The 144,179-nt window shown below is 42.9% G+C and overlaps 1 long non-coding RNA gene across 2 annotated transcripts; it reads right to left on the bottom strand.

Annotated features, from left to right (window-relative positions):
* Window positions 1-43,683: 43,683 nt before the first annotated feature.
* Window positions 43,684-129,726, bottom strand: LOC116738032. 2 transcript variants are annotated; one of them, XR_004343560.1, is made up of 4 exons: window positions 129,629-129,726; window positions 116,077-116,245; window positions 59,568-59,652; window positions 43,684-44,464 (listed from the first exon to the last, which is right to left on the bottom strand). It is a non-coding gene; the product is annotated as an uncharacterized LOC116738032 (long non-coding RNA). The 2 variants fall into 2 exon arrangements; XR_004343561.1 differs by lacking the exon at window positions 43,684-44,464 and adding an exon at window positions 58,290-58,712.
* Between the last annotated feature and the right edge of the window lie 14,453 nt (window positions 129,727-144,179).

The following is a 144,179-nucleotide window of genomic DNA, read 5'->3' as shown; positions in this document are numbered from 1 at the left end:
GCCCTGGCAACAGTAACACGTGACAGTGGAAGATTACAAGCATTCCTCACTGATGGGAATAAAACTCCAGATCCCCAAATGCCATCCATTCCAATGGGCTAGGACAGGCTTTGTTCGTTCATCGGTTTGTTTCTTTGGGGCAGAAAGTTTTTTTTAATTATAGGTGAACCACCTTTCCTGGATTTACAATAGAAATTAATGACTCTCCCACCTACGTGTCTTTGGAACTAGCTCATCGTACCAGTTTCCTAGGGCTGCCATAGCAAAGTGCCACGAGGTGGGTGGCTCGGACAACAGTCTGTTCCATGCCTTTCTTGTGTAATGACAGGCAGACCTTATAGGCAAAGCACTTCAATTTCTGCCTCTGCTCTCACATGGCCATCTTCTCCCTGTTCGTCTACCCCCTCTTCTAGTAAGGACGCCACCCTACTCTGGGATGATCTCCTCTTGACTTATCTCTGCGACAACCTCGTTTCCAAATAAGGTTACATTCTGTGGCACTATGGGTTAAATAAATAAATGAACTTCAGCATATAATTGAGGGGAAGCAGTTCAGCTCCTAACACCGATCTATCCATATATCATGCTTCTTCAAGGCTATAAAAGTATTTCAGCCTTAAATGCTCGTACCTAGCAGTTCTCAAAGGGTGGTCCTACAGCCTGCAGGACCTTCGCAAGGAATCTGTAAGGTAAAAACTATTTTCCTCAGATGTTCAGAATTATTTGACTTTTTCACTCTTATTTTTTTTTTCACGAGTCCACGATGGACTTTTCGAGATTCTTTATAATATGTGATGACACCATCCCTCTGATGACTAACAGCATCGGTGTGCATTATCGTGATTTCTAGAATTTTCTAATGTTGTAGTTTTAGAAAATAAATGTGTACATTTTCTGAGATTAACTCAGGCTTATTCTTTAGTACTTCTGCTGTGGTTTTAGCTTTACTTTGGAAATATCTGCTTTAACCTCTGTAACCTATTTTTGTCCAAAAATCATTTGTTTGAAATTCCAAAATTACCTTGTGCCAACATGAAAACAACAGGCAATAAGTACACTTTGCTGTATTTATTTTTACACTTGTATTTTAGCATAGATCATTGGCTTAAAAAGGGAGATTGGAAGATTTGTTCTTACGTTCCAGCTGCACCATTTACCTCTAAATATATGAACAGTATGCTGAAAAAGATATACTGAAAACTGTAATATGAGGAAAGTATATAGAGAACTGTAAGTAAAAATGTGACTGTGGAAAAAAACATTTTAGTTGATTACATATCACGCAATACAACATTTTCTTTAATGTTTTTATTTTTATTGAGACAGAGAGAGACAGAGCATGAGCAGGGGAGGAGCAGAGAGAGAGGGAGACACAGAATCCGAAGCAGGCTCCAGGCTCCGAGCTGTCAGCACAGAGTCCGATGCGGGGCTCAAACCCAAAACTGGGTGATTATGACCTGGGCCAAAGTCAGACGCTCAACCGACTGAGCCACCCAGGCACCCCAGCAAGGCAGCATTTTTTAATAGTATTAAGGTGCCGGTTAAATTGAGATGTTATTCTAAAATCAAGCGTTCAGAGTTGGGGAAACAGAAATGGAATATTTTAAATCAAGGTGCAATAAGCCCTTTAAGCCAACTGTTTGTTGCAACTTTTCAAACTAAAGTGGAAAATCCACGGACGCATCTTCCAGGGCTCATTATGGTGCATTGGCTGAAGATGGACAGTCAGTAGCTAAGAGCTGAAGAAAACCTGTTGCCGAATGTCTGCTGAAGGAAGTCAGCAGAAATCACAGCACTGCCACTTTCCCGTGACACAGTAACTTGGCAAATGAAAGATGTGGCTGCAAATATGAAGACTGAGTTAATATCTCTACTGCAGAATTAAGCTATTTTTCACCATTATAGACTCGCAGGGAATTTTTTTAAGTGGACGAGAAAAGCCAGTATTACTTAAGAACGTCTTTAATAAAACACTAAAAGTTATTAATGTTATGACATCGCAGCTCTTGATTACAAGCCACGTTTTAATATTTCGTGGGGCGAAATGGGACGTGTCCATACCGCACCCCTGCTTCAGAGCTCCGTCTTTTGGTCACCTCCGGGACAAACACTGATGCAATTGATTGACTTCCAAGTTGAACTATTATTTGGCGTTTTCTTGTTTTTATTTTTGCTTTTGCTTTTTCATGAGATACCATTTTCATGGGAAAGAATGGCTGGCAAACTATGTTTATTCAAACTTGATTATTAGACAAACATTTCCTGGAACATTAATGAAGTGAGGCTGTGTAGTCAAGAAAAACAACAGAGTGCCGCTTGTGATGCCAATGACAAAATTCAGGCTTAAAAGTGAAAATTAGAACTTTGGAAATCTTGTATCCCCCACCATGAGATAGACAGCTTCCCAATCCTTAGACTTTTCTGATAAGATCGGTGGTGATATTAACAAATGGAAATCTTAGTATTACTTTAGATCTGGATAATTTAATGACCTAATGTTTGTCTGCTTTTTCAAATGACCGTTATACAATGTTACATAATAGGTCAAGATGGACCAACAGATTTTAGTGTAATAGAAAACCAAAAAGTTTATCAATACGGTTCCAGATTATACATTGCAACTGACCTGTTAGAAACTACGACTGGCAATTTTATTGCAGTATCCAAGAAGAATATCCACAATTATTTGTAAACTTAATTACAGTGCTCTTTCCTTGTTTAATTATACACCTGGGGGAGGCTGGATTACCTACATATAATTCAACCAAAACAACGTATCACAAGGACCCAATGCGGAAGCAGGTAGGAGAGGAGTTCTCCTCAATTAAACCAAACGCTGAAAAGGTGTACAAAAAAGTAACACAATGACATTCTTCTCACCCAAATACAGTGATTTTTCACCCAAGTATGTATGTTAGCATTTCGTAATTTATTATTACTTTTAAACGGATTAATAAATATTTTAATTTTTCAATTTAGATACATAGAGTAAATAAATATACATACATAACTAACATCCCTTGGGGGTTCCCAATATTGTCAATAGTAAAAGCAATCCTGAGATCGTAAAGTCTGAGAACTGCTGATGTAAACAATCACTGACAATCTTTCTTTACCCGTCCCCTTGCTCTTTGAATCCAACTTGCTTGAATTCAGTTTCATGTTCTTTATTTCAAAATCATAACTCTAACCCCTGCTAGTATAGCCCTGTGAGAGAGAATCACTCTCTGACTCTCCAGGATGCTAGATTAGAAGGAAAAGGGAGATGAAGACAGGAAAAAGAAGAGTGGAAGGGAGGGGAGGGGAGGGGTGAGGAATGGTAGGAGAGGTAAACACTCTAACCCTCCCCCTGTAACAATCCAGAAACTAAAGTGTCAATACCCGGGGCAGCAAGGAACTTCCAGGACCCAGACCCAGCACTAAAGCAACATCTGTTCTCACCTACGGATGCTATTATCATTCTGACCCAGTTGTTAGGGTGCTTAAGTAATACAACATATGTAAGGGGCTAGCACCGTGCCTGGGGCATAAACAAGCAGGGTGACTGTTACATTTTGTTATAATTACAATTTCCTCACCCTGCTCCTAACACTGCCTAGCCCTTGACTTGCAGCCCTTGACTCTTGAGCGATGACTATATGTTGCCTTATCTTTTCACAATAGGACATCATCAGTCTTGAGTTATGCAATAAGGGCTGAAAACATCCCCAGAATATTCCAAAACAATATTTGCTTTGGGATGCAACCCAACACCTTTCAGAGGAGCCTGAACAAAGTGTTCGAAGCATATGCATACCTTCTAAGCATTGGCTTTCGCTGCCGTTTGACAGTTGCTAAAGGAAAAAGAGCGAACTTGCAAAAATACCCCTGAGACACTTCTTGGTATTTGAGTCTGGCTCAAGGCAGAAAATATGAAAAGCCCTGTGTGAAACCTGTCTCTGGTTAGAGACCTCTGGCCAGCAAAGACTGACCCCAATACTCTTCATAAAGCAAACAAGCCTCTGAAAACCTGGCCACTCACTCCCGAAGCAACTCAGATTCCAACACTGGGAATCGGACTTATTACTAATACAATTTCCTTCATGAGGAGATGTTGGACACAGAGAATATCCCAACTAGGGCAATCCCGATCCCCAATCCTTCCTATTTTACTTAGGCTGTAGGTGTATTTACACAAAAGTTTGGGCAGCTTTAAACCACAGCTAGTCAGAAAGCTCCTGGACGCTCGGACTAACTCATCCTTCCCCACTTGAAAGGCATCTTTTGGCCCTAGAATTAGCCAAAGGAGTTTCCGGTTCACTTGGAATCCAGGACTCTAGCACAACATGGCTTTTTGCTTTTTCTTTTTTTCCTTCTTCCCCTACCTGCTCAACCAACAAGCAAGCTAAGACATTAAGTACTTTTCCACGGCTCTCCACAAATACAAAATTCTGCTTTTGCTCACATGTAAATAAGGCCTCAGAGTTTACAAAGTGCTCTCTTACCCGTTTCCTCATTTCATCCTCACAGAAGCCCTGAAAGCGAGGTCGTTGGAGGCCCCCAGTTGTTGTGGGGTAAAATAAAAACAACAGCCTTTGGAGTCAAGGCAACTGAGCTCAAAGTTCAGAAGTGCTGGGAACTAGCCTTGTGACCGCATATCGGTTAAGGATTAGGTAAAACACGAGAGATTAAAACAAAAAACTAACATAATAGCAGCTCAGGTCTACTTAGCTGTCATATCACAGAATCCAGAAGTTTACAATCTCCTAGGGTGAAGTCTAATATTTTGTTGTCCCACCGTCTTTCACACGCGGCTTCCACATCATACCTTAAGACAACTTCTTGGGCTTCGTCCATCCAGTTCACGTTGCAGCCATCGCAAAGGAAGAGACGTTGAAGAAGAAAGGGAGCAGAAGGTACTTAACAGATGTCCTCCAGGCCGCCGTATCTGCCTTCTGCTTACATCCCAGTAGTTAGAACTTGGTCAGGTGACTATAAGAACTGTAGTCTTATTTTAGACCATGTGGCCAGCTAAAAATCTCAAGTCATATTGGCAAAAATTAATGAGATGAGTTTTGAGGAACAACCAGTAGGCTCTGCTCTACTCTTAAGCAAGTTACATGGACTGTGTGAGCCTATTTCCTCATTTGAGAAACACAGAAACCCTTATTCACAAGCTGGTCCTTAAGCACAGACCTGACGCATCGAGGCAGATGCTACCCGAATCCGGGACCTTATTCTTGTGATAGGTGAGCTTCCAAGACCCTAGCGTGGATTAAATAAGAACCCAGCAGGAGAGTAGAGGTTTACGTGCCAAGCACAAAGAGGCATTTTTGGGTGAGATAGAGAAGGAAACCAAAGTCAGCGCTAAGGAGGTAAAATCAAACCAAAGATAATGTGATAGAGTGGGAAGGGGAAAGACCTGTGAGATTACTTGATCGATAGCTATTTAGTAGCATTGGATTTCCTTTTATATTAGATGTTGATAAGGGTGAGGTTCTAGAAGAATCAACCCAATTTTGAAGTCTCGTGTCAAAAATAAATAAATAAATGAATAAAATTTAAAGATAAATAAAATCTTAAAAAAAAAAAAAGCTAAAGTCTAGTGTCAGTACAGGAAATGGTAAGGACTACATGAGAATATTTGTACACCAATTTTGTGAACTATGTGGTGCCACTCAAATGTCAGAAATGCTGGTAGTGTTACAAATCAAAAACACTATCTTACCACATTTTTGTGATCTTAAGTGGAGACAGCACCTTAAATCTCAAGTGTCCAAAGTGTGTGTTGCTGAAAATGGGATTTAGAGCCAGTACAGGCCAGGGACCAAAGAAGCTTCCACCTCGACTGAGAATACAGTTGTCAGCTGCCCTCCAGTCCTAAGCAAAAGGGGCAGCTCTGGATTGAAGTTGAGGAGACCCGGTCTCCTGACCTCATTCCATTCTTCACTAGCTTCGTGGCCTTTGGAAGTCACTTGGCCACACTGACCCTCAGCATACCCAACCATAAAATGAAGCGTTGTGTATCTATCAGAGAGATCCTGGGTCCACGTATTAAAGAAGTATTAACAGAATAATTTCTCTGCGTCACAAGCTTTGCTGGAAGCTGATCAGCTATCATGCGCTACGCAGTGTAAAAGCCTCGTTAGGCTGTGATGAGGAGTGTAAGTTTGGAGGCAGACCCACCTAGAACCCTGGCTCTGCTTCTCGCTGGGTGCACTGATTCTGGCCAAGGCACTTACCCCCTCTGTGCTGAACTCTTCCCGTCTGCAAAAGGAGGACGATAGCAATGTGTGCTCCGTAGGACTGCAGATGCATGTAAAGTGCTTCTAGAATAGTTTCTGTTCAATGGATAGACCATACATATAATGTATATTCAAGGTATAGTGCTTCTAGAATAGTGTTCGATGTATACTAGCTAGCAGTATCATTGATGTTGGTGGTGGTGTTCCAGCAAAAGCAACTGCTTTGTCCACTTCCATGTACTTCTTATACTTGGCTTCGCTATCCAGATGCTCCCACGGATGCCATTTGGGGCGACTACTACATGACAAGCGATTGACAAAGACACGGAGTTCCACTGTCTGTTTCTTAAAGCAACGCTGGAATTGTTCCTGTTGCTGTAATCAGAAGAAACTCAGGCTTTGTCTAAGTTCACATTGTTGACAAGCAGTAGCCCTGAGGTCTGAATGAAGTCTCTCTGGCTCCAACAACTGGGGTTTTTCAGCCTCAACCGATTTGATTTTTATATCGCTACCTAACATGTTCCAATTATTTGTTTCTCCCACCTCTCTGCATAGAAGGAAGAGGAATTTTGCTTAATTCACCCCTAGATGTTACTTATAGCATAAGCCCACAATCTTCACTCAAGGCCTCCATGGGTCTCATTCTCTGCGCTGCTCTGTCATTGACATACTTCCTTCCTCTTAGTGAATTCTGAGCTGCTCTTCAGAGGAGACCTCCCTCCCAATAACCACACGTCTCCAATCTTGCTACATATTCCGCTTTCCATGATTCTCTTTCCTCTGCTCATGCTATGTGACAACTCGGGCTTCTTCTTTAATATTCAGCTCAGAAAGGGCCCATCATAAGTTACGGAGGGAAGGTACAGTGAGTGAAGGCTTCACTGAAATCCACTGCAACTGGATCTTTATTTATAGCATCTTTCTACTTCTATAGAATGAGGATGGGACATGCAGTTCCTTCACTTTCTGCAAGAGGCAAGCTTCCCCCAGGTTTCCAACTGAAGTCTCATCCGTCAGACATTTAGTGACCTCACACCCTGACAAACGGACTTAGAGAGAGCGGCCCCTCTGAAGGTGCAGTGTATGCTGGCCGCATCCCCAAATATGTGCAATTATTCCTGCTTCCCCAGTGTAGCCAGGTATTTATTGAGATAATTTGCAATTTGAATCAGAGCCATAGATGTGACTGAATAGAGCAGTTTGAGGCATACTACATAAATGCAGTCAAAGACCTTCTGTGCATCTTAATTCCTAGTTTGAGCTCACTTTGCTCCAACTGCTCTTGAAAGCGTAAGTTCAGCTGCATCGCATCTCTTGGGGCTGAACTGTATACATGTGCACATAATTACTATGTTCTAGTTTATGACACATTTACTCCAAAGAATCACACATACCTGACCTCAAGCCCGCTCTGGGAAAATGGGACAATGGCAGTCCGTGTATTTGCAGTACACGTCCTGGAAGTGAAATAGACAAGGGCAGGCAATTTTGTTAGTCCTTCGACAAAGGGTGACTCTTCAAACTCCTGAACAACGGTGATTTTAAAGATCCCACACTCAAGCAATACCTTATCAGAGCTGTGCAAAGAATTTTGTGAAAAAGGGTTTGTATTTTAGTTGAAAGAAATCTTACCAGTTAGACATATAAACAGGCTCTACGGAAAAATATAAGCTTTGCTGGTATCGCAGAAAGAACAAAGGGATGGAGTTGGAAATCAAGATAAATTCCAGCTCAGCTACATGCTGGGTAACTTTGAGCAATAACCTTAAACTCCACTAAACCTCAGTTATCTCAGCTGTAAAAATTAGAATAGTAATAATTTGGGGGAGCTTGGGTGGCTCAGTCGGCTAGGCTTCTGACTCTTGATTTCAGCTCAGGTCACGATCTCATGGTTCGTGGGTTCAAGCCCCGCATTGGGCACTGCTGGGAGTGCAGAGGCTGCTTAGGATTCTCTCTCTTCCTCTCTCTCTGTTCCTCCCCCACTTGTGCTCTCTCTCTCTCTCTCAAAGTAAATAAACTTACATTTTTTTTAAAAAAAAGAATGGAAATAATTTGTAGTGCCTGGAGGATCCAGAGTCATTAAAGGATGTTTTCTATGTTACGACTTTCCTAGGAAAATAGAGTCTTAGAGATGGCTGCAGGTATAAATATGAGGACAAAGAGAAGAAGGCCTGTGCTGTGATTGACAGTCTGGCTAAAGCTGAGTAACCTCAAGTCCTGGATCTAAGTTCCTGCTCCGAAAGCCCAGCCACCTAGTCACGGCAGCCTCAGAGGTGAACGGCTTCAGTGAAACCAACCAAAATGCACAGCAGATGGAGGTAACTCACAGAATGTTACTGTAACTGGATCTGAACTTGAACCCTGTCATAAAACTGCATTGGGAAATTGCATAGCTATTTATTCGAAAATAGAAGTAGGTCCATGTCAGTCGTTATTTCAGAACTTAAACTGAATTGTGGCCAGGCACTGGGGAAAGTTGAGATCTCATCAAAATAAAATGGAAAGGGGTGTGTGTGTGTGTGTGTGTGCACGTGTGTGTGTATCCAGGTAGGTTGGTGGATACTTCTCAGAAGAAAGAGTAGAGAATGAGGGAAAAGGATGGCAAAGAGACAAATGACCAGGATGCTAGAAGAAAACAAGGATGTCTAAGGTTTACCTTAAAGTTATTTGCACTGATCTAAAGTGCCATTATCTCAAAAGTACAGGGAATGTTTCCATGCCTACTCTGGCCCTGTGTATATTGTACAATTTTTTTTTGTCATTACAAAGGAAAGGTTGAATTTCCTGGATCAATGGATAAAAGAACAGCCACAAACCCAAAATGAGCAAAGATAGCAAATTAGAGGGCCACCTGGGTGGCTCAGTCAGTTGAGCGTCCAACTTCAGCTCAGGTCATGCTCTCCGGTGAGTTCAAGCCCTTTGTCGGGCTCTGTGCTGACAGCCTGTTTCGAATTCTGTGTCTCCCTCTCTCTCTGACCCCCCCCCCCCGCTCTGTCTCTCTCTCAAAAATAAATAAACATTTTTTTTAAAAGATAGCAAATTAGAGCCAAAAGTGACCCCAAGAATATGAACATGCCCCCTTTATGCCCCCATGGAAAACTCTCAGAAATATTAGGAAGAATATTGAACTTTTCTATAAAGACATTGTGGGGATTGAGATGATCTTATCTAGAACTTAAGGGGTAGAAATAGACGCAATGTTTTCAAAGAGGAAAAAGACTGTATCCCAAGAATGGGATTATTTTGAAATCTTTTTGAGTGTAGGCTCTCTCTGCCATTAAGTAATCTGTCTTGATCAGAAGGGTTTTTTTAGATGAGTGTCAAACTATAAGAATGGAATGATCTTGAGGAACATTCTTTTTTAAGATAGTTTCTGGATTTTTAGAAAATAAGGTGATCGTGGCAAATTAAGAATGTTAATTCTTACCCAAGTTTTATTGACCAAGAAGCCCTCTCCCCTGGGGAGGAGTGGAACCAATTGACCACATCTTTATCTGCTTCCTTCTCTCGGACGTACTGTTCTGATTACCTTCAGTTGGCACTGTTTCTCTCTCATCATTTTATTAATACCATTTTCTATGACTCAACCTTATCATGCTCCTGTAGCCCAAACTTTGCTAGCTACCTCCAGATTAGAATAACCTCTTGAGTCCGTCCCCACTGTTATTTTAGGCTGCTTCTTTTAGGCTGCTTCCCCCACCATGTGCCGACCTTGAAGTTTAGCTTTTGGAATGTAATCTTTTTTTTTTTTTTTTTTTTTTTTTTTTTGTTCCTAAGTCCTTAGAAGACAGGGAACTGTAGCTCTGAGTATAGAAAACTAGTGTCATGAACTTGGCACCCCATCGATGTCCAATACATATTAATCTCCTTTTTTTTTCCTGTGGGAGACACAAGACCATCAGAATCTATTAATGAACAAGCACTTCGTAAGAGCTGGAAGTGAGTAGTGAGCTAATAACAGAGGCTGCTATATAAAATATATTGGCAAAGTCAGTTAAGAAGTGCTGTGTCTTTCACATAGAAGATTAGTAATGTGGATTGTAACTTGAATGCACAACCCATCTTTCCAGTTAAGAAATTACCCTGTCCAGGGGCGCCTGGGTGGCTCAGTCGGGTGAGCGTCCCACTTCGGCTCAGGTCATGATCTGGCGGTTCGTGAGTTGGAGCCCCGCGTCGAGCTCTGTGCTGACAGCTCAGAGCCTGGAGCCTGCTTCCGATTCTGTGTCTCCCTCTCTCTCTGCCCCTCCCCTGCTCATGCTCTGTCTCAAAAATAAAGAAACGCTAAAAAAACTTTTTTTAAAGAAATTACCATGTCCATGGAATAACCATATCCACTTTATTGTAATACTGTGTAAACATTCGGCCCCCTTGCTGCCTTTCTTTCCAGGGGCTGATATTTCTCCTCTTTCAGTTTTGCAAAAGAATGAGGAAATAAGAATTGGAGGTTAGGGGCTTGGGGTTTTGTAGTTCGTTTCATTTTGGGAAGGCTACTCAAGATTTGAATCCTGAAATATTTGCTGCTTATCAAAACAATCCCTCCAAAGATGGGATGGAAAGAACAAAATAAGCGAAGATGTTTGGCTGCGGTGAGATTCCAGCAGGCTCAGAGAATCTTCACTTGTCCCATTGGGTGTGCCGATGCTGCCTACACATCCGTGTCCACTGAAGGAAAAGAGCATGGCTTCCCATGAGTTATGGAGTAGCTCTAGGCAGCTAGCCAATGAAGAAAAATAGAAAGCAAATATGAGTTCCTGGATGGGGATGAGTGGGAGGAAAATGAACGGAACACGTATTGTGTCTCTACTTTGTGCCGGGTGTTATGGCTAGGATGGTTTTCTACGGTTTGGGTACAATCCAGTAAGAAAGATATCAATATGGTTGCCATTCTAAACGTATGGAACCTGATGTGCTTACAGTACACAGTTAGTAAGTGTCTGGGATACTTAAGGAGGTCTTTGGGGCTCAAAAATTCTATCTATATCTACTATGCCAGTGTTTCCTGTGTATGTCTGAGTAAGAGAATCAACTGGAGCACTTGATAAGATATATTTATGGGCTTCCATCTGGAAATCTTGCATCAGTAAGCCTGAGATGGGGGTAAGCATGTGAAATTTATCAATTGTATCAAGGGGTCTATATGACCTAGCAAGGCTTGAGTCCCCTGCTGCACCACAATACCCTCCCAGAGATACCCAAAGTATCAAAATATCCCAGGGTATCAGAATAGCCCAAGACAGATAAGGAGTTAAAGGCTTTAAGTATCTCTATTATCTCCCTTCCCTTCCAGCCTTTGTCTATCCATTTCATTATAACATATATATATATAAATTCATGTCATGTCAACTCAGCTTAAATCACCTCTTTCCACAAACTGACCTGCCAAGACCCCTATACAAATTTTCTGAAATCCGCTCTGGAGACCACTTAGTTTGGACATCATCACTCTGGAAAGCCTAGGCAAAAAAGGGGAAGTCAAATGATTGTCCACATGAATGTGGTTTATGGGACCTGAAAGTTCTCTTTCTTAACTCTCATTCCTGTCTCTGCTCTTCTGTCTCTGCATGTTTCTGCACCTCTGTGTCTCTGAAACTTGTATGGATTAATCTGCGAATGCCTGCCCCTTGCCACTGAGCTCTGATATGCTTATGAGTTCTCATTTATTAAGGCAGGGTTTCTAGAACCTTCTCTACAACAAGCTTATTTCGTAGGAATCAACACTTAAGCTGTTGTGACATATTTCCCTTGAAGTGCCCCAAATGACAGAGGAAAGTTACCTGGGCCCCTGGGACATGTGCAAAGGAAACCACAGCATCCTACAAAAAACATGAGACTCATTTGAAGTTTCTATTTCTCTTAAAACTTCATACGGCCTGGGCTTTCCAATATTGAAAATAATTTAATATTAAACCCATTAATTAAAAATTTAATATATGTCATAAAATCGTAATTTGTGTAAAAAATAAAATTATTTAATAAAAATTAAATTAGCAAAATAAAACCTAAATGTTTAGACTTAAACATGGGCTTTCCATGTTTAAGATATATTGCCATTTGCTCTCATTAACAAGCATATTTTCTTAACATGGATAAAATGGAATCTCCATGTAAATATATGTAGATATTTTTATACTTGTCTCACCTAAAGGCTTTGCCATCCTTGTGCACAGCTGAAGACTCATGGTATTCATCCACCAGCATGCTTTAACACCTCGGCTTAAATAAGTTTACTAGATCAGCTAATTTTCCCAAGACACAATGTGACCCAAGACGGTAGTACCCTTAACAGCAGGTGGGAAAGACAAGCCATTAGCAATGGTATGAGTTTACACATACCCTGATGCTGAGTGTTAAGTAAAAGGCACTCCATCCGTTGACCGGTCAGTCGAGTAGAGGTATCCCTTGGGGTCAGACCGGCTTCCCAAGTCCTCTCTCCCTCGACTCCAGACTGGGTAGTTGTGCCTAAATTGTCTTCCAGATTACATATTGCTTCCCCATGCACCATCATATTTGATCTTCCTGTTAATTACCTTTATAGAATTCACAGAGCAGGAGCTGCAATGAGAGGCGGCAAGATGGCAAGACTCGCCCAGAATTACATAGATAGTCCAGTCTCTCTTCAGGCTCCCATATTTCTCCCATTCCCAGCAATATCTTAGACATTTTCATAAGCATGAGGCGCATTTGGCCAATCATGGCTGAGCTGAATTTATTATTCCTATTTAAGGAGATCGCGAGTGCCAAGCTTAGAATCGCAGCTCAGTCCTTCCACCCTTCTGCATCTGGGATCATTTAAACACCTCACCCTGCTTGCAAAAATCCTAATGATGAGTTGACTAGCATTTGCACACCTCCCCACAAACCAGCTTTTAGATTCCAAATACGGAACTGTGCACTGCCCGACTGAAACATCTCTTTCTGTGTTATTGCTGTAAAATCAAGAGACTATATTTTCAAGTTCCAAAGGGCTAGACTGAAGTCAATATTTGTAAATATTAACTACCACATTTTTTCTTCCAGTCTGATAGCAAGCAATCCAAATTGGATTGGGGTCTGCACTAAAAAAAAAAAAAAAAAACCTCTCCATTTATATGAACTGTGCTCTTTAGCAGAATGGTGGTGGTATAAAAAAGGGCCCAATTCAGCTCAGAAACCTAGACTCTTTATCGCCCATCAGTCAAGGTGAAAAGCTCTCTGAAACTCCAGTGAGATTAGATTTAACATAAACTTCCTGAGCTGAATTCCATTATTGCTAAAATAACTAGAAGGAAATCATTTAAATATTTTCCAGAATGCCAATATTGGAGATTTCTTGGCTTTTGGCTAATAGAATTTTGAGAAGAGTTCATCCTCCCTCAAAGTGTCAAGAATTACTTAAGTTTTAGATCTAAAAAGGACATTACAGGAGTGTTAGTTCAACCTTCCTGCTAATGAAAGATATCCTGACAGAACTGAACCAAATTTTACTCCAGATGTCCAGTAATGGGTTCCATTACTTCCCAAGAGGTGTCCTTCCCGTGTTGAACACCAAATTATGTTGGTAGATATAACCAAAGTGACAGGAAGTGACTATGAGGCCCTACTGCTTCCCCTAGACAGAGAAAAGAAATAGGTGATAAGCTTCTTGTCTTCTTATAGCCAGGTTTGATATGGCCATGATGAAAACAGTTAATAGTTCAAACATCTGCTAGAGATCTCATTCAGTTAAAAGAAAAGCGTGCAATAACTTCTTAACTCCCCCAGTGATTATTTCCATTTTCGGGATATGGAGAAAAAGAAATACTGTGTGGACAGTATTCGTAAGAAGTAATTACTAGTTATATGGAAATGATTTCAACTTGAAAAAAGGGATTAGTACATTATATTAAATTTCATATAATTGAGAAAATCAACTTGGTACAAAATCGGACCTGAAGCGACTTTCGAAGAGCCAAAAATAAAAGTCCGTGTAATCTCGTGATATTCCAATTCACTTACCCTATTACCTTTCCACCAGTTGGTATTCACTGACCGTCTACGTGTGCCATGCTCTGGGAGGTATAAAGGGAGTAAAGATGAATATCTGACTGGAGGAGTTGGCAATCTAGCAGACAAAACAAATAAATCCAGGATTCAGGCCTGTGATCCTAACTGTAAGACAAAACGTTGTGTTCTCTTGACTTTACTCTTCTCCTGTAGGCGTAACAGGATTTGGACAAGGAGTTCTTTGAGTGTCCTTGCAGCTGTGAGTGGCAAGATCACTGGTGGGAGGGCTCATTCCAACATTCAACTCAAGTCAGCACAAATGGCTTTAAAGTATTTTTTATTTACTGATTTATTTTGAGAGAGAGAGAGAGCAAGAGCTCACGAGTGAGGAAGTGGCAGAGAGAGACAGAGGGAGAGAATGCAAAGCAAGCTCTGCACAGTCAGCACAGAGCCTTCACAGGGCTCCATCTCACGGCCCTGGGATCATGACACGAGCCGAAATCAAGAGTTGGATGCTCAATCAACCTAAGTCACCCAGGCACCCCAACACAAATGGCTTTAAAACACCTCTAATGAGCATTCTAGGAACATGGGAGGGTGAGAAGAAGAAAGCTAAGGAAGGTAACACTTTTAAGTGCCTAATATTATTAGTTGTCATTACGCTGGGTGTTTTACATTCAATATCTAATTTCACCAAAGGAAAAATTACATGGAACTAAGTGTTATTATATCAACTTTATGGCAGAGGAAACTCAGGCTGAGTGGATTCTACCACGTGCCTGAAATCACATACCGGTAAGTACCTGAGTAAGGATTAGACCCTTCTAAGTTCCCAACAAAACTTCACATCGTAAGGCTAAGGCCAGTCTGTTTTCCAAGGTTTTGAAAGTGTATTCCAAGTTCTGTTTTTTCTGCATCCCTTATGTGATATCGTCGACAAGACTGGTTGATTGAATTTAATTCAATGCCGCCTTCAACTCACATTCCAAAAAATGTATCTGCCAAATTTTGGAGACACAAAGATGAATGAGACATGGTTTCTTTCTTCAAAGAATTTAAGTCCAGCAAAGGAGACAAAATGCTAACACAGAAAGAGAGCGGTGCAGGATGTGTTTGTAGACATTAACCCAGGTGGTGTTGTTCACTGAGTCACAACTAACTCCCTCCGTGATGGGATTCCACTCGGCTCTCTATCCTCTGCCCTCCTCCCTCTTCCACAGGCTCCACTGACATTTTCTCAGCTCCTGGACCTCTCGTGCAGCCTTTCTCCCACTCTGCTTGGGTGAGCTATGGTGAGGTCAGCTGTAGATGAAGGGAGGGATACTGGAGAAGGTTTTGCATGTTTGATGCCCATGGTTCTCTGGAAAGAGCACAGCCTGCGATGTAGGGCCACATGGGGAAGCACCGGGGTCACTCATGAAGAAAGGGGAACTGTGGATGGCACCTTTATGTGATTTCCGGGAGAAAGACTGGGCAAGGCAGGGTGAACAAACCGATTGGATTCTTTGAACAGCTGGAGCAGCACCTGGGTCAGGGGTTGGCCCTGGTTGTCTGGCCCATGACTCTGGGGATTTTAGGGTAGGCAGACTAATTAGTGGTCTGGAGTATGAGATCCCAGCAATGGAGGCAGTGGCAGACTGGACTTCATCAGTTGTTCCAGAAGGGGAACTAACTGGTAGGTAGCCAGGGTCCTCCAACTGGGTCAAAACAGAATTTTTAAAAACTATATTCACTGTATGTCATCTCAGACACCCTGGAAAACTCCTATCATTAAGTGCATGTTGTGTTGTAATTGCTTATTGAGTTTGCCTTTCCCTCTTGATTAATCTGGCTCCGTGAGGACAAGAACAACCCTAGCGTCTAAGATATAGAAGACGGTCTGATAAATGGTTTGGGTAAAAAATAATGGCATTTAGGTTGCGTTTTGAAGGATGAATAGGAGATCTCTAGGAGCACGTGTGTTGGGTATAAAACATAGACAAAGGGAGAGTAGACCAAAGGCTTCAAGATATTCCAGAAAGTGTTATTTGAGAATGACAAATGTTGTTAGGTTTTTTAGGTTAGCGTTCGGGGAGAAATATCAAGGTGTAATGAGGTTAGAAAAGATAACTTGAAGTCTGATTAAGAAAAGCTTTAAATGTTAGGCTAAGGGATTTTGATGCTATGCAATGGAGTGTCATCAACTCTCAGCACTAGAAGATGGCTGGATCAACAAGTACCATGGGTGGCTTCTCAGCATGAAAGAGAAATAGGAAAGATCAAATGTGTCCTACCATGACCGATGTCCAGTGTTTAACCAGCACGGTTTAAGTAGAAATGCTTTTGCCCCCACAGCCAGCCTCCACATTCAGTTCCCTGCAGGGTCCATGATCAGATACAGTGTCATGTGTTGATGAACTCCAAAAGGAGCTATGAAGAAATCCCTCAGCTCTTATTACCAATAGATTATATCTTGTGTTTCACCTCTTTTCTGAGTGTAGAACGAGTAGATGAAAAAGAAGCCTCCAGAAGTATAGTTAGTGCATATTTCCAAGTAATATGTAATGCATAATATATAATTGCTAAAGTCATAAAATATCTGGTCTCTAAGCAAGTTATATTTATCTAATGACTGTCCAAAGATCTTTAAATTACTGTTTAATAACTATCCTGCTCTCTTATTAAGGAAAAACCATACATGGTGTGATATGGTACTATCGTTTATTATTTTTCTTCAGACACAGACATGACACCATAACATTAAGAAGTCATGTCTTTGGCCATATTCAAATAAATAAAATACACTAAAAGCCGCAATCTGTGAAAGATCGCAGGGTTTCCACAAGAAAATGAAAATGTAGATGCAGACCTCTGATTTGCTCAGTCCCGTCATGAACCCTTTGCAGTCTGCTCCACATGAGACACAAAGGGCTTTTGTGACGCATATGCTGTGCATCACAAATGGAGAGCCCCAGCCAAAGAAAATATACAGTTACCAGAAGAATAAACCCAGGATGAAAAGCACAGAGGTAGCATCAATAGACGTCTAATGTGCCATTGGCCCCATCTGGTTAGAATCACATCATCAAAATTAGAACTGGAGTAGACCTTCCAGGTCATCCCTGGAACACCTTGCCAACACAACAATCATCTTTTTGAGGACCAGGTCCGGTTCAATATCATGTGTCTCAAGAGACAAGAATTCCACGGATTCTGTGGGCGAGATATTTACCATATTTAAAGAGACAACTGTAGTCATAGTAGAGATTTCAGTCAGTAAAATAATTGCATTCAGCCTTTGAAATATAAGGCATTGGCTTTTTTTTTTTTTTAAGTAGGTATTTTCTCCATAGAAAACAAAGAGCTTGGTGCCTGAAGAATCACAAATGGAATAGACACAAGAATTGCTACAAGCGGCACACAGATCTAAGAGAACCTCAGAACCATGTCAAAGGACCTCACAGAATCAGTCCGAAGAAAGTCTATGTCAGTGTGCAGTCTTCTTCTATGATAAGGAAGGGGCTGATGCAGGAGCTTGCTCAGGGGCTGGAAAAAGACATAACCAGAGGTACAGGCTCTCACTCTAGATAAGAGAGTACCCTCAGTCATCTTTTGGAGCTAGTGGGAGAAAAGAGGACAATTGCATATTAAGAGACATCCTGTGTGGAAAGCCAAGAGGTAGAATCAGAACACGTGTCCAATTTTCAAAGATAGAGCCTGTGGAGTCAGGAGTTTGGAAGGAGGAAGATAAGATCGAGTACAATTTGGGTTCAAAAGGAATGAGGGGGATCTTCTAAGTGATTCTGTTTGAGTCATTTTAGGGGCGCCTGGGTGGCTCAGTCGGTTAAGCGGCCGACTTCGGCTCAGGTCATGATCTCTCAGCCCCTGAGTTCGAGCCCCGCGTCAGGCTCTGTGCTGACAGCTCAGAGCCTGTAGCCTGTTTCAGATTCTGTGTCTCCCTCTCTCTGACCCTCCCCTGTTCATGCTCTGTCTCTCCCTGTCTCAAAAATAAATAAAACGTTAAAAAAATTTTTTTTCATTGTTTTTTAGTGAAAGCTTTGGTTCAAATGAGGCCTTACGTGGTGGCTCGGTATATGTGAGACATATACAACATAGAAACAGCAGCCTTCCTGAGGGAGACGTGACGTGGGATCAAATCAGTAATACGGAAGCTCTCATGCCCAAACCTACCTATTTCAATGGAGGACCTTGCTATACTTCTGTCGAACCCCCAGAGTTGATTTAAAACACGAATTTGCAACAGTAGAGTTACTAATCAATTATGTTGAGTATTCTGTGGTGGGACACATCAAAAGGGAGGAGGTATCGTCCTTTAATAAAGAATTCTACCCATGGAACTCAGAGATTGTTTTATTTAGGGCAGTATCCTATTACCTCGCACGTCCATGTGACTGAGTTGTCCTCACAAACACCACAATCATATTTGTTTCCGCAGACCGTGTGATGAGCTGCCTGTGAACACTGTGGCTTGATTTATGTATGCATCAGCAAAGCAGGCCAGCACAGCTTAAAGGGTTCAAGATGGGGAGTGTAGCTAAGAGACAGAATGGCATGCAGAGTTGAAAAGAGAGAAGAGAGAATAGCCAAACTAGAAAACAGGAGAGGAGTTAGAAAAATAAACCCAGGGTCAGTAACAACCACCAAGGATGAAAGTGGGTGCTGTGGTTTATGGCTATGCCATGAGTATTACAACATGGATGTTTTCCTGAATCGAATGCATAGACCATCCTTCTTTCTTGCTAACAGAAATATGCCTTTGTTTGGATAATATACTCTCCTCCATCCAACCAAGTTTAACTAGATCAGTCATAGTAATTCCTTTCACTTTGCCAATAATTGACTTAGGAAAAGGCATATGATGCCATTGTGAGCAAAGGGGAGCTCTAATACACAACTTGTGTGAAGAATTCCCTGCTCTATGATGGTTTAACTGGAGTAAGATGGTCCCTCTTCTTTCCCAGATGGTAAGTCTGAATAACTGAAACTATAGCAGTCATCCTGTGGCTCTGAGATAACTTCCCGAGTGATAATGTTGACACAGCTCAAATCATCTAGGGGTGCCTGGGTGGCTCAGTCGGTTGAGCGTTCGACTTCAACTCAGGTCACGATCTTGCAGTTCGTGAGTTCGAGCCCCGCGTCGGGCTCTGTGCTGACAGCTCAGAGCCTGGAGCCTGCTTCAGATTCTGTGTCTCCCTCTCTCTCTGCCTCTTCCCGCTCATGCTCTGTCTCTCAAAACTGAATAAACGTTAAATTAAAAAAAGACAGCTCGAATCATCCATATTCCACTTCCATTCTACTGAATGACCCAACCTTGAACTTCCCTACCCTGTGGCTTCTCTTTATAGGAAATATTACCTTTTTTTTTTTTCATTGCTTAGGTTAGTTGAGGCAGGGGCTTCTGTTAGTTGCAAGCTAAGCATCCTGACTGATACCAGAATATAGAAAGCAGCTTTATAACCCAACCACAGTTGGAATCCCCTTAGTCATTTCTTATACACATTGTTTGATATCTGTCACTGAACTGAATCTTGAAGCAGCAGATATTCACTTAGTAGAGAAGGCCCAAGAAATATGATTGCAGAGGGCTGATTTTGTAAGGTGAAGCTACACTTTTATCACAGAGTCCAAATGAACAGTTTAAATGTTTATGCCTACTGGACTGACATAGAACACATGGAAGAAAGAAAAATCTTTGGGAAAAAAGCAAGGAAAATCAATCAACAATGTGTGTACTCTCCCTGAGTGTAGGCACCATGTTTTCTGTATTCTGGGTATCCAATACTCAGCAACATGCCTGGCATATGGTAGGTTATTTACAAGTGCTGAATTAAGCAATTGGAAGAGACTAGGGATCTAGTAATTAACATTATTCTTTGTCTAATCTCAGCCTTTCCAGTCACTTATGGCATATTTCAGTAGATAAGGCTGGGCTGGCACCAGGAACTAAACGCAAACACTAGAGCTAGTGAAGCATGAGTTGCAAACGTGGCACAATCATGGGAATCTGAGACAGAGACTGTTGATTATTCATTAAAGTTAAAATACATGTTCATCTTCCCAGGATGGCAGTAAGAGTCACAATGCATGAATCTAAAATCTACGTGCGTGAACATCACAGCTCACAATAATCTGACACGTCCTACCTTCTGTGACCTTTCCAACAATGCTGGGCTCACCCTAGACTACAGTTTCCAGACTCCCTTGCACGGTTTTTCCATGTGAAAATTTCCACATGGAAATTTGGAAAGCTAACAGAATGTAAGTGAACTTGATGGATACCATTTCTGAGCATAACTTTTAAGAATCAAGTGTGCTATCTTCATGTTCTCCCTTCACTATCCTGCCAGCTGGACGAAGACAACAATGAAGCCCGGAGAGAGCACCAGAGTCACAAGCTGGAAGGCACCTGGGTCTGTGAATTACCGTGACAAACAGTCAACACCAGCCAGTAATAATATGCAATTGAGATCGTTCTGTTACATATTATGCCGTCTTTTTTGGCCTACTTTAAATAATCAACCTGTCCACACCAGTTTGGCTTATAAGCAGAATTCCAGCCTTATCGACATCTCCAGATGATAGAGATAACTGTTTTAATTTTTTTTTTTTTTTTTTTTTGGTGAAAATGGATGTGTTATATAGTTCACGATGCTCTGATATACACTAGTTGGTACTAGCCTCCCAACAATCCCATGAAATAGACAGAGTAGATATTGTTACCCTCATCTGAGACATGAGAAAAATTGATGGTCAGATACTGGACAAATTATCTAAATCTACTGAGTGCTAGATTTAGAACTCAAGAATAAATCCTTTTACTTCAAAGTCTTTGCTTTTTGTATTCGAAATATGCTGAATGCCTGCCTCCATACAAAATATCTTCTTGATGGTAACTTGACTGCAGAAATACTCCCAGGGCATTAGAGATTATTTTCAGAGCTTCAACTCACTTGAATTCTAAATACGAATTTAAATATGGAAAGATTTATAATTCCAGAGGATTTAGCAATGAGGTCGGCTCTACTACAGACTATTTTTTTTTTTTAGATTCTCTCAGTGCCTCAGACTTGGATGGTTCCCACTGAGGTTGTTGACTCATTCTCCTCCCCAAAAAGAAAAGCTTCTTTGATGCATCACTAAGAACAAGTCAGCCCCTTTACTTGATCACCTCTCATGATGGAGCACACACTACCTCAAAAACTTTCTCAACCTCTTGTTAGGGTGACCAGCTCATCCCGGTTTCCAAGAACTTTCATGATTTTATAACTGAAAGTCCCATGTCCTGGGAACCCCTCAGTTTTTACCAATCTGGAAAGGCTGGTCACCCTATTACTGCTGAACAGTGGAAACTGTTAATTTCCAATTTTAATTGAAATGATATCTGCCTTGCTATAACTTCTGACTAGTTTCTATTATGCAACCAAAATTTGTTTCCTGGTTATATCTGGATTGTCCCTGGTTTTCTATAGCTACCAAAGTCTACAGTAAGACTGCACTATCATAAACTGCAAGACCAGTAGATCAGGGGCACCTGGGTAGCCCAGTCAGTTGAGCGACCAAGTCTTGATTTCAGCCTACATTATGATCCCAGGTTTGTGGGATTGGGATTGAGCCCCACATCAGACTCCACACTGAGTTTGAAGCCTCCTTAAGATTCTCTCTCTTTCTCCCTCTGTACGTTTCCCCTACTTGGGTACTCTCTTTCTTAAAAAAAAAAAAATCAATCGATCATAGATCTAAGCTTTTAATCTTTGGACTAGATAGGGCCTGATGTCACACTATCAATAATCCCTGTCCCCTAAATACATTATTCCCTCTATAAGCCTATAGTGTTACCCTTTTGAAATTGTTTTCCTTGTTCTCCAAGTAGAGTTTTATGATAGAATTAATGACAATGAAAATAAAAATACACCTACTGTAAACTTTTATGGATAAAGATAATTTATTAATTAATAATTGAATCTTAAAAAGAAATTAGTTATTTTCCCACTTCATGTTCTTGAGGGAAAAAATAATAATTGTCTTCTAAGATTTCACCATTGAGCTTACTGTCTGTGAGAATTGAACTTCTTTCTTTCTTTCTTTCTTTCTTTCTTTCTTTCTTTCTTTTTTCTTTCTTTCTTTCTTTCTTTCTTTCTTTCTTTCTTTCTAAATATAAGCGCACCACTTACTCTTTGGGGAAAGGAACAGTCTCTGTTATTGGGTACTGAGGGACCACCAAAACCAGGAAATTCATGTTTTATGAGTTTTCCCCAAATCAAAGCAACAGGGTTATGGTCAACATCACCCTTTCATTCCCACTGGGTACTTCCAGAGAGGTGCCTTTGGGGGCAAAGGAAACTTTTTGCAGTGTAAAGCACATGCACTTCATTGCTTTCTTTCCTGCTGAAAATCAAGACTGGGATCCTAAGAGCCCATAAGGTTCTACACCAAGCCAGACGGGTCTCTTTATGCTGTCTTGACTTTCTTGCTACTTATGATATCTGCCACCTGATAAAACACTTCATAAACCCAGTTCTTGAATGTATAGTCTCTGTACGTAGCAAAATAAAAACTAAAATGATGAGTATTATCACAACTACCAAGATGAATCTGAGAATTTTGAGAAGCAAATGTTTTTAGCGAAGATTTAGATTGACAGTACTTTGCGAAGGTTATAAGGTTAAAACAATGTAGTCTTGTAAATGGTGTAGGATTTTTGAAGGCTAAATTTTCAAATGGTAGGATGTTAGAATGAAATGGGACTTCAGAGATCATTTAGTTAAACCATCCCTATTCTGCCAACGGGAAAACTGAAGTCCAGAGAGCACAGATCATCACACTGATGGTCCATGGAAGATTCTGCAGACAACCAGACTGATCTCTCATTCAAATTCAACAAGTCAAAGAGTGATTCTCTACCGTTGGGGAGTGAGGCAGCCCTTTGAGAATTGGATTCATGTCATGGAACCTGCCAAAATGCACATACACTCAAAATTTCTCATGTAATTTCAGATTTATATACCTTGGGAAGTTTGTCTTGGGATCCCCTTGGACTATGCTCTTAGGCCATGCTTGATTTTCCAAGGGAAAAAATCAGGGAATTCCTGAATGAGCTCTATATTAAACGGATACTTAAAATTAAGAATTCAATTGTTTGAAATTCAATACTTTTTAAGAGAAATCAATTTTGGGCTGTTGTTTTACATTCAAATTAAGGCTCTATGCAAGTTTTATGTTAATAGATTGGACATTAGAATTAAAATCAGAAATTCACTCAAGGACTAGTAGGGTAGGACCTCGGTAATGTCACTCAAATTAACACCTTAAAATGTCTAGATCTATTTTTTCTAAATCTAACTGTGATTCAAAATTTTTATAAAAAGTTATGGAAAACAACTTAAACTTTTTTGCCCCAATTTTAGAATAACTTCTACAGTCCAACTATACTGCAAGTCTTTGATAAACAGTGATAAATAATTGATACTAGTAACTAATATTTGTTGTTCCCTTACATGACACCAAGTGAGTTTATGGGTTTTATCTTTTCATAACAGTATAAGTTGGGTATTTATACACCTTTTTAACAGTTAAGAAGAATCAAATCTCACAGAGGTTCAAATATCCCCTAAGGTCATCAGCTAGTGCAGTCATCCGCTATTCTGTCCCCACTCCACTCTCAAACCAAGAGACATTTGGTGATTTCTGGGAGCATTGTTAGTCATCATATCTAGGAAAGTGATATTCAACCCTTATCTCAGGCCAGGAATGCCACTAAACATCCTACAATGTATAGAATAGACCTCCCTCACACAACAAAAAATTATTTGGCCCCAAATGTCAATGCAGCTGAGGTTAGAAAACCCTAAATGATTAAGTGTCAGATAGAGAATTTATACCTAAAGAATATTAGCCAAGAATGCACACTCAATATTTGCTCTCAAAATACATGTTCAACATTACTGTTTTTTCAAAATAATAATAGTCTTTCATTTTGAAGACTTTGGTTGTGCTCACTTGACAGTTTTTAAGTCACAGTTTGTAGACTTTAAGCTACAGGACTGGGTTAATCTGGGTAGATTATGACAACAGTATTTGCATATGTGTGCCACAGGAGCTTGTGAGAAGAATGGAACCTGCCTAAGACAATCTCAGGGACAGGTCCACCCCAATAGGGCATCAATACTTAAATAAGTATCTTGAAGATCACATTTGGGTCACATTTTATTGGGGGGGGTGCTTTGTAGAGATTGGTAAAATTGAGGAAGCCTGTATGTTTAATATTGAATTATTTTTCCCAAGCATCTTTTATACAATGAGCTGGGATTGATACAATTCTTAAAGTTGTAACTCAAGGTCTGCACTCAGGGAGATGTCATCCAGGCTGGCATGGGTTTTAGCTAAGTACAGGTCATCAGTTCCACGCTGTGCTCTGGGCAGACAGCAAGCTGCTACCTCCTGTCCTCATCCACCATTCCACTGGGAGGTAGGGGCCATGGAAGCCCTCAGAGGTCAGTGGAGAAAGCATGATTTTGTGAATCCAAAGCAGACTGAACAGAGCACTCTTTTATCTTGGTGCAAAGATTCAGCCTTTGTTCCAGGACTGATTTCTTTAAGTGCAATCATTGACAGCCTTTAATCAGAAAAAGAAATCCTGAGGGTTCTGGCAATTGCCCCACACAGTAAGTCATGGATCTCAGACCCCACTTATTTGCATTAATCCAGTAGAGCATTAGATATGGCTCTAATGGGGCATAGAAACAACTCCTTTGTGCCAGATAGTCTATATTCATTTCGCAAGTATTTTGCGAGCATTTGATGTTAATTGCACAATTTTTTCATAGTACATACACTGGTGAAAACAAAAAGGATAGAAGAATATTATTATGCTCTTAGGACTTTTACTCTAATTAGAAAAATTAGACTATTAAAATAATAAATTTGCCATTCATTTTATTTTCCAGACATTAAAAAAGCATCTATCATGTATGAAGTACTATGGTAGGTATAAAAAGAAGGCATAACTGAATACATGAGCCCTCTCCTCAAAAAGCTTATAATGTAGTGCAAGAGGCAGATAGATGTATAGTGAGAAGAGAAAAGAAAGGAAAGGAATGGAAAAGGAAACGAATTAAGACATAAATAAGGACTCTAACTTTTCCTTTTTGAATCACCTTAGGAAACATTAAATGTTCTGAGACTTAGTTCTCCCATCTGTGAAATAGGCACAATTATACCTATTTTGTGGGAAAAAGGAATTTTTTAAAAGTGCTATAATAAAAGAAAGACTATGGGCATTCGCTTGTTCTCAAGTCCAGAGATTCCACAAAAGACACCCTTGACTTCTATAGCAGCCCTAGAGAAGCCAATGCTGGACAAGCTCCTCCCATTCTCCCCATCAAGGATGCTCCAACCCAGAAGAACCAAGGGGATCCAGACCCTGAGACCACGAGGCTAGAAGAAAATGGAAAAGTGATTTGACCCAGCCACCAGGTAAGCGAAAGACACACAAGGACAGGGGCAAAATAGGTGGAATTCGCTCTCTCAGAGTTTCCCAGTGTGTTCCTTAGATGACAGGCTTTGACAACATGGGTTGCTAGAACATTGGCAGGGAACACTATCTTCCTGACTTTTAATCTTCAGTCCTGGCTGTGTGTCATTACCATCTCCTAGAGTTCGTCTACAAGTATAGATGCTAAGACCCCACCCCAAACCAGTGAATCAGAATTTCTAGAGGTAAAGCCCAAGAAGCTGTATATTGAAGAAGCACTTTAGGCGATTACGAAGCAAAGTCCAGTGTGGAAATCATGGTACGAGAGCCTTATGGGATGAGGAGGGGAGTGTTGTGGAAAATAAAACCTTTTCACTTCTGATTAAGGTTTGTCAGTATGCGGGAGTGACTCTCAAGATGAATTGGGCTCATACATGAGAAGACGCATTCTTTCTTTGATTATATGATTATTAGCATGTCTATCTGCCTGGATATTGTAACACGCCGCCCTTCCCTCCATTGTCCCATCTCTGGGAATCCTAGCTCTTCTTTCTTAACTTCCACATGCATTCACACACCAAATCCTGTTCATCCAACTTTTTCTTTATATTTCTCAATCCTTCTCATTTTCCTCTCTCCATTTATACCACCTTAGTTCGAGCCTTCATCATCTCTTATGTTCTCATTTTGGAAGCCTATTTTATTTATGTGAATAAGAAGACAAAATTAAACATTAAGGTGGAAAAAGAAAAGTGAAAGGTGGGGGCTAGCACGTAAAGCAACTACTACGTGTAAACCTTCTGCTGGGGTCTCCATACGTTACCTATTTTTATCCTGCCAACAATCTCATGAGTTCAACGGACACCCCAGACTACTCTATAGAGGAGAAGCTAAGATGATTAATGATTATTTCCAATGTTGCACAGCTAATAAATGACTAAGAAGATTCTTGAATCCAGTATCCTTCCTACAACCAAAGATTTTAAGAATTTTTACAATAATTGCCAGGTCATCCTTCCCAATGGCTAATCCACATTCCAACAGTTTTACATAAATATCTTTTCATTGTTTTCTTTGCCTAATGGACACAGGGACCAATGTTCCCTGTCACTCATCTATTTGAGTGACCTCTTCTGATTTTTAAGTTAATCAATCAGTCTTTCATACACTGCATTCAGTTTCCATTGGATTGGCACTTGGGGCTAGAGATCAGAAGGGAGGGAGATTACAAGTTCACTGCCTTTGGAGTACTTAAGTCCAATAGAAGTTTGACAGATGACAACCAGGCAAACCAGTTAAGTGCATTCTCTGAAGTCAAGTCCTGAAATAAATAGGAAGGCTGTGTGTGAAATGAGGCAATAGTCCAACAGCCCTCTTACCCAGCTGAGCGACCTCTTAGAGAAATAAACAGCATCCTTTTAACCATCCAGACAGGCTCAGGGTTGAGCCCATTTATCTGTACCATCTACAAACAATATTTAACTTAATCTAAGGCAAAACAGGAGCACAAACATTGAGGTCTGGGTCTGTAACCATTCCTCTAGCACCGCAATGTTTATGGGAACATTCAAGGCCAAGAAAGAATATGTGGGTTCTCAGTAGACCTGGCCCTCCTTGCTGGATGCCAGGTTCTTACTTAGTCCTATAGCATGTGCTTCAGAAGACCTACATTATCTAGTGGTCCTTTGGAAAGGGGCTGGGGGTATATGAAGTCAAGAGTTTGTGGTTCTGGGCTGAGCTGTGCTTCTCACTAGTTGTGTGATGTTTAGGAGTGTCGCTTAGTTCACTCAGTCTCTGGTCAAAAGTCCAAAAAGGGGGTTGGGCTAGATTCCTCTAAAAAAGCTCTTCCAGCTTCGCAACTCAAGAGTTTCATATGAATGAGGAATTTTAAGAGAGAAAGTAGGATCAATGCTTCTTACCTGGGGAGATACAGAAGTAGGCTAAGTAGAAAGAAGATCTTGGGGCATCTGGGTGGTCCAGTCGGTTAAGCGGCCAACTTCAGCTCAGGTCATGATCTCATGGTTGTGGGTTCGAGTCTCTCATCAGGCTCTGTGCTGACAGCTCAGAGCCTGGAGTTTGCTTCACATTCTGTGTCCCCCTCTCTCGCTGTCCCTTCCCTGCTCACGCTCTGTCTCTCTCTGTCTCTCAAAAATAAGTAAACATTAAGAAAAGAAACGAAAAAGAGAAACAGAAAGAGGGTCTTCCAGCTCCCTCTATCTCTAAGTCACCTGTGTGTGTGATTGCCATTGTCTACCAGTGCTGGCTAGGAGTGGACTGGTGCTTTCTCCTAATCCTACATGTCTGTCCTGTGCACCTTCCCAATGACATACCTGCTAGGGCTGTCTCTTAGGCTCGGCACACCATCATTCGCAGGTATCACACAGTGTGTCAGAGAGGGGGTATCAGGTAGCACTATGCCAAAGTACAATCCATGGAGTCTAAGGTGGCATCCTCGGAGATCCAAGGGGAAATTTGGATAGAGGCCAAACAGAGAAGCAACTTAAATGACTTCTCCAAATAGATTTGGGTCTTCAAAGGCCTGGGCGATATCTATTGTTTTTGCCTGCCCACCATTCATACCTCTCCCTCCAGTAAACGCAGCCCAGTTTCTCCCCTATACTCAGTACATACAGTTTTGGTGTGGACCTGGGAGCCAGGCCTGAACCAACCACATGGTCTATACCCTGAATACAGTAACTGGCTCAACGATGGGTACATAACCTATCTGGGGCTAGTAAGAATCTTACGAAGGTTGAAGAGAGAATTCTCCTAAGACTACCCGCAGTAAGGATGATGTAGCCCCGGAGCTGCCATGAGTTATCTCATGGAATATTAAAAAAAAAAGCCAAAAAAAAGAAAAAAAAGGAAAGCAGAACTCAGAGAGGAAGAAAACGGGTCATGATGATACTGACTAAATCCTTTGATTCAGCCATGCCTGAAACTACTTTTTCATTTATGCAAGCCAATGGAGTCCCTTTTCTGCTGAAGCCAGCTGGTTTTTTCCCACTTGAACAGAAGATCCATGACTTAAATTTGAATGCAAACATTGGACCTCATATTTGCTTGCTAAAAAAATTTCAATAAATGGTTTGACAGATTCGATGATCTCTAAGACATTTCCAGCTCTATTATTTGGTGGTAATTTTTTTTTTTTGTATATATAACTAATCTGTCTGAGAAAAGCAAGATAGTAGAAAGGACAGCAACTGTGAAATCAGGCTGACCTGAGTTTGAGTGCCAACTTATCCACTGTCTCATTCCAAAAACCTAATCACTTAGCCTCTATATGCTTGTAAGTTTCTATAAAACAGGAAGTAATTGTATGTGGAATTGAAGAATTTCTTTCCAGGATTAAAATTAAAACACTGAGCACTGAATACATTGCCTACCACAAATATGCAGGCAATGGATGACAGCTGTCATGACTTTATTAGTTCATGGAACCAGAAGCCTCATCTAGTAGTGTCTACTATGAATGTAATAATTACAATTACAATGGTAATAATTATAATTTGAGGCTCGATATAGTTTACAAAATATCTTCTTACCCACCGGCTTATTCCTCCCACTCTCTCATGCTCAGAAGGAGTGACACTGGGTTTGATAACCCCCACTTTAAAGAAGAAACCAAGGTCTTGGAGCCAGTAACAAGCAGAGTCAGGACCGAAGTACCAGTATTTTGACCCCAAACTCAGAGTCCTAACTTCTCCACTGTGCAGTCCAGCAGGCCTATGCCCATAACGCACATTCTCTTTCATAGTCTCCACTGATACCCCCTAAATTGCGTATATAACAGATTCATAGAGTAATGGAGCTAGAAAAATCATTGGAAATTCCAACCCCCACCCCTGAAGACTTCCACCAATATCATAGTTAAAAGTGTAGGGTGGAAAGTAAGAAAGACCAGGGTTAGAATGCACCAATTTGGGGCTTTGTGACCACAAGCATGTAGAAAAGTCCTGCTGACTTGTGGTTTTCTTACTGTATTGTAGGGGTCCTCCAATTGTTTGCCTCTTCTGCTTATAAAAAGAATTAAATGGGCATATATTGTAATCAGCATAATGCCTCTCACATGGAAACTATGAATGGCATAAATTATCAAGTTACTTATTTTTGTGATTATTAGTCTTACTATAAACCCACGATTCTGCACTACCTATGCTTTTTCCACTCCCTATTTCTCTATACTATAAACTTTAAGAAATATATATTGCACTGAGGTGAGAGACTGTGTCTCCATTGCCTTTGTATCCCCAAATCAATTCCTATTTCCCAAATGTCACCTTTAGTGAATGATTACCATGTTAAGGCATTTATTTAAGGTATTGTCTTAAGGGAATCATTACCTTTGAATTCTTACGAGGGCTCCTTTCCCCTCACCAGGGAGAAGACCACAGAAGTTAGTGATGGTGAGGGAGTTTGAATCATACATTTTTGTTCTTTCAAGGGTTTTGTGTGTGTGTGTGTGTGTGTGTGTGTGTGTGTGTTTTCATCTGTGTTTACCCCTTGCTTCTTTACACACCTGCTTCTGACCCAGTGAGGGATAGAGGGGCTGGGTGTGAACCCCATTAGGGAAGATTTGGACTTTATCCTTTGCTTGTGTTCTCCACTTGTGATGTGTATTAAATTCTCTTTGGGACACACGCTATAAAGTACAAGAGGCCTTTTTGATTGAACAGTGAAAGGAGCCTATTAGAAATGTGAAATCATAATTTCTGGAGGTTTGGGGACTTAAAAAAATGTGGACAGCTGTTGGCTGAAGAACTGAGAAATGTTTAAGTCAGGAAAATATCCTAGGTAATGGAGCCAGAGAGCCTAAATCGGTGGTAAATACTGCTAAGCCATCATTACACACTAAATAGTTATTAGTCATCTCTCTGTTTTTAACGGAAAGCTTAAGGGTCTGAAGTCCCAAGCTTAGACTCCATTCTTTCTAACAAATCAAAAATCTCATCCCCTCCAATAACAGAAATCTGCCAAGAGAACATTAAAGGTCAAGCTAAACCCACAAAAGCAAAGCAATGCCGATTTCAAAGACCCTGAATGGAAAAATACAATTAAAAGTCACTAATTCATTCTGAGCAGGAGAAACGATTGAGAGCTTGATTTAAGGTCAGGAGCCCAAGGGGCAATGGTGAAGGGAAGCAGGAACCCCAAGCCAAACCATAAGCAAAGTGGCCTGGAATCTCTCAAACTTGGCGGGAGCCTTTCCCTTTCCAGCCCCCTCTTGGGTGAGTGGGTCACAGTGTGGTTGGAACGTTGAGTTGCCCCCGTGGGACCAATATCGGGAACTGAATGTGAAGACCTGGCCTCCAGTGGGTAAGCCTGTGCTGTGGACCTGGCTCTGTCCCAACTCCACAGTGATTTTCCTGCATTACCCTATACAAATCATTCACCCTGCCCTGCCCTACTTTTACCTAATTACAAAATAATTTCTTCTAATGAGGCTCGGCTTACCAGTAAGCCTGCATTTTGTGGTTTGATGGATGCCAAGAAGACACCGCTGGGACTTGAGGCCCAGCTCCATAGTGTTCACATCCCCCCAATATACTTCTTCTCCCATGTCTGAAATACCACCATTTATAAATATATTTAATCTAAAAAACATCTTTTGAGTGCCTAGACATTTTTTTTTCATGCCAGGCATCGTACTAGGCACTAAATATACAAGAGTGAATGAAACAAACATGGATCTCATACATGGGCTGGTTGGAAGAAAGAGACTGAATTAAACAGGTAAATGCACATACACATATGTGAAAATTGGGAGTACCCTATAAAGTTACTGAACAAGTTACTCCGGGAAATATTGGAAGTCTGAGTCTTAGTTAAGGCCACTGAGAAGGTGATTTATGGCTTGAACAGCAAGTGGCAAAGGCATTGTCTGGAATCTCTGGAATACAGGTAGATTAGATTATTGGCCTGTAGCCTGAATAAGAACCACTCCAGCCACCCCAGACCTATGTCCCTCATATACCATAATAAATGTGGATGGCTACTAAGTTTTGGGGTAATTTATTATGTAGCATTACTGTGGCTGTAGCTGAGTGCCATGAAATTCCAGAGAAAATTATGAACTTTGAAATGCCAAACTTGAGAGGGATGTGGTATTCCCAAATGGGGATGATATCAGTTCAGCAAGTGAATGCACAATTTTGTAAATATACAATGAGTTCTCAGCTCAGGATAAACCTTTTGGAGTCTCCAGCATAAAGATTATATTTAAAATCTTTGGTATGAATGACACCGTCCAGGGGAAGTGTATAGAAAGAAAGGTCAAGGAGTCCTTCAATATAAAGATGTCATGAGAAGGATACTTCAAAAAAGACTAAGAAATAAGAACCAGAGAGGCAAAAGGAAAACAGGAGAGCATGGGAACCCAGCATCCAAGGGAGAAGATGTTTTCAGAAGTAGAGAACAGTCGCCTATGTCAAAATTTAATATGAAACTATCAGTTTTCTACTGCTGCTATAACAAATAACCACAACCTGGTGCCTTCAAGCAACACAAATTTATTATCATACAGTTTTGGAGATCAAAAATCCAAAATGGCTCTACACTGGAGTGTCAACAACAATGCATTCCTTCTGGAGGCTGCAGGGGAGAATCAATTTCCTAGCCTTTCCCAGCTTCCAGGTGCCGCCCACATTCCCTGTTTCCCTCTCGTACTTAGAAAAATCCTTGTGATTACATTGGGCCCACCTGGATACACTAGGAGAATTTCTCCATCTCAAACTTAGCAGATTAGCAACCTCTGTTCCATCTGCTACCTTAATGTCCCCGTGCCCCATATAACCTAATATACTCACAAGGACCAGGGATTAGTAAACACACAGCTCTGGAGGACCATTATTTTGCAAACCGAACACACTAAATAGGATGAGCTTTGCTTTTTGGGAAAATGGACAGACATTTCTAGAAAAGTTTAGGGCTTCTAGTATGTTAGTAGTTTTCCAGAATATTAAAATAATATCTCTCTTATACACAGAATTATCAGAAAGACACTTGAGAAATCAGAGAAACAGATCTAACCATAAAGAAAACCCCCTTCCGCTACTTTTTTTAAACAACCAAAGATTTCCAACCATGTGGTGGGGGGGAGGGGGAGGGGGGGAAGAGCACAGAATAGAAAAATCAAGGAACAAACCAAAAAATTCTAGAATAAACAGACATAATCCGCATAATATGAGAACATTTAAAATTATTCTCATGAGGACTCCCAGAGATAGTTGAGAAAAGATCATGTAAATAAGATAAGCACAATGTGACATGAAAGAATTGATTAAGGGACAAGAAGGTATTCGTGGACATTGAAAACATGGTGGCTGAATTTTGTTTTTTAAATTTAATAAAATGGTCTAGGAAAATACCCCAGAACACAAAATAGAAACAAAGAAAAGAAGAGTAAGATAAAAGTAAAACCTTAAAGGATCAACACAGAAAGGTCATCCTTCACCCAAAATAGTTCTAGAAAAAGAGAAGAGAGAATATGAAGACTTAAAAAAAATCCTGCAAGATAGCAGAGAAATGGGATATATTACTTTGAACTCAGAATTCCACACCTAGTCATAATACTAAGCATGAGAGTAAAATAAAGAAATTTCTAGACATGGAAGGAATTTGCACATTTGTCTTCAGGTTTCTGGGGTTAAAAACAAACAAACAAACTTAATCATGTATTCCACCAAACCAGAAAAGATACAAGAAAGAGGAACTTGTGAAATTAACTCATAGTGTTGATAGAGGCTGGGTTCTTGACGTCTCCCTAGGCAAACAGTGGATCCATTTCCCGGCACGCCCCCCCATCCACATAGGCCATCTTTCTGCTCTTTGTCAGTGGAATATGACTAGAAGTCACATGTGCCACTTCTAGCCCAAAGAGATTAGAAGCACACATGCCTTCCCCATCTCCAACCTGCCTGACCACTCACTGCCTGACTGCAGAGGCGATGGAGACCTATAAGATCATGAGGCACCGGAGGGCAATGTCCATTTCCAGAAAGTCTGCCTGACACAGAGCTGTCTTCTCGTCCTATTTGGACTGGGATGTGAGTGAGGAATAGACTTTTAGAAAATAAACTTCTGAAATTTGGAGATATTATAGCCTTAAAGCTAGCCTGACTAATATAAGAATATAATGGAGGGGGGAGAAATTCTGGAAAAATGGCCCTGCAGCAGGCTTGTAAAGCACTAAGTCCAAATCTAAGCAGAATTCAGAGGACTTCAATAGTTTTATGTATAAGAAAAAGTAAACTTTATTAAAGGATATGATTAAAAAGCCAAGAAATTCTGTGCACATGGTAAAGAGAGTACACCAAGAAAAAATAAAGGGTTTATAATATTTATGGTTTAAGTATAAAGTGAACTAAGATGTAGCATGATATTGAGCAATTAGAATAGGGGGAAGAAAAGGCCTATTTGAGCTTAACTTTGGAAGCATTTTCTGTCAGTCATAAATGACGTAGAATTACATTTCCTTCACTCTGAGTTCAATCCCACCACTTGGTTCTATGACGCAGTTGCTGTTATGACATTGACATTGTCATCATACTGTGAAGACTAATTGCTTGCTTTCCAATTTTTAGAACCAATTTTAGAGAAAAAAACAAATATAGTCATAAAAGAGAATGTACATATTAAAACTCTGACATTGCATAAGTAATCGTACAACTGACATCACTTGGGAGATTCAAGGAGGCAGGAAGGTCAAGGGTGTGCCGAGGCTCTAATTTTCTCACTGTAAGCGGTGGGGCATCAGAAAACCCTCTCTAGATTTGATGGAGCACGACACACAGTTTTAAATACGGCCTTGACCCAAACTGGGGAGTAGTGTATGTGACCCAGTGGACTAATTCTCATCACAAAGGGTCAACAGAAATATATGTCATAGCAAAATGGCTAACATTACTTTGGTAACAATTAGAAGAAATAAAACCATAAATAATCCTACTAACGAGCTAGACTCTGGAAGGAGGGTCGGAATGGGGAATGAGATTAATTTCTCACTTACTACTGGCATTCGACCTTTCAAAGAATGTACCTATATTACTTTTATGGCGCCATCAACCAAGCCTGGGAAAAGGAGACAGAACAGGTGTGCATGAGGATGATAGGAGGAGGAGTGGATGAGGGTTTCAGTTCAAACTTGTTGAGTTACTGATTTTCACATCTTTAGATCAAACGCAAGCATTTACGCTAAACTCTCTGAGAGTGGGATTACAGAAATACACCGATACACAATGGAGGGCTTTGGTGTACTCACTTTGAAATCCACATTTTTTATTTGGGGAGGAATTTTGTGTTCAAGGTTTCTGTTTGTTCTCAAATGCATCTACTTCTTTGACTTAGAAGAATTTCACATTTAATCACGTTGAATAAAACCAAAACACCAGCAATGGCTCATTCGCTCATTGTAAAAATCTCATTTTATTTTATTTATTTATTTATTTATTTATTTATTTTTAATTTATTTTTATTTTTTTAATATGAAATTTATTGTCAAATTGGTTTCCATACGACACCCAGGGCTCATCCCAGCAGGTGCCCTCCTCAATGCCCATCACCCACCCTTCCCTCCCTCCCACTCCCCATCAACCCTCAGTTTATTCTCAGTTTTTAAGAGTCTCTTATGGTTTGGCTCCCTCCCTCTCTTTTTTTTTCCTTCCCCTCCCCCATGGTCTTCTGTTAAGCTTCTCAGGATCCACATAAGAGTGAAAACATATGGCATCTGTCTTTCTCTGTAGGACATATTTCACTTAGCATCACACTCTCCAGTTCCATCCACGTTGCTACAAATGGCCAGATTTCATTCTTTCTCATTGCCAAGTAGTATTCCATTGTGTATATAGACCACATTTTAATTCATGCTTTCCAATGTCTTCTCGAGTGCTTACATTACTAAAATATTTTATGAAAACACCAGTTTTTTGAGTTTGTAGGTTTCCTACCGTACCTTAAAGTCATGTCTCAGGAACTTGGTTTGTCATTCAGTTAACAGGCTCCTTTCTAAGCCCCTTCCTCATGGGCAGCATGTGGTCATTTGTTGGTCTTACCCAAGGAGAAATGCACAACAGAGAGGTGTACATACGTGCCCGGACTTTGGCAGAGACAGAGGTCAGGATGCAAGGGGTGTAGCTGGTGGTGATTAAAGTGCTGAGAATACCAGCCATGGATGTGAGATGAATGTGCTTGGGCAGAGAGTAGAGGGAAATGAGATGAGAAATAATGGCCAAAGTCAGGCAGTCCTTACACACCAAGATGCCGACTTAAGCATAAAGCACAGAGACGAACGTGTAGGTGGAGGGAATGGATGCGAACTCACTAGACTATGAGTCACTTTAGGGCAAAAATTGTCATCGCTGACCTTTCATTCTCGAATCTTCCTCTCCCTGATTCCATTATAGACACATCTCAAATAGTTATTCAGTGAGATGGCAGAGGAAGAACTCAGAATGCGCGAAGACGAAGAGAAAACTTCTAGCAGACCCAAGAGAAATTACGTTTGCTGAACACGATTGTCGCCATAAGGTAGGACTTTGTCCCCTGAGCACGAGCGATGCAGAGCACCTTTTATGTAGGAAATGCTCAGTGGAGGCGGAGGCCTCAAACAGTGCAAAGGGGGACAGAGGATCCCAAGTGGGCTTTGTGCTGACAGTGGAATAAATGAAGTGCAGGGATGCCTGGGTGCCTGAGTTAAGTATCCAACTTCAGCTCAGATCATGATCTTGCTGTTCCCGGGTTCGAACCCCGCATCGGACTCTCTGCTGTCAGCATGGAGCCCACTTTGGATCCCCTGTCGCTCTTTCTCTCTGCCCCTTCCCCATTCATTTTCTCTCTCTCTCTCTCTCTCTCTCTCTCTCTCTCTCTCAGTATGGGCTAAGATAGGCACAAAGGGGAAGAAGAACAAGTAGGTCTGTTCTCTCTAAGTGAAGGAACTTAGCAGAAACATAAAGTCAGTGTTTTCCTGAGGCCATCCAATTGGAAGCAATGAATTACTGGCATGAATACATGTACTTCACCTCTTAGGTGCTAAAGCCAGTTTAAGAGTACACAGGTGAAACCTGCTTTCCTCTATTTCTGTATCCCAACCTATGAGTGTGGAGCAAACTACATTGATATCAGAAAAGCAGCAGGATATTAGTACTGTATTAATCACAAAACTACTTGGTGCATTTTCTTTCCAGGAGTAGTCGTGTGATTTCTACACCACAGGTGGAGCTTGGGAGGAACCACTGCTGGTCAGAATTCAGCAGGCTCTGTGTCACCAAGGTAAAGATACTTTCCTTGGAGGCTGGGCCATTCCCAGCCAGTGAGAATTTTCACAGTCTACGTTTCTCTATGGGCTCTCGTCAGTTCTTGGGATACGTACATATATACATATTGAGAGACAGACAGAGAGAGCGATCGGTCTTAAATACTCCTGGTTCTTCCAAATCCCAACCATTCAATCCTTTTCTTGGGAGGATGCATGGCAAAGTGCAGTCAATTCTCATTATCTGCAGTAGCTATGCTCTATACAGTCACCACAAAGACTGAGTTAGTGCATACAGAGCCATTGCTCCTAGGGGAAATGGAGGGTTGGGTTTTTACAAACCTCTGGCCACAAAATTTTTAGCAACCAATCAGTATGTAACCTTGTTTTATATGTGTCTGTGTTTAAAGACGTCTCACTTGATATATATTGTTCACTCATGAACATTGAATTCGTAGCCAACGGCACCGTTGCTCATGCCGGGACAGAGCTAATCTGGCACATTCTCTGTAAGGCGCATCACAGTCGCCTTGCGCTTGGGGGCACTAGACAGCACTTCAGCGCTAGGCTTGGGAGCCATTGAAACATCTAAAACAGCACCAAGAAAAAGTGCCAGAATTCAGAACACATTGCACTAAGTGGGTACTGAAGAAGATGCTTGTTTGCCGTAAAAGGTGCAATAAGAAGGCAGAGCGCGTCACCTCGTTTCATCTCGGAGCAAAATGTGTGCGGCAGGTGACTGCATATGTTCACGAATGACCACGAAAGCACCACGAGAGTGGATTTGGATGTTACGATACGTTTGAGCAATAGGTCAATTCGCAAATACGGGATCCATGAATAATGAAGACCAATCGTATTTTTTTTAAAGCTGCTCTCTGTTATTCAGTCCCTGTTCTATGCTCTAGGTTTTTACCCCAGGCAGTGCTCACAAGAACTCACTGAGGTAGGTACAATTCTCAGCCCCAAGTCAGAGATAAGGAGACTCTAGACTGAGGGGCTCAGGGCTGGGGCCAGCATTCGGTCCGCAGCCACACGACCCAACACCTGTGCTCCCAGCCACATTCCCGGATGCAGGGCACAGTGCACGGGTCTCTTTCTCAGCCTGGCCCACCCGTCAGCATGCTTTCCTAAGTCAAACAACCATATCCCCCAACTTGAATTAATGTGAACTCTCCCTGAGGGGACAGAATGAGGCTAGGATCGGTTTTTGTTTTAAATGGCACTTGTTTCTTCCTTCTTGCCAAATACAGACAGCAGTTCCTATGCTGCAAGGCGCTGGCACCCCGGGGGGGAGGCGGTGGTTACCAGGGATGTGAGTAACCGGCAGCTGCAAAAGTGATGAAAGCTGCTGAGGCTGAGACCCCCCAGCCCCCGTACGCCCCACTGAAGGGATTCCATTCAAGTTTAATTTGGTGCATCTACTCATCCCACGGCCCTGGACGCACGGGGGTCTCCACACCGCAGTGGCCGTGTCAGTCCAGTGAGGGCAGTCCCCCTGCCGAGCTCTTCCCCACCATGATGGGAGGGGTGGCAAAGAGCCATGTGGGAAGGGTGCGGCTCCCCCTGCCTATGCTGCCCACGCCCTCACCACCACGTTCCACCTGCCCCATTTCGCTCCCCACACCCGCCCCACCGTGGCTCTGCACGTGGAAGACATATGATTACCCTATATCCCCAGGAGCAGAACCGAACGTTCAGGGCAATCATGAAACGAAGGTAAGGAACAAACGTCCCACTAAAGACGCCGCTGACCTTGAGTCTGCGGGCGTGCAATGGCTACGAAGGGACTTCGCATTTACTCCTCAGCACAGCCCCGCGGAAAAGGCATTACCCTCTCTGTTTTACAAACTAAGTAAGATGCCAAGTCTTAGAGAGGGTCGGTGATCTGCCTCCCATCATCGGGCTGAGAAGCAGGAGAGGAAGAAGTGCCTCCCGGCCCAGGGCTTTCTCGATGCATCTGGCCAGGGCAAGAAGAAAGGCAGAGCCTTGGAGCAGGTGGCACAGCACAAACAAAGGCTCACACACCTGATGCACTGCCTCCTCACACAACTGCTGCGGTCTCTCCGTTCTTGCCCTCGGCGGACACTCATGACCCCCGCAACAAGCCAGGGACAAAATAGACACAGCTTCTGGAGCCACACGAAGACGCGCTGGGAAAGCCAGGCAAAGCGAAGCACGGCAGGTGTTAGGAGAGCAGGTACCGGAAGGTCCCAAAATGCCAGGGAGTCCAGGGAATGCTCACGGAACAATGACATCGTGGACGGTACTCTAAACACGGTGGCAGGAAGCAGCTGCAAGGCAGAAGGAGGTCCAGGTACCAGAGGCCAAAGGTAGGAAAGACTTTGGAAAATCTGAGAAGCTAAGAGTCCAGAGAAGAAAGAGGAGGGGGCGGAGGACGAGCAATGGGGCTGGGACAACAGAGCCGGGTGTCGTAAGACCCCCTATTTCAAGGACCCAAAGAGCTCAGTACTGTGGGCCTGCCCCTGGGCCTCTCAGCTGTCCAGGGTTCCTGCCTGGGGGAGGAAGTCAAGCCCATTAAGCTCTCTAATCTCTCCCCCCTAGGTCATTTCCTCCAGCTACGAATGAATCATACGGTTCCCTCCTCCCCATCCACATGGCCTGGGTACCACACCTTGGAACAGGGGCCTGTTTTCCAGGTGCGGTCTCACCAGTGCCATATAAAGGGGGATTATTCCCCTTCCTGCAGCTTGACTCCTCACACAGGCCGGCCCCCGGCAGGGCTGGCTTTCCTTGCGGCCAGATCACATTACGAGTGAATATCTAATTTGCAAGTTCTATGTCATACCTCAGTCTCACAGCCCTGCGGCTTCCAAGCGAACATTCACTTCTTCCTCCTTCAAAATTAGCTGAGTGCCCAACAACGGGAGGAGGAGAATGGAATGTACAAATGGTCGAATAAAACGGGAAGGCCCGGAGTTGCTATCTGACCACGAGGACGTAACTTCGTCCCTTAGTTAACAATCTGTATAACGGGGTCCTAATTCTTGCTGCTATTACAGAGCCCAAAATAAAGTGGAACATTTAATGGACTGGAATTCATGTCCTAATACCAGCTTTCCCACCGACCATCCCTCTTGTCTTCAGTCTCCCCATCTGTAACATAAGCAAATGGAAATAAATAGACTCTAAGGTCCCCTTTAAAAACAAGGGGGTTTCTATGCTGGGCTGTGTGACTAGTGGCTGAAAGATTGTTCCAAGAGTTTTGAAATCCTAAGAATTAATATCATTGGTTACCTTGTTATATTTTTTAAGCGCCAGATCACTAGGATGTTTTGGAGACGACGGCAGAGGGTAGGTAAGGGTAAACGATCTTGTGGTAGAGTAGTATCATGATCCCAGTTCTCCCCACTCCCAGATCTGTACTATGTAACTTCATAGAACATCTCACCATAGTTTTGTTTTGGCCTTTTTTTGGAACAGTCTGATATGGGTGCATATGATACCAGAAGGCTCAACAACTTTATGCATATTGGGGTTGCTTCTCTTGCCTTCCTCCATAGCCATGCAGAAGACATGCCCAGGAACCCACCGGCCCCAGAAAGAGGAGGAGATGATGTAGAGAAGAGTTAACGTACAGCCACGCAAGCAAGCCCAACCAAATTGTAGCCTCATGAACAATCCCAGCCAAATCCTACCAAGCCCTTCCTGAAAGATCTGATCCCTGCTGATAAGCTAGAAATAAATATTTGTTGTCGTATACCACTGAGTTTGGGGGAAATTTGTTACACGGCGTTATTTTAGCAGATGACACAACTCTGAACCTAAGTGCTTCATAATTTCTTTAATCTACAGGAAAAAACCCATCATCTCTAACTCACCTCTCCATCTCAATTTCTCCATTTTCATCTATCTTCTCTCTTTCCTCCCATCTCTCTTCATGGTGTGTCCAACACTGAGCCAACACTAACCCTACTGTCTCTGGCCCAGTCCCCTCCCTGACACTGCTTTATCCATCACCTCATCTGTCAAAATAGTTCATGCATCTTGACGTCTCTAAGCATGACTTTTCTCAGGAGGTGAATTTAAGAAGAAAACATTATTTGGACGAAATAGGTTGTCACAACCCATTTTGTTTGGGGGATTTAAAAGAAAAGTGTCCAGGGCGCTTGGGGGGCTCAGTGATTTAAGTGTCTGACCCTTGATTTCAGCTGAGGTCATGGTCTCACAGTTCATGAGTTGGAGCCCTCCATTGGGGTCTGTGCTGACAGTGCAGAGCCTGCTTGGGATTCTCTCTCCCTCTCTCTCTTGCTCTCTCTCTGTTCCTCTCCTGCCTGTGCTCTCTCTCTCTCAAAATAAATAAACTTTAAATAAATAAATGAGTAAATAAATAAGAAAATGAAAATAAAAATAAAAATAAAAGAGTCCATCCCCTGGTAATTCCCAGAGGGACAAAAAGATAAGCATCCTAGAAATAATCTCGACCAGCTCTGTTTGTCTAAGGCTTATACCCTGGGAATGGCTCAGTAGGACGACTTTGACTATAAAGCAGTATCTAGGGCTGGGCTGGTGGAGGGGGCGGGGCGGTAACAAGTGTGGAAGCTCCTTAGTGAGGCTTAGTATGGAGGGAGGATCATAGAAATCATCATAGCCCGTGCAGGAATATGTCCTCACACATCAGCCTAGGCTGTTACAGAAGGCAAAAGCCTCACGTACGGCGGCGAAGTGTCCAGGGATGTGAATCTCCTGCACCGACAATTACCATCCAGAGATTCAACTCTGGATGAATTGAATCCTGATGAGCAGAAGGGAGTCGGCTTTTTTATGATGATCACTATTGGCTCTTACTCTGAAACAATATAAACAATAAAATAAAGTGTATTTACTTATATTTATGCTATTGCGATTTACTTTTTAGAAATGTTAAATATGCTTCCAGAAACTTCTTCAAATAAATTTTAACTTAGGGTTCCCTTGGTTAGGGCCCAGGACTAGAAACTAAAACATTCAGTTCACTGCTTTTATTCTTCCCCTTGCATAGGAAACCCTATGTCAGAGAAATTTGAAATAAAAATAAGGGCTCTTAAGGGGGGGATGTAAATATCTTATGGGAGGTGGACATTCAGTGGGTATACTGCATATGATTTATAACAGCAAGCATTCAGCAGATGTGCATTAAAATGTGCATGCATTTCATAAAATTGTTTCTAGAATTCTAGCATTGATAGAATTTAAATTCCATCAGACAAGACACTCTGTTACTTATTTGTAGCTATATACTTAGTGCTTCTCAAGGTAAGCTCAGATATTTGTGGAATAGATGGATGGATGGAAGACGAACAGATGAAACATTAAATATATATTAAAAATATATAATATTACATTGATATTATATATATTGAATACCCACCATATGCCAGATATACCTTTAAGCTGAGGGGATACAAAAAAATAGGGGTGCCTGTGTGGCTCTGTCAGTTGAGCATCCGACTCTTAATTTCAGAGTTATTATATTGAGCCCCACGTTGGGCTCTGAGCTGACAGCACAAAGCCTGTTTTGGATTCTCTCTCTCTCCCTCTCTCTATGACCCTCCCCCCTTCTCTCTCTATCTCTGTCTGTGTCTTTGTCTCTCTCTCTCTCAAAATAAATAAATAAGCTTCAAAAAAAACCAGTAAGACAAAATATTTACCTTGAAGAAACTTCAGCCATCCAGTTCTGATAATATTTGACAATCCAACAATTAGGCTGCTCTGATTTATGGTGGAATATAACATATATCTTTAGACAAATATGGTTTCACTTGGAACAAGAGCACTTCATTGTGTCATCTCGACCAAGCCATTTTTGATAGAATGTTTTTCAATGAGCTTACAATCTCTGTCTTTGGGTGACTGTTGCCCCCATCGAATAACAGGTCTTTGAGGACCAGAACAACATTCCATTCTCAATTTGTGACAGTTGCAGGTACGTAAGAAATATCCATGTTCATAGAATCTCCAACCAAATTAATGAACGCATCTCCCAAGTTTAAATATTTATAAGAACAAGTCTTCCCATTAAGTCTTCATTTTTAAAATACATAAATGAATGAAAATGAACAAAAGTTTCATGATCGCAGGCCGATTGGATGATTCTTTCAAGAGCATGCACATCATCCTATTTTGCAGAGCTGTGTGCGGACAAAGGACGCTATGAGGTATGAATATGCTGAGACCAGAATAGGTCAAAGACAAGAGGGGAGTGGGGACGATGTCCTCTAGCTCTTCCCTCCAGGAAATATGTCTCTTCCCTACTCTAGTTCTGAAGCAATTGTACATAAAATAGAGATGTTAGAAAGTGGGAAATAAAATATTAACTTTATACTGGTAAAGACTAAGTCCACGAGATATTGGAGTTCCTCACAATAAACCCCAGAATTACACAGCCATCTGCAGGCCACCACAAGCTGTGCTGGGTCACCACAAAGGAGGCAAATCTCTACAAAAACTGTCCTGCTTGTAGCAGAAAGAACGAGGTCTCTCTGTGGGAATCTGGTTTCCAAGAGAGAGAGGGGAGACAATGGAACAGGGTTATGAGTGTCCAGTTTCTCCTTCGTAATTCAGTCATCAGAAGAGCCCTCAGGAACCACCGAGTGAGGCAACATGAGAGGCCAGAAGTGTTACTCTCATGGGTGCTCCCCACATGGAAGGATACATACGGAGTGGAGAAGCATTCCTGCTAATCGAATCTTAGTCCCAGAGACTTGGGGATGGGCAGAGCTCTGGATCAAGTTCACTTCTGAGAAAGGGTGAACTTGAGAAGTAGGGTCTAGGGGGTGATCTAAGATCAAAACCATCAATGACTTGGTTGACAAGAAGCCTCGAAACAAGCCTGGAACTCCAAGGTCTCCCAGATAAGTTCTGTTGTTGCAGGTGCCCTCCATACCCCCTCCCTTTCCACTGAACCCTGGCAGCCATATATTTCCTCTGTTCTTCTGTCACAGCACTCTGAACTATATCATTCTCCCCGTTCTTTTCATAGTCAATTTCATATCCCTGCATGGTGCCTTTTTGTTTTAAGTGTCAGAATTTCCTTCCTTGTTTCTTGGGACGGGCAGGCATGAAGTGCAGGTCTCGATCTTCAAGAGACTCTTTAATTAATGCTTAATTTAATGTGTGGCATACAGTGAAGAAAGGGGCATATAGCTTTGTGTAGAGTCAAATGATGCCAAGGGAAAAGGAACGAAAAAAAAAAAAAAGACATCGGGCATTTCCAAAGCCTCGACTCTGAAAGTTGCAGGTTGACATTGATTAAAATACCACACATTGTAAAACGTGTGAAAGAAAGTGAACTGGGGCCAGCAAAAATAGTCTGTTCCCTCAGGTGAGTAAAATCTTGGATTACATGAATTGCATGGATGCTAGACCTAGCTGGAGGTTATCCTAATTTGAACAAGGCATCATCTTTCCACACCGCAACTGGCACTTCATCGTACGACTGACGTCAGAACGACCAGGAATGGTGTTTCTGTAACATGGATGGTCGTTTCTTAACTACAGCACTGGGCTCTCCGAGGTCACGTGTTTCAGGAAATCACTTGCTTCAATCGCTTTTCTCTGTGCAAGGGGAAGGAATAAACATTCGTTAAGTATTTAGGAGACGCGTATATCCTGCGGGTTCTATTTATCTTGAAGAACCCTCAGTAATACAACAATCCAACGAGCGTCTGCTGTTTACGGTGTGGGTACCTGCCTTCTCTATCTTTCTTCTTCACATCTTCATTGAGATGGTATTCACTGCTAGAAAACATTCACCCTTTTGAAGCGTGCACACGGATGACTTTTAGTATATGCAGTCCATGACCGGAGTCTAAGTTTGGGACACCTTTATCACCCCACGAAGAAGCTCCATACTCCTTAGCGGTCACTTGCCACCTCTCACCCCATACTGCTAGCCCCTGGAAGCCACTAGAATGCTTTTTTGCCTCCGCAGATTTATTTGCCTCTTCTGAACATTTCATATAAATAGAAGCATGTGACTGTGGGCTCTTGGGGCTGGTTTCTTTCACTTAGTGCCATGTTTTCAAGATTCATCCGTGTTTTAGCCTTTTATCAGTACTTTGTTCCCTTTTATTGCCGAATAATGTTTCATTATACATAGATAACATATTTTGTTCATTCTTTCATCGACTGATGTACGTTTAGGTTGTTTCCACAATTTGGTTATTATGAATAATGCTGTTATAGGTATTTGTGTACAAGTTTTGGGGCGGACATATGTTTTCATTTCTTTTCCCCTTAGGCCTACGAGTGGGACTGCTGTGAGAATGTTCCTTGATTTCTGAGCAAGGGGAAGAATCCTTGGGCGGGGGGGGGGGGGGTGGTGGGGGGGGTGGTGGGGGGGTGGTGGTGTTAGGAGACTCTGTACAAGTAGAACCAAAACCACTGATGCTACCATATCAGAGTATACCAGCTTCCTCTTGCTGCTATAACAAATTACCACAAATTTAGGAGCTTAAAACAACACCATTTTATTTTTTTTTATTTATTTATTTTATTTATTTTTTCAACGTTTATTTATTTTTTTTGGGACAGAGAGAGACAGAGCACGAACGGGGGAGGGGCAGAGAGAGAGGAGACACAGAACCGGAAACAGGCTCCAGGCTCCAAGCCATCAGCCCAGAGCCCGACACGGGGCTCAAACTCACGGACCGCGAGATCGTGACCTGGCTGAAGTCGGACGCTTAACCGACTGCGCCACCCAGGCGCCCCAAAACAACACCATTTTAAAAAATTTTACTGAAATCCAAAATGGGTCAACAGGACTGCACACCTTCTGGAGGCTCCACAAAATAATCTATTTCTTTGCCTTGTCCAACTTCCTGAGGCAACTAGCTTTCTTTGGCTATGGCCCCATCCTAAATGTTAAAAGCTAGCAGCCTAGTATCTTCAAACTCGGTCTCATGCTCACTCTCATTCTCTGCTTCTCTGTCATTCTCCTCCCTCTCTCTCTCTATCCCTCTCTCTCTCTCCCTCCCCAATAAGACTCTCATAAATTGTGGGGTCTTTTAATATCAGGAGCTTTGAGGGTATCATGTCCAGTCCATTGATATTATAAACTTGAATTACCCAAGCATAGAAACTTGAATTAATTTGGGTTTTATTAAACGAGAGAAATACATTTGCTATTCTCATTTGGACAGTTAAGAATATTAGTACCACAGAAGCACTTGATTACAGTGGTTCTATTAGTGGATCCTTGGGTTAGACCTCTAAGGATCAAACCTGAGCTCTATCATTTACCAGCAAAGTGGCTTTGGCAAGTTATTTAACCCTTCTGTGCCTTAGTTTCTTTATCCATTCAATGGAGAATATAAGAATATTATTTCACAGACTTGTTTTAAGAATTAAATAAAATTAAAAAAAAAGAATTATGTAAGATAATGATACACGCAAAGTGCTTAGGACAGTGCCTGGAATGCAGTAAATGTTAATATATGCTTACGATTATAAAACCAGTTAAAACTTGTTTAAAAGAGAATGAGTCAGGTGAAACTATATGAAGCCATGAAAATGTGTTTCTATGAGAGAGATAAGTGATTTACAGGAAAGTCTCCAGCTTTGTGTCTTTATAAAAAACTGTTTTTCAGGCTACCAGTGTCTAAGACTGAGTCAAGCTGGCGGTCCCAGTGCTGAAATATTTATATTATTAGAGATCCTAAGCCTCATAACAGAAAATGAGGCTAGGGGTCTTTAGTGTCCCAATGTAGCTTTAATTTCCCCCTGCAGAACAACATTCATAATTACCATATGGTGGGTAACATCTCTGGAGAACCTACCGTGTGCCAGGAACTGTTCTGAGCACTTAATAGAAATTAACTCATTTAATCCTCACTCCAGCCTGTAAGGTAGATCATAATCTCCATTTTATAGAAACAGAAGCTGAGGTCCAGGGAGTCTAAACATCTTGTTCAATGGTACACAACCTGGTAAGAAGCAAACCCAACAGGGTAAGTTTGATCTCTTGTTCTTAGGGGTGTGGATCTTTCACAAGGGAGACGGTGAACATGGTGAGTGTGGGAGCCGTCTCTGGAGCGATTTTGTTAAAGAGCATCAGTTGGGTAAAGTTATATGAAGCCATGAAAATATGTTTCTATGAGAGAGAAGTGATTTACGGGAAAATCTCCAGCGTCGTGGAGATTTTGAAGTCTGAGTTTGAAGTCTGGCTTTGTGAGGTACACAAAGCGTGGGCAACCTCAGGCAAATTGCTTAACCTCTCTGTGCCTCACCTGTACATGGTGGTGGACATGACCTCTACTTCATGGCGTCACTGTGAGGAGTAAATAACATTTACAACATTGCCTCACCCACAGCGAATGCTCAATAAGTGCCTCCAAATCAGAATAGGGTTTTGTGTGTGTGTGTGTGTGTGTGTGTAATAGGTTCTGCCTTTTAAATATCTTCAAATATAAGGGCACCTGGGTGGCTCAGTCGGTTAAGCGTCCAACTTCGGCTCAGGTCATGATCTCGCGGTTTGTGGGTTCAAGCCCCGTGTCGGGCTCCTTCGAATTCTGTGTCTCCTCCTTTCTCTACCCCTCCCCTGCTCATGCTCTGTCTCTGTCGCTCAACAATAAATAAACATTAAAATAATTGTTTTAAATATCTTCAAATATTAAAGAAAATTAATTCTAGCATGTATGTTCCATCACACTCCTTGATACTTGCTTTTAAGCTCATCAGCCTTCCTGTGAATTTTCTTATTCATTTGTTCATTGTCTTATTTCTTCAGCAAAATGTTTTGAGCTTCATGCATGAGCTAAATCCTGTATCAGAGATTCTCACATCGAATCCTTATAAACCACCTGTGCATACGATATTTTTGTCTCCATTTTCTTTTTTCAGTGAGAACATAGAGACTCAGCAATGCTCTGCTGGGTCGTGGAATGAACACACTGAGCAGCCACAAAAGACCGTGAGGTTGGCTTCGGTTAGTTGCCAGCTCTTGACCTTTAAAGGTGTATTAAATCTGAGCTTCAGTTTCCTCATCTACAAAACAGAAATGATAATTATCTACTTTCCAGCGTTCTGGTGCAAGTAGCTCAATATATTGGTATGCCTACATGAAATTAAGGTTCTCATAAATGGTTACTTCTGTTATATCTATTCATAAATTTCTTTGTAAAATTTAGTCTGCTCTTTCTAATGAGACACTAGTGGGCTCTTTGCATAGAATGCATTAGGGCAAACTTTCATCTAAGTTTTTTTTTTTAAATGTTAATATAAATGATGAAAAGGTAGCCTGGAACATTTTACACATCTGTTACAAAACTCCTGGGAGTTGACTTGAATCCAAAGCAGGTGGCTGGGCAGGACATACTGGTCTGTATGCAGAGCTGGACTTCCCTCAAAAGCCCACAAACCAAGGAAAAAGTCCAAGAGAACTGTGAGAAAACAGTAATTAATAACTACAAACACAGCTTCTCGTCCTTGTGATAAAGTTCCTGTGCAGAGCCATAGAGAGATCAATTCCATATTTTGAATTCTCGCCCCTAACTCCAAAGCATAACCAACAGGAGTGAAGCTCTATTAACACAGAGTACCAATCATGAGTCAAATGTACTAGGTATTTTATGTGAATTATCTCTTTTTATTATCCACAAAACAACGGTTATGGGTTGAATTATCCACCACCCCCCAGATTCATATGTTGAAGCCCTAACCCTCAGCTCCTCTGAATGTGATTTCATTGGGGTATAAGGCCCTTGCAGATATAATTAGTTAAGATGAGGTCATTAAGGTGGGCCCTAATCCAATATGACTTATGTCCTTTTAAAAAGAGGAAATTTGGACAGAGACATACACACACACACAGAACATCATGTGAACATGAAGGCAGAGATTAGACTGATGCTTCTATAAGCCAAGGAATACCAAGGATTGCCAGCAAACCCCCAGAAGCTAGAAGAGAGGCATGGAACAGATTTTTCCTTAAAGCTGTCAGAAGGAAGCAACCCAGCCAATACCTTGATCTTAGACTTGAAGCTTCCAGAACCCTGAGACAATAAATTTCTGTTGTCTAACCCAACCAGCTTGCGGTACTTTATTATGGCCGCCCTAGGAAACTAACACAGCAACCCACAAAGAGAGGCATTGTTGGTTTTTCGGAAACTTACACTTAGAAAATTTGATTGTCTTGCCCAAGGCATCACAGCTGGTGATTGGTAAAGTTGGTGGGACAGGCTGCTAGGCTATGTGAGTTCCATTATCCACTTTCTTGCTAATCTTTATGTAACAACAAGATGTCCCTTGTTGTATTTGCACTGGACAGCTAAACCTTCTCAGAAATCGAGTACGTTTTACATAATAACTCACATCCAGAAAGACTGCTGACTTACCCCCTCGAGAAACATCACAACCTTAAAAAATAATAGCAAACATTTAAATAGTACATTTTGCACTTACTGGTATTGGCTTAGGTTTTCACAGAAACCCCTATGAGCGAATCTTGCCATCCCCAAGGGAGAACATACACAAAGAGGCTGTGAGATTTGCTAAAGTGAGGCAAATGAGCATATGCCCAGGCCAGCCCTGGAGCCATAGGTACCTAGTCCGCCATGTTGTCTTCCTACCATGAACACAAGCTTAACCTGCTTCTTCCACATCTGATGTATCTGCTTCTTACCTGAACCAGGCAAAGTACTAGGTGGTCAGAGTATGTATCAGAAAAAGCATGGCCTTTGGAATAGGACACATGTGAGTTTAATTGTCAGTTACCTCGAGCAAGACCCTCAGTCTCTTTAACTAGAAAGTGGACTATAGTGAAGATTAAGATAAACTATAAAAAGTATCCCACAGAGAATTCTACTATATAAGTTGTATTACACTATTCCAAATAGCACTTGGCTTAACCCCAGCTTCCTTATTTATTCAGGGCACTGTCTTGAGTTTATGTCCTTCACTTAGCTGTTGACTCATATACATACAGACTGTTGCGTTACGTGGCTGAAATAACACTTTCTAGATTTTTATTTCTATGCAAATGCAAGGAATTAATTGTAAGGAATCTACAGAGATACAAAAAAAAAAAAAATGCCCAGAACATAGAAGGTATTAAATACATTTTGCTTGGAGTGCCTGGGTGGCCCAGTTATTTGAACATCCAAGTGCTGATTGCAGCTCAGGTCATGATCTCAGGGTCTGTGGGAGCAAGCCTCGTGTCAGGCTCTGTACCGACAGCATGGAGCCTGCTTGTGATTCTCTGTCTCTCTGCCCCCCCCCCCTCTCTCAAAATAAATAAATAAAGTAAAAAAAACGTATTTGCTTATGAATAAAAGCTATTACACCCACCTAACCCCCAAGATTCAGAAGAACTTGTTGCAATGGACATAAACAGGATCAGTTTCACCCAGACAGTATTTGCACAAGTGAGAAAAGGAAGAGAGCTCCTTTATTCTGGAAAGTTAGAAACCATAATCACTAGTCTCATTAGTAAGAACATCTCATGTCTTGGGTTTAATTCTAACTAAAATGCAAAGTTTCATTAAAAAAAAAAAAAGAACTCTGTGCAATTTCTTCTAAGTTAACTGTGAATTTCATTTTAAATCCACTCATCCCCTAATTCAATATTATTACACATAAAACATATTTTAAAGCATGTCCCTATGCAAATATTTCTTAGAAATACATATATGGATTTGTCTTGGAGGAATTCTGATAAATGTGTTGAGATCCTTGTCTAAACTGGGTTTGCTATTTGATAACTGGAGATGTTAGGAAAACCTATCTCATACTTTTCCTTTGGACACCAACCCCAAGTGATCACCGAGCGTTCAAAGTCAATACCTATTAATGCTTGTACATATGGTATTAATTCCACATTAATTCTGTCAAAAGTGATATCATAGTTAGAAGTTCCAAATGATGACATCACTAAAACAACTTGGTTTTCATGAGCGTGGGACCAGTCAGTGCCAAAATCCAGTTCAATGTATTCATCCGTCTATTCTGACAAGTTCAGTTTAATTAGTTCATGGCCTCATAACGAACAAGAGACTGGCTTTCTGTCCGATTGCCAGAGCCATTTCTATTCTCTTCAACTTAAGTGCCAAATGCTTACACTGCTTTGCCCAATTTATACCTTTGCCTATAATTACTGGTCCCCAAGGTGTGATTGTCCTTTTTCATAAGAGTTTGTGCAGCTGCCAACATGAAGTTGTAAATAAATTGTAATACCGTTGCTATGAGGTGTAAAAATCCCACAGCTCATATCCAGAGCCTTGTATAATAAACTCGAGTAAACATTCCATTTCCTGCAAATGATTGTGGTCTGTGACTAGATTTAGAAAACAGGGCAGTAAGTCAGCTTTCTTTAATGAGTCGTTGAAAACAAAGTCGTATCCCATGAAACCAAAACCTGTCTTTGACAAAAACAAATAGCTTATTTGTAAAAGACCCTCCAAAGGGGGATAGATTTTTCTGAAGCTCATGATCTGAGTTCCATTTCTGCAGTTGGAAGAGCTTGAACAATAGCAACCCTGCTCTCTCAACAGCACCCACTGCCAGTGAAGCCCAAGGCATTGGTTTTCTAACAAGGGAGATAATGTGCTATGGGAGGAAAGAAGGAGAGAATCAGACGGAGAGAGACCCAGTTTGATGGCTCACTCTTCTACTTGCTAGCTGTGCGACATTGGTCATTTAAAACCTCTGTGCCTCAGTTTCTTCAGCTGTAACTAGAGAGAATGACCCCCACTCAGAGGGTTTGGTTTGATCACACAATGAGATAATTAAAAGCAGAACACATGTCTCTAGCAATAGTCCTGTCTGACAACAGGTGACACAGGATTGGCAATTTCTTCCTCCTTTTTCTTTATAATAGACACAAAACCTACATTTCTCGATTTCCACAGAACCAACCCTTAGGCTTTGTGTGGAATGGGCTGCAATTAAGGAACAAGCCATATATATATATTTTTTTCTAGCACTGCTGTTCTTAAAAGCCTCGATAATGCTTTCTTTTAAAATTGCCTCATCTGTGAAACATGGTCAAGACTGCCAAAGGGATACCCTAACTACAAACTCTATAATGTCTAAAAATTTATTGAGACTCTTGGAATTGTTCTCATTTTTTGAATCAGAAGTTTCCCTGATTATCTTTCCTGCTTAATTACAATAGAATTTAAGAAACATAGATGCTTTATATCAGAATTTTATCTTACGAAACACAGAGAAACCATGGCTTCCACTTTACTATGAGGTAAAGTCTGTAATTGAATCAGTTAGGTCAAGAAGCAATCATTGATTAAGGTCATTGTGTGCCCAAGAGCCCAGATCTTTTAGTGGGAAATTAAATTAATCAAGGCTAACAATTCATTCTTGTACATCGCAAAGACCATTAACGCTACCGAATTTTTTTCACATGGTTTCTCCAACCGTGTATATTTCTCAACTTCCTTTGTAGTTAGTTTGGGCCCACTGGACTGGTTCTGGCCAATAGACCAGAATCGAAAGCGATGTGTATTATTTTCAGTTAAAGGAAGTTGAGAGTCAGTGTATCTCCTCCACATCTCTTCCCAGCTTCAGAGACCCTGGAAAACACGTACCAGGCGTCATAGTAGAAGATGAAGTAGATAGAACCCGATCATAGAATTTTGTGCCAGTAAGCGATCAGATATCATATTAAGTATGTGGTGGTCATTCGCTGCAATCGTTTGTATGATCCCGTGCCCTTCTATTAGATCTCAGTCCAGAGTTTGCCTTGCTTTGTGTTCTAGAAAAATCATCCATTTGTTTCTCAGCTTTTACCAGATGCTGTGTGTAATTAGGGTCACGTGGCTAGTCCTCCTTTAAAAAAATAAAAATAAAAACAAAATTAAGTTCTGTCATTCAGTCATGCTTGGGCTTCCAAGGAATGTTTCCTATTTTCAGTTACCATGGGAAATCCACCATCATTTTGGTGTCCATAGCATCCTTCAATGGGGGTCACTTCTCCTGGGTCCTACCACGTCTGCTGGGCACCCCATTTTCCCAAGGCTTCAGTGTCTAAATTGGCTTCCTGTAGTTGCCATGAAGAACTACTATGGAGCGGGTGGCTTAACAGGACAGGAATTTATTATCTTACAGCTGTCAAAGGTAAGTTCAAAGTCAAGGTGTTGGCAGGCTGCACTTCCTTCCCTGCCTCTTCCAGCTTCTGGTGGCTGCTGGTATTCCTTGGCTTCCTTGCGTTATATCTCTGTTTCATCCCCACATCACCTTCTCCTCAGTGTGTGACTTCTCTTCTTTTTTTTTTTTTTTATATTGTTTTTTTCAACGTTTATTTATTTTTGGGACAGAGAGAGACAGAGCATGAACGGGGGAGGGGCAGAGAGAGAGGGAGACACAGAATCGGAAACAGGCTCCAGGCTCTGAGCCATCAGCCCAGAGCCTGACGCGGGGCTCGAACTCACGGATCGCGAGATCGTGACCTGGCTGAAGTCGGACGCTTAACCGACTGCGCCACCCAGGCGCCCCTGACTTCTCTTCTTATAAGGATACTTTCCATTGGATTTAGGGCTCATCTAGATAAGCCAGGAGGATGTCTTCATCTCAAGATCCTTAACGTAGTTACATCTGCAAAAATCTTTTTTTTTTTTTTCCAAATAAGGTAATATTTACAGATTCCAGGCACTGGGACTTAGACATATCTCTTTGGATGCCATTCTTAGGCCTACTAAAATACCTCCTATGCTGATGTGAACAACACAGAACACTCCCCCCATTTATGTTGCCTTCTGACCGCCGCTTCTAAAGCAGAGTTGCTTTGCTTCTCAATGTCAGTTCTCTTTGCAGAAGGATAAAAAGGATGTTCCTTTAGTTTCTTCCTCGCAGCTCCCACCTCCCTAGGACTCAGACACAGGCTAGGGGAAAACAGATAAGCAGGACTTCATTAGACACTAATTGTCAAGGCCAGGCCCTCAAGCCAAAATTTTCCTTGGGAAGAATATTTCTTCCGCTAAAAGACATGAGGGTCCCTCCTCCTGGCTAACCTACCTAGCAGTTCACTCGCTCTTTGCTAGGATTTTGGTTTCTAGGGATACTCAAAATAGAGCCTCAAACCTGCACCCCAAGTATGGTTAGTTTGCGTTTCCTAGTTCCGTGAGACTTGTAACCCCTAATCCCCGTAACCAGACTTACTCATTTCTCTCTTCTTGTCTCTCACTGTAGATACGCCTATTGATTTTCACTAAGGGCACCGAATGGATCAACTAATGTCACATTTCAAAATTAAATTGTCAGTATTCCTATTTAAATAATTAATTGTTCTGTGACCGTACTCATAACATATCAGAACAGAATCGGACCTTAAATCATGTTTTTACGCCTCTCATTTCATAGATGGGAACACAGATCCCAAAAGGGCAAGTGACTTACTCAGGATCACCTGACGATTCACACCAAGTACAATTATTTGTTGGAGTTACCCAAGAACATTGGTTTCCGGTTAGAAAACCAGGGTTTGGACCAAACCCTGGCACTTACTACCTGCTCGAGACTGTTCCAAGGAAGCCACAGGGCCTTTCTCCTCTTTAGCTTTTTCTTGCTCTGCCAAGTGGAAATAGATACCACCCTTCTGACCATCTGTGCAGCTCAAGTAACCTCACACAGGTAAAAACTGTCTTGTGAACACTCCTCGACCAGAACGAGCTTCCTGAGAGCAGAGAGCATATGTCATCCTTGATTGCCACTCCCGCATATAGCTCAGGGACCGACCCAGGAGCAGTGTTCAGGGAAAGTGGAGACAATGACCAGGTGAATCAATTAGTTAATAAAAACTCATGCTGTGAGAGAGGAAATTAGTATTACCCTCAAATAAAAGGAGACTGTACAGAAATAGGGATTAAGAGCATTGGCTCTGGAGCCTGGCTGCCTGGGTTCAAATCCATCACTTACTAGCTGTGCTACCTAGGGTAAATCACTTAACCTCTCTGCTTCGACTTCTCATCTGTAAAAGGAACAGAGTACTGGTACTCACCAATGGAGTTACGGTGAGACACACCAATGATACAAGGCCTGACAGAGTGACTATCAATGAATATTTTCATTGTAAGTGTCATGTTTATACCCTTTCCTGGAATGCCTTCTAATCTAGCTCCCCTTTTGTGTTTTGCATCCCATTTCGGCACTCTGCCTTTACGATGGGTTTCCACATGTTTTATCTTCTTTTGAATTATTAAAAGAAAGCGGTGATCACAGACGTCTTGGTATTAACTTATGCGTGCTCACCATAACAAAAAAAGGCACACAGACTGACAAGGATAATACAACAAGATGACATCTGGAAGCCCTCTGATACTGTGAAAAAAATGCCACTTTGAAAGAGGATGCCAGAGTATTTGACACTTCACAAATGAGATTCTTGGAAACTCAGCCAGGAATGCTACGATTAACCTGCGCTTCTCTCTTGGTCGCTCTCCTAGGGCTCCTTTAAATGCCTTTGTCTATTTCATCTGTCCTGAAGTCTGGTAATACCATGCTTTTATTGTCAACAAACTGCTACATGTTTACAACCAAAACTACCACAGTTACTCCAGAGAATCGTCCCCCTCCCCCTCACCTGCTCTCTGTGGCACTCCTGGAACCCACCTCTTCCTCCAACAAACTTACATTTCACATTTCAAACTCAACACAAGTGTCCCTGTCACTTCAAAAAATTCTCTACCCACTCCTCCTCCACACACTTAACTGTCAAATCCAGAAGGAAAGGACCCAACTCTGATGTAAATTTCCATCTACAGTAACATAAGACAGTGCTTCTTATGTTGTACGTACCCAGAAATGTCTTTTTGAATGAATCATAAATTCATGAAAAAAGGATTTTGGGTTAACTTTGATAGGTTGTTTTAACAAGCAGAAGGCCAAAAAAAAAAAATTAAGAAAAATGTAAAATATATACTTGGAATAAAAAAAAATACATCTTGATTCTTTTCCTGATAATTGGGGAAGACCAGTAAAACTTGGCATTATTAATCTAGCTTGTGGAATACTGATGTTCTGTAGAAATTTTAAGACCAATTGAATTAAACTATCCCAAACCACATAAAGCAGATAAGAGGGTAAAATGTGGTCAGCTAAAAAAAAGTGACAAATGTTTTATTACCGCAGCTCAAACTCAATCAATGCCTATCCACACTAAGCCACAAAGATGAGAAAAATAATAACTATCCTGTCCTGGGACCTCCTATGCTTTAATGTTTACAAGTCCATTCTTTTTTTATAAATTTTTTAAGGTTTATTTATTTTTGAGAGAGACAGAGACAGAATGCGAGTGGGATAGGGGCAGAGAGAGAGGGAGACACAGAAGCAGAAGCAGGCTCCAGGCTCTGAGCTGTCAGTACAGAGCCTGATGCGGGGCTCGAACTCACGAGCTGTGAGATCATGACCTGAGCTGAAGTCGGACGCTCAACTGACTGAGCCACCCAAGTGCCCCGATAAGTCCATTCTTTTTACCTTGCAACTCAGATATTATCATTATTATTTTAGAAATTAAAAAAAAAAAACCTAAATGAATGTTAAATGAACTACCCAGAGGGAAAAAGGCAGTGACTGGAGAAGCTAGAATTTGAATTCATATGCATTTGATACAAAGCTCATGTGCTTTTTTCCTCCACCAGGTTTCAATAGGTTGGAGAGTAGAAAACAACCCAGAATTTGAAAATAATCAGCTACTTGCACAACCCCTGTACAGATCATCAGAAGTTTGAAAATCCAGGAAAAAAAATGTTTTAATATAATGGAATTGTAAAACTATGACATGCAGAGCAGAATAAGAAGTGCTTTATCCAGATGCGAAACTAAAGTCTAGGAAGGTTAAGGAGCTAGTTCAAAGTCATATTACCCTCAACTGTTTATATGTGCTTTTATTAAGCTGTTCATTCAATAACTAACTCATCAAAAATGTTTGAACAGGTATTTTTCTAGTCACCGGAAACACAGGGATAAACAAGAAATGATCCCAAGCTTCAGGAATTTTGTAATCTGTTAAAGGAGACAGGCACACAAATATATCATGATAACACAGTGCAATCTAATACTCCTAACACAGCCTTCCTTTGTGTATCTTCCTAGCCTGACTTCAGTGTTTTTGAGCCCTCCATGGTCCCACATCCAAGAGCTCCAGAGAAAACACAAAATACTGGAAATATAGATCTACCACAAAGTTAGTTTTATGCATCTAATGACCCTGGCACAATTAGAGAAGAGCTGTAAGTTATGATCTGTCATCTTCCTCTCTCTCCTCTTGGTAACTACTCCTTCCAAAAGCCTATCACTCTCATAGAAGCTACCAGATAGTCCATGACCTTCTCTACACCTACTTTCTGCTACAACTATTTTGCCTAAGTTGGCTACCTGTGAGAAAACTTCCCTGGGACTTTGGGTCTTGGTACCAGGACCAGCAAGATTAGCCTCCCTAGGGCAAGTTATTTGCCCTCTCAGGGCAAATGACGGAAGACATAAATATCAGGGGCCATCAGTATCATGTGATGGAACTATCACTTTTGGAAGAGAGCCGATCTATATCTGGAACCCCTAATATCTGACTACCTAATTGCCACCACTTCTTAGATATCGCAAAGCTACTGCAACTCAGTATGTCCAAAGCAAACTTAGACTCTTTGCCCTAAACCCGGGCATTTGCCAATATTCACTGCTGCAATGAGCAATGCCCGAACCCGCTTAGTCATGCAAGCCAGAAAGTTAGCATCTACCTTAGGCCTTTCCTTCTCCAACACCCTTCATAGCCCACCATTTCTTGCCCTTATCATAATCACTCCTAAATAGTTCTGTTTTTTACCCACATGTCTCCATATGTATCAACCATAAGCCCAAGCTACAAAAAGGTTGTAACTGATCTATCACCATCCACTGCTGAACCCACAGTCCATTCTTCAGGAAGTGTTCAACTTCAAATATTCCAATCTCGGCTAAAACCCTGCAACGTTTTGCATGTACTTCTTCAAATAGAACGAAAGTCCTATAATACTCTGGCCTTTGTCTCCCGTCACCCTCTCCTCCATGCTCAAGAGGACCTACTCAGTCACGAGATGTTTGCAAACAATCTTAACTCCTACTTCTCCACTCAGGAATCTCGCCCTCAGGGGAAACACCTGTCACCCCCATGACCAAGCCAAACCCCTCATCATCCGTCTACAGCATCTTGTATCTTTCAGAAAACCAAAGTGACCCGAGCTCAGCTGATGGAACGCAACACAGCTATGGTACTCCACCGTGTGATTCTCTGAATAAGATGAATTTCTTCCACCAAACTCCATGAGGTAAGAACTGAGTAGGTAGAGACCAGGTTTGCTTTCTCTCTCCATTATGTCCCTAGACTCTATCACAGTACCCATGCAATGAAGCCGAAATATTACACGGTGACCCTTAATTTGTTCTCATGCTTTGCTCTGGCGACAGTAGAAAATGACAAGCAATTTTAAAGGTGGAAAACGGAAGCGAAATCTCTTCAAACAATTACAATTTACAACTCCGTAGAGAGAAATCTCTGCTACGCTTTGAGAAATCTATGCAAGTTCTCTTTCCCCCAGACGGTTGACTCCATGCCAATCCCTGCCTTGCTCAGTCCCAGGTAATTCTACTGAGCACCAACATCCAGGAATTCTTGCAGAAACCATCTTCGCTTCCCTAAATTCTGCTCAATGCCACGACCACTTGGGGAGTGCCTAGCACTCTAGGTGAGGAGGACTCGGGATGGAAGCCTTGGCCTCAGTCATCAATATGCTCCCAGTCAGTAGTGCTCCGGAAGACCACTCCCTCCAGGCCCCTCTCTCAGATACCTGCTCCCATTTCCGCTCTGTTGCTCAGTCAGTAAAACCTGCAATAAAAAATACTGTTGACACAGACGCTTCGGTGGGAACTTAGCCAGCACTGGGAGCTTTTGTAAAGCAAAAACAAAAACAAGCATCATTTGGGCAATTTCTCTAAGTTTTCCTTTAAAAGCATTAGCATTCTTTTTTTTCATTTTTTTTAACGTTTTATTTATTTTTGAGAGAGACGGAGACAGAGTACGAGTGGGGCAGGGGCAGAGAGAGAGGGAGTCACAGAATCTGAAGCAGGCTCCAGGCTCCCAGGGTGTCAGCACAGAGCCCGATGCGGGGCTCAAACTCATGAACCTCGAGATCATGACCTGAGCCGAAGTCAGACGCTTAACCGACGGAGCCACACAGGCGCCCCCATTAAGCATTCTTTATTCATGGATGAGCTACATGCTGCCTCCAAAGAACCATCACTGAGATTTGTAGAGACAATAAATAGTCCCCATGACTCCTTACAACAACCTGGTTTGGCAAGGGACAAAATGGTTACCTTTATGATCAGTTTTAAGTGTTTCTGACTCAACCCTAACACTATATCTGACTGATAGCCATCATTAAGTACATCTTCACTGAATAAATAGAAGAGTGAGTGAATGGGTGACTGCTTTGTCCTGCTCTCATGAGGTGTATGTGCCACTGTAGGACTACCTCCCGATTCCCAAAATCTCTCCGTGAACCCTATGTTGATATTGAGTAAACATACCTGGAAAGAAGCAATTTAGGGTGGTTTTAAGAGCAAAGATCCTGTTCCCAAACTCGTGGCTAATTTTATGGCTGAGAAGTTTTCATGGGATCCATTAATAACCTATGTTTTACCTTTTGAAAAAAGAAACGAAGGGTTTGACCTGACTCACCTTGGAGAGAACATCCATACCACCCTGACATTTTGAGACCATGCAAATGCCTTCATCTGCCGCAGCCTTCTGGCTCCTCCACCATCTGGAACGACAGCCAAATAAAAACATTAATTCTGTTCTTCAGAGATGCTACCAATAAATTACACGTGAGAGCATTCCAGAAAGGACAAAAGAGCATATAGATTTTATTAGCAGGCAGTGTCCCATCTCCTGGAGGAAATGTACTAGGAAGAGCGGGGTAGAGTTGGCCTGCAGGGTGCTTGCTGTAGTGGGAAAAGCAGTGGACGGAAAGTCCAGACGATGTCAATTTAGTCCTGGCTTTGCTGCTAAGGAAAGCAATCAACGTCCCCATGCCTCAAATTCCTCTTCTCAGAATGAAGGAGTTCGATCTCTAAAACCCTTACAGGTCCCACCCTCCACGACTTTCAAACCTCTTTGATATTGGCTGCGTTCTAGCTATTTCGTAATTAATATGTCACATGTCCCAACCCAGTCACCAGGTAGAAATAGACATGTAACTTGTAAATTTCTGATTGCCCAAAAGATTGTTCTAAATGAAATTTGACGTAGTTGATCTTAAGATATCACAAGACATTTTTGCAGGGGAAAAAAAAAAGGCCGAAATCCTGTCTTGGCCAGAAAATATTCATAACTAACAGACTTTCACCCAATATTGAAAATGAAAGTGGCTGGGGCAAAGTGTGCCAGAGACTTGGGCACTCCCCCAGAGCTTCCCTTCATGTCATAGAAAAGTCGGCTGGTAAAACATGGCAAAGATCCCCGCTGATAGTCCCAAGAATAATAAGTGTTTCTACCTGATAGTAGTGAATAGCGTCTTCCAGTTGGCGGCAAGCATTTCCTTTCTAAATAGCTCAAAACCTAACGTGATACAGTTTGTAGATTTTGGGGGCAATTCTTGGAGTCTAATAGAACGTTGCCTTGGATGGTTGAAATACACTACAGTAAAAGGATCCAGGCTCCTTTCCGCTAGGAAAGGGCACACCTAATGCTATTTTAAATGGCCTTGTTTTTTAGGAAATGGTCCTGTCATTCAGGTTGAAGGATTCAATTGCGTGACTAATTATGTTTTCCTTTGCAAACTAGTTCACCATCCATTATGCAAAAGACTTAATGAGCTATTTCTAGAGAGGGCAGGCTGCATTCAGTCTTCTCTATGAAAACATTCGCAGAATAAATTTAGAGCAAAAATGCCAGCTCCAATACCATCTTCTCCAGCGGCCCTTCTCATTGGTAGAATTAATCTCTCTTGTGTAACGTGCTATTGGAACTCGTTGATTGTTCTTCTACTCGTACATTTGGGTAAAAACGAATACATTTAAAACACAATAGAGGGGAGACCGCAACTCACTTGGACATGCATGGCATGGCATCTCTATCTTTTATATTAAAAAAATATGAATTTTATCCCACCACAGAAAAAAATGCAACAGGACTATTGATTCACAACTGATCAACCTGATTTCAGGTACTGCTGATGGTTATAGGAATCGGCAGACTGTTCCGTAACTTTTTTTTTTAACTCTAGAAGGCAGAATGCTATATTGGCATCTTTATATGATGTGAGCATGTGGTAAAGGGGCAGAGTGGTGCTCTCCTCTGCCTTCCTCTGTACCCCATGCTCTAGTAATCTTGGATCATATTTTAGTTATTTTTAACAGCTTTATTAAGGCATATTTTCATATTTCATGCCCAGTCATGGTAACCCTCATCCCTACCCCTCGCCTCAGGCAACCCTTAATCTACTTTATGTCTCTATAAATTTCCCTTTCTAGACACTTCATATCGATGGAATTCTATAGCATGTGGTCTCTTGTGTCTGGCTTCCTCCACTTAGCATCATGGTTTTGAAGTTCATCTACAATGTAGCATCAGTAGTTATTCCTTCTTATTCCATTGCACAGATACGCCACATTTTGTCTATCCATTCCCCAGTTGATGGGCATTAAGCTACTTCTACTCTGGGGCTATTATAAATAAAGTTCCTGTGAACATTGACTGGTGCACACATCAGTGTGTGGATATTTCTTTCGGGTAGATATCTACAAGTGACCTTTTTACTGTTTTTATTCAATTCTTGCACTCGCATTAACTCATTGGCCATGGGTCTATATAAGTAAACCCTCCCCTGTGGAAGCACATTAAATGAGTGAAGTTTATTCCCTTGCAGGGAAAATAAGACATGCACAAGGAGAATATAAAGCGATGTCCTAGAGAGGTAGATTTTGAAGGAGGGAGATAGTGGGTTTGGTAGAAAAACAGAAAGACTTGCTGCATGAAAATCACACTTGTGCAGAGAATAAATGAGGTTTCAAGAGCTGGACTTTCTCCATGCAGACCACTTTATTTATTTTTTAACTTGTTTTATTATTTTTTTAATATACATCCACATTAGTTAGCATCTAGTGGAACAATGATTTCAGGAGTAGATTCCTTGGTGCCCCTGACCCATTTAGCCCATCCCCCCTCCCGCAACCCCTCCCATAACCCTCAGTTTGTTCTCCATATTTATGAGTCTCTTCTGTTTTGTCCCCCTCCCTGGTTTTATTTTATTTTTGCTTCCTTTCCCTTATGTTCATCTGTTTTGTCTCTTAAAGTCCTCATATGAGTGAAGTCCTATGATTTTTGTATTTCTCTAATTTCACTTAGCATAATACCCTCCACGTAGTTGCAAATGGCAAGATTCCATTCTTTTTGATTGCCGAGTAATACTCCGTTGTATATATATTCCACATTTTCTTTATCCATTCATCCATCGATGGACATCTGGGCTCTTTCCAGACTTTGGCTATTGTTGATAGTGCTGCTATAAACATGGGGCTGCATGTGTCCCTTCGAAACAGCACACCTGTATCCCTTGGATAAATGCCTAGTACCACTTTCTTTTAAATGCCCCATATTGCACTTACTTACATCAAGTGTGAGGAACAACAGTCATACTGATTTCAGGGTCAGGATGTATGGCCTCTGGGCTTGACTCAGTCTCTCTCTAAGTGTGCGTCTAGATTCTATAGGTTTTGTGGTTTTCTCACCATTCTCTTTTTTTTTAAATTTTTTTTAACGTTGATTTATTTTTGAGACAGAGAGAAACAGAGCATGAACGGGGAGGGTCAGAGAGAGAGGGAGACACAGAATCTGAAACAGGCTCCAGGCTCTGAGCGGTCAGCACAGAGCCCGACGCGGGGCTCGAACTCACGGACTGCGAGATCATGACCTGAGCCGAAGTCGGCCGCTTAACCAACTGAGCCACCCAGGCGCCCCTCACCATTCTCTTTAAGAATCATCCCTTTCCTCTTGAACCATTGCTCCATTTTACCTCTGACCTGCACAGGGTTGGAGGAAGACGTCCTTGAGATATTGGATAGAAGTTGCTTCTTCAAAAAAGTATAAGTTTTCCTCCAAATCTATGCACAATCTCTTATAGAAATGGACTGACATGAGAAATAGCTCACAAGAAGAGGTCCCCTGTATACAAGCTGACAACAGGGAGCTCAGCTGTATTGTAGAACAGCTGAGCGGGCCCTACCTGACTACCAACAGGCGTATCTCCCTGATCTAGCGGGTACCAGTCTGCTCTCTAGACATGTGAACCTAGTTGTTCTACCCTTTCTGCTTCTTTAATATGTCCAGTTACATATCCTGTTAAAGCCTTTGAATTTACTATTTCCCCCTGCTCAGAACGTTCTCCTTCCTATAATCCAAAGAGTTGGCTCCTTATTATTTTTCATTATCTGCTTGTAAAGCCGTCCTCTGATGGAGACCTTCACTGACGACTCCAGGCAAGAGTGACATCAATGTATGTGGTGGACCCAAAATGTAGTAGGCGCTCAACACATCAAAGCTAGAATTAACCATTGCTATTAACACCAGTAGTTTGCTAGGACTGCAGTGACAAAGCACCACAAGTGATGGCTTATACCACAGAAATTTAGCTCACGGTTCTGGAGCCTAGAAGTCCAAAATCAAGGTGTCAGCAGGCTCGTTCCTTCTGAGGGTTGGTTGGCAAGGACCTGCTACAGGTCTCTATCCTTTGCAGACACCCACCTTTCCCTATGTCTCTTTATTTCTTTTTTAATGTTTATTTATTTATTTTGAGAGAGTGTGTGTGAGCAGAGGAGGGGCAGGGAGAGAGGGAGAGAGAGAATCCTAAGCAGGCTCTGTGCTGTCAGCACAAAGCCCAACATGGGAGTCAATCTCATGAACCGTGAGATCAGGACCTGAGCCAAAATCAAGAGTTGGACGCTTAACTGACTGAGCCACCCAGGTGTAAGATCATGATCTGAGCCAAAATTAGGAGTCAGATGTTTAACCTACTGAACCACCCAGGTGCCCGTCTCCTATGTCTGTTTAAATCATCTTCCCAGGGCGCCTGGGTGGCTCAGTCGGTTGAGTGTTCGACTTCAGCTCAGGTCATGATCTCACAGTCTATGAGTTCGAGCCCCACGTCAGGCTCTGTGCTGACAGCTCAGAGCCTGGAGCCTGCTTCAGATTCTATGTCCCCCGCCTCTCTGTTCCTCCCTGGCTTGTGCTCTCTCTCTGTCTCAAAAATAAATAAAAACATTTTTAAAAATAGTAAATCATCTTCCCTATATGTGTATCTCTGTGTCTAAACTGCCCCTTGCTATAAGGACACCAGACATATTAGATTATGGCCCTCTACCCTGATGACCTCATTTTAACCGATTACCTGTAGAATGACCCTATTTCTAAGTAAGTGCAGACTCTGAGGTCCTAGGGACTACACTTTCCCAAATAAATTTTAGGGAGACATAGTCCAGCTCATAACACACACTATTAGTCAAAATCCTATCAAAACGACATTGTTCCAGAAGGAAATTACTGTTGGAGGAGCCCCAATGGAGATGAAAGCTGGACAACTCTAAGCAAAAAGCAGACGAGTGCATGGGAGGTCTTGCCCATTGGATGACACGTGCACTCAAATGCATTTGACTGACCTAGACTGCTCTTCAGTGAGGCATGTCGCTGTCTCAATAAAGCAGACATTCTCCCGGTCAGGAAGACTGGCCAAACCAGACCGGGTTTTCAGTAAGGAGCTCTAACCCACCCGGACCACTCTCTCATGCACCATGTAAAGTCAAGAACACATTTAAGCCTGTGAACACTGGCTATTCAAACACTAAACTAATCAAGAGTATGGAGACAAAGACAACAGAGTTAGCTAAAAGAAAAGTCAAACCTAAAATGTTTCTCTGTGTTATAATTCACTCATCCTGCCCTGGCTTATCTACTTTTTCCTAATTGAAGGTCATTGTCCATTCACCAACAGCTTAGGTCTGCTACACAACCTAATTTTTTTTTTTTTTTTTTTTTTCTGACCAGTGGAGAGGATGCGATTAAAAGAAGGAAATGAGAATTTCAATTTTGGATAAACAACAAAGCCTCTGACGTGCAAACGATTACTTGCTCCTAGTGAGGTAAAGTAAGTGTGAATGTGTAATATTTGACATATCCCAAAAGAATTTGCATTTTAATGCTACATCTTATGAAACAGGTTGAACAAGAGCTATCTTAAAGTCAAAGGAACTAATACGGAGATCAAGAGACTTGGCCAAGGCCCAAAGAGCACTTGGGGCAGCAATGTGTGGGCTGACGTGGGGGCTCCAATCCTGACTTCCAGTCCAGCACCCTTCCCAGATTTTGTGGCTTGAGGAAAGCTACAAGAGAAATGTGGAGGAAGGGGCAGGTGTACTTTGTTCCAACATCAGTCTTGGCCACCCCCAAAATTTATGGGTAAAGTTGTCTCAGGTCACCCAGTGGGTGGCATGGATAAACATCATTTCATGCTCAAGAACCCAATATGACTACTCAAGGACTTGGACATTAAATTTGATGCCCCTTGAAATATTCTAGGTTCACTACGTTTTTAAGGGGGTGTGTGTGTGTGTGTGTGTGCGTGTGTGTGTGTGTGTGTGTGCCTGCGTTTATGCTTTAAATATCAATCAACTACCAGAAAAATGATCACGGGTAAAACAGGTCAGGGAGAAGCCAAGGACAAGGAGAACATAATGAACCCCATGAGGATGCAGTTACCAACCTCTTAGGTAACTGCTGCTCTAGGTTTTACACTTGGGTCTCTTTGGCCCACGAAGATATGGAACATGTGAAAAAAATCCATATGGAAAAATGTAAAGACATTTTGCAGAAAATTAGAATCTGGGCTTAAGAGAGATGAAAATTTCTTCAGAGGCTCTTGCCAACGCACCTCATAGAGGACACATGGAAACAGACCAAAGCAGCCTGTCAGGCGGCCTCGGCCAGGGAACATATTTTTTAAAAAAATATGTTTGTCATTTATCTTGGTAATTACAATCCAAAGCTGTAGTGCATTATGAAGGTTAGAAACTTGAAACATGGTGGAGGAATAGAGAATATGTTTCCTTTTTTTAAGTTTATAACTCAGGAGTTGAGCATCTTGATGTCCAACTTGCTATGACATCAAAGGAGTTCAGCATGGGAAATGGAGAATCCATTCCCCACCCAGCCCAGCTGCTCCAGTGTGCCTTCAGCTGCTTATTCTTTCCTGCTTCCACTAGAATTTTCTAGAATATGTGTCAGTTAAGAGCTGCATAGCATCCATATTTGTAGCAGGAAAGAGAACCTATCGCAAATCATCGTATTTCAACTTTTTTTTTTTTTTTTTCAAATTTTTTTTTTCAATGTTTATTTATTTTTGGGACAGAGAGAGACAGAGCATGAACGGGGGAGGGGCAGAGAGAGGGAGACACAGAATCGGAAACAGGCTCCAGGCTCCGAGCCATCAGCCCAGAGCCTGACGCGGGGCTCGAACCCACGGACCGCGAGATCGTGACCTGGCTGAAGTCGGACGCTTAACCGACTGCGCCACCCAGGCCGTATTTCAACTTTTGATCAAGGAAGTCAGTTAGGTTTTCTGAACCTCAAGGTCCCTGATTAAGCAGTCTAGTGAAAAGCCACCAACTCCAGAGGACAGGTCCTTAGATACAATGGAGGTGAGATACTTCAGGTGGTAACCTCAAATGGAAGGAGATACCACCATCTATGGTGCTGAGCATTAACACTGGAACCCAAAACCTCACAACTGACAGAGGTTATGCCAAGTCTGTCCCAACCTCAGGAATGACTTTGTATGACAGTCACCTAGGCCTTTGTGCCACCACACCTCAAGAATGTCCTTTCCCCTCTGCTTTGGAAACCAGGCCCTATGGTCTCTTAATGCGAAGCTCATTTAGACTTCTGTATCTCAGCTCAGACGCACTCAACAATTATGTATAGAGTCTCCGTGTGTGCCTGAAATTTAGCTAAATGTTGGTCAAAGTCAAGTCTTAAAATACGGAGATACAGGAGGTAGGGCATGGAGGGCCATGCTCTGACTGTGGTCAGATCAATTTTTCCAAGGCGGACAGTAATGAAACCAGTCATCATGAAAGCCTGACAGGTGCCCGGTGGTGCTCTCTGTGCTGTGCATAAGCAAAGCGGGGGGGGGGGGGGGGGGGGGGGCTTTGAAGAACCATCCCTGTGATCTATTTAGACCACACACATTCTGCTAAAAGGAGACAAATACTCAAAATCATGGGGTAAAAGCCACAGGAAAGGTGGGTGTGAGGTGTTAAGAAAAAAAAATACTTAGCTCTGTCTGGGACCTCAGGGTGTGGGGTCAGGTACAAATTTCTCTCTGCATCCACTCCCATATGAGTAAGGATTAAATTTAAAACACACATAAAGGTCCTCCATGAGTGTAAGCCCTTGTACATGTCCTAGGACTATGACATTATCACTCCCAGAGACAATAGCTCCTATCCACCCCTCAGGAATCAGCTCAGGCCAGAGTGAGTGGGTGACTCAGTCAGTAAAGCGTCTAATTTCAATTCAGGTCATGATCTCACGGTGCGGGAGTTTGAGCCCCACACCAGGCTCTGTGCTGACGGTGTGGAGACTGCCTGGGAGTCTCTCTCTCTCCCTCTCTCTGTTCCTCCCCTACTCATGCTGTCTCTCTCTCTCTCTCAAAATAAATAAATAAGCATTTAAAACATTTTAGTAAAAAAAAAATAAAAGACCCAGCTCAGATGTAATGACATCCACTATGCCCTCCCCTAACCACCCCTACCTAGGTACATCATGCCTCCTTTTGCACTCTCATAATACATCGCGTCTGCTATATCCCAGCACCTGCCCTACTTCGTTGAAATCACCACTGTTGCCCTGGGCTCACCCTCTGTGCGCGCCCCTAGGGAGCGGAGACTACATTTTATTTTTCCTTACATCCCAAACTCAGGTGCAGGGCCCGCTACAAAGTAGCGGTATCGTTATTGAGTAAAGTGCCCCTCCATAAATATTTGTTGAAAAAAATAATTATTTACATAAAATGGTAATGAATCAAATTGGATTCCTTACTGAGAAATCTGGGGTGATCTCAGAACCACTGGGACTCTGCACCTTGGTTCCAGAAGACCCCAGAATGCCACGCCTATGGCTGTGTGTTCTCCACAGACACATTCACCCCACTGCTTCCCCGCAGGCCTATCCCAAAAAACAGTATTCATGATAGGGGGTGGTTTATTTGTTCCAATTAATTGAGAAAATACTACGTTTAAACGTTTTGTTTTGATTTGATTTGTCTCTACCAGGATATTTCTCAGCCCAAAGGCCTGCGGAGTACGGGAATTCCCAGTCATTTAGTCCAGATGCCATTTTGTTGGGGAGCTAGTCCTTAAGGACAGGTGCTTTCCTGCAGGGCCCCACACCTGGGCAGATGGGCAAGACAGCAAAGCAAATGCTGTGTACAGACGTCCCACCCTCAAGAAAGAAGGTCCAAGAAGGAGCCAGGGCCACGAACTAGTGCCCCTCAAGGTGTAATGAGTCAAAAGTCATTAATAATGATACAAGCAACACCATCTGGGGGGAGGAAAGCTTGATCATTCATGTGGGGGAACCACAAAGAGATTTTGTTACAAGAAAGAAAAACGTGAAGGAGCTAATAGTTAGTGGCAGTTGTCTGATGGTAAGCAACAGAAATCAATTATTTATAGCCTAAGAAAAAAGTTACTAGAAATCCAGGGGATGGAAGAACTCTAGAAGAACTGGGTTTCACAAAGACCCAGGACCAGGATGGTTTCTGGAGATCCAGGTAGGGAGTCCTGATGGCTTAAAGCCACCATTGTCAATAAGAAGAGTGGCAAGTGACTCTCAACAGTAGCCAAATTATGGAAAGAGCCTAAATATCCATCAACTGATGAATGGATAAAGAAATTGTGGTCTATATACACAATGGAGTACTACGTGGCAATAAGAAAGAATGAACTATGGCCTTTTGTAGCAACGTGGATGGAACTGGAGAGTGTGATGCTAAGTGAAATAAGTCATACAGAGAAAGACAGATACCATATGGGTTTACTCTTATGTGGATCCTGAGAAACTTAACAGAAACCCATGGGGGAGGGGAAGGAAAAAAAAAAAAAAGAGGTTAGAGTGGGAGAGAGCCAAAGCATAAGAGACTCTTAAAAACTGAGAACAAACTGAGGGTTGATGGGGGGTGGGAGGGAGGGGAGGGTGGGTGATGGGTATTGAAGAGGGCACCTTTTGGGATGAGCACTGGGTGTTGTATGGAAACCAATTTGACAATAAACTTCATATATGGAAAAAAGAAAAAAGAAAAAAAAAAAGAAGTGTGCCAAGTGTTTCTGTCTTGGGGGTCCCTCCCCTCAAGACTCAGATCTCAGGGAGAGAATCTCTGATTGGTCTCACTTTGGTCACATGACCACCTATTGGCCAGGAGAAGCAGGTCACCTTGACTGACTGTCTCTTCACGGAGATGTCCAAAGTACAATTGCAGTGCGACTCCCAGAAGGGGGATGGGTTTTAGGCGGCAGTGACAATAGCCGATTGTTACATTCCTTCTCCTCTCAGCCACCGTATGAAATACTATGGCTCCCATTTGATCGAAGGAAAGAGTGAGGCTCAGAAATTTAAGAAACCAGCCCAAGGAATATGAATAGAGAACTTGCCTGAGTTTAGAGTCCAAGGGCATCACTATTACAATACCCCCCCCCCCCCCACACACACACACCGGCAGCAAACTCTAAGGTCTTTGCACTGCAAGCAAATCCAGCTGGGCCTCGAAAGGTGCACCGAATTCCAAGTGGCAGAGACATGAAGGAAAGCGGGACACGACCGCACCATGTGCTATGGCATGCATTTGATATTTGCAACATTCCCTTCCGCGAGAGAAGCCAGCATCCTTCGTAAATGCTATGGTGAGAAAAAAGCATGCTCCGAGTTTCCTCGGAGACTCACAAACATTCTACTAAAGGGAAAGCGATCCAAGGCAACATTTGTTTAAATTAAAAATAACAATAAAAAGAAAAACTTGACATCTATTCCTGGCCAAAAGGTTGAGCATTAAATAACATTTAAATTTGGCTTTGATAAAAAAAAATGTATGTTGTTTTGGATAGCTATATTTAAGCAATTTTTGCAAGCCTCAGAGGGAACTAAAAATGCCTTAATTGCTTCCTCATTTTTACATGTTCCATTATATGGAAAGTCAGCAGCATCTGTCACCAAATTACCAGTATTACAAAAACATTGTATATTTTATACATGGAAGAACCCCAAATACCTGAAAATACCTCCAAGTGTTTGAGGAGTCAGTTGAGTATTTTTAAAAATGTATTTAATTTCTAGTTATGCCTGGGTGCCTGGGACACACCCGAAAGCCTTTGTTTTGTTGTTGTTTTTGGTTTTTTTTCATTCACAATAAGGAATTTTCCACTGAAATTCTCCTTAGTAGACTTGCTTATGAGGAGAGTAGCTGTGCATCTCTAAAAAGCAAAACATAATTTACTTGATGCTTTAAAATATGAAACCTTACGTTAGTAATTAAAAAGACAAAGTGTGTGGTGAATGGAAATTAATGTTTCAGGAACACCTGCCATGGGTGGGCAAGTCTTAGGCCTTTTCTCTTCCAAAATATCAGTGATCCAAACACCAGCACGTGCCGATAATGTCCATCTCATCCAGGAATATTGCCCTTTAGAGGTGAGGGGACTAGAGCCGAGAAGTAATTTGCTCCAAGCCACATCATAATTTAGTGATGGGATGGGGTTTTAACCTCAACAACGTATGAAACTAATGTTCTTGTCTTTTTTCTTTTTTTTTTTTTTTTTTTGGCAGAAAGAGAGAGAGAGAGAGAGCAAGCGGGGGAGAGGGGAAGAAGGAGAGAGAGAGAGAGAGGGAGAGAATCTCAAGCAGGCTCTACACTCAGTGAGGAGCCCAACATGGGTTTTGATCCCACGGGGATCATGACCTGAGCCAAAATAAAGAGTCGGTCACTCAACCAATTGGGCCACCCAGGCATCCCAAGCTCTTGTCTTTTTAAAACAGAAGGTGCATTTTTATAAGAGCCAAAGGCCTTGGGCTTCTATCCCTTCCCCATTTTAAATCATCAGGATGAAAACAAAAACAATAAGTATTTGATGCTTTGACTCTTCGTTTGACTCCCAGCTTTGCCTCAGAGGCCCAGTGATCACCATCATCTCTCAGTGCCATGGCATATTTGTCACTAACCCACATCGGTCACAGGATTGCCGCCATGGCACTATCTCCCTGGAGCGCAGCAGCTCTGGAACTGTGAGACGTTGTCCCTAATTCTTCCCTCCCCGGTAACCCCCAACTCATCACTCAGATGAGTGCAATTCCATCTGCATACCTCTCCAACTGGCCTGCTGGGGCAGGGGCCAACTCTTATTCATCTCTGCGCCCCACCCCTAGCACAGAGCTCAGTAAATATTGGCTAAGTAAAAGAATAAATAAAAGGAACGAACACATCACATACGATAACGTGTAAACCCTCCAAAAGTAATAACAGAGCAACAAACACAATCTAGCGTTATTGACTCCTTCTAAAGTCCTTTTTACTCATATGCCTTTTCTGTTTCTGGCTGTTCCCTTTGCTCCAATCAGACACATTCGTTTCCCTTGAGTTCACCTTTCGCTGCTTCCCTGATAACTTGGCTCTCTTGTTATACCTAGAGTACATCCAAACTCTAATTAGACATGTATCACATGCATGGGCCCTCACAGCCTGGCCCGAGCTTTCCTATATAAACAACTCTACCCAATGAACTCTAAAAGCAAGACAAAAATAGTCACTATTAGATTCTCTTGGAACGCCCTTTCTTTTTCTTGGTGTGGTCACTGCCTTTTGGATTCTCAAGGACTCGTTGATAGACACCTCCACTATGAAGACTTTTCTGACCCGCACCCCCATCACTGGTTTCTTCCATTAAGACACTTACTTAAGGGGTGCCTGGGTGGCTCAGTCAGTTGAGCATCCGACTCTTGATTTTGGTTCAGGTCGTGATCGCGTGGTTCGTGGGATCGAGTCCCACATCAGGCTCTGTGCTGATGATGCAGAGCCAGCGTGGGATTCTCTCTCTGCCTCTCTCTCTCTCCCTCCCCTGATGTCCCTCTTGGTGTCTGCAACACTAAGTATGTCTTCACGTGGATCTTTGGGAATCAATTAGAGGAAGAAGAAGGAGGAGGAGGAGGAGGAGAAGGAGAAGAAGGAGAAGAAGGAGAAGAAGGAGAAGGAGAAGAAGAAGAAGAAGAAGAAGAAGAAGAAGAAGAAGAAGAAGAAGAAGAAGAAGAAGGACAAGGAGGAGGAGGAAGAGGAAGAGGAAGAGGGGGAGGGGGAAGAGTGTGGTTATGAATGAATAAGTGTGGTAATATTTTCAGATAACACAAAGAATCTTCCAGTCCGTAGGTGGATGTGCAATCTGCTGCCACTTGAAAGCCTTAGAACTTCACCGCTGGCTTACGAACTGTTTTTTCTGCCCTCCTGCTCACACATTACTGTTCTAAATCCCTCTTACCTTTTTTTACTATTCCTTCCAGACAAACAAAACTGCCATTGCATTGATTTCAAACGCTTTATATATTTTTTTGTTTGATTGCTGGGTATTCATTTTAATTACTTTGTATTACTTTGTTACTTATGTAACGGAAATCCTGAGTAAAGCAGCTCAAACCACTAAGGGGATCTCATGGAAGGATGTCTGGAACCTGATGGGATCCTGGAGCTGGGTTATTGCAATGGGAGATAAGCAGTGCTGGGGCTGGCGCTGTGCAGAGGGCTCCAGAGTGTCCCCCCCTCCCACCACTGCCCTGACCTTCTTGTGCATCTGCACTCCCGGCCAGTGGGATGCCCATGAAGTTGCTTCCTTCCCTGCTCTCATGTCCAGGCAGCTGGAGAGATACTCATCTGTTTTGATTTCTAAATTCCTGAAGAAGCCCCCCGAGTGGCTCAGAGTGAGCCTAAGTCAGGGACTCCACAGCAATATATATTCTGGGCACAAGTAGTCTCAAAAGATGGAAGGAAAGGGGGCTGCAGGCTGCAGGCTTTTAGAGGGCTAAGGTGTACATTAGCATATTAAAGGCTCTGAGAAGTCCTGCAGATTAACCCAGCATATGCCAACTCTATGTGAGCACAGGTTACCTTCTCAAAGCATTAATTAATGTCTCCCCCAAATACTTGAGACTCACTGTGTTAAACCGGTCGGCCTTAATAGCGGGTGCTTCCAGCTCCCAGCCCAGGGACCAATTTCCTCACTCAGGCTCCGTGAAACAAGCAAGGACAATCTTAGGGTCTCCTCCCTGCCTTCGAGGTTTCTATGTGTTGTTTTTTTTTAATTTTTTCTAATGTTTATTCATTTTTGAGACAGAGCGAGACAGAGCACGAGTGGGGGAGGGGCAGACAGAGAGGGAGACACAGAATCTGAAACAGGATCCAGGCTTTGAGCTGTCAGCACGGAGCCTGACGCGGAGCTCGAACCCACGAACTGTGAGATCATGACCTGAGCCGAAGTCGGACGCTTAACCGACTGAGCCACCCAGGCGCCCCATCTATGTGTTTTTAAATAATTTATGTCCTGTCTATGTAGTCAAGACATTGACTTGCAATTGGGTCTAAACCCAACGGCAGTGTGGACCTGACCCATCCACCTGCCCTCTCAACATGGTCACTCACACATTCTGAGCCAATTTCATTCACTTCTAGGAGGAGATCATAACACTTAAATCGGAAAATAGACACTCTGTAAGGTCGTAGGTGCAAAACATCTAGGAGAGTCCTTGGCCAGCAAGGAGCCTTCAAGAGATGGGAGTTGCTTCTCTCTCTCTCTCTCCCTGTCTCCCCCTGTCTCCCTCCCTCTCTCTCTTTCCTTCCCTCTCCCTGAATATAAAATATGGATACACCATTTGGAACTTCATTTCACTGAATTCAAAATTACCATCCTTTCCTCTCCTCTTCCTCTTTCTTTCTCTCTCTCGGTGGCCTCTCTCCCTCGCACCCCTTCTCCTACTTTATTCTTTCCCTCTCGCTGGCTTTCTTCTTCCGCGTCACTAGAAACCTGCCAAGTATCTGCAGCCTGAGGAAGAATGTCAGTTCATAGGGGGTTGGTCTTCAAAGGATTGGGGTGGGGAATTCAGTGGATGGAACCCGGGACCCAGAGCAAACAGGATGTCTTGTGTATTCCCGAGACTTCTGAGTGTCAGAGGACATAGCATTGCTCAGATGTTCAGGACATGCTTGATATCTACCACCCATCTCAAGGATCGATCGCGACTCAATTTTCAGACTCTCTCCTGGCAATATTGTCCTTTTCTTCCTCCTCCTTCGCCTCAACCTGCTTCCTCTTCTTTTTTCATTTTTTAAAGAGAAACTAGCCACAGGAATGCTAGCTCATCGGGTCTTAGCTCCTCCCGCCAGGAAGTGACTCAGAAGGTACCACTCAGCTCCATCAAAGTCCCTGCTTCTCTCCTTTTCCCTGCTTTGATCATATGCAAATTAGCTTTAAAAATCTATGAACTGTACTAGGTACGGGTCAGCAGGATTAGTGCTTTGGGGTGATTTTTCTCTGGGCACTTCGGGGTATTTATATACTAATGTAATACCGGAGAAATAGATGTGAACAACATTTCTGCGTCTGTAGAGTTTGTGTCTCTAGTAAAAGAGGCATTACGAGAAGACCCTCACAGAGGAAACCGTTTCTTCCTACAGAGAATGAAAAACCATGGGTCTTGGTTTCTTTTTCTTTCTTTCTTTTTTTTTTTTTAATATAACTTATTGTCACGTTGGCTAATATACAGTGTATACAATGTGCTCCTGGTTTGGGGAAGTAGAGTCCCATGATTCATCACTTACATACAACGCCCAGTGCTCATCCCAACAAGTGCCCCCCTCAATGCCCATCACCTATTTTCCCCTCTCCCCCACCCCCCATCCACCCTCAGTTTGTTCGCTGTATTTAAGAGTCTCTTACCGTTTGCCTCCCTCCCTCTCTGTTTGTAACTATTTTTCCCCTTCCCCTCCCCCATGGTCTTCTGTTAAGGTTCTCAAGTTCCACACATGGGTGAAAACACAGGATATCTGTCTTTCTCTGGCTGACTTATTTCCCTTAGCATAATACCCTAAAATCACCTGGAAACATTGTTTCTATTTCCTAATTTTCAGCCATTTCAGAATCACAAACATTTTAGCCATTTCAGAATCACACGCGTTTAGGAGAAGCCCACATTGTACTGGAGACCATGCTTGTTTCTTAAGAAACAGACTGAGTAGGGGCACCTGGATGGCTCAGTTGGTTAAGCATCCTCCTTCGACCCAGGTCATGATCTCACGGTTCATGAGTTCGAGCCCCATGTCCAGCTCTGTGCTGTCAGTGTGGAGTCTGCTTGGGATTCTCTCTCTTTTTCTGCCCCTCCCCCACTTGCATGGGTGCTCACTCTTTCTCTCTCTCTCTCTGTCTCAAAAATAAATAAACTTAGAAAAAGAAAGAGAAAAAAAGAAACAAAATGAATGTGATACTTTTCCCAAGAGGGCTGGACCTGAGCTCTCGAAGACCGAGAGACGAATCCCGCCTCCTTTAGATGTCCATATTTGTCTCTCGGGAGTGTTTCCAGGAGGGCACCGTGCGGTAAAGGGGCTGAAGCTATTCAGGGCGGGAAAACACAGGAAGGGTCAAGTGGTTACCTCACCCCGGCCCACAGACACTCAGTGACCTCGGTGGAGTCTACTGTCCTTCTCCGGGTTCTGGTGGGCGCATGGCCCACATCTCCACCCCAGGGGATGCTGGGCTTGGCTGGGACACAGGCCCACTCGATGTGTGCTTTGGTTATGCAAAAACTATTTCAAATCCATCGCCGCTTTTTTGCAGGCTCTAGTCTGCTCATCTCTCTCTGCCATGAAAACAGCAGGTCCCCAGCAAAAGCTGCTCCTTTACCCTGGTTCCTGGACAGCAGCCTACCTGAAGCCACCGACATGTGAGAAAGAAATGTGTGCCGTTACGGCCTTTGAGATTTAGGGGGAGGGGGCTGTTAATGCGGCAAAAAAAAAAAAAAAAAAAAAACAACGAATACTACCAATCTTCCTTCCTTTCTTCTATCTCGTAGAAAAGCATTCTGTAGTTGTGAAACTTCTTTACAGTATTCTGCATTAGCCTGATAGTAACAGCTATCACTTCTACAATTAATATGGGTTTTTTTTTAATTTATTTAAGGTTGAGTCAATGCCTCTGTACCAGCGGATTTGTGTTTTCCGGTTTCTATAAGAAGAGAAGTGGCCCAACAATTTTCCCTGAAAGAGGCCAGCTCCTTCTCTCATCCATTCTGTGACAGTTACGTACTTTTTATAAGTGTGGGTTGCACCACTGAAGACTAGTAAGTACAGGCAGCAGAATTTGAGGGACACACTCTGGGGAAGACCTGAGTTCTGGGTGGAGTCAGTACAAATACATTCAAAAAGTGAGACACATTTTTGCTCCGGTCGACGTCTCCTTGTCAGACAGCAAAGAGGCTATCCTTTCCTTTAATGACATTCTATGTGTGAAATTATTTCAGTTCACCTAAACATGTAAAAACAGAGCGGACCCTAAGATCCAGAAGACCCTTTTGTGTCTGGTTCATCCCAGGTCTCCAGTGTCTATGTGAAACCAGGCCTAGAATAGTTCTTGCTGAATGAATGAATGAATGAATGAATGGGTGGGGTGCCTGCCTGAAACGTATATGGAACATTATTCCGTGCGTGCACGGTGCTAGCCCCTCAGATCACCAAGATGGGAACGATACAGTCTCAAGCGTGAGGAAAGCACAGATACACTGAGAGCCGTCCTCAGCAAAACACAACGAACAGTGCTCGGCACGAAGTGACACAAAAGCCGACGGAAGAGCCATCAAACTCAGCCTAGTGTCAGAAAAGGCTTTTCACTTCTCCAAAAGGTTTGCCCTCTGTTGGGAGTAGTTTCAGAGGCCCATTTGAGAAGTAGCAATTTAGAGATTACAAAATATCAGTCAGGTGAGATGTGTCCCCTGAAGCACCATATAAAAATGGTTCAAGAAACTTAAGAGAGGCAGGAGGATCATAAAACCCACACTTCCAGAAATTGGAAATAATGAAGAAAACAGAACTCTTCGAACAACTGCTCTGGAGACATCTTAAGAGATAGGAATTTAAGACAAGAAAAGGTTTTGTTTTGTTTTGTTTACCTGTGGGTGTGAGGTTTGATCACCATGTACGAAATAAGAAGTCAGTAATACCATATTTATAAACTGTGCATGCAGCTCTTTTCGGGAGGGCTGGGGTAGGGCCACATTCCAGTTAAGAAATGCAGACTAAGGGACACCCGGGTGGCTCAGTCAGTTAAGCTCCAACTCTTGGTTTCAGCTCCAGGTCATGATCTCACAGTTCGTGGGTTCGAGCCCCACGTCAGGTTCTGTGCTGACAGTGAAGAACTTGCTTGGGATTCTCCCCCATCTCTCTCTCTCTCTGCTCCTCCCTAGCTCATGCTGTCTCTGTCTCTCTCAAAATAGACTTAAATCTAAAAAAAAAAAAAAAAAGAAAAGAAAGAAAGAAGAAAGAAAGAAAGAAAGAAAGAAAGAAAGAAAGAAAGAAAGAAATGCAGAATAAGACATGAACTCCTGTTAGCCAGTGGTTTCAAGTGCCATTATTTGACCATTTCTGTATTTAGAACTCATTCAAACTTATATAGCATATTACATTTAATTAATTGAGTGTTTATGCGTTAAAGAGTTACTTGCTTGGGACTATAGTGAAATTCTCAGGATTTATGACGGGAACATTTCAGAAGAGCAGCGTGTGTTTCCCCCCAATTTGTATAGCTTCATTCATTATAATTTTTCCTGATGTTTTGCCTACCATATTATTAAGTTCCCCAAAGCAATGAAATACCAGCTTGTCTTCATACGGCAGAGAAATGAGACGAATAATTATGAACGTGGAAATCCCAGTGAAAACATGCTTCTATTGAAAGAGGCTAGCGGTCCAAGAAGGAGCTCCCTGGATTTATGGAGACCATTAAAAAAAAAAAAAAAAAAAAGCAAACACACAGGAAAACAGATACATTTTGTCATCTAGCATCTTGGACACCCCATATTCAGGGAAAAGAAATCTTTTATATGTATTTTTTATTTATATTTATATGTATGTATGTGTGTGTGTGTATATATATATATATATATATATATATATATATATATATATATATATATATTATACTGGACCAGAATTTACATTTTACTATAAGTTATAAAGTCTGAATATATCATCAAGGTTTCAAATGCGTGCCATGCATAAATATTTAATCGCTGCAAAGTGTTCTTTTCCAAATATAAGAGTTTGTAAGCACAGTGTTTGATGTGTAACTGACTCCAGGGGTGGCACCGAGATGCAATGCTCACAACCCACAGCTACTTAAGGTCTTACACTGATGGGGTTGGGGGGGCACAGGGAGACAGGGGAAGGCCCACCTGTGTGCCTGTCAGGGCAGAGATGCGGGGTAGTCTGGGAAATCCATTCTGGCCAGGGCTCTGGGTCAGTGGTTATTTTACAAAGAGCAGGGCTGACAGGACCACCGCAGTCATTCGTGTTTATTGTTCAACCAGGTGCTGGGGGGCCATCCAGACCCCACCAGGATCATGTGAAGAAGGCAACGGAGGAGGGGTGTGGGGAGAGAGGGAGAGGACACTGAGGACCCAGGACAGGGGGAGAGCAGGACAGGCTGGGAGGCAGCCTTCCCTCCTATTCGGGATGCTGTTTGTGTTATGACATCCTGCTGCCTCCATTGTTATCTCTCACAACATCATGGCCCCACCATCCCGGTGGCCTCTCATAAAAGGTCAAAAAAAGAAACCCTTGATTTACATTCTCTCTGCCTTTCTACTTGCCTGTTGCCCTGTTTTCCTGATATTTCACTTTGGTTTCCATGACCCTTCAGCTGGACGGTGGTGGCAAAGGTGTATTCACTAAGGGGAAGTTTCGGTTGGAACACAATTCCCAATCTCGATTCTCCCTTCCAAAACCTGTGCCTCAAAGCTGCTCCACAATTTGAAGTTATTTCTATCTGTGTAAATGTGGGAAAAAGAAGGAAATCTCCAAAGTGAAGGGAACTGGCCCAGGGTAGGTCGCTTCGGTGATGAGGTTGGGATAAATGCATTTTATTTAACAGCTTTATTGAGAATGTAGCATTACCAACCTTTGTAAAACTCAAAGCAAGATTTGGGGGGTTCAAGAGTCCCTGATTTTCAGTGGTTTATCTTTCAACCCCCACCTTAAACAATCATTTTCATGACTGATTGACCCAAATTCACCATTTTACAACCACCTAATAAGTGGGGCCAAAGCCAATTCTGATGTTAACACCCATACCAAGTTCACTATCGAAACGAACAATCCAGAGGAGGCAGAGAGCAGAGCAGTAGCTGACCTCATTAAAACACTGGTGCAGGAGATCCCAAGGAAGAAAGGCAATATTCACTACAAAATAAAGAATCCACTTTTATTTTGAACTTAATCATTCTCTGATTTTTGCGAAGCCACACGCACTGCAGAATTTCCCAGAAGAACATACGAGTTTGTAAATTTTATGTCGAGTGACCGACTTTGCGTACTTAAATGCAAAAAGCATAACTGTGTGATAGACATTATATTTTCAAGAGGGAAATACCCTTTCTGCAATCAAGTCTTATTATATTATAAGGTTAAGAGTTTGAATAGTGATCACTTGTCTGGCAACTTTGGTGCCAGAGTCACATATCACGGTGCTATGTTGGAGATCACTTGACTTCATGTCCCCATTTCTCAGAAAGCAAGGATCTAGTGAATGCCCTAATGTTCAGAATATAAACAAAATATCATTGTGTAAGCACCTGCGAGATGGTCCCCAGGGATGTCTCCTCCTACCATTCAAGCTCTTGGGTTATCCTGTGTGTATCCATTACAACCAGTGACTTGCCTGCTTGTATCTCACACTGTGGGGCAAAAAATGTTATGTTCCAGATTAAAACATAAAAAATCTGTAACGTCCACCCTCCTCCCCTTTCTTATGACTTTCATTCCCTATCTCTCTCTCTCTCTTTCTCTCTCTCACCATCCCTCCCTCTCTCCTCCCCTTTCTTTCTCTGCCCTAGAGCCCTTACTCTGGGAGAATATAAACCGCCACCCTACGGATGAGCCATGCGATGTCTGTGGCCCACAGCCACAGAGACCTACAAACAGGCACGCAAGTGAGCTTGGGAAGCCGGTCCTCTGCTACCCTACCAGTCAATCCTAGAGGTGACAGCAGCCCCAGCCAATATCTTGCCTGCTGCCTGTGAGAAACACCAAGCCAGAGAATCCAGCCAAGCCTCACCCAGATTCACTCACCCGCAAAAACCATGAGGTAATAAAAGTCCGTTTAAACTACAGAATTTTGGAATGATTTGTTATGCAATAGCACATAAGTAACATAATGACTCTCTTCCCAACTTTAAGATGGTTCCCCGTAAGTCACTGATGATGTACACCCTAAACGCTAGCCGCTAAAACAAGGTCATCGATAAAGAAAAATTGCCAAGCCCAAACCACAAACCACCTTACCAGAATTCACTGGCACAATCTTCTCCAAAGTTCTACGAAACCACTAAACCTCCATGTTCTTCATGCATCTCTTATCCTCTAGCACACTGTGTATAAAACTAACATATTTATTGTAGTTATTCTTTATTTTCTTTCTGTCCTATTTAGAATATAAACCGTCATTTTTTCCCATACGTACATCCCAAGGACTAAAGCCAGCACTAGGCCCATAGGAATTGCCCCCAAAATGTCTCATGAATGAATGAATTTGACATGGTTCAACGTCAAACTCACAGTCTCCAGCCACAAGCCACGAACCATGCTGTTCCCCGGTCACACCTCCCACTTTCCTAAACTCGCTGCCTTCCCCAAACCGTTCGTTCCACCCAGAATGCCCTGTGTCTTGGGTTGCGTGTCCCAGAAACACATTGCGAGACAAGAATTTGTGTGCAAGCAATTTATTAAGGAAGTGCGCCCAAGAGAAACCAGGAAGAGTGGGGGAAGCATGACGGTGAGGGAGAAGCCAGAAGAGGGTGTGATTTCAGGCAGAGTCCCAGAGAGGGTAACTTTCTCGTAATCCCACTGGGGAGCTCTCAAGTGTAAATTACGCCTCCAAGTTGTCCAGGCAAGAGAGTTGAGCTTGCAGACTCCCATGCTAATTAGTCATCAACGAAGGGCTGCCCCAGGGATGTAAACTCCCAGGTACTTCTAGCTGTCTGCAAGTGTGGGGAGAGCCAAGGGCAGCCCGCCAAAGAAGAGACACAGGTGCAGGCTTTGGAGGCGAACAAGCACGGAAGCTGAGAGAGAGGAGCAAAGAGCCAGGAAGGGAATCCAAGAAGATCTAGGCGGAGCCCCAGCAGCGCCTGCTACCCCACGTTTCCTAGTTTATTTTCTTGAAATCCTACCCATCCTTCAAATAATTCTCTAGTACTTTAGCACTACTCTAGAACCACACCCACTGCCTCATTTTTTTTTTCTCCCCCATTAACTTTCCCTCCTCTTCCCTAGATCCTAAAACCCATCAAAACAGAGATCGTATGGTATATGGGTGTGTGCCTCCCACGCTGTGTCCTAAAGAGTTGCAAAGCCACTGAGGATAGACACTAGACTCCATGGCAGTGTGGATCAGGGTTTTCTATCACCGTGTATCCAGCAACTCTCGCCAGATACAGGCACTGAGATAGCATTTGTAGAACAAATGTTAAGACGTGTACAGGCTACAGAGTGCTTCCCTGTACGCAGGGGTACACAAAACCGCTACGATTACCTCATTTTCCAGAAAGAAACTCTTAGCGATACAGATTCCCCAATGCCTCGCTGACTATATAGGCACTGAGTAATGCTTCAGAACGAAATCCAATTTCAAGTTCTATTTGCTTTCCCCGATACTGATTGATTGATTGACTGCATGAGCAAGTGGGGAAGTAATCGAAAAATGTTCAACCTCATTTCATCAAATCCCATAAAATAAAATGGAACGCAAATGTTTAGCTCGAATTAAAATAGACTGAGACCATTTAAAGGACAGTGCATCTTAGGGTGTCTTTTACTCCTTGATCCATTCCCTATATTTTGGCTAAAATTGAGGGTGTAAGCAGAAGAAGGGAGGAAAGTTGCGGGCAGGCTTGGTGACCGTAAATTTCTGGCTGTAATTCATTAAGAGGAGTCAAGTAACCTGTAAACAGGTCAGACCTCCAGAACTCCGCATTTGAAACTTGTCTGAAGCCACGTGAGCTTCCTATTTCTTGGGCAGTGTTCTGTTTGCCCAAACGCGTCACCTCAACTCCATCCCAGCAAATGGACTGCTCTCCTCCATGTTCCGTCCTTAGATGTCATGGATTAGACTCACACAGTCTAGTCCACACTAAGCTGGGAGGGACTGATGGACAGCAACTCTGACACACGGGTGCTACCTGTGCCTCACCCAACACCCCTACCCAGGACGTGCCCAACAGGGACCCACTGCAAACACTGCTGACTTTCTGTCCAAGTGACTGGCCCAAGCAAGACCGGAAGAGAAAGAGTCCATGGCCCCAGGGAGCAGCTGTCAATCATGACACCTGGAAGTGAGTGACAACCTCCCCAACTTTATTGTCATTCTAATGGGTCAGCTCGGACATGTATTGGCCACTTCCTTCCCGAATTCCCCGGGAGGCCTTGAGCCTCAGCTGCCTGTAGCCGTTGCCTTTTCAACAGCTTACCCTCTCCGGGTTTTCTCATCTTCCCCTGTTTTCTTCGCACTCCCACACCAGTGCTTCCCAGAATCACCTCCAAAACAAACTGCTTGCACTCAAATCCTTTTCTCGGAGACTGCTTCTAGGAGAATGCAAGCCTGTGCCGTGCTGCTCCATTCAGGGGTGTCCCTACTTTTAAGGCGGATAGCGGGACTCACAGCCCAAAGGGTTGACCCGCTAATGAGGGAGTTTTCATAAATAGGACAGTCACGTGGGGGGAATAAATCTTAACAAAGAGCCTTCCCAGCAGCACCTCTGGGGTGGCCGCCTTGTCCATCTACACAACGGGCCGGCCGGCCGGTGAAAAAAGCAGCGAATGTGGATTCTAATGTCGTCACTGACACTGGCTCACTCCTCATCATTGTCATTCTCTCTGATGTTCAGGGTTTCTCTTCTGGAAATTCACGGGATCGGGCTGTTTGATCCGAGGGCCCCTCGGGGCTCCCGATCCCCATGAATCCGTGGAAGAAGACGAAGTACATGGCCCGTCTTTAAAGGTATGTTCCACCAGTAATTAACAAACAAGCAAACTTTCCACACGGTACCGGCTGTACGAGGGACTGTTTAATTAGGCACACGAGACGTTCCAATCCGTCTAGACAGGCTTCTCTTTTTCCCCAGGACGCCTTCAGCCATGCTTGCTCTGACACTGTGTCAAGGTGTCCTTTGGCTACAGACGGCGATTTTGTGAGGTGATAATTCTAATGCCATAGAGTCAGCTGGGGAACTTTCTTTAGTTCTCAATGCTGTTTGTCTTTCCAGGTGGAACTGACTGAGGAGATTTACCCAAGAAATAGCCGGGAGAGGCAGTTTCTGCAACAGGCGTCACCAAAGAGTAGTTTCTGGTGTAGCCCCCGTGCCCATCTGTCCATCATCGTTAGTGGGCTTTTTAGTTATCGCCCTGCTCTGAATCCCTGCCCGTGGGGAATGAAGTGTCCAGACGTCAAAAGGGAATTTCCAAGTCATTCAGTGGACAATCCCCCCCCCACCCCAACCTCGCCCAAATCTCTGGCAAAGCCTTAGAACAGAAAAAGAGATTCCTTGACCCCCAGATTCCTTAACGCTATGACATGAGTCTCGTGACAACTCCGGCCAGCAGACTGTCAAACCCTCGCTCTTCCAAGTGCTGAGACCTTAAGATCCACGCGGATAATATTGACAGAGCTCATCTGGTCCGAGGACTGGAGAAGAAATACACGAAATCCCTGTCAGTAGCTAAAGAAAATTTTCCAGAGGGCGGTCAGCCGACTAGACAGATGCAACTCGCCAGACGTCATCAAAAACACGGAGTCCTGGTCCCTTAGGGTCTTTTTCGAACGTATTCGGAGGCAGAAAATGAAAAAGTGTCAGGAGCCCTACGTTTTCATTTAATTCCCATAGTTCTACGACCAGATCACGTCACAAAACGCAATGTCAGTTCAGTTACTGGAAGGGTCTGCCCAAGGTACTGGTCACGTTGCAATCTTCCTTCAAGGCTAGACTCCTCCTATCCCGCCCTCACCTAACGCCGGGTGGATGGCTGTCCTTAGAGGAGGCTACGTTTGACTTCGGCACTCTTTCTCCTCCATTTCCTCCCCCGCTCAGTGGCTGCTACTCCACACCTCATAAAAGGCAGAGAGGGTGGGTTGCCAAGGAGAAGAGGGGGAGGAAAGGCAGTTTGGGCTGGCGTGAGTGGCGTCCTGCTCTCCGGCCCTGGCAAATGACAGCAGTAGCTCTTTCCTCGTAGATGCTTTGGAAATTGTTCAGAAGAGGCCCCTCCGACTCCAGCTCCTCGGATGTGGACGGTGTGTCGCCTTTACCTGGCTGCTTCCCCCACCCCAGATCCTCAAAGATGAGGTCCACATCCATCGTGCCATGGGAGTCCAAAGGCCCACTCCCGGGCGGTCCGCTCGGGCAGGACTTGACATGGCTCCAGGCTGCCTCTGTCACCATCTGGTCCGTGAAACACGCTCTTGTACATCTCCCTCCTCTGGTTACTTGCCAGCCACCGCGGTCTGCTCTCTCTGGCCTGTCACGGGTTGCTATAGTTTTTCTTTCTTTTTTTTTTTTTTAATTTTTTTTTTTTAACGTTTATTTATTATCGAGAGGCAGAGAGAGACAGAGTGTGAGCAGGGGAGGGGCAGAGAGAGAGAGAGGGAGACACAGAATCCGAAGCAGGCTCCAGGCTCCGAGCTGTCGGCACAGAGCCCGACGCGGGGCTCGAACCCACGAACCGCGAGATCGTGACCGGAGCCGAAGTCGGACGCCTAACCGACTGAGCCACCCAGGCGCCCCTCGTTTTTCTGAGGGGACAGTATGTCTAGGTCCTTAGTGTCCACCAACCGCAGGGAACGTAACTAAAGCTTTGTGAGTTCTCCAAGCACGAAACAAGCTCTCCAAGCATGAGAAGGACGTGGCACCCTTACCCCTTCACTCATGATCAGGAGAGGATTGGAATGGACACGTAAGAGAAACTCTCCACAAAGGAAAACCCCCACAATTCTTTCTCTCCATTTCCTTAAACATTTTACATTCTCAAGCAGATGACAGACCACAAGAATCATGGCATCAGATCTTGACCATTTCCCTAGAAAGATTCTCCCAAGACAGTCTGTCTGCTCATGTTATCTGAAATCTACCCTAGTTATTACATGTGTGTGCCTCAATCAGAATTCGGGTCTTAAAACTCTATTTCTAAATAATATCAGTGACAGATTATTTTCACTAACTGCTTTAAACAGTAGCTAAGATCTTGGGGCACCTGGGTGGCTCAGTCGGTTAAGATTCCGACTTCGGCTCAGGTCATGATCTCACAGTCCGTGGGTTCGAGCCCTGAGTCGGGCTCTGTCCTGACAGCTCCGAGCCTGGAGCCTGCTCCGAGTTCTGGCTCCCTTTCTCTCTGCCCCTGCCCCGCTCACACACTGTCTCTGTCTCTCTCAAAAATAAATAAACATTAAAAAAGAGTAGGTAAGATTTTTAGAACTGCGCCTACAACGTAGAAGGCATTTAATAAATATCTATGAAAGGAATTTACTAATAAGGTATTTTTGCATTATTGGATTTGTTTAAGAAACACCTTGGGCTCTCTTGTTTGCAGCTGCTTTCCAAATTCTTGGAACAGAGTTTATCACATAGTAGGTACAAAGTAAATATTTCTTAAACGAATAAATTAATGAAGCATTTTGAAAATCCTGCAGAATATTTATGTGAACGTATGCGTGTTTCCTGTGTCGTACAGTATTGAAAGAGGGAAGAGGGGAACATGAGTTATCATTTCTCATATAGTTATCCATAGAAAGGGTTAGTCTGGCATAGAAAAAAAATCATACTAGATAAACATGACAGGTTATTGTTACAGGACTACCCTCCCATCCTAAACTTTGAAATCAGCAGGAAACACATGAAATAACTCAGACGTTGGGCAAGAGGCAATGGAGGACCGCGCTGCCTAAGGTGGACGAGGGGTGTGTGAGGAATGGCCCACGTTTGCACGGCTTCCTTAATGGAAGAATGTTCTGGCCTGCAATGCAAGGAGATGAAACCCAAGCAGCGCATGATCTCGCTGAGCTGAGGAGGAAGAGATGGAAAGAACAAATGACCCTGTGCCTGGAGGGAGGTCCAGAAATATTCTGAGCAGTCTCCTTGAGTCCTCGGCGATGAGCGAACTGCGTAAATTCTAGAGGGCAACTTTGCGAGGTTTGGTATATTCGTTTCCTAGGGCTGCTGTCGCAAACTACCACAGACTACGTGGCTTAAATAACAGAAATTTGTCTCACAGTTCAGGAGGCTACGAGTACAAACAGGATCAAGGTGTGGGAAGGTTTGGCTCCCTCGAGGGCTGTAAAAGGAACGGATCTCTCTATTTTTTTTTTTCTGCTTTTTTTTAAATGTTTAGTTTTTTGAAAGAGAGAGAGAAAGAGGGCGCAGGAGGGGCAGAGAGAGAGAGACACAGAATCTGAAGCAGGTTCCTGGCTCCAAGCTGACAGCGCAGAGCCCGACGTGAGGCTTGAACTCACAAACCTTGAGATCATGACTTGCGATCGAGCTGGACACTTAACCGACTGAGCCACCCAGGTGCCCCAGAAACGATCTGCTCCGCGCCTGTCCACTGGCTTCTGATGGTTGCTGGCCATCTTTGGCCTTCCTTGGCTTGTAAACACATCATCCCAATTTCTGCCATGGTCGCCTGCCGTTCTCCCTGTGCTCATGTCCGTGTTCAAATTTCCCCTTTTTACAAGGACTCTGGTCACGCTGGGTGGGGTTCCTACCTTACTCCCGGATGACCTCATCTTAATTTAACTAATTAGATCTGCAATGATCCGGCTTCCAAATAAAGTCACATTATGTAGTAGGTTAGGAGTGCAACATAAGAATGGGAGGCCTGGGGGACGGTGAATGACACATCTCAACCTATAACACCTGGCAAAAAATATGACCAGGGATTTATGGGCAGAACAGATTTCAGGGAGAGATTTTACAGCTCCAGCCAGACTGAGTGCAGAGAACTTGCTAAACCAGCCAGGCCTTCAGCTGAGACATTAGAAACATCATGTGTGAGGAGGGGTGCCTCCGCTAACACTAAAGTAAAGGAGTCCCCTTACTCTAACAAATCTTTAAAAAGTCCTCGAAGTCCAGACATGTCCACAAGTACGTTAACTGGCTACCAGATCACAACTCAACAATGCTAAAGGGACACAAAATCCAGGCATTCAACTGTGAAGAATTCACCATCTCCAGAATAAAGTACAACGTTACTGGAAATGCGGAAAAGCAGGTAAAAGTCAAGTCAGTAGAAGCCAGTGTGTCTATTTCTATTTAGCAGGATCGGATTTAACAGATGGGGACACTAAAATAATGATCATAAAATGTGTTCAAAATATTTAAGGAAAACATGACACAATAAAAACAGAAAACAGAATATAAGATAAATGGAAGCTGTAAAAAAAATTTAAAAAAAACTAAATAAAATCTCTAAAACCAAAAATAAAATTATAATATCTGAAGTAAAGAATTCAATAGAGTGGTTTAGTGACAAATTGAGTGCTTCTGGAGAAAGAATAGTGTCTTGGAGATAGGGCAACAGAAACAATTCAAACAGAAGCAAAGCACAGGAGAAAGAAAGGCCTGGAAAAACGAGCAGAGCCTTGGCCGAACAAGCACAGGTAACCTAAGAGGGGTGTGATTGGGTTCCCTAAGAAAGGAGGTCAGAGAAATCTGGACAAAAAAATTGACCAAAAGAACACAATGAAAATATTTGGTCACCTATTTTCCACATTTGATGAAAAAATATAAACCAATAATATTATCAGACCCAAAGAAGGAGATAATACATCTAGGCATCTCCTAATAAGATTGCTAAAAAACAAAAAACAAAAGGTGAAAGGAACAGCATAAAAGCAGCTGTAGAAAGAAATGCATTACCTGTAAGGCAACAGATGTGACTGCTGGACTCTCGTCAGAGACAGTGTTATCCAGAAGACAATAAAACATGTTTGAATTGCTTATTTTTTCAAAAAAACTAGAGTTCTATATCCAACAGAAATACGCTTCAAAATAAAGGGGATGTAAAGATATGCCTCATAAAACAGAGAAACCATCAGCAGAAGACCTAAACTCAAAAACAGTAAAGGAAGTTCTTCAGGCTAAAGGGAAATTATACCAGATGAGTACTCAGAGGTACTCACACACACAAGTACCAGAAATGGTAACTATATGGATAAACATAAAATAATTTTGATTTTGGTGCTTAATTTACTTAAAAAAATAATTGACTCAAAGCAAAAATAACACGTAAATTTAAAATATATAGAAAAATAGCACAGGGGCACCTGGTGGCTTAGCCGGTTAAGCATCTGACTCTTGATTTTGGCTCAGATCATGATATCACAGGGTCGTGAGCTCGAGGCCTACATCAGGTTCTGTGCTGACAGTGTGGAACCACCTTGGGATTCTCTCTCTCTCTCTCTCTCTCTCTCTCTCTTTGCTCCTTCCTGCTCATTCTTCCTTTATCTCAAATAAATAAATAAACTCAAAAAAGAAAAGAGAAAAGAAAAAATAGCACAAAGGACAGGAAGAACAAAGAAAAATAAACGTTTGTAAGGACTCTTATGTGAAAGACATGGCCTTAATTAATTCATAGTAGGTAAAAAAATCAAAATCATAGATTAAATTTTAAAATATCTTGGGGCACCTGGGTGGCTCAGTTGGTTAAGCGACCGACTTCAGCTCAGGTCATGATCTCACGGTTGCTGAGTTCGAGCCCCGTGTCGGGCTCTGTGCTGACAGCTCGGAGCCTGGAGCCTGCTTCGGATTCTGTGTCTCCCCCTCTCTCTGCCCCTCCCCTGCTCACACTCTGTGTCTCTCTGTCTCTCAATAATAAATAAAAACGTTAAAAAATAAATAAATAAAAAATAAAATAAATAAAATGTCAATAATCATGTAAATAGACTAAGAACACAAATCAATGGTAGAAATTCTCAGATTGAATTAAAAACAGAAAACGATGCAATCATATGCTATATATTTTTGATACACTTTATATTGAAAGACAGGATATATTAAAGATAAATAATGGAAAAACAAATATCATACCAACACTAATTATAAGAAATTTGAATGTCTATATCAGTAACAGAAAAAATACACTTTAGACAAGGAATACGAGAGATAAAAGGAGACATTTTTAAATGATAGCATAGTCAATTCATGAAGAAGAAATAGAAATACTAAATATATACTTACCAAATGAAAACACCTTACAATACATGAAGCAAAAACTAAATAACTAAAGGGACAAATAGATAAACATAAAATAACAGTGGGAAAGCTCAATACTACTGTCTCAGTATTTCATACCACAAACAAAAATTTAAGAATTATCTAGAATATAGGAACAGCCCTATCAACTAAATTGTCCTTGTTGGTTATTTACAGAACACGACAACCATCAGCTCCAAAATTATACATTTTTTTCACTTCTCAATGGAATACTTACCAAGATAGATTTGGAAGGAATGAAATTGTACACAGTATGTTTTCTAAATACAACAGAATTACAATAGAAATTAATGCCAAAACAAGTGTCATGTGGAAAATCTCCAAATACTTGCAAACTAAGCAACACAAACACTGCAAATCAACTGAGGTCAAGGAAGAATTAGCAAGCTAAATTAGAAAATATTGTCAGGGTACCTGGCTGGCTCAGTTGGTTAAGCATCCAACTTCAGCTCAGGTCACGATCTCAGGGTTCTGAGCTTGAGCCCGCATTGGGCTCTCTGTTGTCAGCACGGAGCCCGCTTCAGATCCTCTGCCCCCCTCCCCCCCACTACTCACATTTTCTCTCTCTCTCAAAAATAATATTTTTTAAAAAAAGAACATTTTTTCAATGGAATGATAATTAAGACATATCTAAACATGCGTTGGGAGGTAACTAAAGGGAAATTTTTATAGCTCTAGATGCTTAGCAAAGGATTAGCAGAGAATAAAGGTTTAAAGTCAAGGATCTAAGCTTCCATCACAGAAGCCAGAAAAAGGAGAGGAAATTAAGTCTAAAGTCAATAGAAGGAAGAAATAAAGTACAATAATACACACTAATAAAATAGAAAATAGTAAGTAGAGAGAAAATCAGTAAAACTAAATGTTAGTTCTTTGAAAAGTTCAATAATATTGATAAATCTCTGCCTAGGTGAAATGATTAGTATCAGGAATGAAAGAGGGAATATTACCATAGATTTAAAAAAATATATTTATTTATTTTGGGGAGAGTGCAATTGGGGGAGGGGCAGAGAGAGGGAGACAGAGGATCCGAAGCAGGTTCCTTGCTGACAGACTGATGGCACAGAACCCGATGTGGGGCTCTAGCCCAAGAACAGTGAGATCATGACCTGAGCTAAAGTCAGATGCTCAACTGGCTCAGCCACCCAGGTGCCCCTACTGTAGATTTTACAGACCCTAGAAGAAATAGAAAATCTGAGTAGCCTTATATTTATTAATAAAATCAAATTAGTATTTTAAAATTATACCATGAAGAAATCTCAGAGCCAAATGGTGACACTGGTGAATTCTATTAAATGAGTAAAAAATTACAATCTTGCACACTTATTTTTTGAGCACAGTATAACCACAATCACAAAATCATTCAAAAACACTCAAAGAGAACTAATGGCCAACATTACACATGAATATAACAGAGAAAAACTATTTTTTAATATTAGCCATTCAAATCCTGCAATATATTAAAAAGGCAATGCATTATGAATCAGAGGGGTTCATCTGAGAAATGAAAAGTAGGCTTAACATTCACAAATCAATCAGTGTAAAAGTTTTCCCCTGAGGATGGGAACAAGCAAGTTGCACACTCCTACTTACATAGTCGGTTAAGTTTTGATAAAATACACAAAGCAATTCAACGTAAGAACGTTTTTCTATCAGTTCTGCTAAAATAACCAGAGACGTGGGGGGAAAGAAGGTGTAAGCTCTCCCCTCACACCACACATAAAAAAATAACTCAAAAAAGATTATAGACCCACAGGTAAAAGGCAAACTGTGAAATGCTGAAGATCACCGCCCTTGGTGTAGGTAAAGATTTTCAGAACCGTGAAAGTACTAAAATTAAAAAAAAAACAAAACTCATAAAATGGATTTTATCAAAATGGGACTTCGATTCATCAAAAGACTCCCTTAAGAAAATGACTGGACAGGCCAAACAATGGGAGACAATATCTACAGTATAAGTCAGACAAGGGATTGTATCCATAATCTATACGTACTTACAACTCAAAAATTAAATATCAAGAAATCTATATAGACACGGTAGGGGTGGGTGGAAAGCAAAATACTTGAACAGACATCTCACAAGAAAAGATAGATGAAGAGCCACAAAGTACAGGACAAAGTGCACAACATCTTTAGTCGTCAGGAAAATGCAAGTTAAAACCACATGGAGATATCACTGCTCACCCACTAAAATGACTATAATTCAAGATTGAAAATACCAAGAGGAGGTGGGGATAAGGAGCATCTGGAACTCTCTTACACGGCTGGTGGGAGTATAAAATGGTACAATCGTTCTGGAAAGTTAAACATACTTCTACTCTCTGATCTATGAATTACACTTCTCTGGATTTATCTGAGAAAAATGAAAACTTATGTTCTAGGTCCTCAAAATTAGCGGTCCAAGGATGTTCAGAGCACTTTATTCACGAAAGGCAAAATCTGAAGAGAGAAACACAAGCGTCCGATCAGAAAAATAAATGAACAAAATTTCGGGCTATCCAACGATGAAACAAATTTCAATATATTTACCTCATGGAATATGACTGGTAAAAGGATAAGATGCGTGCAACAATATGGAATGAATCTCAAAACACTGTGCTAATAAGTACATAAAAACAAGCATGAAAAGGCACACACTGTATGATTTCATTTATATGACATTCTAGGCAAAGTTAAACCGACGGTTAAAGAAATGAGAACAGGGGCGCCTGGGTGGCGCAGTCGGTTAAGCGTCCGACTTCAGCCAGGTCACGATCTCGCGGTCGGGGAGTTCGAGCCCCGCGTCGGGCTCTGGGCTGATGGCTCAGAGCCTGGAGCCTGTTTCTGATTCTGTGTCTCCCTCTCTCTCTGCCCCTCCCCCGTTCATGCTCTGTCTCTCTCTGTCCCAAAAATAAATAAACGTTGAAAAAAAAATTAAAAAAAAAAAAAAGAAATGAGAACAGTGGCTGGTTTGGAGGAGAAGAATGCGCAGGAATTGGCTAGAAGGGGGCATGAGGGCATTTCCCGGACAATAGAAATGTTCTACAGCTGAGAGAGGTGTGGGTTAGACAGCCTGGATGCATTTGTCAAAACTAATTAAACTCTATACTTAAGATCTTTCTATTTCTTTGAATGTAAGCTATTATCTCAATAAAATGTGACATCTTACTGATAAAAAAAAATGTTCCAGGGTGAATATAAGTGGTTATAATAGCAATGAGTGACAGGAACCACGGTGGCACCAAAAATGGAAGTGGTCAGACTTGGCTGGGTGAGGTGGGGGGTCTGAAGAGAAGAACGAGATCTGGGACTGGATATGACACAGAGGACAGAACCCAAGTGGAGGATGGTATTTGGGCCCAGGAATGTCCTGGAATGACTCAAGCTAGTAATTCAGGAGAGACAATACAGCTAGTAGTGAAGAGCTTGCTATCTGAAGCTAATCTGCCTAGGTTTATATTTAGTTCCACCACTTACTAGCTGTGAGAACTTGGACAAGTTCCCTAACATCTCTGTGCCTTGTGTTTCTTACTTGTAAAGTGGGAAAAACATTACTTAACCCAAATTGTTATTTGATAATATGACACATTTGATACTATGTTTTTTTTTCATTGATTGTCCTTATACATTTATTCACTCCCCTATTCATTCACTCATGTGTGAAAACAAATGCATAGAGGGAACTCACAGTTGTTTTGATGCCATGAATGAAATGGAAATGGTAGCCATTCACACTCTAGTAGGAAAGTTAAGAACTGCATGGATGACTCACAGGCTCTTAAAACTACAAATCCATGATGTTAAAGATGTAATTTATAATCAGTAAATTGGGGGAAAAGTCCTAATTGCATCACATTTAGTTTGGCATAATTCCTTCTAGTTATTTTACATATACATGCATGATTTTATTTTATTTATTTTTTCATATGAAATGTATTGTCAAATTGGTTTCCATACAACACCCAGTGCTCATCCCAACAGGTGCCCTCCTCAATGCCCATCACCCACTTCCCCCCCTCTGCCACCCGTCATCAACCCTCAGTTTATTCTCAGTTTTTAAGAGTCATGGTTTGCCTCCTTCCCTCTCTGTAAGTTTTATTTTCCCCTTCCTCTCCCTCATGGTCTTCTGTTAAGTTTCTCAGGATACTTAGAAAAAAATCTGGTGCACACTTAGTGCTCACTAAACACTAATGGTCATCATTATTATGTTTTCCTGAAGACAAAGAATTTTGACAATGAGTCCTGGGGAGAGGGGAGTGGTAGGAGTTGAGAAGAATGGAGAAGATAGGAGGTTGTTGAAATATTGTGATTTATAAAAATATGTATATGTATTTGAGATGCCTGTGTGGCTCAGTCAGTTGAATGTCTGACTCTTGATTTCAATTCAGGTCATGATCTCAGAGTCATGGGATTGAGCCCTGGATTGAGCCCTGCAGCAGGCTCCGCGCTTGGGTTGGGATTCTCTCCCTCTCTCTCTTACTCTCTCTCTCTCACTCTCTTTCTCTCTGCCCCTCTCCCCTGCTTGCACACTCTCTTTTTAAAAAAAATAAAGTAAATCTTTAACAAATATATATATATATGTGTGTGTGTGTGTGTATGAACATTCAGATGATCAGATACATATTTCATATATTCTCATATATTCCTCATATATATCTGGTCTTCATCCACATTTCCTGGCTCACCAGGTCCCCAAAACCCTAGGAGTTTCCTAAACGATGAGAGCAATAAAGGGGCCTTTTGTTATGTTAAGGAGGTGACTTTTGGACCCTACCTAATCAGGAGGACTGGTCACCAGGAGAAACAACCTGGGGATTAGGAGGTTGGAATTTTCAATCAGGGGACCTCCTCAGAGGGGGCAGGGGCTGGAGGTTGGATCAATCTCCAATGGCCAATAATTTAATCAGTCATGTCTATGTAGTAAAGCATCCATAAATACCCAAAAGTCCATGCTTCAGAGAGCATCCAGGTGGATAAATATGTGGAGATTTGGGGAGAGCAGCACGTTTCGATTGGGCACAGGAGCCCCATGCCCTTTCCCCATCTTGCCCTATGCATCTCCTCCATTTGGCTGTTCCTGAATTACATCCTTTATAAGAAACAATCAAGTAAATAAAATGTTTCCTGAATTCTGTGACCTGCTCTAGCAAATTAATTGAACCTAAGGGAGGAGGGGGTCATGGGATCCTCTGATTTGTAGACAGTTGGTTAGAAGCCCAGATGGCAACCTGGACTGGGGACCAGCATCAGAAGTGGAGGTGGGAGGGGTACTCTTGAAGGACTGAGCCCTCAACCTGTGGAATCTGATGCTGTCTCTGGATCGGCTTAGAGTCAGAATCAAGTTGGATTGTAGGACATACAGATGGCATCCCAAGGATTGCTTGGTGGTGTGGGGAGAATCCCATCCCCCTCCACACATTGACATGGGGTGCTCAGAACACAAAGGGATTGCCTATTCCCCGATCAACCCAGTGAGCTGAATCATAACACCTATGAAAAAGGCAGTAGAAGTCAGAAAGATAAGATGCTGTGTAGGACGACTTTATGAGATTTCAAGGTATTGTTCCAGTGCCAGTGATGAGGTAGGACCCGCGGCTGGAGAGGAGTCATTCTCACCTCACAGAGTTGCCACCAACAGAGTTCTATGCAGTGGGACTAACTAGGTCACCTGGAAAAGCTGTAACTAATGAAAGTGACAATGATCACCATGGATGGGGAGGTAGGGGATCAATTCAATCAGTCCATTTGGACACGATTTTTCATACTTTGACAACCATTCTGAAACATTTTCAGAGAAGCACAATGAAGCAGAAAGAGCATGGGCATCAGGGTCAGACAGTACCTCATTCTGTGTGACATTTATTATCTATGGCACTATCAGCAAATTACCCAACTTCTCTGAGCTTTGATGTTGCTGTTGTTGTTAATTTGTGAAAATAATAATATCACGCATGTATACTGTTTGCTAAGTGCAGTTTAATATAGAAACTGTGTTCTGTCTTGCATGTTCAAATTAACTAGCACCCATGACACCCCGTAAGGTAGGTCCTGCCATGACCTCCACTTTGCATTTTAAGAAACTCACGCACAGGACTGCATCATTTGCCTACAGTCCCAAAGCTAGCAAATGGTGGAGCTCAGATAGAAACCAGGTCATCAAAATACATATTTGAACCTTAGCACACATTGGGTTGCGGTGAGGGCCACATCAGATCATGTAAGCAACAGGTGGGACACATGGTGGGTGTCCAGGGCTCAGATGGGATAGGGAGAGGATGTTGTTTGCCATTCCTGATCTTTCCTTCCACATAAAAGGAGACCTATCAATGGAGTGTTCTCAGCCCCACCGCCCCTCACTCACTACACCCTAGTGGAAGAAGAAAGACATAGCCAATGGGTGACTTTTAAAGAAAATTTTAAAAGGCATGCCTGATCCTTCTCTCCATCCTCTTGGGGACATATCCATCACAGGGTACATTTGTCCTCTGGTGTCCGATACCCCAAGTCTCAGGATCTTGCCTCACCTATGACTTTGGTCGTCTGTTTGGCTGCCTCACCAGATATGTGGTCTAATCTTGCCACTGTCACTCAAAGGTGGCATTTTGAACTTATCTGCCCACTCTTTTATCCTATTTCTCACTGCAGATAGTGATGCCAGGGCAGGGGTCGAGGGGAGGTAGTATTTATTGTTCCTCCGCATCTCTTGAAGCCCCGTTGGCCCTCTCGTCTTCTATTTATCTGTAATGGTCTATGAGATTTCTCCTGAACTGTACATCTCAGTCCAAACTTTCATTTTTTAGATATCTAGGAACCAAAATAAGGCTCCTACGTAAATGAGGGTGACTTTATTTGAAGGTAACTTGTTTGAAAGGCGACATCTTGCTGCCTTTCTGAGTGACTTCTTTCAAACTTTCTTACCCAGTGAGCTGCAACATTCCTCCATGAATCAGCTAATCCAGGATGGCCCTTGCCTAGCCTTCCCCGGCCAACAAACACACTCCATTCCAGAGAGGAAACTGTCCAAGGCACCGTGAATTTGGAGGAGCTGGTACCAAGATGATTCAAGCTGAGAGATATTTAAAACAGACTGAGCCTCACAGGGCCTTTCTGAGCTCACGCCATTCAAACCTGAGAGAGGCAGTTTCTTATTAATGTTGCCAGCTGAGAGTCTCACACAAATTATTACACTCCATCCTTCCCACCCTGAGAACATATCCAGTTCTTGGACTGGAAATAAAGACTCCAGCTCCCTCAGTTGAGCTGCTGATGTTTGATGTGCTCTCCAATCTCATTCTCTTGCTCTGCCAAAGTGAGTGCAATATTTCCACCACTGTCCCTGAGGCCATTATAGCACATGGGGTGGGTCCAGTTGACCCATATATACGTACAGTTTAATGGGGCTAAATTTGGAAATGAAAAAAGAACTGCAATGCGACCAGATGAATTCTGTTCATAGAAAGCTTAGGACTAGGAAAGTGAGTTTTATCCCTCCTCAGTGTGGTTCCTGGATCTAAATGCATGTGTTCATTCATTCCAGAAATACACTTACTGTGTGACAATGAGGGTAGTTAGTATCGAGAATATACTGGGGCGTCTGGGTGGCTCAGTCAGTTAAACGTCTGACTTCAACTCAGGTCGTGATCTCACGGTCCGTGAGTTCGAGCCCCGCATCGGGCTCTGTGCCGACAGCTCGGAGCCCGGAGCCTGCTTCGGATTCTGTGTCTCCCTCTCTCTCTGCTTCTCCCCTGCTTGCACTCTGTCTCTCTCTGTCAGAAATAAAAAAATAATAATAATACATAAAAATAATATAAAATCCTTTCCCCCAAAGAGTTTATAGTATAGGGGGAGGGACAGAAAAGCGAATCAGTGACAAACAAGCATAATCATATGTGGTAAATTATAATATTTAGCGCATTGAACACGTACATGATGGAAAAGAAGAAGCACAGAGTGTGATAAGAATGGAAAGGCTGCATCTAATCCCGACCTCAGCTAAGGAAGTGATTTTCCGGTGAGGGGACCTCTGAATTAGACATTAAGAACACCCAGGGGTTGACCTGTCAGAGAAAGAAAAAAGGTGGTTCCTGTTTGAGACCAAGAACATGTGCGAGACATGGAAGTGTTAAATTGCAAGGCATTAAATTACATTTGAGGAACTATAAGAACATTTCATGACTGGAGGGAACTGTATGCACACAGCTTATCCACTATCAGACATTCGGCATCATTTAGTATCCAAAATCTTACACAAAATAGTTTGGAAAGATACAGGAGAGAAGAAGATTTTGTGATGGCCATTTTTTCAAAAGACAACCATTTCGCTGGGACAAATGCTTACCGTCCATAAAAACAATACTCACCGAGACAACATAGAGAAAAGGAAAGCAGAACAGCCGCCGAGAATGAGAACATAATTTTTCAGGATACTTCACGAAAGGGGATAATGTGATTAGCTGCGTTGTTTTCTGGTGAAATCATCACCTCTTTTTTTTTTTTTTTTAGCAATACCCTTGAAACTTCTTAAAATTTGATGCCATGTTTCATCTTAAATAAACATGAACTTAGAATGCCGTCTGGTAAGAGCAAGTATTACTTAGTAGTGGCTGTAGGAATCGCGGTAGAAAGTAGGTCCAGTAATAGTAGCCACAGGGAGGGCAGAAATAACGATAGAGCAGTAGCAGAAGCCATAGAAATGGTGGTAGGGTGAGCATAAAAGGACAAACAAGATACAACTTTGCTTTGTTGACCCTAAAACATGCAAAAATCCCAGAGTTCCTGTTAACTGTAGTATTCCTCTTTGGCCAGGCCCACAACAGAAATGCTTTGGGAAACTATAACCTAATCAGAGAAGTTTCGAGTCAAAGAAGCCAGGTACCTTGACGTTAGCTTTCAAAGTATCTCTGCTTTCCACATCGTCACTCTCGCTCCTCGCCTCCTTCCCAGATGAATTTCTACTCTGGCAGCAGCCCCATTCCCTCTCTGTGTTCGCAAAGCACTTTTCACCTGAAAAGCCATACCGTGTCGTAATTGCAGAGGTCTCTGTCTTTCCTCCTGACCGCCGCCTCCTTGAGACTGTACTTCATGTCTTGTCCCCATGGGCATCTCAGGCACTCAACAGAGTCGCTGGGTCACAGCGAACGTTCAATTAACCAACACGACACTTAACGGACTCTCCTTGTTAATTGTCTCATTCTACATGTAGAATGTAAAGATGAAACTCTGGTGAAGCGAAAGTTCGCATGACTAAGCTCCAGCCATTGAAGCTTTGCTTTTCTGAAGGGATGTGGACTAATGGAGCCCACCCGTAGCACACACGGAAAACATGACATCTTAGTGCTCGGTCGTACAGTTCACGTGGTATGGAACTCCAGGGAAGGCCTGACAGTGTTCGAGGAATATCGTAGTGTTTCAAAAAATATATATATCAGAAATCAATTTAAAAGAGAGAACATCTCAGTGTCAGGAGAGAATGCCCTGAGGGTGTTGGAGTGTGAGATCCTTCGTATCCACTCACGAGAAAAAGGAGGAGGACCCAGGGCCTGGCTGTTTACCCACCAACAGGGCACAGCAGGAATGAAGAGGAGCGTTCCAGCAGGGGGGACCACAGGGGGCCATTGCCGAGCAGCAGGGGATAGTGGCCACAGTCCACACCAGTCACCCAGCCAGCGTGGCCTCACACGAGCTGACGAAGCAGGAAGCAGGGAGGGAAAAGACCACGATGGGGAGTCTGGGAGGCTTGCGCATCCGTCCACGCAAGCGGAGATGGCCACCCCCACAGACTGAGCTGCAGGTCAGCGATCCCCTGCCAACCTGGGTTCCAGGGAAGAATCCAGGCCCTGGGAAGACAGGCGGTGGGAGGGATGGACAAGTTGGGTAAAGGAAACTCTAAATGGAAGGACAGTCATTACCCGTTTCACGAGCACTTGTCATCTCTCAGGTGCTATAGCAGAGGTGGGGGATACAGGGTAAACACAAAGCCAACCTCAACATCACAGGTACACCTCAAGTAAGCCAGCATGGACAGTGTAACACGGTAAGTTCCCCCAATAAAATGAAATAACTAAACGTGTTGAATGCTTACTACGTAGTAGTAACTATCTAAAGAGCTTTATATGTAGGAATCCACATAGCCTCACAAAAACCCTATTCAGTAAAGAAAATAAAGCCCATTCCGATAGTTCAATAGAAAGAATTTAATGCAGAAACTTGGTTCCAAAGGTCCTGGAAAAGCTGCAAGAACCTAACAGAGAATGGTAAGGCAACCCAAAGAAGAGCAGAAACATGAAAATACAACCACACCTATAAGAGCTAGGTGGAGGGGACACAGGGATGGGGTGAGGAACCAGGGTGACCAGAAGAAACTTGATCCACAAATGACTACCCAGCAGGGGCTGGGGACCCTGGAGGAATGACTCCAATCACCTTGCTTCTCCCTTCCATGACTTCCCAGTCTCTTGCTAGTGTCTCCCATTCACTGGACACAGGTGGGAGGCAAGAGATAAGTTTTCAGAAGAAAAGCGAATCATGGATCTGAGCGCAAACTGGCAACACCAAACCAGAGAGGTGGATGCTATTGTAAGGAATGCAGATGAAGAAATTAAGTCACAGAGGAATAAAAACACCTGCTCAAGATCACAGAGTTGAACCCCAGAGCCCACGTTCTTATCCATCCTGCCACACAGCCACTGATAGATAAATAATGGAGTTCAGTGGGAATGCTAATTCAGCTGGGGTGGGCAGGGGGGCAGGGACAGCTTCCCAGGAGACCAAAGAAAAGACACTTGATCCCAAGAACAGGATCACGGAAGAGATTCAAGCTCAGAAAATGTGCAGCCTCAAGAACTAGCAAATAGCACAGTACCCGCTACATATAGAGCGTTTAACAAATGAATCTATTAAATTTATAAGTGGATGAATGGGTCCCTTAAGTTGAACAGTATCTGGGGTGGAGAATAAGCCAACCCCAAAACTAAGAGGGACGGCTCGCCATCACCAAAGAGCTCTGTGCCCCTGTCAGTCTAAGAAGGAAGAGAAGACTGGGGGTAGCAGTTGGTGTTTATTGATCCCTTGCAGCATCGTGAAAGTGTACTAAGAGGATTGATTATCTCATTTAACCTCATGCCACAGGGACTATCATTATCCCCATTTTACAGATGTGGAACCTAAAACTCCCAGACTTAGGTACCTTGCCCAAGGTCAGCCAGTAACTAAGAGGGCCAACATTCAAATCCAAGGTCTTCTAATTTATCCCAAGTCCTTCCTCCTTCAGTATGGATTAGCCAAGGAACTAGGGTGGACAGAGGCTACCTTCGGGAAGGGAGAGGATGCCAGGGAACCTATTTACAGAGAACTGAGGAAGGAAGGGGCCGGGGAACCAATGGGGTTGCAGGTTGGTAGAAGCCAAATAATGAAAAATGAAATTACTCAGATGCCAAGAAAAATCTTTTCCAAATTCTACCTTTGCAAAGGCAATTCCACTTGTACTTTGATCTTTGACCCGAACCCATACAATTAATTCCACATCATATTTCTGCATTTTGCTCTCCAAGGAGAATTGAGTTTACACTTCCCCCCAATCCAAACCATAACAGTACTTAATTAGGTGATAATTTATGTAGTACTTAGCATGAACTTTTGGCACTTGCTGGAGAAGGCTGTACAAGTGTATACATGTTATCACCTGACTACATCAAGTAACGGGGCCCGGGCATTGGTGAGGTGTCTTGGGCTTTACAAGGTATCAAATGACTTTTATAACCCTGTAGTACCTGGCTTTCTAGTAGGCAGAAGTGTCTCTGGTGTGTATTAATATACTGAATATTATGCCCACATGCACTTAAAACACTGATCCTGAGCACTTCAAAACGACAAGGAGGCTGGAAAATCGGAGAAACAGATGTTGGATGAATAGTCAGCCTACTCAGGGTCTATCATTCAACTTCAGGGACGTTGTATAACAGCCGAAGGGGATCTCTCAGACCTTCATAGTGGAAAATAAACAGAACATTCCCTGCTGGCAGACATGGTCCGTGGTGATAACGAGGCTTTGCTCGCTCCAATCCAACCCTCACGCCCCAGCCCTTGTCAACAGGACTGACCCAAAAATGGCTCTTTTTTGGAACATCCCATCAGGCCTGAGAAGGTCATGACTGTGTGGCCCCGAAACATTGCAGATGCTCATTTACATAACACGTGCTTGTCGAGAGAAAGGAAATCCTGGGAAATGGCAGATGCCTGAACTTCAGTGAGGATACAAGCTTGGGTCCAAGCCTCTGAAACACAGAACTTAGAAGACTGCTTTCCAGTTGTCCCTAATTCTCCTTTATGCTCGCGAACAGAAGAAGAAAGAAATAGAAAGGGACATTATTTTGGCTCCTGGCTACTACATTGCATCTGGCCTCGCTCAGAACTCAAATCAATTCAAGAGAAAGTACAGTCCCAGACTTGGCCCTCTTCTGTTGAGTCCAGGAAGAAACAGAAATATGAAATACGTTCTGAGGACCACCAGTTTCTTCGAGGCCCATGGCCCTAGGTACACTAGAAAAGTAGCTCATATCTGAGCACCTAAGATAGAAGGGAATCCACAAAGATGACTCACGCCGTTGAGTCATGGCCCCCACACACCACAGACAACTGTTCCCAGCAAGTTCAGATCCCCCTTTAAGGTCATTCCCTCTCTGAGTCAGGTCCACCTGGCACATCACCCTTGGGTTTATCTTATGGCTGGGGCCTTGATCCCGCTCCACGGATGGGGCTTTCGATGTGTGTCCTGAAGCCCTGCCCCTCTGCAGGCCCTAAGGACTGCATCTTGAGGCTGTACCTGGCCTCCCCCCCCACCACCCCTTTAGGCCTCTCTCCACCACCTCCTTGTACTGGCTTTTTAGTTTATCTGACTCTCTGCTTGGACACACCCTCCATCCTCCTGCGGTCAAAAGGAAAGCAAGCAGAGGCTTCAAACTTCAGCTATGAGACTGAAATTTAACGTGAACCCTCTCTTCCCTTCCTGGTACACTCCAGTCAAAAATAGAAGTATTATATTCCTAGCTCCCACGCCTACACAAATACTACAAATCTAGTGTGGGTCTAAAATAGTGTTGAACCAAGCCTATAATTGTTTCATAAACCATATGTCTGTTCTTTCTCCAAGAATTCTTTTAAAATTGAAAATAAGGAAAACATTGTTCTGGGTGCTCTGAGGAAAACAAAGATGAATAATGTGCAATGTCCTTATGGAGTTTACAACCCAGCTCGAGAATTAAGACACAAGAGCCGTGTGGCTCCAGCAAATCCAGAATCACAGATGACTGAGATCCCCGGACTGGAAGATTTCTCAAAGAACATCCAGTCTAACAGCCTGTTTGCCTCTGCCCGAGCACCTCCAGGGATACAGAACTCATGACTTTTCAGTTCAAATCCTTTCATCTTTGAACAGCTCTGGACGCTGGACGTGTTTTACGTAAAACTGAAATCTATTCATCTGGGGCTTCTGCCAATAAGTTTACACTGGAATCTCTCAGGAAAATCTCAGTATTCTCTATTCATCATGGTGGACATCAATTACTCGAAACTGTTTCTTGTATCTCCACCCTGTAAAATTCTTCTCTTTTCAGACATGATATCTCTAACTCCTGAATCATTTTTATGCTACATTATGCTTTTCATAATTATCCTGCTCAATTTTCCCTTAATTCTGTTCAGGCTGCTTATCCTTTTGAGAATATGGAACAATGCTAATATATGACACGTGGTTGAATTACAGTAGAGAAGAATCAAGCTCTTGCCCCTCTTTCCTTTGGTAATGTATTTTAGTGATATAACATTCAAGTTTTTTGAGAGCCACATCATACATATCAAACTTACAGCAACTCTGATCCTCAAGGGTGCCAATGGGATGGGACGACATGGTTTATCTACCTGGTTGGTTCGGGGAAGCCAACCACTGAATAAGTTATCTCGGGCTCACTGCTCCAGTTTCTCTTACTAATCCTGGATCCCTGCTCCATCACCCAGCAATGTGGGCCATATGCTCTAGGCAGGTCTTGCGAACCTGTGTGCTTCACAGATTGCCTGCTGTGGATGTAAATGTTAGTGAGAACCGGGTTAAGGACAGAGCTCTAAGACGCCCTGCAAGGACATGTCTTCTGCTCTGGAACATGCCTTCCCAGAACCCACCCCCCCATACCACCTGCACCTCCCCACCCTCACTGAAGCGATCTCCATATTGCAATGGGATTAATGCAAACACAAAGTTTAACACTTGCCCCGTCTTCACCCTAGCTCCCCACGGTCTATATTCAACAGCACAGCCAGACCCTGTTAGCACCCAAGCCAAATTACCTATGCCTCCGCTGCCGATCCTCCAACAGCTTCCCACCCTGATCCCGATAAAAGCCTTTAAATGGCTGATGAAGTGTGATATTGAACCCTCTCCGGTCTTCTGCCTCCCCTCCTACCCCTCTCAACCTGAGGCACTCTTCTCAAACTGGACTCCTCGCTGATCCTCAAACACACTGGGCAAGCTCTGGCCTCAGGGCCTCAGCATTTGCACTTCCTTTTGGTCCTTCCATCAGATACCCCATGGCTTACTCTCTCATCAAGTCATTTCAATATCACCTGCTCCTTACATACCCTGACCAATCCTCTGGCACACTCTCTCCCTATGCCCTGCTTCACTTTTCTCTGTGGCCCTGATCAATATCACCTTCTGACCTAAGATCAAATTCACATATCTTTCATGGTTATTGACTCTCTCTACCAGAATGTGGGACGTTGAGGTAAATGACTTACTGATGCTTCTCCAGTGCTCTGTGGCACATGACACAAGGTAGGCATTCCTTACACATTTGTTGAATGAATGAATGAATGAATGAATGATCTTTTAGTGAGATGTCTCAGTAGCTTATTTCTATTGATATGTTTCACTATTCATTTGTTTGGGGAACAAAGGATACACTCAAAGTTGGCAGGGAAAACCAGGGTCTCCAAGTTCTCAGGCTCCACGTTGCATCTCCATTCCTAAACCATGGAGGTAGTTCACCTCTCATTGGCTCTCCCATCTTGGCTGAAATGACCACCCTCTACCGTCAGCCCCAACCCATGGAAGCTGCAGACACAGACTTCCTTTATGGGCTATTGCCCATATCCCCAAATCCCACCCACAAACTTAGAGACCTACCTTCTCTCAATAGCCTCATTAACCAGGCAGCACCTTGGAGAAGGCAAAGGAAAGGCCTCAGGCAAACTTATCCTGTGCTTTCACTGTAATTTCATTCGTACATCAATTAAACCATAGACCTAGAACCCCACAAGGAATAAAGGTGGCCTTATTTTCCATACTTTCTGCATGATTGTCAATGGAAGTCTTTGTTCTGTCTACCTAAAAGATCTTGGAAGTCTAGAGATGTCACCTTAACCTTTGAACCTCTCTTTAGTAGACAGCAACTGATCTGGGATAGTAGTTATGAGCAGGAAGCCCATCATCACGTGCCTGGGGTTCAAGTCCCAGGCCTACCACTTTCTACCTAGATGATGCAAGTCAGGTAGTTCAACCTCCCTGGACCTCATTATCCTCATATGAAATCAGTGATGGTACCTACATCACAGATGATTGAAATTGTAATGCCGGATAGTGTCTGCGACATAGGAAGCATTCAATGAATATTAGCTAAGAGTACAGGCTATTAACTTAATATTTAATAGCTTTTTAAAACAAATTGAATGTCTTCTGTCTTGAACACTGTGCTATGTTTGGGAATTATGAGGAGAGATGAGTCACAGCTCATGCCCCCAAGGAGCATGGAATCCAGGTGGGTAAAGTATCAGCCGGGATCCGGGTAGGAAGTGGACAGCATGCTCAGTAGGATTTGTGAGGTAGATTTTAAAGAAGAGACTATTTACAGAGATATGTCCAGAGCTAAAGAAACCACATGAGGGGCGCCTGGGTGGCTCAGTCGGTTAAGGGTCCGACTTCAGCTCAGGTCATGATCTCGTGGTCCGTGAGTTCAAGCCCCACGTCGGGCTCTGTGCTGACAGCTCAGAGCCTGGAGCTTGTTTTGGATTCTGTGTCTCCCTCTCTCTCTGGCCCTCCCCCGTTCATGCTCTGTCTCTCTCTGTCTCAAAAATAAATAAACATTAAAAAAATTAAAAAAAAAAGAAAAAAAAGAAACCACACGATTTGTTGAGGCACCAAGAGATGAACAATAGCAGGAAGCTGCGACTACACATGGGCTTGAAGAGGCAAGAGAGGACACAGTTCCACTGGAGTGAACCCAGGTGAGATCAGAACCCTGACAGGGGTTGTCTGACACAGTCAGAGCACCTTGAATCAGGGATGGGGAGAGAGAAATAAATGCATCACCCTCCATCTCCTCTTTCTCTCTTATCCCTTCTCTGTGTTTCCCAACCAGAGGCAGAGAGCAAACGAGCCTGGGTGGAGCAGCTCTTAGAGGGAAAAAGGGGGATTGGGTATAGCGGTAAGGGGATTGAGAATAAGTGGTACAAGAAACAAGCCACAGTCATTTTACTATATATCAGTGCTCGCACTAATTGCTTTGCATAAATAATCTCTAACAGTCAAAACAAAACTGAAGGAAGGTATCCATTTTCCTTCCACATTTCTCAGAAGAGGAAGTTGAGACTCCACGAGACCAAGTGGTTTTTCCAAATCTATACTGTCTGGTCTAGTCTCTCCGTGGGTGCAGGGAGTGTTCTTTCCATTGGGCCATAGTGTCCCCTTCACTCATTCAAAAAACATTTATGGTGTTCTGTAGCAAAGACAATGATATTCACCAAATATTACATCTTCTCCTTGTATTTCCTCCTTGCACAGTTAGGTGTAGCCATGACCTGTAACCATTGGTTATTACCAATGAAACATGAGTGGAAGCTCCATGTATCACGTCCATGTTGGGATCATGAAGAGGCTATGAATAATTCTTGACCGTCTCTCTTTCTTCCACTGACATAGCACTGAAGAGATTACAAACTCCAGATCATAAGCTAGGAGATGCTCAAGCCTCCCTCAGCCTAGGCCCCTAAGTGACTGTGTGGAGAAGCACCTCCTGCTGTCATTCATGTTACATCAGCAAAGGTAAGAAATAAGCTGTTGTGTTAAGTCACTGACGTTGGGGTTATTTGTTACTTAGCATATTCTAGTCTGTCCTAGTACATGTGCTAACTTTATGTCAATTTCTTTGTGGTGCAGAGAGCACAACAGTAAACAATGGCTCCACTGCTCTCGGAGTTTCAGTCAATGCCATGTGACAACTGCATACAATGACAAGAAGATAAAGGAGGAATTATTCCGCAGGAGTAAAAGAAAGAATAGGCAAGGTGCTTTAGCTCTCTTGAAGGACACGTAGAACTTTGCCAGCAGAGAAGGGAGAGAGAGAACTTTTCTGGAAGACAGATGGCAAGGCAGATACTTGGAGGTTTGCAATATCAGGTGGCAAGAAGCTGGAAGGTCCCGCCATCGAAAGGAATCCACAATTATACCAAGTTTCTTACATGATTGGGTCTAGATCACCAAAATACAATCCAGAGGGGAAATGGATAAAACAGGAGGAAAACCTGTAATCAAGTAAAATGAGGAAATAAACTGTTACAGAACTTGATTTCAATAGTACAGGAGAACCAAAGCTCTACCTGTGATCACATGGAAATGTAGAAATTTAAGGCGGGATTTGAGTGTGTGGAGCGACACAAGCCGGTTCAAGGGTTTGCTGTCGGCAGTGGCAATAACAGTGGGAACAGTAGCAACTTTCCTCCTTAAAGAAGTAACAGAGGGGCGCCTGGGTGGCGCAGTCGGTTGAGCGTCCGACTTCAGCCAGGTCACGATCTCGCGGTCCGTGAGTTCGAGCCCCGCGTCGGGCTCTGGGCTGATGGCTCAGAGCCTGGAGCCTGTTTCCGATTCTGTGTCTCCCTCTCTCTCTGCCCCTCCCCCATTCATGCTCTGTCTCTCTCTGTCCCAAAAATAAATAAACGTTGAAAAAAAAAATTTAAAAAAAAAAGAAGTAACAGAGCCCAATAGCAACGGAGCCCTGACCCGTGTGCCCATAAGGCACACGTGACTTATATGCATTATTATTGTTTAATTGACTTATTTAACAAACTGTGTGCCAAACACCATTCCAATTACTTTCCAAACTATTCAATTTTCATAAGAACCTTAGTGGTAGATATGACTATTATTTTGATCCTTTTTTCTTTTTTTTTTTTTTTTGCAGATGGAGAAACTAGAACACAGAGAGGTTCCATAACTTACCCAAGGACACACAGCTAAGGAGTAGCAGACCTTGTCTGAGGCAACTGAACTGCCGTCTTGAGAATGCTGCTTTATGTTTTCATCAAATCCTCACCATCAAGCATTTTATTGTTGTTACTGTTATTGCCTCATCTTACAGATGAGCAAATAGGTTCAAAGAGCAGTATTTTTACCAACATCTCGTGGCTACTTCATATCACAGCCCAGCTATAAGCCAGACCCACGGACCCCAGGGCCCATGCCCTGCCCTTACATGGCCCTTCCAGTGGAGGCTTTGGCCTTCTGCATTTTTCATCAAGTCATACAAACCCATGTGGGCCTAAATTTATTTTCAAAAAGCTTTGCTTATTTAGGTGAGGGTTTAAGGTCACGAAAATCCATAAATCAACAAATGGCCACGGAGCACCTACTGTGCATAGGACAAAAGTAAGAAGTGTATCAAGCCATATAAGCTGTCCCTGACTCAGGATCTTACACTCGGTTGGAAGTAAGGCACACTTTCTAACTTCGTAAGACAAACCCGGTAATAGTCTGGAGCAGTGCGTAATAGACGGTGAGGAATTTCAGAAATGTCAGAAAGGAGTCCAGGAGGAGAACACAGAGAATGCATTGGGCCGTGGTCAATGGGAAGGGTCTGAATGGATAGAGAGGAAACCATGGTGTCACTCAGGTTCTGAATCCAGAGTAAAGGAGGAAAAGGCCAGAACTGGTTGGAGTGTAATTGGTGAGGATCGGGGCCGGGGCAGGGGGTGGGGGGCAGAATTCCAAGCTAAGGAATAGCACGCTGCTCTGTGATAAGTAGGTCAGTCTATTAAGAAAATAGAACCTTAACCCAATGGGACTTGGTGTAGACACCACTGGGAGGTCACCAGCCTAGTCGGCAGCTCCTTGGAAACACTGCCTGGATGGGGAATTATTACAACATCAGTTATTCTGCCATCAGAATGGCCTATTTGTGAGCCACCAGCACTTAGGCCTTAAGGAGAGAGAGAGAAATGGAGGAGGAAAGGAATGGGGGAGTGGAGTGAACAAAGAGAAAGAAGCTTAGAGCTGAGACAAAGCCCAGGTTATATCTGCCCATGATCAACCCAACCAAAAACTAACCTTAAAACAAAGTTGCTCTCAGAATGCAAGTTAGTATTATTGAATTGCTCCATTACCATCAGGACTGTTTTCATTTTTAAGCACGTGTGTGGTCGCCTCCACATTGATGGACTATTCACAGCCAGGGAAAACACCCCCAAAATCATTTTCCAGGGCATCTGTGCCCTTGTGGAGGCTGCCACGATGTTTTAATTGCATTGGATAGAATTTCAATGGAAGGGGTAGAAGCAGTGCATTTTCAAGAACTAATAATTCTGTAATTTTGTAGGTGGGGCATACTTTTTTGGCACAAATAGGCAGGAGGCATCTGCATTTCTCTACAGCAGGCGTTCTCATTTGGAACAAGACCAGGACTATCAAAAGTGCACGCTGTTTCTTTCTAACTCCCTCAGAGGACCCTGGAGAAAATGTGCCTCAAGAGGGTCCTGCCTGATGCGAGAGGTCCCAGGAAGGTTCGCTGCAGGAGAAGCCAGGAGATGATGGTTCAGCCTCATTGAGTCCTTGGTTTCCTGGTCACCTTCTCAGTGACATCTACCCTCGTCACTCCTGGGCTATTTGTCTCCACTGCATCCACCCACTCTCCTGGAGCTGGCCACACAGAGAGACAGCGGGTGCAAAGAGAAGCAAAGAGCAGTGGACTTTTGCCAGGAGGTCCCAGTATAGCATCTCAGAGGAGAAAGAATTCTGGTGTGGGTCCCTGAGTAAGTCAGTTCACCTTTTTGTACCTTGATTCCTTCTCCCATGTGATGTCTAAGGACCTTCTGACATCCTGTGGTCTATGAGCCCTTTGTACGTTACTCCAGTCTTCCGACAATAAGACCAGAATTTACTTATCCTTGGATCCAACATCATATGGATGCTCCCCCTCCCGCCCCCAAATCCACCCCTCGATTTGCTTCATTGATTCTCTCCTTTTGCCACAAACTCCCACTGGACTTTCTAACTTTGAGGTAAATTTCCTTCTGCCTCCCTAAAGCCACTTTCTCTTCCAGTCTCCTGCTGGCTAGACGTCAGCAGCCAGGGGCCCAGCAGGGAGGGAAAATTCCACCACTCTGAGAGTCCCCTAAGCGTTGCCTTATGCAGCATTGCATCCCCAGTGCCTAGGAACAAACTTGCACATAGACTTTATGGATTCATCTGGAGCTCTGTTCTCTAGGGTGGTGTGTCTGAAACACCCTGGGTCCTGGGCATACTTGAGGATCTTATAATAGCTGTGGAGGAAACTCCTCCCAAATAAACACACATGCAAACTGGCAAGGCCACCCAAGCAGGTGCAAACCATGATTTTCAAAGAGCATGGCTAACAATGATGGGATTCAGAACATTCTCATCACCGGGAATCCAGACGTTAAAGTTCAGTGCAGTGCAGACACTAGATAAGGTGTTCGTATTGTGGAAACCTGCCATTTTTTTGGTCTGGCTTGTTTTTCTTTGGGGAATTGTCTTTTCCTTGTTCTGTGTGATTCTCATGTGGCTATCAGTCACGTGACTCTACCTTTCCAGCTATCAGAGGTACAGCTATGATTGGTCAAGATGGGAATAGTGATTGGTCTTGGGCGTGGGGGGCAAGTTGGGCCAATTAGAGTATTTTTAGGAGATCAAGACAGTTGACGGGAAACAGAGAACCACATTCTTCTCTCTGGGGTTACTATTAGTTGAAATGTTATAAGCTTAGAGCCACCAGAAATTATCTGTACTGCCATGATATAAGAGCAGTAACGTGCACCTGGCAGACCACTGTGATCTTGACTGGCCACTGCAAAGGAACTAAGACAGGGAAGAGTGGGTGGAAGTCCAGTTTGTCAGAATGGCCAGACAGCCAGAAGGGGAAGAAGGGCTGTGATCCATGGTGCCCGCTCGCACTCCTGCTCTGCCACAGCAGTGGGATGAAGAAAAGACTGAGCAGAGGGGAGCCCAGCAGCTCTATGGAGCCTCAACGTCTAACCTAACAGTAGAAGCAATGTCCACTCATTGACAGGCACTGGACTTGGGCTTCCCATGCACTGTCTCATGTAATCATTGCCATAAAACTTTGAAGCATTACAGATACATAAGTTATATATATGTCCGTTGTGATGTGTGTGTGTGTGTGTGTGTGTATATATATATATATATATATATATATATATACAGTAAAACCTTGGTTTGTGAGCATAATTCCTTCCAGAAACATGCTTGTAATCCAAAGCACTCGTATATCAAAGCGAATTTCAAGAACCATTGGCTCCGTTGTGATCACATGACACTGGGTGTCACATACTGCTCGTCTTGCAACACATGGCTTGTTATCAAGTTAAAATTTATTCAAAATGTTTGTTCTTCTTGTGGAACACTCACAGAACAAGTTACTCGCAATCCAGGTTTTTGTGTGTATCACAATGGACATGTATAATTTATATGTGATAGCATATATATCATGCGTTAGATCACTATACGTGATATGAGACATATCACATATATATCTCCATCGCAATGGAAGGGAGGTTTACGAAGGCGAAATGGCACAGCTGTGGAGCCAGCATTGACAGCTGTGGGTCTGCTGTGTGTGATTGCACAGCTGAAACCCTTCATTTCCTTTCAGCTTCAGGGCCTGGCAAGGAGAGTGGCAAGTTGAAAGTTAAGGGCCCAGAAGCTGAGGCTACATCCTCAAGTGGGGCCCAGAAGCTGGCCTAGCTGCCAAGCGCCCCGGACCCAGGAGTAGGTGGAGCGAGGTTGGGGGTGGTGGCTGTGCAACGCTGACTCCCTCCAACCCACTGCGTGCAGGACCCCAGGCAGAGCACAGAGGGGATACACAGCAACCCTGGCATTGCCCCCAGGAAGCTTACAGCCTAGACTCTTTGGGATCTGAGCCCCCAAAATCTTACCTTATCTTTTAAATTATCTTAAATGGCGGGGCGCCTGGGTGGCTTAGTCGGTTAAGTGTCGGACTCTTGACTTGGGCTCTGGTTGTGATCTCACGGTTTGTGCGTTTGAGCCCTGCATCAGGCTCTCTGCTGTCCGTGTGGAGCCTGCTTTGGATCCTCTGTCCACTCCCCCTCCCTCCACACCCCCCTCCCCAGCTCTCTCTTTCAAAATAAATAAACATTTCAAAAATAAATAAATTGTCTTTTTTTTAAATTTTTTTTTTTCAACGTTTATTCATTCCTGGGACAGAGAGAGACAGAGCATGAACGGGGGAGGGGCAGAGAGAGAGGGAGACACAGAATCGGAAACAGGCTCCAGGCTCCGAGCCATCAGCCCAGAGCCCGACGCGGGGCTCGAACTCACGGACCGCGAGATCGTGACCTGGCTGAAGTCAGACGCTTAACCGACTGCGCCACCCAGGCGCCCCTTTTTTTTTTTTTTTTTTTTAATTTTTTTTTTTAAATAAATTGTCTTAAATGGCCTTTAAAAATTTTTTTTTTTATCGTGTATCTGGTACACAGGGGACTGTATTCCCTGCTCTGTCACCGACTATGATCCCGAGTTACTTCTCATCACTCCAACAAATCATGAATGCCTGGGGGCTGGAGTCCCGTGTCGGCCCCTGATGTCCCCCACAGGGTAGTGCAGTGCTTGGGAGGCTTCAATAAATATTCCTTGGAAGAGTCAATACCACACAGCAAGGTGCCACTTTTCCCCCCTCTATTGTAAAAATAAGGCAAGAGAAAAGCATTTATTGTACTAAATTATTTGTAGCAGCGTATTTAACTCTAAAGAAATCAGCAAGCCCCTATTACTCTAGGCCTATGGCCAGGTCTTTAAAATATCTTTGTTATAGTAATATTTTTCTAACCATATTTTCTATAATAAGATTTGACCTTAATTTGTTCTTTTACCACAATTCAAGTCAACCAATTATAGGGCTAGAAGTAGCCAATCAAAGGAACTCAAGAAATCAAGACCATCTACGCTAAAATTCCATTCTTAGATGTTAATAGATGCTACCCCCCCCCCACACACACACACACCACGGGTTGAGGTGTGGGAGGACTGTATAGATCAATGTACAATTTTACTTATTCCCGTTGGTGATTCACAATGTGCCTTAGCATATCTGAGAAGTCCCAAAGGAAAGACTGCACTTAGCAGTTCTCAATTTATTGCAGCAAAACACCAATGAAGGCACAGACAAGCCAGCTGCTGCATTTGGAACGCCAGCTTGAGAAACCGATCTGGCATGTCCTCCTCTTTAGAGAGACAGGGAACTAGAGAGAGCGCAGGACCATGTGCAGCCTTGGGGATCAAATAAGCGGACACCGGACACTAGATTCCAATGCTACCACCTCGGAGTTACTATCTGACACAGGCAAATAAAAAAATTCTTGCGTCCTCTTCCAACAAGAATTGGTTCAGCACCTACCCTGTTCCCGGCACTGTCCTCGTCACTTGGGATATATCAGTAAACATGAAACGACCCAAATCTATACTACAAAGTAGGGACAGAAATATCTAGGGAGATACATTGGGGGAGACAGTTTTGAAACACCTGTCATGATGTTAATTAACGTTTAGTAGCTGGTATCCTGATGGGGAAACTTGGTTGAAAGAATGACCTACAATGAGGAAGAATCTGAAAGAAGAGGTGTGAGGGCCAAAAGAAAGGATAATAGAAAAGCAAATGTGACTTTAAAGAAAAAGTAGAAGAAAGTGACTCCTCCAGACTGAACTGTTTTCCTGAATATTCAAGACCAAATTTTCAACTAACTCCTAAACAGCTCTACCCTAAGCTCCTCAAGGATCCAACCCTGACTCCCCAAACCAAACGTCTCACTTTTTTTTAATGTTTATTCATTTTTGAGAGACAGAGAGACAGAGTGCAAGCAGGGGAGGGACAGAGAGAGAGGGAGACACAGAATCCGAATCAGGCTCCAGGCTCCCAGCCGTCAGCACAGAGCCCGATGTGGAGCTCAAACCCACCAACTGGGCTCATGATCTGAGCCGGAAGTCGGACACTTAACCGACTGGGCCACCCAGACGCCCCCAAACGTCTCACTCTCTTAAAGCTACTTCTTCCTTTTCTGTTACCCACCAAGTTAAACAGCATTACAGTGAAATGAGTTGCTCCAGCATTCAGCTCTGTGTTTGTTCTCCCGACTGTCCCCGGGCTTGCACCAGCCAGAAGACGAAAGGGAATTAAAATCGGTGACTCGGGAACCGCTTTGGAAACCGGTCTGGCAATGCCTGCTAAGCACAGCATTAATATATGTGGAAATGAATGAAGACCAACCAAATGGGAAAAGCCAAAGGCTATTTATTCAGAGTTAGCTATAGCAAGGGAGTCAGCCACTACCACTTGTGCCTCGGTAGAGACTCAGGAAGGTGGGAAAGCTTTACAACGGAAAAAAAAAAAAAAAGGAAGGTTGCAGGTACACCGGGAGAGGAAGCTGGCGACACGAGGGAGCTAGAGGCAGGCTAATTAGAAGCGGGGCACCTGTGTGATTGGTTAGGGGCGCCTATTTGGCTTTCTCTGGTTGGTCCTACTTGGAAGCCAGAACAAAAATCAGGGAAGCTGTCAGTTACCTATCAAGTCCTGATCACCTGGGGTCAATTTTTACAGCAGTTGTTACTTAGATTCCTGGAGGGTTACTAAAGATGGCAGGCTGGCTTCTGGCAAGCCTGGCTTCCGGCTTTCTGAGCTGTTTATTGCAGATAGGGAGATGGATCTGTGGGCAAGTTGCTGCAGGTTATGGGTCTGAGTGCTGTTTTTGTGTATGATCCGGACATTTTCCGTCTGTATATTCGGTCTGTCACATATGACTCAGAAATTCTACCCCTAGGTATTTACCCAAGAGAAACTAAAACGCAAGCCCTCAGAAAAACTTACCCCCATGTTTACAGCACATGACTCACAATCGTCTTAAAAATGGAAGCAATCGGAACGCCCATCAACTGATGAATGGATAACCAAAATGTAGTATGTCCACAAAACAGAGTATTATTCAGCGATAAAAAAGACTGAATTATCGACACCATGCGACACCACGGATGTACTGAGAAAACATCATGCTAAGGGCCGGAAACCAGACACAGAAGGCTGCATATTAGATGATTTCACTTACATGAAATGTCCAGAATAGGCAAATCCATAGAGATGGAAAATAGATTCGTGGTTGCCAAGAGCTTGGAGGGACAGAATAGGGAGTGACTGCTAATGGACACAGGGTTTCTTTGGGGGTGATGAAAACACTCTGAAATTAGATAATGGTGATGATTGCACAACTCTGTGAATAGACTAAAAACCATTGAATGTGTGCTTTAAAGGGATGAATTCTACAGTATGCAATTATATCTCAATAAAGCTGTTAATTTTTTAAAGTCTGTGACATGTGTCTATGTTCCATTGTTCCCCAAAGTCTTTCGTTAGTTTTGCCAAATGTGTATTAGGTAAAGTGCCTTAAAATTCAATAAGCCCCCATTGCCTTTCCTGCCCTTGTCTTAAATTTTTTTTTTCAACGTTTTTTATTTATTTTTGGGACAGAGAGAAACAGAGCATGAACGGGTGAGGGGCAGAGAGAGAGGGAGACACAGAATCGGAAACAGGCTCCAGGCTCCGAGCCATCAGCCCAGAGCCTGACGCGGGGCTCGAACTCACAGACCGCGAGATCGTGACCTGGCTGAAGTTGGACGCTTAACCGACTGCGCCACCCAGGCGCCCCTTCCTGCCCTTGTCTTAAAAGCAGTCCAGTTGGAGGAGTTATTAGCTAGATTCCAGAAACCAACTTTTTGCCCACGGTCCTAGAAATACCTCACATGTTTAGGATAAAGAAATAAAGGCACAGAAAGCCTTCCTGAAGTGAAACAACAACAACAACAACACAGGAATATGAGGAAAGAAAGGATTCAATCATAAACTGTGATAATTTATCAAGAATGTGGGTAAATCCTGAAAATTTTCTAAATAAAGTAATGAGTCCGTTAGAGATGCAGAGATAAAAGGATGAGGTCAGAGGCAATGCCAACCATCTCCAAATTCGAGATTAGCGTTCAAAGCACTTGTGTGCCAAATTGCCATAAACTTCAAACTAATTCCACCCCATTAATTTCCAAGTGCTCTGAGCTACACTGACTCTAAGAGACGGACTTCTGCTGGCAGCAGACCCAGCTGGACTCAATTACATGTTTCGTTTTCATTTTCCCTTTTTTGTTGCCACCAGTATTTTCTTTCAAAAAAAAAAAGAGGAGGGAGCCTTCTGATCAGTTATCTTCAGAGGCTTTTTTTAACCTACGGTGCTGCGATTCCGGCTGCCCATAGTGTCTGTTCTCACTTACGGCAGAGTTCCAGCGTCCATCCGCGGCAATGTTCGTCTGCAAATAGAAACAGGGAAAGTGGACCACGTTGTAAGGGGCTCTGCCAGTCAGGATCCTGGAGAGGGGCTCTGGAAGTTTCAGTGGAACCAACATACAGCATCTGTGTCCTTCCGGGAGCTTACTGACGAAGCTAGAAATGAAAACAAGAGTGAAAACATACCAGAACAAAAAACAGAATAGAACGTCTACAGTATACTAAGTGATAATAACAGCGCTAGGTAGTGAGGCATTTAATATATTATATTGTCAAAAATAGAAGTAATTACCATACTTATTATAATATGACAACTGTATTTAGTGAACACTTGCTATGTGCCAGGCACTGTTCAAAGTACTTTCTAAATGCTAATTCCTTTAGCCTGTGAAGTACATATTTTATTATTCCCACTGTGCAGATAAGAAAATGAAGGTTCACCGAGTTTATGCAACGGGCCAGAGTCACAGAACTCACTCACAGCTTTTTTCACAATATCTGCTGCAGTTGCCAAAGCTCATTTCCATTTGCCTTGCTGGAGACATTATCAAATGGGCACATTAACTGCAGTTTTGTTTTGTTTTGTTTCGTTTTTGGTTCCAAAGGCAAGCTCTTGCAATGTAGAAGTGGTTTATCTAACTAATAATATTTAATCAGAAAGCTCTGAAGCTCTAGAAACTGGAAAAAAAAAAAAAAGAACCTAATCAGGTAGATTAGACAAACATGTATTTAGAGGATGTCTCCATTCATTCATTCATTCATTCACTTATTCAGTACACAATTATTGGGTCCCTAAAACATAGCACCAAGAGAAATAGGCAGAAGGTATCATGATGAAAATGACAGTCCAGTGGGGAGACGAATTGAACTTTTAAACAGATATTCCCAAAACTTAATTGTTTCAAAAAAATTAACACTTAACATATATAACACGTGAACAATATTTCCACACATGTATTGAAAATTTAGTATTTGAAAAGGAGGAGGAGCTCTACATGTTTCCTGACTATTCACCTACTATCGTCAAAACACATTCCACATTTTAGACCGAAGGGTACATGTTACGTGTTGAACATCCGCTTCGGGCCGGGACCTGTTCTAAGCTCGTTACGCATTTCAGCCCATCCTCCCAACCAGATGAAGTAGGTCCTACAATCATCTCCATTTTATAAGAGAAGAAACCAAGGCACAGAGAGGTTAAGCAGCTTACCCAAGGTCACACAACTAGTAGCATAGAGTCAGCATTCTTGTCCAACTGAATGTGAGAAAATGCGTTACGAAAGAATGCAAGTTGACACGCAAGGTTCAGAAAGAGATGTGCTTGAACCCTCCGGAACAGTCAGGGATGGCTTCCAAGAGGAGACCGCATCCTGCTCTTTCAAGATCTTTGGGCATCTGTTTCAGATGCTCTTAAACAGTCCGCTTGGAGGGAAAATGGATGAAGGCACAAATCTGATCGTGATATTCACGAGTCCAGGACTTGTAGCTAGTCCAAAGACTCTCCATAGTTTCAGCTTAATTAGAGAGAATTTTGGATGAAACTGTAATCTGCTGTCTCACGTGACATTTTTATCGCCTGCTTAACATTTCAAATGAAACGTTTTACTGCATTTGATGTTAGTTAAACACTTAAAGTGTACTCTTCATGGTTACAATTCGCAGTGTGTTCTGACTATATTAAGCAAATATTTAAGAAACATTTGGACTGTTTTTCCATTTTTAAGTATTTAATCTGTAATAAACATATAGTATGTTAAAAATACATTTCTTGTACAGTATGTGTTAAGTGTTGAGAATATATTTTTGAACTGCCTTATTTGAGCCCGTCAGACTTTCCATTACAACCCCCTAATTTAAGGGGGTTTTAAACCAACCATAAAAATCTCTTCATGCTGATATTTCAGGTAAAATATCTCTCCTTCCAGAAGTCTTTTTTTAGTAGTTGGTGGGTTGTTTTTTACTATTGACACATTTAAAGAAAAGTTGACTTGAGGGGCCTGGGTGGCTCAGTCGGTTAAGCGTCCAACTCTTGATTTTGGCTCAGGTCATGATCTCACGGTTTGTGGTGGAGCCCCCCCCCCCCCCCGTCGGGCTCTGCACTGACAGCACAGAGCCCGCTTGGAATTCTCTCTTTTCCTCTTTCTCTGCCCCTCCTTCACCCATGCTTTTTCTCTGTCTCTCCCCCGCCTCTCAAAATAAATATTTTTTTTTTAAAAAAAAGAAAAGCTGACTTTACAAAATTGGGTATAAAGCAAAGATCCTTCTTGTAGGATTTTAGTGTGATCTTCTCTTATGCTTTTTAATAATCCATATATTAAAGGCATATCCTTAAAAATCATAGATCTGAGGTGCCAGGGCGGTTCAGTTGGTTAAGCATCTGACTCTTGATTTTGGCTCATGGAATGATCTCATGGTTTGTAGGATCAAGCCCCATGTCGGACTCTTCACTGACAGCATGCAGCCTGCTTGGGATTCTCTCGCCCTCTCTCTCTGCCCTTCCCCCATAGAAGCGCTCTCGCTCGCTCTCTCTCTCTCTCTCTCTCTCTCAAAATAAATAAATAAACATTTTTTTAAAAATCATAGATTGGGGCAACTGGGTGGCTCAGTCAGTTAAGTGTCCGACTTTGGCTCAAGTCATGATCTCATAGTTAGTGAGTTCGAGCCCCACATCAGGTTTTCTGCTGTCAGCCCAGAGCCCACTTTAGAACCTCTGTCTCCCTCTCTCTCTGTCCCTCCCCCACTCACATTCTGTGTGTGTGTGTGTGTGTGTGTGTGTGTGTGTGTGTGTATGTGTGTGTGTCAGTCCGTCTGTCTCTCAAAAATAAATAAACATTTAAAAAAAATCATAGACCTTACCCCAATACTTTGGAGAGAAAATGAAACATGGCTGAGATACTAATATCTGTATATTTCCAGACTATATTAAATTTCAGAATCCAGGGTGTGAAATAAGACTGTGGACACTTCGCCCAGATTCCTAGAAAACTTCTTAAGCATACAATAATGTAGCCACTTTAGCATATTACAGTTCACACTTGGATCTCACATCCTTCCTCTTGCATGCCCTTCAGGAAACTGAGAGGAAGAAGACTTTTGTCAAATTCCCACCAATCTACAGACAGGCAGGCGAAGTTCTGGGAGAAGTGGAGTGATTTGCACTGAGTGTGGCGCCTGCTTAAGATTCTTGCTCTCCCTCTGCCTCTCTCCTCTGCTCACATGCACTCTCACTCTCTCTCCCTAAAAATAAAAATAAAATAAAAGATAAAAAAAAATTTAAAGCATTGGACTTTGAGTAAAGCAGATTATCCTTCGAAAAAAAAAAAAAAAAGAAGTTAGTGCTTTGCCCCAAATCACACAGCCAGTTATTAGTGACGCTGAGGCTTGAACTCAGATCCCTTTGATTCCTCCATGTTACTTATGCCCATGGGTTGCCAAAGATTGGACCCATACATGACTTGGTGTTTCCATGTAATTATTACTTCTTGTATCTGTTGAAGACCTTAAAGAGTTCAATCCCCTGTACAGCTAAATAACTGGATTTGTTTTTTCTAATGTTACTTTTCATTTTAAGAATCGAGGCCATACCAATGAGCCAATTCAAGAAATGTTTCTCTTCCTCGTTCAAGTCATCAAGACTATGACCTAAAGAAAAGAGGCGTTCATCACATCACACTGGAATATTGTAGCTAACTGTGTTACAGAAAGGCTTGAGAATCTGTGTCTCCATCCCACTTGGTTCTAGGTTCTTTGAAAGCCAGGGCTTGTCTTCGTTGTCTTTGTGTCTTTCTGTCTCCTGTCCTTACCTGCCCAAAGACTAGTACGGTGCCTGGCATATCACAGGGGTTCGATAACGTCTGCCAATGGGAGGAATCTACAGAACTTCCCAAAGACAGCTTGTATTTGTGCGATCTCATGGAATGTTCGAGATGATGGACACCTCAATTACCCATACCAGCATTTCTCAAAGTGACTTCCTTATTTCATAAGTTCCACCAGACTACACGACAAAACAATGCCATGAACAGATATGTTTGTGAAATGCTCCCTCCCCACAAAACTAATGCCATAGAGCTTACCGAGAAGACTCTTTAGAGCATTATTTTCTTCTTTGGAGCAGAGTGACTGTCAGGAGACAGTGGCCTCTGCTGTCACCAAGGAGTCCCACCCTACTGGCCAGGTGGAGACCAGTTCTGTCCACTGCACTGGTAGTATGGTAATGTCTAGCTTTTCCTAGGCTCAGAACTCTTCGGCCCTTGCCCTAAGCAATCCCAACTCTTACCAGTAACTAAAGTGATACTTTGGCCTATCTATGTCAAATTCCTCATTTTTTTTTATTTCTCCATTTGTGCAGAACATAAAAGGGGGTGAGAAATGCTATTTATTTTTGGTACCCATAAGTTCCAACAGAGAAAATTACCTGAAGTCCTCAGCCGTCAATTGCTTTTCTTTCAAACCCATCTTCCTTCCAAGTGTACCAAAAATATCCTCAGGCCTTCAGAGTAATTATATTTATGATCATTCATTTTTTCATTAGTCTAGAGCAAATATTGTGGGAACCGAAGAAAGACGATGTTCCAAAGTCAACCTCAGGTTTGGAGTTGCGCGAAAGAACCACAGATGGAATTGGAATCAACTGAACCCTGGATACTCTCTCTCAGAAGAGCTCTGCACAGGAACCACATATTATACTGTCTCAATATACAGCCTGAGGAAGTTAGGTGGGCTGGTCCCCAAATCATACCTATGAGACTTTAGCCACAGAGGCAAGGAACAACGCTCCAGGACCCAAAAGGAGAAAGCAAGATTCAGCAGAGGCATCGACAACCGGGTGGAATATTTGAATGTTGATTCCTAATTCAGACATAATGTCAAATAGTAAAAATGTCCTGACTTAATTAACTGGCTCAAAAAATATTTACCGAGTGCCTGTTATACGCCAAGCACTGCTAGAAGCATTATAGATGGGGCAGCGAGCTCAGAAGACAAAAACCCCTGCCTTCGTTCGTGAAGCTTAAAATCCAATGGAAAGAGATCTGTAATAAAAAATAACTGAGGTATGCAGAATGTGAGAAAGTTGACATCCTGCAAGAAAAATAAAACAGGGAAGGAAGATAGCAAATGCAGGGGTATTGGGTAGGGAGGAGACTGCTATTTTCAATGGGTAACTAGGAGAAACCCAACTGAAAACCTGACATTTGCACACACACGTGAAGGAGATGCCAGTAACTGGATTAGAAAGCATTCTCTAAATCGGGACAAGGAAATACAGATGGCATAAGAAGGGGTATTCTTGGCATGTTTGGTAAGTAGAAGGGAGATACCTTAGTCAGCTTGGACTGCCATAACAAAATGTCATAGATGGGGTGCCTTAAACAATAGAACAAATGTATTTTCCCACAATTTGGGAGGCTGGGAGCCCAAGATCAAGGTGCAGCAGATTTGGTTTCTGGTGAGCTTCCTTCCTGGCTTGCAGACGGCCCCTTCTCACTGTGTCTGCACATGGCCTCTAGGGGCAAGAGCAGAAGCTCTCTGGTGTCTCTTCTTATAAAGACACCAATCCCATCACAAGGGACCTCATCTAAACTGATTACCTCCCGAAGCCCTCACCTCCATACACTGTCTCACTGGGAGACTGGGGGTTCAAGCATTTGAATTTTGGACAATGAAATCTGGCTGCTAGCTGGGAACTAGTGCACCTAGAGCTGGAGATGACAGTCACTACAGTCACCCCGTCAAATTGTCCTCAACTTCTTGCCCATCTCACTACATGTTGACTCATAGGGCCTCCGCCCTGAATATACACAGCTCTCCCCTTCCTCAGTGGCTAGAAAAAAATCACAGAACCATGTTCCCTGAACATATTAATGCCTAGCCCAATTCCCTGGGCATTACAGTCCACTCTCCCACCCTCCAAGACAACTTTGGCCTATCTTCTCCTTTCTCCTCCAAACCCTAACAACTTCCTCCCTCCCTCTTTAGCTTGCTATTTCATGGATAAAATAAAAGCAGTCAGAAGAATATTCATACATATACTCTCTTATCCACCCAAACCATCATTTGCCATCACGGACGGACTGTGTCAGGCCAGCCTCTCCTCCTGAATCCCAGACCTCATGTTCTAGAGCTCAAGTACATCATTAGCAACTCTTCTTTCTCTCTCCCACTCCATCAAGTTCCCATCTTGATTGGATGGTACCCATCAGCTTTCAAATTCCTCCACAGCCTTCCTTTATCTAATTAAAATAAAACCCTCTTGAATTTACTTTCTTTTCAAGCTTTGACCCCATTTCTCTGCTCACCTTTAGAGCTAAACCCCTGAAAAGAGGTGTCTACCCTCACTCTTTCTAGTTCCACTACCCCTATTAGCTTGTCCTTTTTGTGACCACTCCCAGTATCTCTTACTTATAATTCATATACAGTAAAATTCACTCTTTTTGAAGTACCTTTCTCTGAGTTTTAACATACGGACACAATTGTGTAACTGCTACCACATTAAGATATAAAACAGCTCTGTTGCCCCCAAAGATTACCTCGTTCTCTTTTGAGGTCCCATGTACCCCATGCCTAGGGTGGCAACCAGTGACGTGTCCCTTTAGATCTGTCATATAAATCAAATCATACCATCTGTAGCCTTTTGAGTCTGTCTTCATTGTCTTCAATCCACTTTCACCCCTATGCCTTCTCCAAAGCTATCTTGTTAAAGTGATATCAGTGCCTTTATATCTGATGTTTAAATCTCAGTGCTGATCTCACTTGCTCATCTTCCAGAAACATCTTCCTGGCCTGTCTTCCCGGACTCTACACATGTGTGATTCCTCCTCCTTCACCATTGCTGCCTGCTCATCTCCCCAACTTCTTCATTTTGGAGAGCACTAGACCTCATTCAAAGTTGTTTTTCTCTTCTCTACCTACATCCAGACTCGTAGCTTTAATCTATATTTGATGACACCAAAATTTATATCTCTAGTTTAGACCTTCTCCAACTCTAGATGACCGATCCAACTGCCCACTCAACATGTACCTCTATCTCCTATTTATCTATCCATCCATCCATCCATCCATCCATCCATCCATCCATCCATCATCTCCAAGAATTAGCATTTCCATAACTGAGGCCCTGATGTTACCTCTCCCTCTCTACTCCCCACTTCTTTTCCCAGCTTTTTTCTTCTCACCTACTGTCAACTCCATTCTTCCAGTTTGCAAGCCTTGAATTCATCCCTGACTCCTCTCTTTCTTTCCCACACCAGGACCAGTTCTACAGACTTTATCTTCACAATATACCTCTGCATTTTTTAATGACCTTCATATATACTTGAAAATCCTGCTACTAATGTTTAAATGGCCATTCATTTTAATGGGAAAATTATGATGCATTGCATCCCAACCCAAGATACCAAGCAATTTTTACAGATCAAAAAATACCTCGGTGAAAAAACTGAAAAAAAAATAAATAAAAATTAAATTAAAATGTTTATATAAGCAATACAGAGTAATTTGAAAGTAAACAAATATAGTTGTAGATGAAGTGTAAAACAAGGATAGCTTATTGAACTCTTTGTAGGGGGAAATGAAGTCTTGATAGTTTATGGGGAAGGCGGATGAGGTGCTGGGGATCATTCTTTAGGAAGTGCACTCTTAGAAGCACTATTTTATTCATTAATTTTTCAACTTTCCCTTGAACTTACACTTCAGCTAAAAAATAAACTTACAGAATAGAGGAACACTTTTAAGGCAGAATAAAGAATAAATGTCTTAGAAACACTTGTAAATAGAACATGCACACAACCTTTTATGTATGAGCTCTCCGTCCCATTCACAACATGGTTTGGGTGTCTGTGGCCATGAACTATAGTTCTAACTTTTCCATATGATCTTCTCTGACTAGAGATTATTGGGTTGAGTACATCACTGAGCATGCCTTTGCCTGAGATGCGATGTAGCAGCATCACTATTTAACACATGTTTATTTGGTTTGTTTTCAAGTAAAAAAAAAAAAAAGATCAAAAAGAAGGAGTCAAGGGAATTAAGAGCACACTTATCTTGATGAGCACTGAGTAATATATGGAATTGTTGAGTCACTATATTATATGCCTAAAACACTGTATGTTCATATAATGCTGTATGTTAGCTACCACACTGGAATTCAAAGTTTTAAAAAAGGAGTCACGTAAAAAATGGAATTCTTCATCAAGAGCTTTTATGGTAAAAAGTGGTAAGCTGAATAGTCATATTCAAGATGAGACTGAATATCCAGAGTCCAACCCCTTCCCATTGCCTCCTTTGCTGACACCATTATCTCTCACCTGTATTGTTATCATGGTCTCTGCTCAGCACATAGATACATCATGTCCTCCACTCTGAACCCTCTGAGGGACCCACCTCACCCAGTACATGCCAATGTCCTTACAGTGAACTGCGAAGCCTACAGGACCTTGCCTCTAACATTTCTATGACTTATTCCAACTCTGCCTTCCTCACTCATGCCACCTGGCCCTCCTGGCCTCCTTGTAGCATCTCAAACACACCAAGTACACTTATACCACAGGCCATTTGCATTAACTATTCACTCATTGCTGATATGGCTCATTCCCTCATCTTCTCCCCATCTTTATTCAAATAATACCCCGTAATGAGGACATCTGCTATTATTTGAATGTGTATGTCCCCTCCTACACCACAAATTCATATGTTGAAATTTTAATGCCCATTTTGTGATGGCATTAGGAGGTGGGATTTGGGATTTGGGGAGGTGCTTAGGTCATGAGGGTGGAGTCCTCATAAATGGAATTGGCACTCATAAAACTGACCCCACGGAGTTCCTCAGTCCCTTCTGCCATGTGACGACACAAGAAGTCTGTGAGCAGGAAGAGGACCCTCCCCCAACCATGCCGGTACCTTGACCTCAGACCCACAGCCTCCAGAACAGCGAGAAATAAGCTTCTGTTGTTTAGAACATCCTGAATGAACAAAGACAACATCACTGACCATCCCATGCATAATTTTAGTAACCCCTCACCCCTAATACTCTATCTTCCTTCCCAGTCTCATTCTCCTCTACTGCGGAACTCATTGCGTAATATTCTACAGTATTGATTCAATACTTCCAGCTAGATTGTGAGCTCTTCAGCTTTTGTCTGTCCTGTTACCTGCTATGTTAGTATCGATCAGCGACATTCTCCATCCACAGCTCTGCGGCTCACCGTGCTAATGACATCACGGGCCGGATTGTCCAAGACTCTGACACCTTCCTCTAGAGAAATTGTGTCTTGCTTAGAGCAAATGCTCCTTAGCTCAGCGCCTTCTTCGACCCCATCCATGTTTCCTATCTGCTTCCACTTACGCTGCTTTTCTCTTCCCCGTTTTACCTTTTTTTTAATGTTTTCCGGTGAGTTTTGAGGAAAAGGATAGGGGCACAAATGCTCTTTTATCTACTGAATTTAAAGCAGCCATATCTCTATTTTAAAAGTATGTACATGGATTTTATATCTGAGCCTCAATAAGAAGTAATAGGTAAATCTCTGGATATGTGGCTGATTATAATATAATATCGTAGATTGATTTTCAAACTTCGTTATGCATCAGAATCACCTGGAAGCCTTGCTAAAACACAGACTTCTCAACCCACCTCCAAAGTTTCTGATTCAGTAGGCCTGGGATGGGACCTGAGAACTTGAATTTCTGACATATTCCCAGGCGATGCCAGTGCTATTGGTCTGGTGACCACACTTTGAAAAGCACTGTGATAAGAAACTATTTTCATTTTAGCTGTGACTAAAGGACTGAAAGTGGGGAGACATTGTAAAACATTCTAAGATCGGGGCACCTGGGTAGCTCAGTTGTTGAGCATCCAACTTCAGCTCAGGTCATGATCTCACGGTTTGTGAGTTCAAGCCCTGCATGGGGATCTGTGCTGACAGCTCAGAGCCTGGAGCCTGCTTTGGATTCTGTGTCTCCCTCTCTGCGCCTCGCCAGCTGTGCTCTGTCTCTCTCTCAAAAATAAATAAAAACATTCTAAATTTTTTAACAAAATAAAACATCCTAAGAAAAAAAACATTCTAAGAATTCATAAAATCTTTTAAGAATGATAGCAGGCCTACCATAACCAAAATGAACATGTACAATATTTCAGAGGGGCCAATGTCATGGAGATTCCCAGGCCCTCCTGACTTCCTCAGGATATGGATATAGTCCTGCTTCATGGTGAACCAGCCCTGTAACTCAGAAAAGTCGTGCTTATGGCCTTCATGCCTGTAGAATGACAATCTGAAACCATATGGTCTCAGTATAACTGTATATATAGATGCGTGTGTTCATGCACTTTTTCAAACCCTTTTGCTAAATACACGATTATTTTAAAGCAATTGTGCAATGAGATAGCCAACTAATGAACATAAGACAAGTGCCAGGTAGGTAAACTTGCACGCTTCGGGGTAAATGCTCAGATTTTCATGCTCCTCCTCCCCAGTTCTTTGGTTTCCCACCTCTCCATCTAGCTGGATGCCAGAAGAAACTCTACAAAAGTATGAAATCAAGAGAGGAGTATCTGAGCTGCGCATCATCCCTCCTTGCTGGCTCCCACTAACCTCTGGTTTAAGGGAAGTTCATACTTCCCGGTTTGAGGTCATTTTAATTCTAACCCCTGGCCTCTGCCCTCAGTGCTTCTGCAGAGGAAATATCGGCTGCTCCTCTAAGGCGAGTGCCCCTGGAAGCTCAGCCATCTTCCCCTGCTGGGGGGCTCTCTCTCTGTGCTCTTGCTGGTATGGTGGACCCTCTGTCACCACTCACTGCCTCGTCCCTCTGGCTGGGTTCTTTGGGCTTGTCCATCCTGCAGCCTCTTTAACAGAGTGCCAGGCGCAGGTCTCCACGAACTTGTAAATTATCTCATTTCTTGCTACCTTCTTTGTTCCATGCAGGGTCACCTTGGAAAATGTAGATTCCTTCCATGTCACCTGCAGTCTTTGAGGAGAACTGAAGGTGCCATTGAAAATTCCCTGTCTGGCTTCTGCCAAACCCCGCTGTTGCTTGACTATGATCACCTTTTCTGTATGTTGGACACTAAAACTTCTCCCTTTGGAACTTCAGAAGCAAGCCCTCTCCCCTTTCAGCTTCTCTCAAGCTATCAGTGAAATGTCCAGCATGTTGCCCAACATAAGTGGCAATCCAGACTGTGAAGACGCCAGGTGACACTCAACAAGCCAGCAGCGTCTTCCTTCTAGCCGCCCGGGTCTCCCGGCACATTAGCAGAAGCTTCCCTTTCCTGTTTGAAACAAACTTACCTACGTATTCCTCCTTGTCTTCTCTGCACAATGGCTAAGGGCAAATAAAGCTCAGATACTCAGACTTGTTTTTTTTTTTTTTTTTCCCAATAAGTAAATGGAAATGTGGGAAAACTTAAAGGAAAAAAAAAAAAAACCTCTTCTCTCTCCATGAAACATAGGCTGACAAGACTCCTATCTGTGTGCTTTAAAAACTCCAGTAGGAAACTCAAGATCGAGCAATGAATTCTTTGTTCTAGTTGGTAGCCCAATCTCCCCAAAGCAATGAATGGCATTGATTCATTACACAGAAGGAATTGCTAGGCAACATAGTTTATGGGGAAGGAAAAATATCTTGTTTTAATATTTTTTGAAAATATTATCCCTACTTCTAGCATACTTGAAAAGGGGGAACAGCAAAATCCCAGAGAGACAGAAACAGAAAGTTTTAACTGTGGCTAATGCCAATGGGGAGGCACAGAAGATAAAGAAAATAGAGAATTAGGAGGGGTGACTGTAATGGATGAAAACTCTGGATAGTGGAATCCGGAGGGGAATCTGTACTCTTCTTGCCAAAAACAAACAAATAAACAAACAAACAACAACAAAAACAGAAACTAGAAGTCCCAAAAAATCTCCTCCCCTACAGCGTTAACAGAGTATACGGCACCTTGTAGATATGTTAGGATGAAGGACGGTACTAGGGGATGAGAAGCATCTCCCCAAGGAACCCACAGTGCTTGAACAGTGAATGGGTCCAGTCACAGAGAATAAATAATTAAGAAATTTCCAAGATCAGATAGAAGCTTAAAAATATGGAAACCTCTGGGGCCAAATGACTCCCTTCCCTCCTGTTGGGCTATGCAATTTATGAATATATGCACACATGCAATGGAAAAGGGACCTCATTGTGGTGGAAGGATTTCATCATCATATCTAGTCCATATACCCAAAGTTAATTCTGTATTTTCTCAGAACATGTTTCATCTTTTCACACATTCCAGTCTCTTTGGGGCATAGCAGACCCTCTCAGGTGAGACAGCAGGATGTTTCCTGGGCCTCTACAGGCATCGCCATAGATACGGAAGTAGCATGATGCATTTGAAACCAAGAAAATTTTCTTACCCACCTTCGAACTTCTAGTGCCCAGTTCGGGGTTCAGGAAACAGCAGGTACTCTGCAAATGCTTGGCGAAAAAAATCACATTATCTGGAAGCTATATAAAAAATAGCCTATCACGGGCTAAAGAAATAAACTCCTAGATTTTGAACATCTGAAGAAATTCCAGGATGCATCTGGAGATATCCAGCCACCTCATTTTAAGGACAAGAAAACTGAGGCCCAGAGAAATTAGAAGACTTGGCCAAGATCTCCCAGGAGAGAAGTGGATAGAATCAGGACTGGAACCCGAGCCTTTGACTCTTATTTCCTTTCTCTTTCTTTCTCTTTCACTTCACTGCTTTAAAATGTAGGTTTCCAGGTGCCTGGGTGGCTCAATAGGTTAAGCAGCCAACTCTTGATTTCAACTCAGGTCATGGTCTCCTGGTTCATGCATTCGAGCCCTGCATCAAGCTCTCCACTGACAGTGTAGAGCCTGCTTGGATTCTCTCTTTCTCTCTCCCTTTCTCTCTGCCCCTCCCTGCCTCTCTCTCTCTCTCTCTCTCTCTCTCTCTCTCTCTCTCTCAAATAAGTAAATTCATTTAAAAAGTTAAAATGGAGCTTTCATTATTATTCAGATATGGCCAGGCCAACAGATAAGGAGACAACTGCCATTGAAAAGATAATTTGCCAGGGCAAGAGATCCAAAGAGGAAGGGGCAGGCCATGGCTTGGAGTGGGGGAGTCAGGGGAGTCACACAGGTAAACACCAGGGTGGGTCAGGAGGCAGAGGGAACAGGAAAAAATGGTAAAGAGCCTTTGGTGTGGTTTCCACGGGTAAGACCAGGTAAGGCAGAGTCAGTGGGCTGGGGATTGGCTAATTTGAATCACTTGAGGGGGCTCTGGAGCACAGGGGCTGCCCCTGTTGTCTGATCCCTGGCCTTGGGGGGACAAGGTAGGGGGACAGTGACCCAGAGTGTGAGAGCCGGACAGAGGAGGTAGTAAGAAGTATGAGCTCTGGATCGGTCAGTGTGTGTATGTATGAAACGACACTCCCAGCTGAGATGTTTACCGTCTCTAAGAATTAGTTAACCCTGAGGGGGGCAATCCCTCCAGGATCAGCACGGCCTCAGATAGCAGAGCATCAAAATACAGAAATAAAAAGGTGTGCTGAACGTACTCACCACGCTGAGGTCGTAAGTCTTCGCTGCATTAAAAACTCTGCTTGGGCCTTGGTGGGTCTGTCTGCCTTCTCTTCAACACTGTGCAATAAAATAATGAGAAAAGCGGGCTTCCAAATGAAGTAAAGGATTCTGGATCCTCAGAGCTATGAAAAATGGCTTTTGGATCACAATCTAGACAATCTTTTTTGATTATTTATCTAAAACTAAAAGCAGGAAATGATTCATTTGATTCCTGCCAATCCTGGCGTATTGCCACCTTCGGCTCAGGAAGAGCCGGCTTCCCTTGGCAGCCCTAACTTGCAGGATGATGAATGAAGTTCTATGTTTGGTGCTAGCTAAAATTTTATAGGGGCTAAAAAAGCAATTTATACATGCTTCGGGAGGTGGCTATATTTTTTCTTTTTTAGATAGCTCTTAGTCACAGCAGGGTACTTAATATACATATATCATATCGAGTGGCCATTTTACAGGAGAAATGAAACTTTGCCCTGTAGGTTGATAAACATGTTCTGGGCCTCTACAAGCCTTATGTCTGCTCAGAACCCAGCAAATAGGTGTTAGCTGAGTTCTGAATTTTCCCAGTTATTGTCACACCTCAAGAACCCATGACCCTCAATGCGATATTAGGGAAAAGAGAAATCGTCAGGCCCACGAAACATTTCCCTGGTTCCAAAAGTCAGTGTTGTTATTCACAAACAGGCGGGGCCAGTCCCCTCCTCTTGGGAATCTCAAGCATGGGTGGAATGGTCTTGCAGGCTAGCCAGTCAGTCGACTAAGTTGTCAAAGGTCAAAGCCAACTGGAAGAAAGTGGCCATGGGCCAAACCACCCACTTACTCTAAGTGATGAGCAATGTAAACACTCAAACCCACCAAGCCTCATCCATACCACCTTTCATTGAGTTTTTGGTTTGTTTTTTTTCATAACTATGTATCTGGTTTGAAACATCTGAGCACTGGTCTTTCTTAGTCAAGCTTCAAGATACTCTCGAGATTATCTTTCCAGTTTACATCAAGATAAGGGTTTGATTAGCCTTCTTCCTTTTGCATTTCTGAATGCACGTCCTTACAGAGCACTCTGAAAGAAGTCTGGATAGGAGGGCTGAGGACCAGCACTGCCATATACTGGCTGAGGGCCTCAGGCGAATGACTTTGCCCCCACCATCCTCGTCTGTAACATAGGAACATAATATTTATCCACTCCTTAGAAAGATTATGTAATAACATGGGGAAGGCTTATGATTATTTTTAGTGAAAATGTCATCTATAAAATATGTATTTAGAGAGGAATTTGAATTTGTGGAAAGGCTGCTGCAAGTTCATTAAAATCCCATCCTTGTCCTTCTGGGCTCTCAACCATACTACATTGTTCAGCCTTTCTCGGGGTTAGTTGTAGCCACATTACTCACTGATAGCTTAGCATAATACTAACTTCCAGTGAAGTTTTAGGTAAATAACTACAAGAGAAACTGGTGTGGCTATTTCTAGGTCTTCCTAGAAAACCTTTCCTTGAAGATCCTCCAGTCCTGTTCCCCCAAGTCAACATTTTTGGAAACCCTGGGTCAAAGATGGAAGAGCCACAAGATGGCAGGAGCCTGGGCCTCTGAATCATCACTGGGAGAAGAGATTCCCCCAATTGGAAATGTCCACTTGAACTTCGCCTGAGGGAGAAATAAAATTTTATTGTATCAACCTGTTAATATTTGGAAGTTTCTCTATTACTGCACATAGCAATATGTTAACAAATATACAATAGTCTTTAAAGTGTATATATAAGAAACTATAAAATATAAAGTCAGAGGGGATTTTATCAATGTATTTGGGTGGTAAGACAGCAAGTGTATTTCTATTTTCTTAATCCTCTCCTTATTCTGAATTGTTCAGATCTTCTCTAAGAAATATGCATCGATATTATACTTTCAAAAAGTTACCTAAAGGAAAAAAATAACCTCCCTAATCTGGCCATTGTCTGTGCAAGTATATTCTCATTTCACATTCAGTCAACAAGTGCAACTTGTACATTTACCTGATACCAAGTGCTGTGCTAACGGTTGAGTTACTAAGATTAATAAAATATTACCCCAGTAGGCCTCAAAGAATCCGCAGCATATCAAGGATTACAGCATACAGTGAAAGATCTAGCTACCCTGGGAACACACAAAGGCACTGAACCCAAACCAATGCCGTATAGATAAGACTTTCTAAATGGAGGGATACCTGCAGGAAGCTGTAAACAGAGTAAGGTGCGAAAAGGCATTTAAAAAAAGGCACAGCACTGACAAATAGCATGATGTGCGCCAAATAGGTAGCTATAGATCCCGCCTAAAATTCCAGCCGAAGTTTTAGACCCCCAACTTTTATTTAGTTTTGTTTCTGCAGCGCTTAATACAGTGCCTGGTATACAGTGAGTGCCCCGTAAATATCTGTCGAATAAATAATTAAAAACGGACATTTCTGCCCAGTGGTTATCCAGGCTCTTGCTTACACATCCCTTACAATAGTGAGCATCTTGTGAGGCTTTCCACTCCATTTCCAGACGGCTCTGGCCACAGAAAAGTCGTCCTTGTATTAAGCCAACACAAAACCCCATTATACCAGGGAGCATATTTACATAAGGGAGCAGGGTCAGTGGCAGTGTGATGGTCTAAAAAGGTGAAGGGTAAAGGGATTGGACGTGGGGGGAAAAATACAGAACAACGGGTCTCCTTCCACTTTGTTCTTACTTAAAAGGATTCCTGCATGCTTCTCACATGAAGCTCTGTCGCGTCTTGGGCTTGTGTGCTCAAGCTCGCCAGCACCTGCTAGATGTTCGACCAGCACCTTGCCTACTTGACCTCTTTTCTGCCTTTTCACTGCTTGCTGAGCTCTGCTCAGGTGGGAAAATCCACGTCTGATGGATAAGGAAACCAAGACAAAGACTGAGGTGATCGGTTAGCGATACAGCCAGGATCTGAAGCTCTGTTTTCCTGCCCCAGCCCACGGGCTACCAGACAGCCTTTCCTCCAAGAGCCATTTCGAGCACTGCTCCATGGGAAGCTTTGGGCAGATGTCTCTGCACCACGTAGACTCTGCCTGATCATGAGCTGAACTGAGCAAGCTGTGGGCTCTGTGGCTGGTGAAGCTGGTCTTCCTCTGGCCTGCCACTTAGCAAGACAGTCCAGTGCTTTAACTCAAGTGGGAATGATGGAGGAGTTCAGGCTCCACAGCAAGGCCAACCAGAAGGTAATTATGGAAAGGGACATAGTGACAGGGCTCTGGGTGCAAGAGTTCAACTACTGAAAGCCTGGGAGTGCTCTTATTACAAGAGCCACGAGGCAGGGCTCATTCCTGGCAAGGTCAGGAAGCCTCACTCGATGTGGGCTCCTAAAACACCTAGAATTTTGCTGTCGAAAAGCCCGACACTTCTGTTTTCAAGGACCGAGAGCAGAACTGACTGGTCAAGTGGCCCCAGGCGTGAGAGCAGGAGGCAAGTAGTGGCAGGGAGCATGCCGACATGGGCTGTGGCTCGGGAACCCCCAGTCCCCTAAAGTCCTAGTCCTAAAGCTCACCTTCCCCAGCGTTCCTCCAATGTGCCCTTCCATTTGGCAAAAAATCCCACCCTAGTTCACAGCCCAGCAGTACCCACTGGCTGGGAGAACACGGTCAGAGTTAAGAAACATGGGGTTGCCAAGACCTTCTGGAAGAAGCAGAGCCCCGGTGTGGGCTGCAACCCCCTGGTCAGTACCTTCCATACCAAGAGTGGAAAGCACAGTGTGTCTGAGAGTGCACAAGTCAGCAGTCACAAAAAATGAAAGGGGATCATATTACAATCACGATAAGCCCCCAAGCTTGCAGAGTGTGCTTGAGTCCGTGATAACGTCCTCATCCACTGTCTGACTTGCTCTTTCACACATGTGGTGGGCAGAGCAAGTGTTTTCATATCCGTTAGATAGATGTATACACTCAAGCTGAGAAATTAAATAGCATGCATTTTTTATCAATATAATTTTACTTTTACACTACGTTATGGCTTGAATTGTGGCCTTTGAGAAAAGACATTCTGAAATTGGAAGCCCCCAGCATCTAGGAATGGGACCTTACGTAGAAATAAGGCCCCAAGGGCACTTGGGTGGCTCGGTCAGTTAAGCATCCGACTTTGGCTCAGGTCATGATCTCAAGGTTCGTGAGTTCGAGCCCCACATCGGGCTCTGTGCTGACAGCTCAGAGCCTGGAAGCTGCTTTGGATTCTCTCTCTCCCTCTCTCCTTCCCCTTCCCCTGCTCACACTCTGTCTCTGTCTCTGTCTCTGTCTCTGTCTCTCTCAAATTAAACATTAAAAAAAATAAAAAAATAAAAAAAGAAATGGGGTCTTTACCTATATGATTAGTTAAGATGAGGTGAGGTCATACTGGAGTAGGGTGGGTGCCTAATCCAATATGACTGGTGTCCTTATAAAATACTGCGATGTGAGGAAACAGATATGCAGGGGAAGCTGGCCCTGCGGAGACAGAGGCAGAGACCAGAGTCATGCCGCCACAGCCAGTGAGTGCCTGCAGCCACCTGAAAGTAAAAGAGGCAACGTGTGGCCTTCCCCTAGAGGCTTTGTGGGGAGGCACGGCCCTGTCCTGCCTACACCTTGATTTCAGACCTCTCGCATCCAGGACAGAGAGAGAACGCACCGAGGAGTCGGTACCAAGAGGAAGCATCATCAACACCATCAAATATCACGTCTTTAATGGGAGAAGACAAAAAACTGAAAATCTGACCTTTGGGTCGGGTGATTAGGGGACAGACAGACAACGACCTTTGCAAGGCGACTCGCAGTGGGGTAAGAGAAGCGCTTGCCTCCTTGGAAGCGAGTGGGGCGAACGAAACGTGAAGCGGGAGAGACACCCAGTGACTGCTGACTCCTTTCCAGAAGGCTCCCTGTGGAAAGAGGCAGGGTGACGAAAAGGAAAGTGGGGAGAAAAGGTGGAGAGGCATGTAGGTAATGGGGGAAGTGCACACGCAGTCGGAGGGTGAAGCCATCAGTGCACTGAGATGAAGTGAAGTCCGGGAGGGGAGGCTTTCGGCGCAGCACCCGGGGGGGTATGGGTGAGGGTGGTCTCCAGAGGGGAGGGAGGGTCAGGACCAACCTGTGAGCCTGTAACCTCTGCAGTTCAGAAGGACCCTGCGCTTTGTTTCAAGCTCTGTGCTTGCGGGTCTTCAAATCCCTACCAATGGCATCCTTGATTTTCTGTTTCGCAAGGGGGAGCATGTGCTGGGGGCACGGAGCCCTGGCACACAAGCGGTCTCACCTCCCTGGGATGGACCCTGAGCCGCCCGCTGGGGTCCCGGGTGCCTCCTGGCCTGTCCCCGTGCATCCCCCACGCATATTCGCCTGCCGCACAAGGTGGAGAGCTGGTCGTGTTGGTAGGGAGGCCACATTTGCCGTCACCTTCTCGTCCCAGGGCAGCGGCCAGCTCTGACCCAGGCCAGCAGCACCAGGCTGCACCAGTGAAGGCCCCTCGTCCACCCCGACCAGGCATTAAGTGAATTCCACCGTGGGGCTTACCGTCGCTTGGGGGTCACCTGTCCACTGTGACACCTGTCCGCGGGCCAGAGGAAGGGGACGGAGACTGACTACCCTGCCTGGATTTTCATTTTGCCCTGTGCCTTGCGAAGCCCGTCGCCAGCCCTGGGTGAAGGCAGGAAGGCAGAACATTTTTATCCTAGGATTCGAAAGACAGAAGCCTCGGTGGCCATGGTCTGCATGACGAGAAATGCCCACCTGCCAGCCTCTCTGGTCTCTCAGGTACAAAACCAGGACGATGGCTGCAGCAGGGTGTTGGGTGGAAACAGGGTCCCCAAGCTGAGTGAGGACTCGAGGTGAGGGATCCAGGCACAGGTGAAGCGGCCACACCTCCCCCAGGCCTTCGTTGGAGCGTCAATTCCTGAAAGAACAGAAAAAAAGGCTACTTTAGGGGAAAACAAATAAATTAAAAAAAACAAGGCTTAAGTATCTCTTTATGTACACACAAAGTAGGTTTCCAACCAGCTTTACATGCCAGAAACTTCCTTTCAGTGTTTAAAGGGGCCAATTCTTTTTTTTCCCCCTCTGAATGTTTTAAGGGAATATTTAAAAATAATTAATCATGAGGCACACTGGGTTTCCCTCCCTCGTATATCAGATGTTCCATAAATATCCCGGTAGGTTTTGTTGACAGATTGATGGATCCTGGATTGCCAGGGGCTAAGCTCCCCTTTGTATCTCTCTGTCGTGTGCCTGACTGGCAGCCCCAGGAGGTAGAGAGCACAGGCTATGCTCTCTCTTGCGCAAGGACAGGAGGGGAAAGCTTGGATAGTTCCGACTCAGCCAGGCCCCCCACCCCCATCCCCTTGCCCCCTGCCTTGCCCTGTAGACTCCTCTATGAGATCACTAAACCGCCTTCTGTCTGCACGACTTGAGTTATTAGTCCCCTTGCGGTAATTTGCGGGAGTGGAGGACGTTCATGGACACGGGCGGGGGCGGATTCTCACTTCAAATAAAGCATATCTTCTCTCGATTAGAAATGGAAGCAAGAAAGGGGAACGTATGTGTGACGGGGACCCGAGGGCAGGGACACAAGTCTCAGGCCCCCAGCTCGAAGGATGAGTCATGCTCCCTGAGCTCAGGAGCTGAACGGGCTCCAGAACCTTCCCCGTGGGCCACCCCTCCGTCTTCATTAAAGTCTCCTATGTTCCCACATGGAGGGAGCCAGGGGGCCGCTCATTAGCGACGCCAGGGTGGGTGTGCGCCGGGCAAATAGCAATCCGGTTACAGGGACCCTGGTGCTTGCAGTGTAATCTGGACGCTGGCTTGGCCTGCGCTTCTCGCTGCTGGCACCTGCTTGCGCTGCCCTTGGGTCGTTCCCTGGCTCCCTGCTGCGGGCAGAGCCAAAAAATTAAGCCTTTCCTACGGCAGGCTTGGCCGCAGGGAGGCCGCTGGCATGAAGTCACGTTCGCCAGCCCTCCCAGGGCATTCATTCCTGGTATGAGCGGTGCTTCAGGAAGGAACCTTCAGTGATAAGTTAATTCTATTGACAGGCGGCCAGAAAATGGGTCAGGCCTCCAACAGCTCCTAGTTTGCTGGAAACGCTGGCTGTGTTCCCCGGTAAGTCAGGCGAGTCTCGGAGTCCAAAGGGACCTCGGGAGAAGGGCTTTGTTTTGTTCAGAAAATCGAATCGCAGAGAGGTTGTGCGACTTGCCAAAGTCACACAGCAAGTGACTAACTGTCCGGGTTCAGATGCAGGCACATCCGATTCCAAATGCAAAGCTTTTTTCTGATGACGGGAGAGTCACAGAAACTCATCTCCTTAGAGTGTGATGCTAAGTGAAGTAAGTCCTACAGAGAAAGACAGATACCATATGTTTTCACTCTTATGTGGATCCTGAGAAACTGAACAGAAGACCATGGGGGAGGGGACGGAAAAAAAAAGTTACAGGGAGGGAAGGAGGCAAACCGTAAGAGACTCTTAAAAACTGAGAACAAACTGAGAGTTGATGGGGGGTGGGGGAGAGGGGAAAGTGGGTGATGGGCATTGAGAAGGGCACCTGTTAGGATGAGCACTGGGTGTTGTATGGAAACCAATTTGACAATACATTTCATATTAGAAAATAAGTAAAGTAAAATAAGTAAAATAAGTAAATAAGTAAATAAGTAAAAAAGTAAAATAAGTAAAGCAAAGTAAAGCAAAGAAAAGCAAAGCAAAGCAAAGAAAAGAAAAAAAAAGCAAAGAAAAGAAGAATAAGTAAAATAAGTAAAAAAGAAAAGTAAAATAAGTAAATAAGTAAATAAGTAAAAAAGTAAAATAAGTAAAGCAAAGTAAAGCAAAGAAAAGCAAAGCAAAGCAAAGAAAAGAAAAGGAAAAAAAAGCAAAGAAAAGAAGAAACTCATCTCCTTAAAGACACTTCAGGGATTTCAGAAACAAAGTCTTTTCCCTCAAAAAACTAAAAAGATATTTTTATTAAAATTTTTAAATTATTTTTAAAAATCCAGTCACAAGCGTATCGCCTATTTTCTTAATTGAGATTCCTCATCATTTCTTTACAAAGATGTTTGAATATTATTATACTGAACCGTGATATCTGCACGTTTGATGAAAATGAAAGGAATCAATAGGTTGAATTAGAACTGGCCAAAAATATGGTAAAATATGAGAAGACATGGCTAGTTTAAGGTACAAGAACTGGGATTTGTCTCCCCTAGAAGAGGAGGGGGCAGTGTGCCCTCCCCAGATGCCCCCATCACGTTGGAGGAGAGTTGCCTCTGAGATCTCACAGCCTCAGGTGGAAAAGAGATGCTTGCCCAAGGTCACACCGTTTCTTGAGAGTCAACTTCTGTCCCATCACTGGCCTGGTGAAGGGGAGGGATGGCTCTAAAGTGCCAGCCCGGCTCCAACCCCTGTGGGATTAGCTCAGACAGCCCACCTTCTTCCATTTGGTTCCCCTCCCCCACCCCACACCCTCCCCTAAAACCACCTGCATGCAAAACACATTCTCAGAGTCTCCTTCCAGAGAACCACACCTAAGACAGGACACAGGGGGGAACTGTATCACTTAGAACTATAAGATCTGTCATTGAAGGACTGTTCTTAAATAGAAAGAAAGGTGTTAAGTACAATATACGGTGATTTATAACAATAAAAATTGTAGTCGAGTAGGTTATTTAATCAATGTACATCTATCTTTATATATGCACGTCTATTTATTATCGATCTTTAAATTATATCAAATGCTATATCCTTCAAATATGTGTGCACACAGCATTCTAGTTTTTAAGCTGAAACACATAATTTTGAATAGACGCAAGAATTATTTTTTTTAACGAGATGATACTTTTTTTTAATGTTTATTTTGAAAGAGAGACAGAGACAGAGACAGAGGGTGAGAGGGAGACGGGCAGAGAGAGAGGGAGACACAGAATCCAAAGCAGGCTGCAGGTTCTGGGCTGTCAGCACAGAGCTCGCCACGGGGCTTGAACTCATGCACGGTGAGATCATGACCTGAACCAAAGTTGGATGCTGCAACGACTGAGCCACCCAGGCGCCCCAGACGCTAGCATTATTAATTAGATTGTGTCTTGTTAAGATCAACGGTCACACCTGAGAAAATGTTGTGTTTTGGTTCACTATTAGCCAACACACCCCCAAGCACCACATGGCACCTATATAATGCCAAAATACATAATTTTTAAGAGTACTTACTTCCAAGCTGGATCCCAGCATTGCAGCAATGCCCATAAAACAGATATATGACTTATGATCCTGCCGCTGACATGATGCCCAACATGTCACTTGTCACCAGCTCTCATCACCCCAGTGTTTTCCAGATTGCAAACAGTGTAGAATCACAAGTCGGAGATACAGTGTCCCTGTGAAGTGGACTGCTCTTCTCTCCTGTATCTTCCCTATCTTTCCTCCTTTCTTCCTTAGAAATAGAAACCCCGATAGTTACTGAGTACAAGGCAGCCTGGAATAAATTTTCCCCCACTCCTTGAAGCTAAGGGTGGCCATGTGATCAAGGTTTAACCAATGGGTACGTGTTGCTTCCTGGATGTGTCTTCAAGATGAAGATGTAGCCCTTTCTCTTTTTCCTGTTGGCTGGAATGAGGAAATGGAGTTCATGTTGCCATCTTGGATAGTAAGACGCCATCCTCAGAACAGTGAAGTGGCAAGACAGAGAGTTGTGGTGCCAGACAATTATGGTGCATGAGCCCTGGACCCGAGTCTCTGTTTAACGAAACAAGAAAGACTGGCTTATCTTCATAAAATCACTCTATTTAGGAAGTTTGGGGTCATCCGTCTTATGTAGATGAACTTAGTCATAATAAAACTCACCACTAAAAATCCCATCATTTCCAGATTGGGCCACACTTAACTTATTCTGAGAGATGACACAGCTTTAATTTGAAAACGTCCAAAGAGGTAGAAATCACAAACACACGCTAAGTAATGCACTTAATCATTATAAAATGTGCTTTTGTCATGTGTCCCAGTGACTCAGAATCCGGGAGGTTATCACGTAGTCACATGAATTATGACTTGTTTGCATCTGGGTACATGGGATGGAGTAATGTAGAAATTAATAAAACTGCCTGTATCATTATCGTGATTCATTACTTCTTTTTATTTAACAGACCAATTTTTCACTCCAGATCATGAATTGCTTGAGAATACAACTAGCTAAAACAAGGTTTTGTGCATGATAAATGTTTAGGGGATAGTTTTAGATTGTTTATAAAAGGTCTAATGATATTGTAGAATTCAGTATTTAATAAGTAGACTTGGCATTTATTTTTAACGTCCTGCTCAAAGGATTGAGCAACTTCGCTGGGTCACTAAAAGCAAAACATAGTCACTTGGGTTAAGGAGAAAGACAATGATTCTGAATTTTAGTAATATCACACTAGCATGTAATTCCTCCTCATCCCCTAACCCCAGCTCTCGGCCAGAGAGTAAGAAGCAAGATTTAGCCTTCAGGTAGAGATCGCAGACTGAACAAACATTTAGGATACCTTCTTCTGAACACCTCACTAAAAGAAAAAAAGAAAGTAATATTTTAAAGGATACAAGCACCAGGATAAAGAAAAGTAGAAAAAGAAAACAATAGCCACAGAATTTTGGGAGTCGAGAAACAGAAGAATGAGTAGTAATTGACTTGAAAGATGCCATGGTACCTCTATAAAGATCAGGAATTAGCATTGCAGGACCCCATGGAAATGGGCAGAAATGTGAAGGTCAAAATGGTAGGTAGGTTGAAAATCTCTTCGTGAAGCCACCGGACCTCCATATCCTCTCCACCATTCCAACTCTGGCAGTAAAGGAAGGTTTATTCTCTAGGGAATAGAGAAGTGTACCTTCTAAAATAGAAGGTATATGGACCAGGGGGCACAAAGCTAAATTTAGATTTGGTTCTCTGAAAGCAAAGAGATTACATGAAAGTTGCATCCTAATTATTCTCCTACGGCCTAAGGTCTCTAGAAGCCAGACTTTTATCTTCCAGGCATGACACTAAAAGACTCTCTTTAGGAAAACGGACCATCCCAAGAAAAATTATCTAAAGATACTCATATCAGACACCTCCACCCCTACAAAAAGTCCAGCTATTATTAGGAGACTGAGGACCAGGGTCAGGTAGTCCAGCCACGTGCCTCAAACCAATCCAAAAATGAATTAGGTATCATATTGCTCAAGAGGGACTCCTGAATCTGGAAGAAAATTGGAGAACTGTCTTCAAATTGCTCAGGGAAAGTGATTTCCAACTGTGGTGGTTAATTTTATTTGTCAACAGGACTAGATGATAGGGTGTCCAGTTATTCAGTCAAATGTTATTCTGAAGGTTTCTGCAAGGATGATTTTGGATGAGAGTAACATTCAAATTGGTAAACTGAGTAAAGCAGATTGTTCTTCCTAATGTGGGTGGGCTTCATCTAACCAGCTGAAGGCCTGAATATAACAAATAGGTTGACCCTCCAGTGAGTAAGAGAGAATTCTTCCTGTTTAATTGCCTTTAAACTGGGGCACTAGCTTTTTTGCTGTATTCAGACTCAAACTGACACATGAGCTCTTCCTGAGTCTTGAGCCTGCAGGCCTTCAGATAGGAACTATACCACTGGCTCTTCTGGTCCTCAGGTCTTTGGACTCAGATGAACTAAACCATTGGCTTTTCTTGGTCTTCAGCTTATCGGCTCACTCTGCAGATCTTGGAACATACCAACCTCTATAATTACATGAGCCAACGTAATAAATCTATCTATCCATCCATCTATCCATTATCTCTTTATCCATCCATCCATCCATCCATCCATCCATCCATCTATCCATCCATTCATCCGTCCATGTATCCATCCATCCATTATCTATCCATCTATCTATCTGCACTTCCTACTAGTTCTCTTTCTGTAGAGAACTCTAATATACCAACTTAGGCAATGAAATATCAATTCAGTGTGAACAAAGAATAATGACATGTTAGATCCCCCCCCCCCAAAAATTTACCTCCTTTCTCCTTTTCTCAGAAACCTGGAAAAGCAGGGCCTTCACTAATGAGAGAAGACCAAAAATGCAGCCATCATGAATATGGGAAACAGAGACACCAATACAAGAGACAAGGTATTCCTAGAATGATGCTTTAGGAGGGTCCCAGTAGCAGTTCTAGAAAGCAACCAGTCCACTTGAGTAAACAAAAAGGCTCCAACAAAGCTGTCTCACAGGTGATAAAAATTCAGTTCTCCACTTGTTTGATTGTGTTGAGAGGATATTCAGCAAATTACAAGAGAGTTTGAGGAAGATTTATTGATAAAGTTTTTATTAAAAAAACCAACCCATCAAAGAAACAAAAGTACCAATAGAGGGAAAGTATTTGTAATTGCCAAATGGCTCAGCTATTATTTTATCTCAAATTATGGCATAACTACAGGTTATGAAGATACCAATGTTCAAACATTTTTCACCAAGAACAATGGCAATCTCATAGAGTTCAACCTAATGTAATGGAAAGTTATGGATGGGTGGATAATGGTTAGAAATGTAGCTCTTGGCCAAGAGGAGGCATGAAAGAAAAAATTATGTCCTCATCTTCCATCATAGGGAGTCAGTAAGACCTGAAACTGACAAATCCAGAAACAATAGGGTAAGCTTATTTTCTGGATTTATGGAAGAAAATATCCAAAGGAAACCAAAAAACGGTGACAGTTTCTATAGTGGGGAAACCACACTGTCCCTGTCCCATTTAGCTACATGCATCTTCAACCTACACTGTCCACTAACTGTAATGAAAATTAAAGCCAAAAAAAAAAAAATGACTAAAACCAGGAGCCAGGGAAAGATAAGACTCTTGCCTCTAACGCTGTAGCAAAGCAATTAGAGCCCTTCTGCTTGGTAGATCCAAAGAAGATTAAAGTCCACAGACTTCAGATTAGTCAGAGGATCAACTCTATGAATTCACTTCAATTCCTTCTCATGACCTTTTGTTATACATTCAAAACAGTCTTGCCTATAAAGGGGCACGTGTTTATATATCCAAGCAGAACTTTCACCAAGAAGTATAAATAGTTTGTGGTTGTTGAAGGAAACATTCATAGTTAATAATTAGTTAAGTCAAAATGAAAACCTGAGCTAGACTAAACAATGATAGAGAACGCTAAAGGATCTGTGAAAACAGATCATAATTCTACAAAAGTGTGTTTTCCTGAATATTTTGTTTTAAATTGGGTGCCCCACTTAAATATATTGTTTGTGCTAATATTATAATTTCTGTGCTTAACTCCTTTTTTTTTAAGAAAAAGCACAATTGAGTGTTAAAGCAGTCTTATTGATTTCCCCACTGACCAAGATGACGATACTTCCACAGATTCACTTTACAGAACAGTAACTAAGACAAGAGAATGTATCCAAATTACATGCAAAATTTCCAGTAGAAAACAGTGTTCCCCCTGAATGGACAAGCAAATACAAACCTATAAAGAACTGTAAAATGCAATCAATGTAAAAGTACTTCAATAAGTGTAACATGATGATTCATTGGTCTACAGAAAATGTCTCCTTGAGGAGAACATTTTCAGTGGAACAGTAGAGGCTGAAGCCAAGCTCCAGAAGGCTACTGAATATGTAGGCTATGAGGAGTTTACATACCAAGTACAGAGAACACTTCATGAAATTTTACCATAAAAGGATAAGCAAAATAATAGCAGGAGGAAGATATCGGGTCAAGAAAGTCTGTTTTTTACCTCTCTTGTTTTAATTTTAAGATGAATTTTCTTTTGTTTAAGATGAATTTTCTTTTGGATGCATTTAAACTCAGAAAGACAATCCAAAAGAAAAAGAGTGAGTCAACATACATTGGAAGGAAAAAGGGAGAGAGAGGTAAGGAAGGGAGAGAGAGAGCAAGAGAGGGTAGATGGATGGAGTTTTGAGCATTTACCCCAGGTACTGGTAGGCATCCGTGTTCTAGATGAGGAAACTGAGGTTGGGAAAGAACATGCAGTAGCCAAAACAGGATTTAAAATCCAGTCTGACTCCAAGTAGACCATGCTCATGAACCCCATGCCTTTGTATCTCACAGGTACACAACAATGACTCAGCTGGCACTCAGCTCTTTTGCAAGTAAGGGAAAATTTGAAGCAGATATCGATACTACTTGTCAGTTATCCAACTAAACCATTTCTAAAAAGCTAGATTTGAATGAGAGGAGTTTGGTCAGAACTGACCATATAAAAGGGTATAAAAACCAGACAAATATGCGGGGGAATGCTCCTATCAGCCCTTCAAGCAGCTCACATCTTCACAGCAAGAATGCACACATTTACTTAACATATAGGAGCCCCTTGGTGTTGGTTACATTTCTACAACAAAAGGGAAGTCAGCACAGACAAAAACTATTAATGCATCCGGCAGACTCATTTACTTCTGCATTTCTGGGCCGTTCCTTGGCCCCTGCTGAAAGTGCCCCTGAGACATCTCAAGCAACACAGTGAAAGGTGAAACTACACACAGCAGATTTGTTAAACCAGGCTAGCACATTCAGAAGGAAATATCACCCCCAAATAGCATTGCCAT

The sequence above is a fragment of the Lynx canadensis genome, chromosome B1 (assembly GCF_007474595.2).
Source record: "Lynx canadensis isolate LIC74 chromosome B1, mLynCan4.pri.v2, whole genome shotgun sequence".
Lineage (NCBI taxonomy): Eukaryota > Metazoa > Chordata > Mammalia > Carnivora > Felidae > Lynx > Lynx canadensis.
The sequence above is the reverse complement of the archived record's forward strand: the minus strand, read 5'-3'. Positions and strand labels throughout refer to the sequence as shown.